The sequence below is a fragment of the Taudactylus pleione genome, unplaced genomic scaffold (assembly GCF_031769625.1).
Source record: "Taudactylus pleione unplaced genomic scaffold, aTauple2 ptg000485l, whole genome shotgun sequence".
Classification (NCBI taxonomy): domain Eukaryota; kingdom Metazoa; phylum Chordata; class Amphibia; order Anura; family Myobatrachidae; genus Taudactylus; species Taudactylus pleione.
The window spans coordinates 2,244,112-2,388,290 of NW_028284887.1; the positions used below are offsets into that span (position 1 = coordinate 2,244,112).

Consider the following 144,179-nt stretch of genomic DNA (forward strand, 5'->3'; position numbering starts at 1 on the left):
TACCCAAACATCAGTGGTACATTCAGGGCCACATTTACTACAAGGCAAACTAAGCATGAGCCTATAGGACAGTGAGGATGGAGATGCACCTACTTCGGTCTCCTGACTCCAGCTTCCTCCAGCCACAGTCAGCAGCACAGATGCACCAATCTATTTTCTTAATAGCTCCTGTCTCTCATAGGGTCATAGGCACCTTGGTAAATCTGGCCCTGGGTACGATTTATTGCAGCACAGATATCCTAGCCAAAGAAGTTGGCTGTTTATCAGACATACTTACTAACTCACATCCTGCATAAAATAATACATACAGTACATACATAATACATAAATTGATCTGCTGTCTTTATACATAAAATATAAAAAGATTAAAAAGAAAAAAAATTGTGCTACACAGCCAAATACAATAGTGTCAGTTGTACAAAGCAAATATAAGTGTACTGTAAATATAAGTGTACTGTACAAGCCTGATCTATAAATTGTAGGACTTCATATTGCGCTTAAGTGAAATACTCCTATTTGTGCCACTTGAACAAGGGCATTCATTTTTCCTATTACCCATTCCCATGTTACCTCTTTGCCCTTCCATGTTATGATCTCACACAGTGCATCAGGGCTCATATAGATGAAAAATGCTCATGTGAGCAATCTCTTCATATTTACAACATGCTTATTACTTTCCATCATATTTTATTCTAGTGAATAAAGGGTGAAATACAGCAATAGGACAATCAGAGCAGTGAACAAGTAATATAGGTTCAACAAACCTTTTTTTTTATTGCTCTCCCATATGTACAATATATGTGTAAGGACAATTACGCTGTTTATGCCAAAGAAAGTCATAATAATAATAATAATAATAATGACTGCAGAGGACTAATATGACAGGCACGGAGGGGGAGCGTGAGGGACGTATGCTTCCAACATTTGGCATTTTCAAAATGTTGTGTTAAAAAAAAGATATTTTTTGAATTTACAGCCTCCTTCCCTGACAGCTGCTGGCTACTTTCTACATTATCCAGGGAACTGATGCGCTTCAAGAGAGGTAGGGGCAGTGGTGAGTCAGAATAATCAGCCAATAGAGGGCCGGAGAGGAAGGGACGGCATCTACTACAGAAAGACATATGGGGCCAAAAGGTTTTTTTTAAAGGCAACTTTCATTGAATTTTATAAATTGGTATCATTATTATTATTATTATTATTATTATTATCTCATAGGATAAAATACCTCCTTTGGTATCTAGATATCTGACAAATGACTTCACTGGGTGCCACAAGAAATGGGTTATATAAATCTGACATAATAAAAGCAGTCTTTGAGAATTATTTTATGGCTTGTTACCATCGGCGGCAGGTACCTTTATAAGCCTATTCCTATTAGGTGTAAGTTACAATATAACATACACAACACTTGCTATGAGATAAGGCTAAATACAAGAAATACTACATGAGTGGGTATCATGGTAGATTGATGCTAGAAGATTATTGAGTATTATGTACTAAGGGCCTGATTCAGACCCGGTCGCAAGCGCTGAGCGCTCGCAAACAGGTCGATGTTTGCCTACTTTTGCATGCGCACGACGGAGCCGGCTCCGTCGTGCGCATGCGCGAGACCCGGCTAGCGACGGGTGCTCCGTCGCTCCGGGTCTCGCACCAAAGGGGGCGAGCTGTAGATGGTGATTGACAGCTCGCCCCGTTTGGTAGGCGGGCAGGAGGGTTGGCTGGCCAAACGGAGGCGTTCCCGAAGGAACGCCTGCCGTTTGTGTGCGGCCCCACTGACATCACCAGTGATTATTATTATTATCTCATAGGATAAAATACCTCCTTTGGTATCTAGATATCTATTGGTATCTAGATATCTTTGGTATCTAGAAGCTCTCTGGGGCTTGCGGCCACGAGACCCTACCACAAGGGTCTCGTCGCAAGTCCGATGGTCGAGATGGTCTAGATCATCGCGACCATCAACCTGGCCGCTCGCAATAGCTGTGGGTGGTCACCCACAGCTATGCGAGCGGCCAGGCCACAAACACAAAAAAGAAAAAACGCCCTGATTCAGAGCGAGCTCTCTTTCAGAGCGTCAGTCTCTGAATCAGGCCCTAAGTGCAGACCAAGCATAGTGATCTACACATGCAAATGTTTGCACAATTCCACACACTAGTGATGTAACTGTGTCTTTTGTATAACCCTTATAATGGCAGCTGTGTTTTCGGTAACTATATACTGCTATAACGGAGATACTTCCAATTTTCTATAACAGTCTACAAAGTGTGCAGCCAATATGTTGTCAGCTTTCTAACTTAACTTCATACAGAGGTCAACTATGATACATGTAAATTATCACTAGAAGAGCAATTTTATGAACATAGAGAAGAGAAGCAATTAGTAAATCAATTGATCGCATCCAAGAAGTTTGCTGATTGTCACTATGGTCCATTGCTACCGTGTGGTACTGCTCCTTACAGGATATAGTCAATATCCTGGCGCCTGCGATATTACCAGCGCCAAAATCCCAACGCCACCCTCACAATCACAAAATCGGCATCCCGACCGTTTATTGAAGGTAAGTAGTGGGGTTTGGGGGAGGGTTAGGTTTAGGGGTTACAGTTAGGCACTAGGGGGAAGCTTAGGTTTAGGCACTAAGGGGGAGGTTTAGGCTTAGGGTGCAGGGAGGGGGAGGTTAGGTTCAGGCACTAGGGAGGGAGGTTAGGGTAGGGAGAGAGGGTTGCTTAGCATACCGAACAACAAGTGTCAGTATGCTAGCCCTGTCGGGATGCCGGTGTCGGGATTGTGACACCCGGGACCCCGACTGCCGGCATCCCATACCCAACCCGCTCCTTACAATAGAGAACATGTGACAGCAGCAGATGCATGGAGAAACATGAACCTATGTCTGCCAGAATTAAAAATGGAGTAAGAGAATTTGTGATTTGTGATATTCAGGTTTGGACTGTAAAGTCAAAGGGGGTGATTCAATTGTTTTTAAGGTGGCTATTTTTTGGGGGGCGTCCGACAGAGCAATTCAATTTTTGCTCCATTCGAGCGTGATAGCCGCCGGCACTGGCATTTTTCTCAGGAGGGTGGGAGCAAAAATGTGCAATAAACCCATGGTTAGGGAGCCCAAACAGCAGCCCAGAGTTCAACCAAACAACAACTTTTCAAGAATATTCTTTTTATCATGTAATTTATAGATTGTTTAGCAAAGGGTTCCTGAACCTCCAGCATCTCCTCTATCACCCAGCACAAAATGTTCTGCTCCTGAATGTCCCACTTCTCTTTCTGTTATGGCAAATCTTGAGTACAGAGTAGAGCATTTGTGCCATGTACAATAAAATGAACCATGTTGGAGGGCCAGAGTGAATGTTGGTCTATGACTAATACAGGGAAAAAATATTGGCATTCCTAAATAGGTTATGTTTCTCCACCAATAATAACATTGGTATTTCCAACTATGGTTACCAGCCAGATGGCAATCCTATTGACTAAAAACTCTCTATAGAGACCAATATAAAAGAAATGAGAGGCATCAACCATATATAGAATCACGTTTCTGCATTTGTAATGTGATATTATTTAATTGCAAAATTAAACATAACATTGTTTAAAGTGTTCCTGTCACACAGTTTTGAATAATCTAACACTGATGGTACAGTCAGGGGAGTAAAAGCCAAGTGTACATATATCATTATTGGTAAACACATTTTAAGTAATAAACTGTGCTCTTCCTTCTCTGTGTCATAAATGCCTTGGTATTAAATTTGCTGTTGGCGTGGGCAGATGAACCTGTTATTTTATGTGGTCATTAATATTAAATGTGCAGAAAGATGGCAGGATGATGACGCCTATATATGCTTAACAGGTACACGGTGAGCATGCTTCTTCCAGTACTTGGCCTATGTACGTTTGAAAGGAAACTTGTGAGTATTGATAGCTGCCGAGTAGATGGCTAACTTCATGCTGGCATCTAAAAAGTACTGTACAAAGCTCACAATTTTTAAAAATGCAAAATGGGGACTATATTATCCTAATCTTCAATCTGCCCAAACTCCACCTCGTTCACCTCAACTCCCAATCTCCAGCCCTATTTGTTCAAGACCATACACACTTTCTGAAAGAGACTCACCTCCTTTGGGTTAGACAAATCTGTACAGTCCCAAAGAGATCAGGACTATTTGGAAGTATGAATCTGTAACAATTACTGTACCAAATAAGTGATTTCAATCATCACTCATTTAGTGGTTTTTTTTAATTGGTGCCTCAGGATTTACATTATATTTGCCTACTTCTGTCTACAGAAGTCTCTCAGTGTTTTAAGTGGCAACAAAAAATAATCACTCTAGGTGAACTCTTGAAATTGCCTAGTGGTAGCTCTTGCCCTATGACTGCAGCTTAGTTTCAACGCCCCCAACACATCTGTCAAGTCAAAGAGAAGCTATCGTTGGAAGCACCAGATATGGGATCTTTGTGGTTCTACTATTGGAAAGTTATTTATAAAATGTAATTTTTTTTTACTTTTCTTTAACAATAATAGCTGTGTTGCGTGCTATCTGTTTTGTCATGCACGCATCTCCAAGCAAAAGTCAAGATGTCACCACATCACATAACGCATTGGGATGGATTCAGAGGAGTAAGTAATGTTGATGCACAGGCAAGCCGCAAATGTTTTCATTCTGCGCATATGTCCAAGTCGCACTGCGCATGGGGCCCAATGGTTACCAACGGGAGCCGCAAAATTTGGATGCAGAGAGACAATTTTAGTGGGCATTCTTTGGTGCTAAGGATGATGGACAGCTAGATGCGTACAGGTCTTGGTTAGCAACTGCGTCTTAAGAGCAGCCTTGTACAGACAGAGAAATGACAATTAAGGCGGGTACACTATCAAATGATCGGTTTTGATTGGCCGATCGCCCCGATAATTGTATAGGGTGGGATATACTAAGCATCGCATCCTCGATATGGCACACCCTGCCTCTCATCGGGTACATATCGCAGTTGAATACCGCAGTGTGTACCTAGAATATCGCAAAGGCCAGCTCTCCAGATAAGTGCTGTCAATTGCAATGCCCCCGGATAGAGGGACTTCCAGGTTTCACACCCAGAAGTCCCTCTGGCGTCCTTCTGCGCATGCACAGATGGACGCGGGCTGCGAGGGGTGCTGGGAGGGATCCTATTGTATTCCTTTCAGGGGAGGATACCTGAAAAAAGCCCATAGGCTTCTATTGGGTAACGCCACCCACCGGGATGAAGATGCATTCCGGTGCATGATACATATGGAAAATGCAGTAAAACGCCTGAAAACTGCATTTTCAGGGGTTTTATCGCATTTTCCCCATCTGTATATTCCGCCCACAGTGTGTATGCAGGAGCTTTAGCTGGTAATTGGCTTAAAAAGCTCCTGCATTGGTCAGATCAGGAGGTTGTGACCTCTTGTGCCACATACGCTATCTCACTCCCAACCTCTCGTTTCTGTTATCTGAAGTAAGGGTCTGATTCAGACACGCTCGTGAGCGCAAAGTTCTCGCAAGCGGGTCGATGGTCCCCCACTGTGCATGGCAGCTCCGTCGCTCCGAGGCTCACTACAAGACGGGGCGGCTGTCGATGTTGGATGACAGCTCACCCCGTTTTGTAGGCGGGGAGGGGGATGGCTGCACAAACGCCTGCCGTTTGTGGGTGGCCCTACTTTCATCACTCGTGATGTCAATAGTGGACTTTCTGCTCTATTAGAGCAGGAAGTCCACTCGGGCTTGCGGGAGCCGAGACCTACCCTCAGGGTCTCGTCGCAAGCCCGATAGTCGCGATAATCGCAACCATCGCCAGGCCGCTCGAACTAGCTGTGGGTGATCAAAACAACAACAAAAAAAACGCCTCTGAATCAGGCCTTAAGTACACACTGAGGGCCTGATTCAGAGGCGCTCACAAAAAGCGAGTGCTCGCTCTGAATCAGGGCAGGCGTTTTTTTTTTAGTTGCGGCCTCCTGGCCGCTCGCATAGCTGTGGGTGACCACCCACAGCTATTGTGAGCGGCCAGAATGATGGTCTCGATGGTCAAGACCATCGCGACCATCGGGCTTGCGACTAGACCCTTGTGGTAGGGTCTCGTGGCCGCAAGCCCCAGAGAGCTTCTGGCTCTAACAGAGCCGGAAGCTCTCTCACAGACATCACTGGTGATATCAGTGGGGCCGCCCACAAACGGCAGGTGTTCGCTTGGGAACGCCTCCGTTTGTGAAGCCACCAGCCGGCCACGCTTACAAAACGGGGTGAGCTGTCGATCAACATTGACAGCCGCCCCTTTTGTAGTGAGCCACGGAGTGAGTGCTTTCTGCGCTCACTCCGGGGCTCGCGCATGCGCACTGGGCTACCATCGACCCGCTTGCGAGCGCTATGCACTTGCGAGTGGGTCTGAATCAGGCCGAGCTAGAAATTGTTTAGTGTGTACAATTACACACCTTTCCGAAAATTGCTCTGTTGGATTGAAGCATTTATTGAATCGGCACAATTTACCAGTTAGTGTGTACCCAGCATTAGAAGCTGATTGGTTGATACTTTATTTGATACATTTCCCCCATAGCAAGTTTGAAGGATTCCATTCCCCATGGTTCTTTTCTGGGCTGGAGATGCATGCCAATGTAGATAACACTGTAAAACTGCATTTATCTCTGACTTAGCGTATTTCCTCTCCATGCCTATGACCTTGGTGGCCTCTTTAAAGCCAGCTCTGTACACCTAACACACATACAGACCTACTGAATGCACACTGAAATAGTATTGTTTTTTCTTTTTTAAGATATATATGCTCATCCTATCACACAGTAAAACTATTAAAATTTGCTAACAGCACATAAAAAAATCTCACTGCCAACAGCCAACATGTACAATAAATTATGAGACTTGCTTGGATAGACTAATTGACTTATTGCCAATGAAACAACTAATCTAACCCAGTAAGAAAAAACATTAGATAAATGTAGAAAACTTAAATGACTAGACTGTAGCATTATACATTAGTACATAGCTTTTATCTCTCTATTTTACGTTTTGTTATTGCTTTACTAAGTTGCACAGTGATAGCAAGTTAGAAGTCACTGGAAACACATGCCTACAATTGGTTTTTGTCCCACTAGAGGAAATAACAAAACATGTTCACCAACATGGGTAAGATTCTAGTCACATCCTGCATAACCCAGCAGTTCCTTACAGCAGTCCTGGGAGGAACAGATGCATTTGCCTCATAGGCTGTTGCTATTCATTCTGGCTGTCGCCTTCATGTCATTGTAAGTGCATTCTCCGGTGATCTACAAAACACTTGTACAGTGGCTTATCTAGAGGCTCATGGGCACATATTGTGCCATAGGTGTTTTATCACCACATCCAAAGCAAGAGCAGGAGGCAGTCCTCACTGTATACAGTACAGTGCAGCCAGCTTTTATAGGTGTCTTTTTTTAGTTTCATTCAAGTGACTGTAGAGACTTTTTGAAGCATCGTAATAGTGCTGTATAAAAACAATGAATTACTACAATCTATGTAACCGTGGGTGTGATTTTTACCTTCAGGTGACTTTAATTTATGGACTTGTACATGCCATCTTGTAACATTCAATGAATACATTGCTTTACTGTTCTGGCTTCAATATGTGCTTTTATGAGTGTTTTATATCATCCCAGCAGAGCTACGTCTTCCTATTCTACTTGGGTAATAAAGTTGACCAAAGGTGGAAAACTCCTTTAACATAACACTATTAAATCCGCATTTTAAAATGCTATGTAAGATAGAAAAGTGTATATTTTTTATTACAATTTTTAGGAAGTTCTTCCCTGATGAGTCTGTTTTGTTACCAGCTACTACCTCCCAACAGCCTGAGAGTAAGATGTATCATAAAACGTTGCAGTCCGTCATGCTCGAACAGATTTGCACATGCACATTACACTTTTGTATATGATTCATCATAAAACAATGTGCAGATACAATGCCAGAAACATACAAATGAGTAATAATATAAAAGGTATTATAGAGGGGTCAAGAAAATCCACATATTTGTTCCCCTTTACCCAGATATTTACAGCCCCCTCCTGCTGTGCTGCATTTTGGTGATCAATCTGGATAATGCTGTCCTTAGCTATTTTGTTTGGTTTTCCTCAATGAATTCCATCAGCCAATCAGAATTCACTTAACTTCAGTGAATTTCATTTGTATACTGTCTTGCCGCTTGCGTTAAAACATTCGCTTAGTGGTTGTAGCATACTTACCTATTATTCCAGAAGGTGCAGGAGACAACCAATTTCTCTGGTAGTCCCCCGCACCCCTGGGGTATCTTATGCATCCCGCCCACTTCCTAGTGAAGTGGACAGGATGAAAAGATGATGACGGCATCCCAGGTCCGTAGAGAGGGGGTGGGGTCAAAATACAAAGTATTAATTATTTTAGTCATGCCTCCTCCCCAAAAACTATGATTCAAGGCATTCTGCGTGATGGGGGTGGGGTATGATGATGTGAAAAGCCCGGCCTCGCCCTGGAAGGGGTCAGCTGCATCTCCTCTCCAGGCCTCTCCCGGCTAGGTGAAACATAAAGTCAGCAAGTATAGGTTGTAGTGAGAGAGGTGAGACTGCTGCTGGGAGGGAGTGTAGTGGTGAGATAGGGCTCTCTATTGCTTGTTGACTATATAATGGTCATCAGATGGGGTTCTGCATAGTATGCTGGTCATCAGATCTGACTCTATATTGCTCACAAGTCATCACATGGTAATCTGCATTGTACAATGCTCAAATGGGACTTCACTCTACCATAGCAATGTGCATAGGATTGCCAAACAACCATACTGCAATAGAAAGCTAAATAATCATCAAAACTAAGCACATTTCTCATGAAATAAATAAAAAAACAGTTATGCTTAAAGGGTTTGTATTTACAGGGATGTAGTCGGCTGACAGTCTGTAAACTGGCAACGCAATCCCGTCAGGTCACCAGTATACCGACTGCGGACATGTAGAAGGTAAGTATTGGGGTGTTAGGGGGAGGGTTAGGCACCAGGGAGGGAGTGTTAGGATTAGAGTGGATGGAGGGGAAGGTTAGGGTTAGGCACTAGAGGGGGGGAGGTTAGGGTTAGGCACCGGGGAGGGTTAGGGTAGGGATTAGCAAAATACTTACGTGCGTTCCTACGGGTGTCGTGATTCTGGCTGTTGGGATGTCGCTGTCGGTATTCTGACCAGCAGCATCCCGACAGCCAGGATTTCATACCCAACCCGTATTTACAGTATGCAGCGATTTGACACTGGTGAAGCAGGGTACATACACTAATACTATACACTACTTAGCTCCAAGCTGCAGTCTGCATAGAAACTGGTTTAACAGGTCTGTACACAGTAATTTCTTAGCAGCTCTCCTGCTCCTGTGATACACTACTATGTGGTACTGTATATCTGATGGGACATTATAATGGGACCAAGCATTACATACATTTGTCAGCCCAGTAAACACTCAGAGAAGGGAGAAGTATCAAACCTTCAAGAAAGATAAAGTGAAGTTGCCTATAGCAACCAAATAGCTTCTAGCTATCATTCATCTAGCACACTCTATAAAATGACAGAAGCTATGTGTTTGCTATGGGCAAATTCTCCCCCTGATCAGATTGGGAGTAAGTAGATGAGCAGTATACAGTGTCTCTACATCGCTTGATCAGCTCCTGATTGCAGTAGTTGGTATGCTTAAATGAAAAACAAAACAAAACAAAAAAAACATTCTGGAATTAGGAGGGGAGTGGGGAGAGGGGGAATTGGGGAGGAATTAACTACACAACACTGAAAAAATAATTTGATGGCGCATTTTTAGGAAATGAAGATTAGACAGTCACATTGGCAGGTAGGTACTGTTGGCAGGAACAAAGACATATATGGGTTGCTCACATACAATAAATTAAAAAAGAAGAGATGGTCTAGTGATTATTGATCGCATTTGATGATTTTTTTACTTTGAATTTAAACTTGCATGAAAATAGTCCAGAACATCGCCAGTTAAAAAGATCTCTTAATTAAAAATATTTTCAAAGACGTAAAGAACAAGTATCAGGCTAAGCAGCATTATCATAGTAATTACGTACAAGTCTTTGGACAAGCCCATATAGAAATTTATATTATTGCTTAAAAAAATGTATATATTTTTTTAAATGTCAAACTGTAGGGCTTGTTTTTATACATCACTATTTTCACGCTTTTCATGCGTTAAAATAAAATAGGAAAAATAAGAGTCAAGGAGCAGTTTCTATCATTTACAATTTTAGAGCACTGCACGACCTATAGTATATACCTGTATTTTGTGAGTTAATGTGCACTACCAGTACAATAGATTGCATACACATCTTCAAGCTTAGACTTACTGTCATTATGGATAAATATTGAGATACAGTAGGACAGTGTTGTACTACCATACTGTGTAAATGTAAACCTCTAATGAAAAGCAGGCCAACTAATTCTAAAAGACAATTGAAACAAAAAAGAATTGTTGCTTTCATTCATCCAAATTCTAAAAGAAAGGGCAGATCTGATTGGTTGCTAAATGCTATGTTTTTTTTTTAATTGATTTTGCTACTGGGTTACTTTAACCCTATAACCACAATAAAAGTACTTTATGCTTGTGATAAAAATTAAACAGGAACCAAACACATAAAATATTCTGCTTGTATAATCATTGTGATAATGTTAAAAAAGATAAAATATGCTCAGATACATATAAGAACCAACTTGAAGCAAACACAGAAATGACCATATCCAAGTTAAATTATCAGTGTACAATAGACAGTAGGTAGAATCTCACTTCATAGGTTCATTTGATTGGACAGATACTGCACAGTAAAGGTGCGTACACACTACACGATATGCTCCCTGAGCGATATCGTGTAGTGTGTCCCCGGCAGGCTGTGCTCAATGTCGTTCATGACATTGAGCACAGCCGCTGAACGATATCATTAACGATATCGTTCAGCGCCGGGCTCTCTCCCCCATTCCCCGACATGCAACAACCTGACGAGGTCGTCAGATTGTGCTGCATGTTCAGGCGATGGACAATGTCGGAAACAACCAGCGGGAGTGCGCATCGCTGATCGTTTCCGACATAAAAGTGCACGATTACTGAGCGATTGCACGATTACGATGTCGTAATCGTGCAGTCGCTCAGTAATATCGCCCAGTGTGTACCCACCAAATGACAAGCCGTGTTGAACCAGGTAAATTAATTCAGTGAGAGAGCGATCACAATGTGACATCGATGGCCGACAGTTTGAGGGACTTTTATCAAACCTTCTAAAGAAGACAAGTGTTCCACGCCCATAGTGACCAATCAGATTCTAGTTGTCATTGTATAGAATGTACTAGATAAATGATACCGTAGCTATAATGGGATCGGTTGCTATGGGACAACAACTCAAATTATAAAAGGTTTGATAAATACCCAACTTTTTCCTTCAGTCACTGTATTATGTGTACTAGCAGTATGGTAATTCATACTCAGTAGATGCGTACAGGATAGACAGGATACTTAATTTCCTCCCTGATACCCCTAATCACACTCCAAACCACCATGCTGCCAATGTAACGATTGCTATCACTGCACATGCTCCTGCAGCTAATGAGTGGCTGGGGCCAAGAAGCATTTTTTTGTTTATGTGCACAGAAGAGGAGAGAGGTCTGGGGGAAGCCCTCAAGTGGAAAATTCACCTGGGGTGCATTCTCACAGGTCCGCTGCTTGTGGTGCCAGTGAAACTTCCCACAATACCTGGCATGGGATACATCACTAAATATACAAAAAAAAGTCTCAATGAGCCATTTCAGCAATTATCTGCCAACTGTTCAGTGTTTCAAAGAGACAAGGCTTAGCAAAATGATGCCCAGGTCTGGTGACTTGGGGTCTTAGTGGAATGCGGGTGTGCCTAGAATAAAATAGGATGAACAGATTAGTGTGCTCACTCAGGAAGAAGCTCCTGCTGTAGAGATACCGTATACAGTATATGTACCGAGTAGGGATTTCACTAGGAGTGCAAGAATTCATCTGATATATTCACAAATCAGTATTGAATGTAACATTAGTGTTTCTACATTGCCTAGGGATAAATCAATGAATGAGAATTTTATTTTATTTTTTTACATTTGTTAACAGTGGGAGTCTTTGGCTTTTCTGCACACAGCGGATATCTTCTCTGAGATTTTAATGAGTGACATAAAGGAGAGGATTGGATACCATTTAAATGATAATTCATTGCAAGAACGGAGTTAAGAAAGTAATCATTTTATAAAGATTAGCTAAAGCCGTAACCACAGCACACTGATAAATAACTAAAGTGCCTTCCCGATTAGCTGCTAAGGACATTATCATATACTGTAATTGCCAAAACAGTTTCTAAGCATAATACTGACTATACAGCATAACGCACTATAGGCAATATTACTTCAGCTTATTGTGATGTATATGTTACTTTGGTATGTACTAACAAAAAGTGAATACAGTAGTTGCTGTAAATCAGATATTGAGAAACCAGCTCATTCTTTGTTCATTTGTGCAAACCGGAGTGTCATTTTAATAAACGGCTGATGCAAAAATAAATGAATAAAACATCTTTTTCCTTGTAGAAAAATCCTACTGAAGTATGCAGTTTATTCACCGGATTCCTGAATTCCTTGAGTGCAAGTTACTATTTTTTTTTCCATTGCACTAAAAAGTATAAATCTTTACTTGAGATCTGTTAAGTGGAAACCCTTCCCCAAATATTCAGAACATGAGTTCCACGTTAATAGTATCCTGATTATTGTGACCATGGGGTCATTAAAACACTTTTTTTCTAAAATATTTCTCTTATGAAGGCTGAGCAGCAATGAGATCTAAATTTACCCTAAGAATATAATATGCAAATACCGTAAAGGGCAGTTACAGTATGCCTGCTGAGAATTATGCACAGTCTTTACTTGTAGGAGCATAAAGGGGAACTTTGAGATTCTCTTCTAGATTGATAAACTCTTCAGCTGTGGTAGACGGACACGGCTATTGGTGTTTTATGCACCCCAATGCACTAAACCCTTCATAATTGACATCAATGGTATAACGGAAGAAAAAAATATAACAGAAAGTAGGTATTTCGGGCAATAAGAGCCGAGGGGAGGACATCCAGAGAAGGTAAGCTGCAATACTCCTTTGGGCATTAAGGAAGAAATCTAGCAAAATATAGGAAGACGATAATAAAAGAGCAGTCCATTGCATCCGTTATGTGCATGGACATTAAAGTTACTAATGTGCCACCATTTTTTTTCTTCAGCCAGCATGTGGTTTACTGACTTCTGCTACATATACTTCCATTAGAACTTCATAATGTATGTTCTAGATTATTCTGAATCCCGTGAGTGTTGTCTGGCCACAGCCCTTCTTTTCCCCCTTTCACTTTTTGGGAGCTTAGCTTTCACAACAGGAACAGAAGATGGCATGTCCTCATCTGATGAGAGATTCTCGGACCACTGAGTGCTAAGTGCCATGGCACCACCAGCATGTTCTGGCCCGCTTTTGTCCAGGCTGTGTGATTTTGATTCTGGTCTCTGCTTGTGAAGGTGCATGTACCTCTTAGGGTATAAAAAGAGTGCTGGATCTGGCATAGCTTCAAGTTCATCATAGCTGGTCATTTGCTCCCTCTGAAAATAGTCTCTTGACATATCTTTGTCTATGGAGCAGTCAGGTCTCCACACACTGTGGCTCTTGTGGACTCTCCTTTTCACCTTACCTTCATGGTGAGACTCCTTTAAGTCAAGGGGTCTGGAGGTCACCTGGCAGCTGTGTTGAGGAATTTGCTGCTTCTGCTTGAAGGCATGCAACTGGAAAGATAAGTAAGCCGCAGCTTCAGTCTGCTTCTGCAGCTCCGTATTCATTATAGTGACTCTGTGACTTCTTCTCTTCAGCTCGTCCAGGAACCTCCTCTCCTTGTCTCTCAGCTTAGACCTCAAGGCTGCAACTCGATTTTCCCGGTGATAGAGCTCCTTCTTTAGCTCGTGATTTAGCTGTTCCTTTTCACTGTATCTGGAATCCAGGATTCTGCACTTCTCCTCCATTTCCAGCTCAATCTGATCTGAACAAAACATAAACACATGTCAGAAATAGGTAAAGAGAATAATATATTTATTTCTACACCTTTCAGGTTTCACTGTTCAGATATTTGGGCTGGTAAAACGATCTATTTTAGAACATTTTGGGGCTTTTTTGCTTGGAATGTGTAATGCAATTTGTAATGGAAACAATGTGTCCACTTTTGCATTCTTGCTCCTTGCCTGTATGCTATGTACATATATACTGTCTGAACACACCTACAAAGTGCTAACTACAGTATGCCTTTAGTTGGGGTTGGTTTACAATGAGATTAAGAAACATTTTTGCAGCCTGACCTTGTTCACAACAAACACAGATGAAAAGTTATGTATAGATCCTATAAGTAAAGCAACCTTTCTATAGTACTGTTCTGTGAGCCTAGTGCAGTATTTTGTCCTGTGGGTCTAGTGCAGTGTTTTGGGGGCCTGTTCTGGGAGCCTAGGGAAGTGATCTGTGAGCCTAGTCCAGTGTTTTGGGAGCCTGTTCTAGGAACCTAGGGCCGTGTTCAGTGAGCCTAGTGCAGTGTTTTTGGAGCCTGTTCTGGGAGTCTAGTGCAGTGTTCTATGAGCTTGTTCTGTGAGTTTAGTGCAGTGTTCTGGGAGCATAGTGCAGTGTTCTGTGAGCCTGTTCTGTGAGCCTAGTGCAGACTTCTGTGAGCCTGTTCTGTGAGCCTAGTGCAGTGTTCTGTGAGCCTGTTCTGTGAGCCTAGTGCAGTGTTCTGTGAGCCTACTTCAGTTCTGGGGAGCCTAGTGCAGTGTTCTGTGAGCCTGTTCTGTGAGCCTAGTGCAGTGTTCTGTGGGTCTACTTCAGTTCTGGGGAGCCTAGTGCAGTGTTCTGTGAGCCTAGTGCAGTGTTCTGTGAGCCTAGTGCAGTGTTCTGTGAGCCTACTTCAGTTCTGGGGAGCCTAGTGCAGTGTTCTGTGAGCCTAGTGCAGTGTTCTGTGAGCCTGTTCTGTGAGCCTAGTGCAGCGTTCTGTGAGCCTGTTCTGTGAGCCTAGTGCAGTGTTCTGTGAGCCTAGTGCAGTGTTCTGTGATCCTGTTCTGTGAGCCTAGTGCAGTGTTCTGTGATCCTGTTCTGTGAGTCTACTGCAGTTCTGGGCAGCCTACTGCAGTGTTCTGTGAGCCTGTTCTGTGAGCCTAGTACAGTGTTCTGTGAGCCTACTTCAGTTCTGGGGAGGCTAGTGCAGTGTTCTGTGAGCCTAGTGCAGTGTTCTGTGATCCTGTTCTGTGAGCCTAGTGCAGTGTTCTGTGATCCTGTTCTGTGAGTCTACTGCAGTTCTGGGCAGCCTACTGCAGTGTTCTGTGAGCCTGTTCTGTGAGCCTAGTACAGTGTTCTGTGAGCCTACATCAGTTCTGGGGAGGCTAGTGCAGTGTTCTGTGAGCCTAGTGCAGTGTTCTGTGAGCCTGTTCCTTGAGCCTAGTGCAGTGTTCTATGAGCCTGTCCTGTGAGCCTAGTGCAGTGTTCTGTGAGCCTGTTCCTTGAGCCTAGTGCAGTGTTCTGTGATCCTGTTCTGTGAGCCTAGTACAGTGTTCTGGGAGCATAGTGCAGTGTTCTGTGAGCCTGTTCTGTGAGCCTAGTGCAGACTTCTGTGAGCCTGTTCTGTGAGCCTAGTGCAGTGTTCTGTGATCCTGTTCTGTGAGCCTAGTGCAGTGTTCTGTGATCCTGTTCTGTGAGCCTAGTGCAGTGTTCTGGGAGCGTAGTGCAGTGTTCTGTGAGCCTAGTGCAGTGTTCTGTGATCCTGTTCTGTGAGCCTAGTGCAGTGTTCTATGAGCCTGTCCTGTGAGCCTAGTGCAGTGTTCTGTGAGCCTAGTGGAGTGGTCTGTGAGCCTAGTGCAGTGTTCTGTGAGCCTAGTGGAGTGGTCTGTGAGCCTACTGCAATGTTCTGTGAGCCTGATCTGGGAGGCTAGGGCAGTGTGAAACCACAAAGACAAGATTGTATATTTGTGAGCCTGAAATGTAAATAATAAAATCAGGGTACGTTGGTCAATCCTGCAGAAATGCTGAGGAGTCTTTTCCACAGCATAAGCAGGTTACAGTTATGGGTCTACTTGGAGGTTACATAACCTCATATTATAATCGGGGAGCTGTGTGTGCATTTCTGAGCACAAACAAAAGAGTTTGTTGTGCAAATTGGAAAACAGTGTCAAATCCCACTACATCCCATCTGCATCTATTGAATATATGGAAGACATTAAACCCTAAATGAATCCATGGTTGAAAGTTGATTACAAACTACTAAATCGATGATATACAAAGAGGAGAATTAAATCATAATGATGTGAAAGAGTGAGCATCTTGGTGCCCCAGCACCTCTGTCACCCGAGGTCTCCCCCAGTCCAAGCCTGACAAATTAGGCAGTGAAAGCAAGTATCTGCATGATGGCTATGCATCAACAGTACATGCATTGTTAGTAACTGTGACCGGGCGGGTATTATATGTTCTTGTATTGCTGAAATACATATTCCCTGTGATACAGTAACATTGCAGGTTTTCCTGCACATCTCTATCACCTGTGATGCTGGTGTCGGGGAAACATAAATGCCAACAGTTTCTGGCCATCACAAACAATTGAGTAGTTACCCCAAAGGCAGGGCGAAACTAGGATTTTGTCACCAGGGGCAAGACAGTAATTTGGCGCCCCCCTGGTAATTCCCCCTGCAGCAGTGCCCCTATAGTAATGCCCCCTGAGGTAATGCCCCTGTAGTAGTGCCATACTTGCCAACTCTCCCTCATTATCAGGGAGACTCCCTGAAATAGCAGCAATCTCCCTGTCTCCCTGAAGAGTCTACCAATCTCCCTCATTTCACCTTACCCCCATTATGACACTGTTATATAAAAGAAAAAACAGAGATATATTCATTCAAATGGGATCATTAGTATAATTTCCCTGCATTGGTTATAAGGCACAATGATTCCTATGGTTACATGTATTTTCTGAGAAGTATCAGTGTGTTTTCATCAACAAGTAGATCTTACTAACTGCTTTGGGGCTCATTTACATGTGGTTGTAAATCAATTTTTATGACACACCCCTCAGATGTAGCAGTACACGCCCACTTTACCGCCACGCTTATAGGTGCTGCTTTCACAATCTCCCTGAAATGCTTTTTCAAAAGTAGGCAAGTATGAGTAGTGCCCATATGATAATACCCCCATAGTAATGCCCCCATAGCAATGCCCCTGTAGTAGTGTCCATATAGTAATACCCCTGTAGTAGTGCCCATATTGTAATGCCCCCATAGTAATGCCCATATGTTAATACCCGCATAGTAATGCCCCTATAGTGCCCGCCATACAGTAATGCCCCTGCAGTGCCCATGCTCCCATATTAATGCCCTTGTGGTAATGCCTCAGTAGTGCCAATGCTTTCATAGTAATGCCTCTGTAGTGCCCATGCTCTCATAGTAATGCCTCTGTAGTGCCCATGCCCCCATAGTAATATCCCTGTAGTACTCATACTGTAATGCTCCTGTAGTGCTCATGCCCCCACAGTAATGCCCCTGTGGTAATGCCTCTGTAGTGCCCATGCCCCAATAGTAATGCCCCTGTAGTGCTCATGCCCCATTAGTAATGCCCCTTATTACCCATGCCCCCATAGTAATGCCCCTGTGGTAATGCCCATGCCCCCATAATAATGCCCCTGTAGTGCAGCTTATTAAAAAAAATACTTACCTTGAACCCTGCTCCTGCTTCCAGCGTCGCATCCGGTCCGCCGGCTGCTCCTCGGAACTATGGGGGAGACGTCATTACGTCTCTCCCATAGTGCCCATGGGGAGAGCCGGAAGCTGGAGTTCTGGAGAGAGATCCAGCTTCTGGCCCCGGCTACACCGCGTTGCTGCAGAGAAGGAGCCGGGCGCCAGCTGGTAATAAATATTACCAGCGGACGTCCGGCTTGCAGCCTCTCTGCAGCGCCAGGCTGGAGGTCACTGGCACCGGGTGCAGCGGCTCACCCGGTGCACGTGCACCTCCAGCCCCCCCCTAGTTGCGGCCCTGCCAAAGGAGTCAATGCAACAACGTTGGAACACCAGCAACAGCACACCAACTGGACCAATTTCTCCCCAAATCGCATATTTTTGTTTGTAGCCACATAGTGTTGTGTACATAAATATGCAATCTCGGAGCTACTGTAAGTGCAGCGTATGAGCGCACTGGATTGTGGACATAGCCGACATCGCTTGCAATTAAATTGACCCTTTAAAGTACTGTACCCTGTAGGATAATTATTTCTATGGGATATCTTTAGTGTACAGCAATTGTATGCATTGTTTATGAAAGAGCGACACACAGGAAGCGGCTTATATGTGTCGGAATCATACCACTTACATTGTTTTATGTCCTCCATTCTGATGCTGAGTGGCTTGGGCAGCCCAATAGATGCCTCCACCCAGCACATCAGACTCTTAATAATTCTCTTTCACTTGAGTCATGTCTACAAAATGTGCATTCTATTAGCAGACACCTTTTGAAAACCTGCTAAAACACGACTTAATTAGTACTTTGCTTATTAATCATGTTATACATTTAGCCCATAGTCTTGCTGGGGGTATAAATCAAGCTTGTGTTCTCATGTCACATTAATGTGTGTAGATGGATTGATGGGTCTGGAAAAGGAAGAGGAATCATAGACACTGCCTAAAATGTATCATCTGCAATTAGAAAGCAGCTTTATTAGTATAAATCTTTAGTTATAGCAGCAGCAATAGGCAGTAGTTTTCCAGTGTTAGATCTGGTCTCTGCTGTACCCTGGTGCTGCTATTATTATTTCACATACCGCACAAGTATCTGGTTACATTTTAGGATTCGGGATGCCGGCACCAGAATCCTGACCGTCGGCATCCTGACGTTATGTATTAGAGTTAAGGGGAAGGTTAGGTCTAGGGGATAGGGTTAGGCTGCGGTGTGCGGATTAGGGTTAGGCTGCGGGGGGGGTGTTAAGGTTAGGCTGCAGGGGGAGGGTTAGGGTTAGGCTGTGGGTGAAGGGTTAGGCTGCGGGAGGGGAGGGTTAGGGGTTAGAATACTTACTTCAGGGGTCGAGATTCAGACTGTCGGGATGGCGCTGTCAGTATTCTGACTGACGGGATCCCGTACCCAACACATTAATTTTGTGTGTTTAACCATCTAATTAGATGCATATATAACACGTTATAAAAAGATTGGAAATAAACATAGACTCATGTACATCTGTCTGTACGGAAAAAACGATTGATAACATCCATAGGCATTAGTTTCTCTACCCGCCACTCTGTAATTTACTTTGTAAAAATTATTTTTGTGTTTATAAAGGACAAAAAACTAATATATTTTCTCAACATATGTATATTGAATATAACTGAATTATTAAACTACAGATGTGTCCACATACCTCTGGGCGTGTTACACATAACGCGCGAGCGCCGTGCAACTCGGTAGCGCCAAGCATCATTTCCCCTTCTAATGCGTCTTATTCGCACAATTATGTGAATAGGATACACAAGCAGCGTCTGCTGATTAAAATGATATGCGGCATGCCTATGTTCTGTGTGTGACTGCGGGCGTATTTGCATGTGAATTGCTACGTTACAGTGTCAGCGGCTATGACACTGTAACGTAGCGTTCCGCATGCAGATATAGCCGCAGCTGCACACAGATTACAGGCATGGCGCATATCATTTTAATCAGCATAATGAGCAGAAGCTGCATCGCTGTGCGAATAAGACGTATTTGAAGGGAAAAAGTTGCACGAAAAGACACTCAGCGCTAAAGAGTCACACTACAGCATCGTGCAACAAGAAGGGCTGTTGAACGCGCAGGGATGCTAGATGTACGTGGACACATCTGTAGAATTATTTCTTTTTGTTCTCTCCTGTGCCATTGTTGCAGATAACTAAAATATAATTTTACAGAGAAAACAACACCACGGACACTAAGAAGCACTATGGGACCTATTTGTCATTACACATTTGAAGGTTATTCCCTGAAAATAGCCGGTTTCGGGGGGTACCCGCAAATATTAAGGATCCCCTAGATGTACTATGGAGAGAATGTAGCAGATATCTCCGATAACTGCTGCAGTCCCTCCATTTACCTCCACAAATGCAGCTGCTGCCAGATTACCAAGCTTCGGAATGATTGGCCCCGATAGGATAACACCATCTCAGATGGCTTTATCCTATAATAGCCTATGGGCTACCATTTCCGGATCCCTCTCTTGACGGCTCCTGGTGATGCATGCACCTAACTATGGCCGTTCATTGGCTGCGGGGGACCCAAACAAGGAACCAGAGTGATAGCTTTACGCTATCACTCTGCTTCCAGCTCTTCACCAGGACAGAGGACCTCATTCAGAGGCGGTCGTTAGTTGCAAGCGGTCGCTCTGAATCATGGCAGCCGCTTGCATCCTGAACGACCGCCTCCTTGTCGATCGCTAAGCTGTGGGTTAACACCCACAGCTCTAGCGACTGACATGGGTGATGGTCACGATGGTCAAGACCATCGTGATCATCGGGGCTTACGACCAGACCCTAAGGTTGGGTCTGGGCACTTGTAAGCCCCAGGGAGCTTCCTGCTCTGATCGAGCAGGAAGCTCCCCACTGACATCAGCAATGATGTCAGTGGGGCCACCACCAAACGGCAAGCGTTCCGGCGGGAACGCCTCCATTTGGGCAGGCACGCCCCCTGCCCGCCTCCTAAACGGGGCGAGCTGTCACTCACCATCGACAGCTCACCCTGTCTGCTGCGAGACCCCTAGCGACTGAGTGTCCGTCGCTAGCTGGGTGTCGCGCATGCGTACGACGGAGCCGGCTCCGTCGTGCTCATGCCCAGTGGGACAACACTGAGTCAGTGGCGATCGCTCAGCGCTTGCGACCATCTCTGAATGACCCCCAGAGTGTTATTGGAGCCAGTCTCCTAACAAGAGGTTTTTAGTAAATTTGCATGGAAAAAATAATTTTCACATTGCGAATTTGGGCAAAAAATATTTATCACATCCGCATTAAAAATGTTTATTGTGATAAACATGCCCCTATTAAACAGAAAAAATATATATTTGGTGGATAATTTTACATTCTATATTCACCATTAATTAACGTAACTGTGAGGGTAAAGAAGTCCGTCAATATATAACAAAAGAACATTAATTAAGAATATTTTTGCTCTGTATCTTCCTGAAACAGCATCTCTTAAGTGCTTAATTATCTTTCCTCTATTTTGCAAGTGGAATCAACATACAGTATATTTTGATTTCAAAATAAAGCTGTAACTAATTGGGTCATAGCCTGAAGCGCCCCCTAGAGGAGACAGTAGTTTTCTTTTATTTTTTGTTGCCATTTCCCTGGAAGTTCTGGAAAGATTGAGGCATATAATTTGTGAGTGATACTGGTGATGTGCCCTTGGAACAGCGTGAGGGTGTGTAGTAAAATGAGCAATGCAGCACTGATGCGCATTGCAGATAACTGAATCTCCCCCTTTTGCTTTGGACTCATAATGGTAAATATACTAAAGTGAGAGCTTTTAGAAGTGGAGATATTGTCCATAGCAACCAATCGGATTCTAGCTATTATCTTCTAGAAGGTGCTGGTTAAATGTTAATTAGAATCTGATTGGTTGCTATGGGCAACATCTCCACTTCTAAAAACTCTCACTTTAGTAAATTTACCCCTATGTGTATTGAATCCACTGATTTATACAGGATGTTGTGTGACATCTATGAATGCGATGGGATGACAATACTGCCATAGGAATATGCCTTTTGCACCCGGAATAAAACCCAGGAGGACTGCCAGCTCTGAGCTGAGCTTTTACAGACTGTTTCAAAACTGCTTTTGCACTGTGGAGTACAAATGTTGTGCTCTGGAAATGACTCCCATAAAAACAAAAAGATACAACACAGAGCCGTGTTATTACTCATTTTACCATGTTTCTGCACAGTGGCGGGCTGGGCCGGGGGGCAGGGTGCCATGTGCCCCACGGGCCGCAGCGTCATGCGGGCCGCGGCCCGATGCAGTCTGTGTCACTGTGACACAGACTGCACCGCGTGTGTAGCGCTGACCGGACGGAGTTCGGTCAGCGCTACACTGACAAACACACAGCCGCCGGCTCCGGCAGCTGTGTGTTTGTTGTAAGCAGCAGCCAATGAGAGTCTGTCAGACTCTCATTAGCTGCTGCTGTGCCCACTGCGGGAGCCGCTCCATCTTCCGGCTCCCGCAGTGGGCAATGGGAGAGACGTCATGATGTCATATGACGTCTCTCCCATAATGCAGAGCGGCCCGGCCCGAGAGGACAGACGGAAGAGCAGATGGCGGCGGTGGGAGCGGGGATTCAGGTAAGTGTTTTTTTTTATTTTGTTTTTTATATTACGTCTGTCTACTGGGGGGGGGGTGTCTGGCACTACTGGGGGCACTACAAGGGGGGACTACTACTACTGGGGGCATTACAAGGGGGGTGGGGGACTACAACTACTGGGGACACTACAAGGGGGGGACTACTACTGGGGGTACTACAAGGGGGGGACTACTACTAATGGGGGCACTGCAAATGGGGGGACTACTACTACTGGGGGCACTACAAAGGGGGGGGGACTACTACTACTGGGGGCACTACAAGGGGGGGACTACTACTGGGGGCACTACTGGAGGCCTGCATAAGGGTGTTCTATCCTGTGGCACACGGGGGCACTGCATATGGGCACTACGACAGGGGGCTCCCCTAATCTTTATTTTTACCTTACATTAATCCCATATGGACCCGCCTCCTCCCTGGAACACTGGAGGGGGGGGGGGGGCGCCGTAGCACGCATATTCTTCGGACACACACGCTACTCCTCTGCCAGGGCCGCCTGCATGCATTTGCCCCCAGGTTAAAAGTTGCCAGCGAGGCCCTGTTTCTGCATGAATCAGAAAGCAAAATAGGAACACGCTGTAACAGAGGCTCTCAAATGGAAAAAAAAATCTTTTTAACTGCAAGAGTTGTGCCTACTGTAAGGCCACAGGTAGCACCATTATAGATGAGAATAATGCCTCTTCTTACCTGTACATGGCTATTAGTAGATATCATTGTAAACATGTATATTATATTTTCCTTTTTTCCTATTAGGTTTTGAAATCGGCAATCTGGTCATTTCTGTTGGACAATATTTCCACGTCACGCCATGTTACTGCCCTGTACGCACAGCTATCTTTTGGTCATAGAAATCATGCTCTCCTCCGGCTGATGAAACAGTGTGTTACGGCTCTATAAATATAGAGACCTAACAACTTGGAAAAGTAACCCTTTGTACTCCTGGCTCTTTGGGAACCGCTGTCAGTGTGCTCATACACATGAGGATGAGCAAGCCCAACATGATCACCGGTTGAAAACCAATGTCTTATCAAGATTTATCATAGGCTGGTCAGGCCTGGAGTACAGTGTAGTTGCATGACTTCTGCCATTTGCCTGTTTGTCTGCCCATTATTTGACTGCATTAATTAGACACAGATGTGTCGTATTTTGCCAAATTTGATACGGATCAGTCCAGTTAATCTGCCCATGTACGGCACCTTCTCAGTAATGTACAGACACAGGCTTGCTGCAAAAGTGACACATATACACTTATGTAACTGATCTCCATGTTCCATGACTTTTGTAATGCTGTCCTAAATTAATATTTTTGATTACACATAGAACAAACATTTTGCAGATTTTAGTCATTCAGCTAATTAGCCGAAAGGTTACCATACCTTGCTGGAAATTCTCTGTTTGCTTTGATTCCAATTCCTGCGTTAGTTCTAAAACAAAGGGGAAATGCAAACACCATATATTAGCCCAATTAGCAAACAATGGGAAATGGGAAAGGACATCGGCATCATATTGTCACTAATTCAATAGAAGTTTTATTACCAAAATGCACAACTTTAGAAAGCTAAACCATAATACAAACTGATCCAATGTTCAAAATACAGCAAACGTCATTCACAAGTAAGTACAGGTAAGGTATCTATTATCCAGAAAGCTTCGGAGTTGTAATTCAAACCAAAATTTAGAATTCAGATTTGGCTGGGATATCAAGATACAAAGGGTGCCGAGGTCTGGTGAGGTCATGCTACAAGGTACTGGGCCCCACATCTGCCATAGAAACGCACAGTAATGCCCCCAATGTAGTGTGGCCATGCCCCTATACATGTTACCTCATCCACTAAAACTGGGGCCAACCTTTCAAATGGTGGTCCTGTCTAGTACAACCCTGCCCTAAATGATTGCTCACCTGGGGTCTGTGTTCTGGACATCTGACGGAATCCGGTCAGAACGGTGGCATCCAGAATGCCGACACCAGGATGTTGACATGTTCTGAGTGTCGACATGGATGCTATGTTGACATGCAACATGTTAACATAAAGAAATGTCGACTTAGTTATGAAATCGACATGTTATTAATGTCGGCATTGTGCATATCAACAGTTAAAATGTCAACATAGCCTTTTATTGCTAGATTTAGGTTTAGGGTAAGGTTTTGGGTTTGGTTTAGGGCTAGACTAAATAGTGAAATAGTAAAAAAAGTTCTGTTGACATGCACAATGTCAACATAATGAACGTGGACACAACAATGTCGACATTTATGAAATGTTAAATGTTGGCCTAAATTATATGTCGACATATCATCACACACCCATGTCTGGGTGGTCTGATTTTCCTCAATTCTGCCAACCTTATATTGCAGTGTTTCTCAAACCCGGGCCTAATGGAATCCTAACAGTGCGTGTTTTCGAGATCATCTAGCTGGAGCATAGGTTGATTAATACAATAGATCTACAGGTGACATTCATTTTTTTCTTGAGGATACCTTAAAAACATGCACTATTAGGGTTCCTTGCTGACCGAGTCTGACAAACACTGTGGTATTGTATTACCCTAAAGCACAGGTTCTCAAACTCGGTCCTCAGTACCCCAAACAGTGCATGTTTTCTAGGTCTCCTCATAGAATCACCAGTGAAATAATTAATTATTAATTAGTTCCACCTGTGAAGCTTTTAAAATGTGTCAGTGAGTAATGAATACACCAGTGAACCTGCTGGGTGACCTGGAAAATGTGACCTGTGTGGGGTCCTGAGGACCAAGTTCGAGAACCACTGCCCTAAAGGATTGTGCAGGAGTGGCCATCCAGGAGACTTTTTGGTCCCTATTTGTATTTCCTGAATGACAGGAACAATGTATGTCACCTTTGGCTGTTTTTTTTTTATAGAATATTCCACTTGAAACTGTATTTTTAATTTTTGGATGGATTAGCATTTAATATGGCAACATAGTGACAAGATCCGGATTTCGTTTGGCCACATATGTAAATAACCTAATAGGATAAGATACAGCTGTTTGGTACATGGGCCAAGAATAGAGACTGTAAACGTGGTCAGAAAACATCACACACTGGGCCCGATTCAGACCCGCTCGCTAGGAAGCGTTCACATGCAACCAGCCGATTTTTGCATTCTGCGTATGCATCGCAGTGCGTGACCAGTCCGAGCGATTGGGAAGCGTTCGCTTGCAGCGCATAGACAGCCCGGCTGATAGACAGGAGAAGCCGCTTGTGGGTTGTGACAGGGGCTGGCCATTAAAAACTGGGGAGTGGAGGAGCGAACGCAGGCGTGCCTGAGCGTCTCAACGCCGTTTCAGAGGCATGCATAATTAAGAGGCAGCATCATAGTATACTTCGCTTGGTTGAATATTACACTGAAGTGCTTGCGGTAGGGTATGGTCAGCCACAAGTGATGCGTATTGGTCCAATGGTACCGATGGTTGCATACACTTCCTGGACAAGACGTGCGCAAGTGGGCCTCTTAAGACAGGCTGGTGGGCGTCTGCATACACAGAGTGATTGCACGCCAAGACATAGTAGGCGCGCTAGTGCCTTGCCGCATGATCGCCTGCCTTTTGACAGATTTGCATACCCTAGGTGCGTGTGAGCCCAAGGACCAAGAGCGGTCATCATCTGAGGCAACTACCAACATAATAATCCCATTGATTTCAATTGGATTGGTATCTGGTTTATTTTGCACTTTTATGAAAGAACTTTTCCATATTTGCAGCAAAGTATCTAAATATATAAAATTACTTTTAAATAATGTTTAGCAGTTCTCATAATAGTAAAATGTAGAAAGTGATAATTGGTGTCTGCAAGTATGACGTTATCAACAATAATAGAAATATGTTTTTTTTTCCTTCTAATTTTGCTTTCCCTGGATATGGGTTTCCAGGTGGTAGTGTATAGATCCCCTTCAGTAGATGTACCTAGAAGTGACGTGGAGTGGAGTGAGGGAAGAAGTGCGGTTCCATGCCCATAAAGGCCACCAAAAGAAGACATTTGTCTCTTTGCGGACTTGCTTCACTCGCCACAGGTTTATATTCCGCCTCTATGTCTACGTGGATAGTAACGAATGATGTTGGACAGTAACTAATGACGTCAGGGTACATCTACTGATGGGGATCTATCCGCTACCATTTCCAGATAAGGAATCTCATAACTGTATATGTTAAAGGTTCTATACTATGACAGAAGTGAAGAACCTAGAAACATATATGCATTTTGTAAACTACAGTAGCTGAGTGTAATTAATTGTCTCCTGCACTGTCGGACTGCGGCATGAAGTGCCCACCAGGGAATGCAGTGGTAGGGGTCCAAGCGTAGGGGGAGTGGCCATCCACCAGAAGGGTATGTGGCCAGCCACCACAGATGGAGTTGGCCAACCATTAGAGACAACATGCAAACAACTGGGCCCCTTTATAACGGAGGGTACAGGAGTATGTTAGGACCACCCACTTTGATTGGCAGGAGGGATAATCTTGGTGTAGTTTCCATAGAAACAAATTAAACTTCCAAGTCTATCATTGAGCCAGCTCTACCAAGTAACTGACCTCTAGAGGAGGGGGTGGGGCACACAGGCAGTGGGCCCACTGGGGATTTCCCCTGTACACCTGTGGGCCAGTCTGACCCTGGTCTCCTTTTGTCCAGCATAGTAGTATGACTATGACAAATATACCCCAATAACTATTATTTCTGATTGCTGCATATCCAATCAATAAGACATCACACTATCACTTTACTTCCTGGATCTGACACCATCTTCTTAATATGTACAGTATGTGCAGCCATTGAGCTGCTCAAGTGCAAGTATATGCCGACGGAGTGGGAACCAAAGAATCCCAATTGATACATTTTTTTATAAATATGTGGCTTATAGACTTCAATGGCTAATGCCACCTAAAGATGGAGTAAGCTATTGGGGTCAAGCTCCAAAAAGCAAGACTTCAGCTGCAGTACCTCCCTGTCAAACAGCCCATATACTGTACATAAAAATGGTGGAAATGCAGTGAAAACGCATGACTGAACACAAAAAGAGATAGAAGGTCCAATGCAGCATTGGAGAAAATGCATACGCTGCGGAACAGCGGAATTGCTAACAGCTATTGTGCAAAACAAATTGTGTTGTTAGCCTGAACTTGAGAAATCCTGAGATAGTATGTATGGGCCAAGTATGATTCAGAGATGTACGCAAATCCAATATTTACAGAGCTGAGCAATTATCAGTAAACCGGGCATGTATCTAAAGCTGGGTAGACACACCTACAAAATCGTCGGGCCGTTCTTTCGCTATCGAGAGAACGCCCATTGGAATGTATAGGTGTGTAAGTTGTCCCGATGCAGGAGCGTTATCTACTAAATGGCTTATAATGCTCCTGCAACAGCCGGGATCAGGTGGTAGAATCTCATGTGCTGTTTAATATTTATCGAGCCGACCACCCAACCCCATAGAGGCATGTACACACTGTGCTATGTCTGCACAGTGTGTATGCTGCTCACGGGCAACTGACCGGGGGTGACACTGGGGACACACTGCACGGCTGATCGGGAGAGTTTTACCCTATCAGCCGCTCATTGTAAAGGTGTGTACCCAGCTTAAGTCACACTGCGCATCTGTCAAGGTACATTACCGTATTCGCTCGCAGTGACTTTTACTCACAGGGAGCGGTTGAGGGAGGTAACGGGGAGTGCCGTAAAAAATGCTGGCGTGTGGCATCCATTTTCAGGGTATGTCACAGCCTGCATCTGCGATCCCATACGCAATAAAAATGGCAGCATCGCAGTTCCACTGCCATTCTGCGCGACCACAAGGTTACTCAGCAGACCGATTTTACAGCGCGGGGAAAAGGCCAATTAATTGAATAGCTTTTCCCCACACAGCGGGGATTTTGGACTGCAATTAGTCTTGGGGACAATCTGCAGTGCGATCGATCGTGTGCCTCACTTGACCTGAATGGACGCACAATGCATCGCATGCACTAAATTTACAGTACGATCTGCGCACGATACGAAGGACAATATGGGCTGCACATCTGATCATACGATCCGATTTTGGAGTTGCGGGAGCGCGCATCGGATCATATCCTACTACAAAAATACACGATTTTCACAAGATTCATCATATGACTCGTCGAAAATCAGCCCAAAATCGTGCTGGTGTATGGCCAGCAATAGAATACACATATTCTTGGAATCAAATAGGTAAAATAATCTATATTTACCCCCAATTCTTTGCATTTCACTTGAAAATTACAGATAATATTCCTGTAGATTACTACATTACCCAAATAGCAACATTATCCAAATTCTATCTTTCTCCACAAAATACACATACACACTGAAAGTGAGATAAATGATATGGAGAATGGGATCAGGATTGAGAAGCAATTTATTTTACATGGAATCGGATTAAGGGGCCAGTTTTCTAGCACATTAAACAAAGCTTGTTGTATCACTTGAACTGAGCCTCTAAGCAATGCTGTTAATGTATGCAGGATCTTACATGCAAATGAGTTGGCGGTTGGAGTCACTTAAAAATATAGGCAATCAATAAGAGATGTAATAGCTATTTTCCATTCTCTGTCAGAATGCCCCTCAGAGAATAACATTTCAAAGGAGACAGCTTTAGGGTTGACAAAATTCCCACAGTACAGCCAGAAAGCCACCAATTTAACATATTGTGCGGGTGAGATATTAGTCACGTTCAGCCGGAGTGGTGAAGCAGAATTTATTTTGGTATCTCAGGCAGTTGGTATCATGATAAAGACATAAAATTGCATTTTATGATTCAGCTGGGTATGTTGTTCGTAACTGACTGAGACTATGCTGAAGGCATGAACGGGGCATAATGTGATTAATGCGTAATCATATGCTTTGCGTTCTAATTCATAGTGAAAGACTGTGAAGGCTTTTGAGAGTTAAACGCACAGCAGGGGATCTGCAATAAACTCCTCATGTAGAATCTCAAGATCTGATGACCTCGTTCTGCAGCACTAAGCCTACTGAAACTTAGACAATTAAAACAAAAAATACCATTGAATTAGATTATGAGTTTTATAGTTCCCTTACAATGTAGAATTGACTCTTCTTTTTAAGTGTTATGAACAACATCTGCGATATTATGAGTTGCCAAAATAGATCTTAGGCCTTGGAATAAAGGGCATTTATAAGCAAATCTACATCAAATATATTTTATTTCATTCCAAGGCGTCCAGAAATGTTAAATCTTTGCAACCTCTACAGAGAAGCTTGTTGCCTTCAGGCAGTGACAGAAAATATTTTATAGGCTAAAGGAGCATACACACTAGGCGATATGCTCCCTGAGCGATATCGTCTAGTGTGTCCCTGGCAGGGTGTGCCAGGGACACACTATATCGTCAGGTTGGCCTGCATGTTTGCCCAATGAACGATAAAGACGAACGACCTGCGGGAACGCGCATTGTTCGTCGTTCATTGTGATCGTTCATTATTTAGGTAAAAAAATGGACGATAAAGTGAATGACTGAACGATAACGATATCGTTATCGTTCAGTCGTCCACTTTAATCAACCAGTGTGTACGCACCTTTAGGCAACATTCATGAAACTGCAGCTTGTCTGTTGATTAGATGGTAACTTCGTCCGGCACACTGCGTATTGCTCCAGTGACGTCCTTGGTTGAATTGAACTGTATTTTAAAAATTTTTTACTCTTTGGGCCGTTTGTAGGTGGTAACAGGGGCAGGAAAGCAAAAACAGGGGAGTGGATGTACGGATGCAGGCGTGCCTGAGTGTCTCAACGCCGTTTCAGAGGCGTGAGTAATTAACAGGCAGCGTCATAGAACACGTCACCAGGCTGGTTTTTACCCTGAAGACCTCGCAGTGCTTGCGGTAGGGTAGAGGCAACCACAAGCAGTGCGAGCGAATCCGATGGTCCTCGATGTACCAATGTTTCAAGACACTTCCTGGAGATGACGTGCACTAGTGGGCGTCTCAACACGCGCTAATGGTTGTCTACATACACAAAGTGATCGCTCACCAAGACATAGTAGGCGCGCTTATGCCTTGCTGAGCAATCGATTTCCATGCCGTCACTTAGCCGAATTTACATACGCAGGGAGCGAGCGGCTGCATCTAACGAACTGGTCTGAATCAGGTCCTGTGTCTCTACTGTGGGGGCAAGGGGAAGCAATCGGGAAACCGACTGCCTAAATACCGGCAGCCGGCTTCCCGACTGTCATATCCCGGCAAGGGTGAAATGCCGGGCGTCAAGATGTAGACGCCCGCATTTCCCCGATGCCGGGAGACCGGCGCCCAGCATCCCGATCGTAGTGATGCCGGGCACCGCGAGCGGACAGCCGCGGGGGGGGAGGGTTAGGTTTAGGGCTCCCGGGGGGACTTAAGGGTAGGCACCCCCCGGGAGGGTTAGGGTTAGGGGGAGGGAGGGTTAGGCACCCCCGGGGGGGACTTAGGGTTAGGCACCGCCCCGGGGGACTTAGGTTTAGGTAGCGGGGAAGGGGGTGATTAGGGTTAGGCACTTGGGGGGGAAGTTAGGGTTAAGCACCCCTAAGGAGGGTTAGGGTTAGGGGGGTTAGGTTAGTAGATACTCACCTATCCACGATCGGGATTTCCAGCGCTGTCGGGCTTCCGCTGCTCGGAACTCTGCTGATGTCGGCCTGCCGCTGACGGCCGGCGGTATTTCATACCCATTCCAGGGGCAAGTGTCATCTTGCTTGTGGCTGTCCTAGCAAGTCTGGAAAAGACAAGGGCTAATGGATGTGGAATGGAGTCCATCTAGGCTTGCGGTTACTCTCTTCCAAAAATTCTGTTTATTACCAGCCCAGATTTCCTTCTACAAACAATTGGCCAATGCCTTCTTGGACAGTGGAGCTGCAGGGAATTACTTGGATATTACTTTTTCCTAATGTCTTGGGATTCCCTTTGTTGATTTAACATCAGCAGTTACCATTTGGGGTCTCAATGGTAACTCCCTCTTTAATGGCAAAATTAACTTCTCCAGTTCAGGTGGCCACGGGATTTCTGTATAATGAAAATTTTTATTTATTCCTTGTACACTGGGCCCGATTCAGACCCGCTCGCAAGCGCTATGCGCTCGTAAGCGAGTCGATGGCCGGGCAGTGCGCATGCATGGTGTGCGCACTGCGCAAGCCCCGGAGCAAGCGAGAAATCACTCGCTCCGGCGCTCGCATCCAAAAGGGGCGGCTGTCGATGTTAATCGACAGCTCACCCCGTTTGGTAGGCTAGTCGTGGGGAGGGGGGGGGGGGGGTGGCTGGCCAAACGGAGGCGTTCCCAAAGGAAGTGATTAGCTTCCGGCTCTATTAGAGCCAGAAGCTCACTGGGGCTTGCGGGAACGAGACCCGATGATCACCCACAGCTATGCGAGCGGCCAGGAGGCCGGTTTAAAAAAAAAAAGCGGCCGCCCTGATTCAGAGCGAGCGGCTCTGAATCAGGCCCTCTGTCCCATGGTTCCGCTCAGATTAGGCAATCAGTATTATAAATCTGTGATTAACTGGGAGACTGAAAATAGAAAGAGAAATAGTCCAATGGGGTTCTGATCGTGCTGCCGGTTGTTTGTCTTTGCCAGTCCGGATTCTGCAGCAGGTACCTGAAGGTCTATTTCCTCAATACCAGGAGTTCGCTGATGTTTTCTCCAAAAATGGAGCTCATACCTTGTCTCCTCATCGGGACTATGATTGTGCCATCGAGTTAATGCCTGGTACCAAGGGCCTGATTCAGACCCGGTCGATGTTTGGCAACTGGGCATGCGCACGACGGAGCCGGCTCCGTCGTACGCATGCGCGAGACCCGGCGAGCGACGGGCGCTCCGTCGCTCCGGGTCTCGCACCAAAGGGGGCGAGCTGTCGATGGTGAGTGACAGCTCGCCCCGTTTGGTGGGCGGGCCGGGGGGGTGGCCGGCCAAACAGAGGCGTTCCCAGGGGAACGCTTGCCATTTGGGGGCGGGCCCAACTGACATCACCAGTGATGTCAGTGGGAGAGCTTCCGGCTCTGTGGGGCTTGCGGCCATGAGACCTTACCACAAGGGTCTCGTCGCAAGCCCGATGGTCGTGATGGTCTTGACCATCGCGACCATCAACCTGGCCGCTTGCTATAGCAAAACGCCCTGATTCAGAGTGAGAGCTCTTTCAGAGCGTCCGGCTCTGAATCAGGGCCCAAGTTGCTTAAAAGGAGGTTATACGCTTTATTTAATCCAGAAACTAAAGCCATGGATGACTACATCAAGGGGAATCTCAAAACGGATTTTATTAGGTCCTCAAAATCCCCTGTGGACGTGGGATTTTTCTGTGTTGCCAAAAAAATGGAAGCCTCTGGATTCTGCAGCAGGGGTTTGAATAAAATCATGGTTAAAAACACCTATCAGTTTCCCCTGATCTCTGTATTGTTTGACCACCTCAGAGAAGTTACCATCTTTACCAAAATTGATTTGCGGGGTGCTTATTATCTAATCCGCATCAAGGAGGGTGACGAATGGAAGATGGCATTCAATCCCCAGTCTGGTCATTACCTGATTATGATCTCCTCTCCCATGCACCCGTCGTTTTCCAAGATTTGATTATTTTTGCTATGGGACCATGATAACATTAATTATGTTGCCATGCATCTTGCACTTGTCCCCTGAGGGATCCAGTCACATGGCCAACAGTTACCATGCCAACATTCACAATTTCGACACTAGAATGTTGATATGACATCACAGAATTACAAGTTCACAAGGTGCTGCCAGTAGAGTTAGGTTTAGGCTACGGAGGGAGTCTAGGGATAGGCAGTGGGGGAAGGAGGTGGTAATTAGGGTTAGGCACTATGAGGAAGGTTAGGGATAGGGATTACAATTAGGAGATAGGGGAAGAACACTCACTGGAGCTGCTCCTCAGGCGTCTCAGCTGGAACTGCTCCTGACGTGACCTTGGTACCCAGAAGAAGATGATGGAGACTGCTGCCACCCGGACCAGGTAAGACACTATTAGACCACCAGGGGAGGTTTGTCGGTAGTATATCACATGGACATATCATCCATGTAGTCATGATGAATGTTGACATGGTCACTGCCTACATGCTAAACATGTTGACATACTGCATGTTGAGATTTCATGGCGACATGATAACTGGTGACCAAACATACCAGACCCGTCCTACAAATGGAGGTCCCAACAGTTTGCAAGTATGATATAAGGCCTCATATAGAGTTCGGAACAAATCAAGCTAAAGGGTGCACATTAGCACTTGGGTAAGCCATGTCATTAAAATACTGCCTGCTTTTGTATGTAGCACACAAATACTGGGCATCTTTAGCTTGTTTATAATACTATAATTTAGAGTTCAGCTAGGTTACATCCTCTTATAACTCTAAATTGCTCCCCTTCCTCTGCAGCTTAACATGATTTTTACAAGGTGCATCATTCCACCTGGATTTCTAGCTGGATTTACTGCAAACTCTAAATGTGGTCCATGGGCATCAAATGCAGTGCCTGACAGAGATTTCACAACAGAACATTAGTCTAGCTGTATTCAATATGGATTGAAGCAATGGAAGTTACTGGATCTGGAAAGTAGAAGAAAGGTACAAAATAATCAAGATCAAGGGCTCTATTTACTACAATCCGCATATTGAATGCAGATTGTAGTGTGATATTAACGAATGAATTCGCATTGCGAATTCAGGCAATATCACAGGGATTTACTACAAATCCCTTGCAGGGACAGAGCTTGCCATAAAGCTCTGTCCCTGCGGATCCCCTTTGGAGCCTTATCACGGTATTTTCGCAAAAAATACCGTGACAAAGTGCCCGCGCATGTAGTAATCAGCTTGCTTAGACCACACAGCTGATTACTGGGACCGACTCCAGGCTCTGCTCTCTCCGTTAGAGCAGGGCAGGAGTCCGGTAACCGGGGGAGACCCTGGATAACGCCACCTCCAGGTGGCGTTATTATAACAGGGCTTTCCACGATATTTTTTCACTATTTATTTTTAGTAACTTTGGTCAGATCACATTTCCCATTACAATTATGGGAAATGCGATCTGATTACTAAAAATAAGTGATACTTTACGAATTCTACTCCAATTGCCCTGTAGTAACTATAGATGATACTAAAATAATGTGAAAAGGGTGTGAAAACACCCTTTTTCACTTTATTTTAGTCAAAATAATGTTAATAAATAGAGCCCCAAGTCTTTAGTGAGGTAAGAACATATATGGAGATGTTTTTGAAATGTACGTGACAGGACTGTATAATAGCATGAATGTGAGGGGTGAAAGAGAGAAAACAAGGCAAAGCCAAAAGTGACCTCCAAACAAATGCCCTGTAGTGTAAGGGTATTGATACTGGAGATTGGTGCAAATCTCTCAACTGTGTAGATTTAGGCAGAACAGTCCCGATTTAAGGGCTTAGGCCCTCATTCAGAGCCGCACGTTAACAACAGTACGCTCGTTGCGTTCCGATGTTGACTAACCGCGCATGCGTCGGTGTTACACTGCGCATGTGCGTACGGCAGATTGCGAGCTTTTTTTCTCTCGTTCCTAAAATAGCGTACAGGAAGTGACATGTCAAATGTGATTGACAGAACAGGGCGTTTTTGGGTGTTGACGGGGGTGGAGATGAAAAAACGCAGGCGTGGCGAGGCGTTTTTGGGGCGTACATACATTAGCAGATGCGAACGTCAAATGTGTTCGGACCGTCTCATACGTCACTGGAACATCCGCTTTCCCTTCAAAATGCTCGCACAGCTTAGGGTCAGGATTACTCGACCACATTGGCGATGGCCTTCTCCTCCGTCCCGGGACTCAACGATGGTGCTGCGATTAATCGCGGCTGGTCAGTAAAGTAATTAGTGTTGGATTGAAAACCGGCTTGGTATGTGTTTGGAAAGCAGTTTATTGGGATAGCACAAAAGCGTACGCAGGTGGAAATCAGAGCTGCTAATGTCATGATTACACAATCAATTAGCGTACATTTTTGGTGTTTTATTTTGGCCACAATTTGTTGGTTATGGCCTATTGTAACAATAATGTCATCATGTTTTAATTAGCTCCCCTTTTTTTTGGTTTACTGTGGAATTTGCATCGCTATGTGATTTTTTAAACGTTCCTTAAAGAGGCCTTTTTTTTTTTTTAAGAGGGTCAGTTTTTGCCTTTAGGGCCAGGATTAAATGTAACCCATTTGTACAATAATGTCACAATACAATGTCAGTTTTTTGTTTTAAATTTATTGTTTAAACACAAACAAATTGGCCTAATATTTTGTTGCCTTTTTTTTGTGGCAAAGATATTTGTTAAAAAAAAAAAAAAAGCCATAACTGGTAACATAAACGTAAATACCAAAATTAAAAACATTTCACAAGAAAGGAGAGGGAAGTTTTGACCAGAAAGGAATATGAGCCAAGCACAGAAGGAGTGTGGGAAAAGTCGCCATTGCTGTCACCGTTTTCTCGCCCGTTTGGCTGGGTGAGGGTGGGCGCCAGACCGGGTCCGGGATGCCATCGGGCTGGCCTGTCCAGAGGCAGATGTTGTGGCCTCTGGACTAGGCACAGGGCTAGGCACATTTGGAGGATTGGCTGATGTTGTGCCAGAGGTGGAGGATCCGGATGTTCCGGCAGGAAGGGAGGTCGGCTCCACCATGTGCTGGCGAACGAGCTGCTCCAGGGCATCGGCGATGCGGATGTTGGCCCTGGTATTTTCCGCCAGGGCCTGAGCAATGGTCACGTTGGCCGCAGCATTTTGCTCCAGGGCCTCAGCCACCCGTATCAGACTGGCGTCCATCCTCTGCAGAATCTCCGTATGGAAATCCGATTTAAAATTGAGTTCTGTGAGGAGGCCCACTGCCTGCGAGGGGGCACGCCCTGGACTGGCTTCTGCAGGGTCCTCAGCCGGATGTACTGGTTCCTCCCCTGCAGAGCCAGCAGAAATTCTGCGGCCAAGGCTCCCCTCTGGAGCAGACTCATCCGCCTCTGTCTCTGTTAGGAAAAATGCGAAAAGACTCACATTAGAATCTACATATTGGCACAATAGCATTTCAGAGTTGGTGACATCACAAGACTTACCTTGGCCAACATGAGGAGCCGCAAAGTCTGGCATGTCCGTATCCATGTTGGACACGCCAAACACCTCCACAGCCTGCACACACCCCTGTGCCAGCTCTTCTAAGTCTGTCAACTCCAATGACACAGGGGTGGGACCCCCACCTATCCCCCTTGCATGCCTAGCCCTGTCGGCAAGTTTTTGCTTGAGACGATATTTGAAGTCTGCCCATCTGTGGAATGAAATTGGAACCATTATCCTTTTTTTTACAATGGGGTTTGTTTATAGGATGGGAAAGTGTTTACTTACCGCCGTTTGACATCCCGGGCTAGACGACATAATCACCCACCCTATTGACAGCAACGGCGACCTCCTCCCACATTCTCCACTTCTGGCTTTGGCTCAAATTCCTGGCTGCCTGGGGCAGGATGTCAACGCACTTCTGGATCAAAACCTCCATCTCCTTGCTTGTGAAATGTGGCTGCCTTTTTTTTTTGGCAGCTTTGGCGGGTTGACTGGGGCCAGCAGTCTCTTCCATGTCATCCTCCTCACCTATTTGGGTAAATATGCAGATTTAGCCACTTCACAACTTGCACAATATTATGTTTTAAAAGAATCATTGAGACAAAATGCATGAAGGCCTTACCGCCGGAATTTTGGCCATTGTTTCCCTGGTCTGAAGCCATGTCTCTGCTTCCAGAATGAAATCAACCAGAAATTAAATGTGATTTCGTGACGTATTTATACATGCGTCCTTAGTTTGCGGCCGCATCATTGATTGTGCGTCCCTATGATTCATCCTTAATTTGTGCGGGAAAATAAACACTATTTATGGCTTGGTGTGTGTGGAGTCGAGGTTGCGTTGTTGGATTGTTGGCGGTTAAGTTGGTTGGATTTGGTTGTTTGCGGTTGGAGGATTTGGCGGTGTTTGTATTTTTTTTGGTTTGCTACAGTTGTTTTGGTTTTCCGTTCGCATTTTTTTGGTTTATTTTTTGCCATCGTTTCCTGATTTGGTAAGTTTTGTGCAGTCTAATTTGTGGCCAATTGGTGTCTACTTCTGGTTTTTTGTTTGATATTTTTTTTTTAACACTAATTTCATCTATTTTAGTTTGTTTTGGCTTTCGGACCCAAAGACCTTTTTGAGCGAAATCTTATATATTCGATTTTGGTAAGTCCATTATTTTTCTTGCATTTGCGAACTAATTAACGCATTTTTGACTGTTGGTGTAGTGACTTGCATTTGCGAAATAATTAACGCATTTTTCGAGGCTTATTCATCATGTAAACCAGTTTTGCTTTTCCCTTTTCCATTTTTGGGGTCCATTTGACCCCTATTTGACGTACGGTGTGCAATGTCGTTTTCATCGATGGCCAAATGTGTGTTTCGCCTATTTTATGTGTTGGCTTGCACCAATTTGACAAACATAAAATCACCCTCTAAATTTTTGATGTCTCATTTTTGGCTTTTTTACAGTTTATACGTATCATGACAATACCCCGGCATGTAAGCAGCTATGGATGGTATCATAAAGCTAAGTTGTTTTATGTTACTTTTGGGGTGGCTCAAAAGCCTTACATTGTAAACTTTGAATTTCAGGTAGATCTGGGGCGAATTGTTCTGGCCCTGCTCCCGGAAGACGACCAACCTCAAACTCGTCCCAGGCGTAGGCATCGTAGGCATGCAAGGCCCCAGATATTTCGAACACGTGTCACCCTTTTTGGAATGCCCGATGATGAGGTTTTAAGACGCTACCGTCTACCTCCCAAAATCATCATAGACACTCTCTCATTAATAGAAAGTGATCTTGAGCGGCAAATTGACAGTCCAACAGCAATACCACCACTGACGCAATTTATGGCGGTGTTACATTTCTGTGCCTCAGGATCGTTTCAAACAACGGTGGGAATAGTGGCGGGCATCTGCCAATCCTCCATTTCCAGGATCCTGAGGGCAGTGATGGAGGCACTTTTCAAGCACCTCCATCATTTTATTAAAATGCCTTTGGATATGGGTGCCCTTAGTGTGGCCAAGGCCAATTTTTACCAAATAGCTGGCTTCCCACACATCATAGGGGTTGTGGATGGTACTCACATACCACTTCAGCCTCCAGCACGGCTGGAGGCAATATTTAGAAACCGTAAACACTATCACTCCCTGAATGTAATGGTGGTATGTGATGCCTCCCTCCAGATCCTGTCCCTGAATGCTAAATTACCAGGAAGTGCTCATGACTCCTTCGTCATCCGGCAATCAGGGATATGGCAGAAATTAACCAACCTACAAGCTGGTGATGCGTGGCTTCTGGGTAAGTGGAGACCTTTAGTACATAACAATGTTAAGCTTGATACACAGTGTTCCTGATGTTGTCTATTTTTTTTCACAGGAGACAGTGGATACCCTTGCATGTCCTGGCTGCTCACTCCTTATTTGGCTCCCACACCAGGGCCACAAAGTGCGTATAATTCCGCACTTACAGCCACCAGGCAAGTGGTGGAGCGCTGTATCGGCCTTTTAAAAGGCCGATTCAGATGCCTCCACCGCTCTGGTGGCGAGCTCATGTATGTGCCGGATATGGTGTCTAAAATTGTGGTCCTGTGTGGGATATTTCACAACATTGCCATAAGGAGTGGTGTCCCAATGCAGCCAGAGGATGCCTTACCTGAGGATGGCCCCCCCGAGGTTGGTCGGAGGTCAGTATATGGGGGGGCCATACGCGATGATGTTGTGGCCAGATTTTTTAGGTAAGTTGTAACAAAACTACAGTGTTTATACCTAATGTGTTTGTGTTTGTTTGCGAACATCTAATTTTGTGTTTTTTTTCTCACCATCTTCTGTTTGTTCACATAATCTTTGGCACTCCAACGCTCACTACTTCCTGCTACCCTTACCAAACCTGGATCTGGTCCTTTTGGGCATATATTCTGGAACCCATATCGAAACGCCATGTTTGTGGAATCATGTTGGCATGGTCCTTCGTCAACCAGTTCTTGATTTTTTGTTTTTATTTAATTATTTCTTGGTATGTGTTGTATTTGAATTTATCACTGTGTTCTTTTTTTGGGAGTGACCACTTTGTTTTCTCTGTTATGTTGTGAATAAATGTTTGGAGAGTGAAATGGTCTTCCTTTTTTGGGACGTTAACAGCAAGTGTAACCAGGTTAACACAAGTTACATTTGACTAAGGGGTAATCCAGTACTGACGCCAGTTGAGCTAAACTGAAATATGTTTTCAGCTTCCCAACCCACACCAAAAGGAAGCCTGGCCCAACCTTGGGATTTGTAAGATTGGCCTAAGCAGCTTGCACACCAACTAGGAACCTGTAAAATGTAGAAATATGTAATTGACACTACACCCAAAAAGGGAAATGACATTGTTACTGTTATGTGTTTCTTGTGTCTGTTTGACATACAAAGACAAAACACAATCTAACTTTTAAAAAAGGGAAATCCTTGCAGGAACAGTCTACTTATGTCAGGCTAAACTATCTTGGTTTTGGATTTTAAAAATGAGCCAGAACGTATATTTGTATTAAAAATTTATTTTGAAAAGTTAACAAAAATAAAAAAAATACTGGCGAAGGAGGCCAGACAGCCGGTCGAGGGCCACAAGAATGCCAATTACATGTTGGCGCATCTGGCCAACACAATCCGCCACCTCTTGCCGACGCCTCTGTTCCTCTGTGGGTGAGAAAAGTGTGTGGGTTAATACAACAATAGGGAATCCACATTAAAAAAACAAAAACACAACGAAATCACTCCTAAACCTAAAAAAAAAAAAAAAAAGGGGGTGCTGCCAAAAATACAAGGCCTATGTACAAATTCCCACAGGTGTGATATGTGTATGTTGAAATCACCAGGAAGAGGTAAAGGCAAACTGCGAAATCACCAAAAGTCAAGCCACAAAAACACGAAGAAAGGCACGACACATGATTACATACAGTTTGTGCTTTAAAAAAAAACAAAATAAAAACATACCGGGAGCCAAAACGGGAGCTCCGGAAATGCCTCCATGATCCTCCTCGGAGGATCCGTCATTCCCCAAAGAATGGGGAGGAGTTATGATGGACTCCGGGGAGGGGGTAATTGGAAGAGGGGTGGGTGGAGGAGAGGGGGAAGTGGGACGGAGGGGAAGGAGGCCCGACATTTCCGGGAGAGGGTCTGGGAAGGATGGGGAGGAGTGGGGAATAGGGGAAAGATTTGGGGTGGAGTGTTGGCTGGGGGTTGGGGATAGTGGCCGGGAACGCCGTCTGGACGGACGGTGACGGCGGAGTCTTGGCTGTCCCCCTAAAATATGTCAAAGAAATTGCGGTTAGTTTATGGACAAATCCGGGGACCAAAACTAAAAAAAAAACACAACCCAAAAAATAAGCCAAATAGGAGTAGAATGAATAAATCAGAAATAGAGGGAAAACATGCACACGCAGATATGAGTACAAATAATAAATAGGACAGACAGGAAAACATGCACACGCAGATATGAGTACAAATAATAAATAGGACAGACAGGAAAACATGCACACGCAGTTTGCCCCACAAACACAAACATTAAAACCACAATACATAACACTTACTTTCCTCGATCTGCATGCGAAAGCATGCCAGCAAGCGGGGCGTTCGCCGTTGCAGGTCGGACCACCTGCGCTCCAGCTGCCCGATGTTGCGGCGTGAGCCGAAGGACCGCAGGCGGGACCGTGCCTCCGCATACGCGGAGCGCTTCTGCCGGTTGGTGATGGGTGGAGGCTGGCTGGTGATCCGGCGATCCATGACCTCCGTAAGCACCAGCAGCTCGCGCCTGGTGAATGCGGAGGCTCTCATGATGGCAATGGTGTTTTTCTTAAAAATCATTTTTGATAAAGTGTGTAAAAATTTTCTGATTGGCTAATGTATTTTGGAAATTAACAGGAGCAATTTTATTGGTTAGTGTATGAGTCATGTGTTCGACAGGGCCAGAAATCTCTGGAGAGTTATGATAGGCTTGATGCAGTGACATGCGTAAGCAAATTTAAATAAAGAAATGAACCCAGGGAAATATGCGGGGATCCACAGCAATAGAACAATTGTTTAATTGTGGTTCACATGTTTTTTGAACAATAAAAGCGAATGTTTCATCCGTACGTATTCTGCGGGTAAACACAAACACGGACAAGAGTAAAGTTTCTTGCATTGTGTTGAAAAAAAACAAACAATTAAGCTAATTTATACATTGATTGGCATGATACGATTGATGGAGGTAGGCAGAATAAAGGAGCAGGTAATCGACATCTGACAAGGCCACTTCCTGTTTATACTTGTGCGTGCGTTCCTTTCAAGCCATTTCGGGGATGTACGCTCGCTATTTCGTACGCTCGTTAGTTAGAGGAGGGGTCGTCAGAGTTTAGGGAGGAATTTTAGATGCGAACGAAAATACGAGCGAGCCATTGAATTTAAATATTTTTGTACGTACGCCTAACGTACGTGCGCCCGCTTGCGAGTGGGTCTGAATCAGGGCCTTTGTTCCATTTAAGCATACACAAGTCCAGTGGCATGTCTGGTTCTACCCAGCAGAGCAGCAGGAAACTGGTGCCTTATGCTTGTGATTGGGCAATAGGAGTTTGTAGTGGAGGTGGGGAGTAGCCTAGTGGATTGCGAGTGCTAGGCATGTCCAGTACCTAAAGTGGTCCTAGAGAAGTGGTGGAACTCACCGCCGCCCTTCGGTGCTTTTTCAATAAAGGGACAGCGCACCAAAGGAGGGGCATGGTCATACAATAGTATTCCCAATTCAAATTACGCCACACAGTCAGGGCCAGTTCTATGATTATGCATGGTACGCGGCCGCGTACGGCGCCACACACTTAAGGGCGCCGCGGCCGCGACCATGCTGATTTATTAATTTAGTAATTTAGCCAGCAGCAGAGAGGGCTCTAATGGGCAGCCGAGTATGCGGCAGCGTGACGTCATTATGTCACGCTGCAAGGTCGCAGGTCGCGCACTAGGGCGGGAGCGCGGTGTTCACTGAGTGCCGAAGGTAGTGTCAAATTTCCCTTCACAGGAGCGCGGTGGGTGGTGAATTCTAGGGCGGGACTCGGGAGCGCGGTGCTGAAGCCTGGGACGGGAGCCGCTGCCCACGCTGGGATAGGTGTCAGTACTCGGACTGGGGAGTAGTTACACTGGCGCCACAGCGCCAGCGCCCATCTTACTTAATCACTGTTCTGTGGGGTGGAGCGGCAGAACCGCCCGCCTGGTCCTCCAGACGCCGTCAACAGGATTCGAGGAGAGTATCCAACCACATCCCTCCTGGCCCAGGGCTGCCATGGCTGGTAAGTTGATATAAAACTGTCAGTGGCTTTGCATAAGGGGCACTACTAGGTGCATTACTGGGAGCTCTGCATAAGGGACGTTACTGGGGGCACTGTAAGAGGCACTACTGGGGATATTGCTGGGGGCACTGTAAGAGACACTACTGGGGACATTACTGGGGGCACTGTAAGAGGCACTACTGGGGACATTATTGGGGGCACTGTAAGAGGCACTACTGGGGACATTACTGGGGGCACTGTAAGAGGCACTACTGGGGACATTACTGGGGGCACTGTAAGAGGCACTACTACGGACAATACTGGAGGCACTGTAAGAGGCACTTCTGGGGGCACTGTAAGAGGCACTACTGGGGGCACTGTGCGAGGCACTACTGGGGACATTACTGGGGGCACTGTAAGAGGCACTACTGGGGGCACTGTAAGAGGCACTACTGGGGATATTACTGGGGGCACTGTAAGAGACACTACTGGGGACATTACTGGGGGCACTGTAAGAGGCACTACTGGGGACATTACTGGGGGCACTGTAAGAGGCACTACTGGGGACATTACTGGGGGCACTGTAAGAGGCACTACTAGGGACATTACTGGGGGCACTGTAAGAGGCACTTCTGGGGGCACTGTAAGAGGCACTACTGGGGGCACTGTGCGAGGCACTACTGGGGACATTACTGGGGGCACTGTAAGAGGCACTACTGGGGGCACTGTAAGAGGCACTACTGGGAGCACTGTAAGAGGCACTACTGGGGACATTACTTGGGGCACTGTAAGAGGCACTACTGGGGACAATACTGGGGGCTCTGTAAGAGGCACTACTGGGGACATTACTGGGGGCACTGTAAGAGGCACTACTGGGGGCACTGTAAGAGGCACTACTGGGGGCTTTGCATAAGGGGTGTTACTGGGGACACTGTAAGAGGCACTACTGGGGACATTACTGGGGGCACTGTAAGAGGCACTACTGGGGACAATACTGGGGGCTCTGTAAGAGGCACTACTGGGGACATTACTGGGGGCTTTGCATAAGGGGTGTTACTGGGGACACTGTAAGAGGCACTACTGGGGACATTACTGGGGGCACTGTAAGAGGCACTACTGGGGGCACTGTAAGAGGCACTACTGGGGGCTTTGCATAAGGGGTGTTACTTGGGACACTGTAAGAGGCACTACTGGGGACATTACTGGGGGCACTGTAAGAGGCACTACTGGGGACATTACTGGGGGCTCTGTAAGAGGCACTACTGGGGACATTACTGGGGGCTTTGCATAAGGGGTGTTACTGGGGACACTGTAAGAGGCACTACTGGGGGCACTGTAAGAGGCACTACTGGGGACATTACTGGGGGCACTGTAAGAGGCACTACTGGGGGCACTGTAAGAGGCACTACTGGGGACATTACTGGGGGCTTTGCATAAGGGGTGTTACTGGGGACACTGTAAGAGGCACTACTGGGGACATTACTGGGGGCTTTGCCTAAGGGGCATTACTGGGGGCAATACTAGGGACATTTCTGGGGGCTCTGCATAAGGGGCACTGCTAGGGACATTACTGGGGGCACTGCATAAGGGGCATTACAGGGGGCTCTACATAAAGGGCACTAATAGGGACATTTCTGGGGCTTCTGCATAAGGGGCATTACTTGGGGCACTACTGGGGACATTACTGGGGGCTCTGCATAAGGGAAATTACTGGGGGCATTGCATAAGGGGCATTACTGGGTGCTCTCCATAAGGGGCATTACTGGGGCACTGCATAAAGAACACTACTAGGTGCATTACTGGGGACTCTGCATCTGCATATGGGGCACTGCTAGAGAATTACTGGGGACACTGCATAAGGGGCACTGCGTAAGGTGCACTTCTAGGAGCATTACTGGAGGCACTGCATAAGAGGCACTACTAGGGACATTACTGGGGGCTCTGCATAAAGGGCACTAATAGGGACATTTCTGGGCCATCTGCATAAGGGGCACTACTAGGTGCATGCTGGGGGCTCTGCATAAGGGGCACTACTAAGGACATTACTGGGGGCTCTGCATAAGGGGCACTGCTGGGGACATTACTGGGGGCACTGCATAAGGGGCATTGCATAATGGGCACAAATTCAGGGGGCATTGCATAAGGGGCTCTAATACCGGGGGGAATTGCATAAGGGTCTATAATACAGGGGAGAATTACACAAGGGGCACTACTACAGGGGGCACTGCATTGGTTTTTATTAATAACCAACCATTCAAAATTGCATATAAGACTTTTTATTTATTGGCCCAGACACTCTTAGACCTTGAATATTCGGCCTGGTTGGTATTTTGAGTTTGACATGTCTGGTGTAGGGAGGGTAGGCTGTCACTCATTGGGCAGAATTCAATTGTTTTCGCGGCCCGCATCTCCCATCTAAAGTGACAGGAGATCGCGGGCCGCTATGCAATTGTTCAAGATTTTCGTGCTGATCGCGCCCATAGAGGTCAGGTTTAGCCGCGTAAAGCAGCTAAACCCGACCAAAGTGCTGGGCGCGATCGCGAAAAGTGATGTTTGTGCGCCCAAACATGTCACTTTTCGCACATTTCAGTTCTCATCCCCCAGGGGCTGCGAGCTGAAATGTAGCGCTGGCAGCTGATCGTGCCCGACAAAAGCAAGAATAGAATAGCTCCGTCGGGCGCGATAGGGGCTGAAAAGAATTGAATTCCGCCCACTGTGTGTGTGTGGTGTATAGGGGAGGGGTGCTGTCACAATTTGTGACTGTAAAGGGGCGATGCTGACACATTTTGTATAATGGGGTGGGCATGCTGTCACAGTAAACATTGGGCCTCATTCAGAGGCGGTCGAAGGATGCAAGCGGTCGTTCTGAAACAGGGCGGCCGCTTGCATCCTGAACGGCCGCCTCCATGACGGTCGTTAGGCTGTGGGTTAACACCCACAGCTCTAACGACCGACAAGGGTGATGGTCGCGATGGTCAAGACCATCGCGACCATCGGGGCTTACGACGAGACCCTAAGGTAGGGTCTCGTCAACCCTACCCCAGGGAGCTTCCTGCTCTGATCGAGCAGGAAGCTCCCCACTGACATCACTGATGATGTCAGTGGGGCCGTCCCCAAACGGCAAGCATTCCTACTGGAACGCCTCCGTTTAGCCAGGCACGCCCCAGGCCCGCCCAGCAAACGGGACGAGCTGTCACTCAACATAGACAGCTCGCCCCGTCTGCTACAAGACCCCTAACGACGGAGCTCCGTCGTGCGCATGCGCTGTGGGGCAACATCGAGTCGGTCGTGAGCGCTCAGCGCTCACGACCGACTCTGAATGAGCTCCATTGTGTGCACACAGCTGCTATCTACACTTGCCCCCTAACTACCCCCAGTGCTGGCCAGCTGCTATCCTGCCCCCTCTCCCTACCCCCAGCACAGCCCCTAACAACCTCCTTGCCCCCACCTGTCCATTAAATTATTACGTTTGGTCCTTTTGAAAAAAGGGGCTACATATTAAACAGCTGTAATTCCTTAACCCTTCCAACATTTTGGATTTGAATACCCTCAATTTAAAACGGATAGTATGCACTGTAGAACCATATTCATTATATAATTGTCACTTGAATTTTTTTTAGAAAACAGCTAAAATAACAATCAGTCAATGTCCAAATATATATGGACCTAACTGTATTTAAGAATTTAGAGCAATCTGCCTGCTCACAGAGTTTAAAGTCTTTCAATATTTTTATTTGAAGTACTGCATTTTAGGTTGAGTACTTTATAAGTGCCAGAGTGTTTACTCTATATCTTTCACTGAAAAATGTAATCATAATAAAGTTGGAAAGTGTGTGATACCTCTGGGGCCTGGCTAGGAATACAACAGTTCTTTAGAATTGCTAAGATTGTTTTGTTTTGTGTTCTAATGCTGGTTGATATCCACTACAGTAGTTATAAGAATAACTTCTGTTTTTAGATATCTTTTAATGCATTTCTTGTATATGACGGGCTATTTCGATCTTAATTTATGTAACTTTAAACAAAATTTGGACATTTCCATATTGTTATATTGTTATGAGTATTCATGACTTGTTTTATATATATATATATATATATATATATATATATATATATATCATCTAAAACTGGTCTTTTCATCTAAAGATTCACCTTTGTGTATTGTCACATTATTATCCTGAACCTGGGGCATAACTGGGGCACCTTTATCCACGACTCACATATTTTGTAGCTATGTGTTACAGAGCTGAATGTAGTGCCAGACCCTACATCATTTATCCTCATCTCTTGGCTCATTTACATGAAGTTACATTTTCTCAGATTTACCTGTTTGCCACCCATAATGCCATAAGGCTACACCCGGCCTTATTAGAAATCTTCTGAAAACGAAAACAATACATCTGTTTCTATTCCATATAGAACTAGATTATTACAAACTATACAATTATTAATATCAGGTGTGCCTGGAGTACCAGACCAATATTTAAGCTAAATTTAAATCGCACAATCATCATACATGTAAGGGGCGCCAAAATCTATATTCGCTTACCAAAAAATTTAGGCTTGGGCCGGCCCTGCACACAGTAGCACAATCTTGATTCACATTACACCACATAGTAGTGTCCCCAATTCATGTATGACATCACAGCAGTGCCCCTTTCACACATTGCCCACATTTGTGCCCCTTATGCAAAATGCCAACAACAGTAATAGAGCACCTTATACAATGCCCACAGTAGTGCCCCTTACACATAATTCCCACTGTAGTGGTGCCCCTTATGCAATTACCACTGTAGTGGTGCCCCTTATGCAGTGCCCCACAGTAGTGGTAGTGCCCCTAATGCAGTGCCCTCAGTAGTGGTGCCTCTTATGCAATGCCCCCAGTAGTGGTAGTGCCACTTATGCAGTGCCCACAGTGGTAGTGCCCCTTAGGCAGAGCCCACAGTAGTGGTGCCCCTTAGGCAGAGCCCCCCTTATGCAGTACCCCCAGGAGTGGCACCCCTTATGCAGTGTCCCCATTAGTAATCCCCCTGTAATAGTGCCCCCAATAGTAGTGTCCCTAGTAGTAATGCCCCCTGTAGTAGTGCCTCCAGAAGTAGTGCCCCCAGTAGTAGTGCCACCTGAGTAATGCCCCCAATAGTAGTGCCCCCAGTAGTAGTGACCTGAGTAGTGCTCCCAGTAGTAATGTCCCCTGAGTAATACCCCCAGTAATAGTGCCCCGAGTAATTCCCCCAGTAGTAGTGCCCCCTGAGTAATGCCCCCAATAGTAATGCTCCCTGTAGTACTGCCCCTTATAGTGAAGCAAGGGACAAAAAAAACAACCTTATACTTACCTTAAGCCTCGCTCCCGCGTCTGCTGTCGTCTGGTCCGCCTGGCTGCTCCTCTGAACTATGGGAGAGATGTTAGGACGTCATGACGTCTCTCCCATAGTGCACTGCACAATGCGGAAGCCGGAGCTCAGGAGTGAGCTCCAGCCTCCGGCTGTCGCTGCGGGTATAGAGCCCGCTGGTTGCCCCTCTGACCTCCCCTTCCAGGAATTTCTACAGGGGAGTCCCACAAAGATGGCAGCTATGATGCCACGGTATTGCAGGATTTAAGTTTTCTTATCCACATGAAAGTTTATTTTAGAGATAACCCTATTACTTTGAAATGCTGGAAACAGTCTAATCATTAACATCTACTTGTAACCTCCATTTGGTTCTTCATGCAGTACATGGAAATATCATTCTCACATGTGTCACTTGCTAGCAATAACCTATCATGTTTTCCCAACAGTGTTTTTTTTGTATGAATGTCTCTTTCAATTACACATGAATGCAACTTATGTGGGTCACTTGATGTTTTTGGGAAGCACTTAGGGGGAGATTTAATAAAGATTGGAGAGAGATAAGATTGGAGATAAATAGCACCAACCAATCAGCTCCTAACTGTCATTTTTCAAACACAGCCTGTAAAGTGACAGTTAGGAGCTGATTGGTTGGTGCTATTTATATCCAATTTTATCTCTATCTAAGCTTTATTAAATCTCCCCATTAATCTCCTGCTCTTTCTTCCACTGAAATTTGGTAGTTGACAACAGAATGATGAACACAACCTACAGTATCTACTTACAGTCACATCACAGCAAAACATAAGACTTTAATATAGCTCAATAACACGTTATCCAGTTCTGTCTATCCTCCCTTCCAGAGTGGTATTAATCTGCAGTGGTACCCATCGCAATACTCTCCCCTTCCTCTAAGATTCTCTGGGGGAGATGTATCAAACCTTCTAAAGAAGACAAGTGCCAAAGTTTCCCATAGAAACCAGTCAGAATGTAGTTATCATTTAGTTAGTATAGTCTATAAAATGAATTTGATTGGTTGCTATGGGCAACTTCTCCACCTGTCCTTAGAAGGCTTGATACATCCCCCTTCCTCCTTTGTGTTCTCTTACATTGGGACATGACTAGGCAGTGCAACAGTGTTATCTCAGGGCCTGATTCAGCAGTGCACACAAGTGCAGAATGGGTCCTACTAAGACGCACGCAGCCCCTTCTATGCCTCTGCCTGAATGATAGGCAGAGGCATTTAAGGGGCGGTGCAGGGGTGAGGTCGGCCGGCGTTCCCAGAAATGGGGCGTGTTCGCCCCGTTTTCCGGGAGTGGCAAGCCTAGGGACTGCGTGGATGTACGCAGTTTGCTGGGCTCACAAGCCGGCCAGCCTGAGTAAGCTGAGGCTTATTCAGCTGGCCACCCGGTGCGTCTACCATAAATGGTCGCGATGGTGATCTCAGCCTGCGACCTCGGTCACAGTGCTGGGATCGCAAATGCAGCAGGGGGTGTCATACACCTCCTGCTGCATTTGCCTTATTGCAAGGATCCCAATTGCAAAGCTACCTGCGTGCATACATCATATATCTATAGCCTGCGAGCAGCTTTGCAATTGCGATCCTTGCTGAATCAGGCCCTCAGTCATGTCCACAATGCTTAAAGGAGGAAGAGTAACAATAAGGATCCCTTGCCTTTTCTTTCATTAGTATCAGTTGCCTTTATGTGGGATTACTACAGTAGCTGTGGTGCTGCAGGGTCATGGCACCCCCAGAAAACAGGTGTGGTATAAAAGATGGACAGTTAAAAGATCGACAATGTCTAGATAGACACCAGATGTTTGACAGGCAGTAGGTCGACAGGGACAACAAGTCAACACACTAAAGGCTGACATGGAAGAAGGTCGGCAGGTACAAATGGTCGACATGGTCAAAAGGTCACCATGAAAATGGTCGACGCATTTTTTTTTCTAAACCTAATCTTCACCCTAACCCTCCACTTGGTGCCTAACCCTAACTGTTGGGGTAAGTGCCTAACCCTAACAAAAAAAAGCGTCAACCTTTTTAGTGTCAACCTTTTGGCCATGTCGACCATTTATACCTATCAACCTTCTTCCATGTTGACTTTTATTGTGTTAACTTTTTGTCCCTGTCGACCTATTGACTGTCTAACATCTGGTGCACTGGAGTCAAAAGGGGGGTGCGGGCCGCACCCGGGTGTCACACCAAAGAGCTGGCTCCCCCTCGGTGACAGGAGCCTCAGCACTCGGCTTCTAGCACAGTGAGGGAGCTGACACTTCACACACGCTGGTCCCTGGGGGCAGCCTGCACCTCCGTTACCCTCGATTCTTATAAACCACGCCCCCACACCTGAGGCCACGCCCACCTACGAAGCCACGCCCCATTGTTTTCCAGCACGCACGGCGAGAATACAGGCCCCTCGTCCCTGCCGCATCGGGTAAAATGTGAGGTAGGGACGCCACTGATCTGGTGTTTATCTTTCTGTTGACCTTTTAACTGTCTATCTACAGTCCGGTATCCCCAGAAAACTGTTCCCTTTTTCTATAATATAATTGAACTTGTGTTGGGAGGGCGCTGGTGATTGTCATGAAACAAGGGAGTACAAACTGTACCTTTTTTCTCACAAATTGAGGAGCTGCTATTTTTCTAGCTCTTCTGAAGTTTCTCATATGCCAAGGGCCAGGGCTGCCATCAGGAATTGTGGGGCCCAGGACTGAGTAAATAGGCAGGGACCCCTCCCTCTTCCCACACAGTACAGAAACTGTGAGTCAGAGGTGCGGGCTGCACCCGGCTACAGGTACGGCTAGTACCGCCCTCAGGTGATCCCGTACTGTGCAGCCGCACACACCCCTCTTTATGGCCCTGTATATAGATTTTATTTTTTGCATGTGTGTACATGTACATACAGATACAGTATACTCTGTCTCTCAAGCCCCCTTCTGCCTTTCTGTAGCCCTGCACACAGTGCTGTACCAGCCAGCCCCTTCTGCATTTCTGTAGCCCTGCACACATGGCTGTACCAGCTCCTTCAACCACTCTGTAGCACTGCACACAGGGCCTGATTCAGGGCCGGACGCTCTGACAGAGCTCACTATGGGTACCCCCGTTTTAGGCTGTAATTGAAAGTCGGAGATTTAAATAGCCGCAGCAGGTGTTTTTTCCCGACATTGAAGAAGTGATGCAGAAGAGCACTTAGGTTATTTTTTTCATTTTTTTAAGAGGTCCCATCAAATTTGGGGTACATGAAAATGGGTACTAGCATATTTTTAAGTCCCTAAAGTAAGTTTTAAAAAATTCTGCAATTGTGCATCTGCCGCTATAAATCTATTCTAGAAAACACCTGCCGCATACTTGCAGAATAGCCCTGAACCTATTTCCCTATTTTTGAACAATTTTTTCCCCCTTTTTTTTTTTCACCCCAATTTTTTTATACATTTTTTGGGGTGTCCCTATTTTTTTTTTAAAACTTTTTTTGACACAGTTCTTTTTTAAATGTCATTCCCAGGGGTGCAGGCTATTTTTTTTAAGCCCGCACCCCTAAACCCCAATTCTGCACTTTTTTTCGACACCTATTCAATGGTGAAAAGTTATCCCTGTTTTTGATCAAAGACTTTTCGAACCTGCGATAAGTCTTTGAAATTGAATACGGTGTAAAAGTCAAACCTGCGATAATGACGTCAAAAGTGCGATATTAACGCAAAGACGATGTTTTCGCTCCCATATTGAATACCCTTGTATATGTTAATACCAGAAGGTGTAGAAGATCATGCTGTATGCAAGTGTGGTGTTAGATTAAATATGTAGATAGTAGAGAATGTTCATTAATAGGATACTTCCATATGCAACTATCTGACTATGCCTTACCCGGGCCATTCAGTATGCAAGTGGACTACAACTCTTGGGGGTGTGGAGAAATAGGAACCTTGCTATTAATCATATTGAGTTATTATTGACAATGGTGTGATGGGGATTTACATATAACAATCCCATGATCCCCGTTAATAAATATTCAAATTTGGTTTGATATTGTACAGTACCCTGGGAGATGACAGACAGATCGGCACTGTTGGGGGGGGGAGGCACCGGAAATGGTGGGTAGTGCAGGGGCATGGTGGCACGATCACGTCATCACAGCCCCTTGCCCTGATATACAATGTTGATATTTACGGCATTGTAAAGCAGGGGTTGGGGCTATAATGAAGAGATTCAGAGTGAATCGTGTCATCGCACCCCTCCGGACTGCCCACTTTAGACAAGTAAGTGCGGAGGGGTATGCAAGGAAGTCCGGGGAGTTGCGATCAAAATGGGAGACTTGCCCTCTCCTGTGGGGGGGCTGGGAGTGCCACCCGATATTCGGGAGCCTCACAGCCATTGCAGGAAAGTTGGCAAGTACGGTGTATGTGTGATCGTCAATCCTAGATATTGGGATTTAGAGTGTGAGTCCAGGCTCTAGTACCGTGTTCTTACAGTGAGTTTAAGCCACATCATCAGGTTATGATGAAAGTGAAGTACCGCAATTCTCACTCTAGTACCAGGTGATAACATAACCCATTAAAAAAAAAGTGATTGTATGTAAGTAACAATTCACAGATCATTTTCACTACATTGTCAAAGAGGCAAAAATAGTTTTCTATGCATGTTCAGCTTGGAAAAAAAGTATATTTACTCCTAGCGGGCTTCTTTCATTTAGATTGTCTGCTTTGCAAGGGCTTGTGTAACAGGGGAGCTGTGACATAAGACAGAGGCTGTCTGAAGGGAATATAGAGCAGAGTGAGGGACGACTCTCAAGCAGAGTCACTGCAAATGCGCTGCTTTCCCTATCCTCTATCCCCAGGGGAGGCAGCATTAAAAAACTCGCACAAGGCATATAAAAGATGCAACATGACAAGGGGCCTGATTCAGAGACTGTTGGTAATGCAGCCACTCTCTCAATAGCGGTAATGAGAATATGAAAATGCAGATCTCAGTCTGCTGGACCGTGCGATGGATTGCATGAGTGGTGAGACGTTCTCTATCAGGCTGCGTGGTCTGTGCATTTGCAAATGGAGATTGTAAACACTCCAACATCAATGCAACACCAATCGCACCATCGACATTTGCGGTAGCCTAGGGTCTACACTAGCTACTCTCTCTAATACAACTAAACATGACCTCTGAAGCACTGTATTTGCGATTGAGAATGCAGGAGCTTTCCCGTGAGACTCCCATTACACGCCCATGAAATGGCCCCTTTTTGCGAACGGCATAGGACACTTGGGATCACGCGTGTGCCGTAAGGGACGTCTGGAGTTTTTGTGCATGCTCAGTAGCAAAGCATTGCTCAACTGCGTAAATATCTGTACTGCGTCCATCTCTGAATCAGGCCTAAAGACCTGCTGAACACAGGGCCTGATTCAGACCCGGACACTATTTGCGGACGGTCGTTGCAAAAAAGGGGCCAGCTATTTAAATTGAGCGCTCGCTCTTTGCGGTTTGTTGACGCCTCTATGTCTGAGTGAGTGAACGAAAAATGCGCTCGCTATTTTGTAAGAAGCCCCTTTGCCATTCGCACCACACGTCATCTCCGGTATTTATTAGATTAATCGGGTACATCGAAAGGCATCTGAACTGCTTGCAGTGCTTGTGGTAGCTTTTTCCTACCACTATCACTGCGAGCAGTTCTGGCTAAAAGACAACCAAGTGACGTGGTCGATGACGCTCTTTTACTAATTATGCACTCCCATTAAACGCTCTTTTGACCGTTAGGCACGCCTGCGTTCGGATCTCCACTCCCCCATTTTCAAGCACCTTCCCCAATTATCACCCACAAACGGTACATTCTGTCAATCAAATTAGCAGCCCCTCGCTGTTTTGCGAGTGCGCGATTTCCGACCGCAATGACTGTTTTGCACATGTGCATTATGACCCATACGCATGCGCAGTTATGCGAACTCGCTCAGTGCGAATGAGCGGCCGCTTACGAGCGGCTCTGAATCAGGCCCACAGGCCACTCATTTACACAGCACTGCTGGTTGTATCTATACAGGTTCTCAACGGGCGCAGAAAACAAATGATCTAAGAGATTTACCAATAAAAATGAGGGGATCTGCTACATTATCATAAAAGAGACAGTGGAACATGGAGGCTGAGAGTCTGAATAAATCAGTCACTATGAGAAATGAGCAAAGTAAGATGATACTTGTTTCTTAACAACATAACGCTTTCCTGTAAAGAAGTATACTACAATTTTATTTTCATTTACCCACACTACAGGCCATAATTCCACAAGGAGCTAACCATGCGGACCATTGTATGGTAAAATGGAATCGGTATCACACACTGCCGGACTTACACACATGCGGATGTAATACCGATGCTGGAAGGCAGAAAGCTGAAAATTCGACTAAGGTAAGTTTCTAAAGCTAACCTTCTCCTCTCCCCTTCCCCCCCTCAACCCTCCCTTAGGGGTGCCTAACCCCCCCCCCTAGTGCCTAATCCTAACCCTCATCCCCTGGGGTGCCTAAACCTAACCTCCCCGCACCCTAAAGCTAACCCTCCCAGGGGGGTGTCTGACCCTAACCTCCCCCCCAGGGGTGCCTAACCCCCCCTTCCCCAGCTTAACCCTAACCCACCTGGGGGGAGGGTGCCTAATCCCCCTTGGAGTCCCTAAACCTAACCCCCCCCCCCTGCGGCTAAGCGGTCCTGACACCCGGCTTACCTTTGTTCGGTATGCCAGGCGTCGGGATTTCGGCGTCTGGATAATGATAGGCGTCGGGATTTCGACACCTAACATTAGTCCCATGCCGGGATTTCACAGTCGGGAAGCCAGCGGTCGGCATTTCGACCGCCGGCTTCCTGAATACATATCGGTAAAATACCACATGGTAAAGCTGTATAAATGTCTAATTTTTCTATCACCCCAAGAGGAGAGGACCAAGTGAGAAGCATAGGCAGATTAAGAAGCTGGCGACAGGATGCCAGTATGTGGCCACTCCCACCTGTGTATGTGTCTATGTAAAATAATTGTGTACGTCTTCCCCCACATCAGGCATGCCCAGTGAGAGCCAGGACGTCCCTCCCTAATGGCTACCATTGTTTGTGATGAAGACACAGAATCAAGGTGGCCAGGTGAGGGTGGAAGGTAGATTTCTTGTGGGATTACAGATACATGGTGGCTAAACAGAGTGGCTACAAGAAGGTCAATGTTGCCTATGTAAAGCAGGCTTGCTGTACTCAAGCTGCATGGTAGGTTTGTAAGGGGTCTATTTACTAAGCAGTGTTAGGAGACAGAGTGAAAAGTGATAAGACCGGCCAATCTACTCCCAACTGTCACTTTTCACTCTGTCTCCTAACACTGCTTAGTAAATAGACCCCCATGTTTGTAAAATGTTGGAAAAAAACACTTTTAACTCCCATCTGCAAGTTCAAAAACCCCTATCACAAACTTAGAGAAGTATAAAATATAGGGAGATTGTATCAATATTTTCTGTTGTTTGAGCTTTGTTAATAGTTACTCTAAACTGTATGTCTTGGAATGTGTGTAATAAATGGATTATTTAGCTGTGTGTTTTGGAGGAGCTACTGCATTAATAGGGTAAGGAGCAACCTGAAGACACTGTAGAAAAAGAGGGTAAGTATCTGGGCTGGAGCCGGAGGTATGCGGAAGATGTAGAGACCCTGGGGAATGGAGAGACAGAAGGGAGCTGGAGTGGCAAAATGGGGCTGGCTGGAGCTGGAGATACACTGGGGGCTTTGCTGGAGAGACAGATGCTGCCTGGAGTTGGAGAGACTCTGGGGGTCTGGAAAAACACTGGATGACTGCAATTGAAAAAACACTGGGGGGCTGGAGAGACAGAAGGGGACTGGCTGGAACTGAAGAAACACTGGTTGGGGGGGCTGGATTGACAATAGGGGACTGGAGCTGAAGTGACACGGAGGGTTGGAGGGACATTGGAGGGTTGCAGCTGGAGAAATACTAGGAGGCTGCAGCTGGAGTGACACCGGAGACTGCAGCTGTAGAGACATGGAGGAATGGGGCTAGAAAGACACAATAGGGCATAAGGCTGAAGAGAACTGAGGGAAGTGGCAGTATTAGAAGGAAAAGGCTCGGGGACAGTAATCTTCATTAAGGCAAAAATTATAAAGAAGCATAACTGATACAAATTGTACCACATTAGCAACTACAGTTTAATAATACATACTTGTTTGATCAGGGAAGTTCACATTTTGCCCTGCACCTAAATTTCTGTTACTGTGTATTATCTGGTTGAACCTTTGCTATATTATGATAACATTGGTTACATTCCTAAGCAAACAGGCATCTTAGGGACCATGTGATCTCCTACGTGATTAGTGAATACAGACTGAAATCATCGTTTGCCCAGGAAGGAACAATTTCTTCAGAGGTTCCCCATTGCAGAGTAACCACATATAGGTAAGGAAGACTCTTAAGTGACTGGCGTGTACCTGCCAGGGACCCGGGTATTCATCTGATATTATCAAAATTCCTGTTATGAATTCCAATGACCACTCCTAGTAAGCCATTTAGAACTCAGGCTTTCGAGGTCTTCTGCCACTAACAACCGCCCGTTGTTCCATTAGAGATTAGTAGCTCACCGGTACTTAGGCGGCCACCTGGATTTACTGCTCGGAGTAGTAGCAGCTTTTGGAGTGTCAGTTGGAATCCAATGATGAGGGAAAGCGTTAGAACAGGAAGAGTCAATGGTGTAGATTAGAGAGGTGCGGCTTCTGTGCCGATGGTGCGGCAAGAGCTGATGGTGGAACACCATTAACAAGTGCTGTAGCTTCGGGAGCCGGTGGTGCGGCAAATGTGCCGATGGTGCGGCTAGCTGATGGTAGAAAGTTGGTAGTAGATGCTGCGGCTTTGAGAGCCGATGGTGTAACCAATGTACCGATGGTGCGGCTTGTGTGCCAATGGTGCGGCAAATGTGCCAATGTTGCAGCTTGTGTGCCGATGGTAGAAAGTTGGTAGTAGGTGCTGCGGCTTTGAGAGACGATGGCAGCACGGTAGTATTGGTGCAGCTAGGAAGCCGTAGGAGAAAAAGAGCCAGAGACAGCACAGAAGCTGCTTGCGGCTAAGGTGCCAATGATGCGCAAAAGCCGATGGTAGGTGCTGAGGGTTTGTGAGCTGATGGCAGCATGGTAGTATTGGTGCGGCTAGCAAGCCGTAGGAGAAGCTGGAGAGCCGAAGACAGCACGGAAGCCACTGGTGCGGCTAAGGTGTCAATGATGCGGCAAAAGCCGATGGTAGAAAGTTGGTAGCAGGTGCTGCGGCTTTGAGAGCTGGAACAGCACGGTAGTATTGGTGCAGCTAGGAAGCCGTAGGAGAAGCTGGAGAGCTGGAGACAGCACGGAAGCCACTATGGGAAAATCAAAATCTTTACCACGAGGTGGAACAGATTGCTGACCATGCAGCCGAGCCAAGGGAACCCACAGGAACGCTATATTCAGCGAGGCAGCAAAAGGCCAGTGTGTACAAATAGGAGGACCATCCAATCACGCAGTGCTAAGGATAGCATGTGACGTCCTGAGGCGTGCCGATCGCCTAGCAAGCGAGGGAACCGGCACAATAACATCTAGGGAAGGCGAACTGCTCGAGGGAGAAAAGTCGTGACCGCAACTTGTAACAATTCCGAAAGCTACTGAGGGTCTGAGGTAGCCCACAATCCCGACCCACTTCGAGCACTAATTGTAGGTGATATATAGTTCAGGTTAACAGCAGAGGATATAGTTAAACTGTATTCTAAAATCAACTGTACTTTAATCATAGACTAAGGTTATAGTGTAAATATTCTCTGTTTTAAAGTGATGTGAGGCGAACTCCACTACCTGGATTCTTCTGTTATGTTTGCAGGAAGGTATTCTGAGACAGTTACTGCTTTTACTTTCACACTAGACTCACCTCTTCACCTCCCTTCCCCAGTAGGGACATATATGTTTTACTGAGAACTTGTGATGTTCCCTGCATAGGATTTAGAAGCTGATCTGTGTAGTGATGTATGTGCTGTGTATGTTAATATTGTGTGGTGCTGTGGGCCTGATTCAGAGCCGCTCGTAAGCGGCCGCTCGTTCGCTCCGAGCGATGTTTGCCCAACTGCGCATGCGTACGGATTGTAATACGCATGCGCGAGCCAGTCAGTGCGGTCAAAAATCGTTTGTTCGCTAAATAGCGAATGCCTGCTATTTTGAGTGACAGAATGAGGCGTATGTGGGTGGTAACAGGGGAAGGTGCTTGAAAACGGGGAGTGGAGATCCGAATGCAGGCGTGCTTAAAGGTCAAAACGGGCGTTTTAAGAGTGTGCATAATTAATACAGCAGCGTCATTGACCACGTCACTGGGTTATTTTATAGCCAGAACTGCTCGCAAAATTGTGGTAGCAAAAACCAACCCCAAGAATAGCGAGCAGTTCATACCCTGGTCGATGTACTCGATTAATCTAATAAATAGCGGACATGATGTAGGATGCGAGCGGCCAGTGGGCGTATTTTTAAAAAAAACGACCGCAAGTTTTGTTCGCTCGTTCAGATATAGAGGCGTGAACAGACTGCAAAGAGCGAACAGTTTATTTGAATAGCCACCACTATTTTCTGAACGAGCGAGCGCAAATAGCGTCCGGCTCTGAATCAGGCCCAGTGTACTTTCCTGCTGCCTGAAGCTATTGGTCTTGCGAGTTGCAGTCATCATCAAGACTTTCTTATTTTTCCAAGGCTGGGAAGGACAGAGAGTGGCAGATTCTGTTTGTGGCTGTGCCGGGATTTGGAGGTGTGAGAAAGAAGAGGGGAGTCTGCAGAGGACTAAGCACCTAATTCACTACCGATCGCAACTGCGAATGCAATAGCGATTTTGCACGCAGTTCAACTCCAATAGTATGCTAATTCATTGCGATTGCTATGCCGCCGCAGCACAACATAAGGACGCCCACTTTACCTTACACACATCCGTAATGTTACAATCGAGTACCATCGTAGCCTCACGCACCCTTGCACAAGGTCAGACCTTACTCAAAAATCGCTAACTTCATGAGGCCTCAGGCTACGTAGGGCATCACAGTGGATAATTTATGCACGCCCCTGCAACAACGTTCAAATGCACTGGCACGCCTGCATATCACTGTCACGGCCAGGGTATTTCAGCATGGCGCTAGGCAGGTGTTACCTGTGAGGTCGTTGTGGCGCGGGCTGTCTGGTGGCGGAGCTGGTGTCTGGCGGGAGGCTTTGGCTGCGCGCGTTGTTGTGCGGCCCTGTTGTCACTCTGCGCTGGTGAGGCCGGCGGCGTCTCCGTTCCGTTTGGCATGGGCGCCGCCATCTTGCCTTCTGGCCATGTGATGCGGCTGGCCAATCCTGGTGAGTCACATGTTCCCTCCGGCCAGTAACAGCACGGCATGGGGTATTTAGGAAGGGTCAGTGCCTTCCTTCTTTGCCAGTGCAACGTGTATCTCAGCCTAGCTGAGAGGGAGTTCTCTGTGCTTTCCCGTTCCTGTGAATTCGCTGTCTGCCAGTCTGCCTGTCAGCTCCTAGTTCCCACTGGATTACCCCGCTACCTCCACCACCCTTGCCCATACCTGAGTGCCTGAGCCTGCTGACATCCTGCGCTTAAGTTCACTACCTGTAAACCTGGCTTGATTATTTTCAGTTTCACTACCTGCACACCTGGACAGCTCTAATTGTTTCTACCTGGACATTAACCCTTTTGCTCCCACCACAGAACTCTTGTGCACATTTAGATTTTTATTTACTGCCACATTATATGTCTACTCAAGCACTTATTAAAAATCCTAGTTTTATTTACAAATCTGCTTCTGTGATCGCTCCTGCAACCACCCCGGGTCCACAAACAACCCAGAACATAACAGTTTGCACTGGCCCCATGGAGCCGGCCACGGATCAGGAGTCAGGAGTGGATTTGTTCAGGTGCATTTCTGGTCGTTTAGAAAATCTGGAAAACGTGCAGCGTCAGATGGCTAAATTTCTGCAAGAGATGTCCAAGCGACAGGATAGTTTGCAAACTTCCTTTTCTACCCCTGAAGTACCAGCATCTACATCCGCATCAGCGTCTGGGAATACAGGAGGCAGATCATCTCCCCGCTTACGTCTTCCTTTACCAAATAAATTTGACGGCAATCCTAAACTCTGCCGAGGATTCCTAAATCAGTGTGACATACATTTTACCCTGCAGCCTGACAACTTTCTAACTGCAAGAACTAAAGTGGCTTATATAGTCTCTTTGTTATCCGGCCAGGCCTTGGAATGGGCTTCCCCACTCTGGGAGCGCTCAGATCCGCTGCTGGATAATTACGCAGGCTTTGTGTCATCCTTCAGGAGGATTTTCGATGAACCTGGGCGTACTGTATCAGCATCATCAAACATCATGACACTGAGACAAGGGGTCCGTCATGTCAGTCAATATGCCGTGCAATTTCAAATTTTAGCATCAGAGCTCAAATGGAATGAGGAAGCCCTCACCTCGACCTTCTGGCATGGGTTGTCAGACCGACTAAAGGACGATCTAGTCACTCGAGAGCTTCCTACTAATCTGAACGACATGATTTCGTTGTGTATCAAAGTTGACCTACGCTTCAGGGAACGTCAGTCTGAAAAAAACAGAACTGACCGGCAAAGGTCATTTACCCCCTCCATTTCTACCCGTCCCATTCCTTCCCCTACTGAAGAGGAGCCTATGCAGGTGAATCATACACACCTCTCTAAAGAAGAACGTCAGAGAAGAATGCAAAAGAACCTCTGTCTGTACTGCGGAGAGTCCGGTCACCTGCTGATCTCCTGCCCCCATAAACCGGGAAATGCCAAATCCTAACTGACCCTGGAGACATCAAGTTAGGAGTTATGAACCTAGCCTTGGATCTTAAACCCAAACCTGTCTTTGCTACTGCTCTACTCGACTTGGGAGCAGCCGGAAATTTCATAACGTCTAGTTTCATAGATAAATTTCAGATTCCTTGTTTGTCTCTCAACCATGCCATCTCTCTGACCTCTATAGACGGACGCCCTCTAACCAACGGGATAGTCACCAAAGAAACTCAACCAGTATTGGTCCGTATTGGGGCACTTCATTCTGAGTCCTTAAAATCCCTGGTGATATCAGAGGCCTCTCAAGAAATTGTTCTTGGTCTACCCTGGTTACGTCAACATAATCCCAGGATTGATTGGAGTTCTATGCAGATTCTGTCATGGGGTATGGACTGTCAGAAATCCTGTCTTCCAAAAATTCGACCTGTGAGAAAGACAGTTCCATTAGATTCTTCTGCCATTCCCAAGGAATATCAGATGTTCGCCGACGTTTTCTCTGAACAACAAGCAAATATCTTACCCCCTCATAGGGAATGGGACTGTCCAATTGAATTGATACCTGATAAGATACCACCTCGTGGTCGTACCTATCCGCTGTCCTTGCCTGAGACTCAAGCCATGACCGAATACATCCGGGACAACCTGGCAAAGGGGTTCATTCGCCCCTCTACTTCACCTGCCGGAGCTGGGTTTTTCTTCGTTGGCAAGAAGGACGGTGGTCTAAGACCATGTATCGATTATCGAGGCCTTAATGACATTACTGTAAAGAATCGATACCCTCTTCCCCTGATTACTGAGTTGTTTGATAGGGTCAAGGGCTCTGTCATTTTTTCGAAATTAGATCTAAGAGGGGCTTACAACCTCATTCGTATCCGAGCTGGCGATGAATGGAAGACCGCTTTTAATACCAGAGATGGACATTTCGAGTATTTAGTAATGCCTTTTGGATTGTGTAACGCCCCTGCTGTCTTTCAAAGGTTCGTTAATGAGATTTTCCGGGATCTGTTATATGTTTCGGTTGTTGTCTATCTGGATGACATACTGATTTTTTCACCCTCTGTGGCTAAACATCAAGAACATGTTAAAGAAGTTTTGACCCGTTTGAGAGAGAACCACCTTTACTGCAAACTGGAGAAGTGCGTCTTTGGAGTGCCCAGTGTACCTTTTCTCGGCTATGTAATATCTGGCTCCAGTTTAGAAATGGACCCTAAGAAGGTACAGGCAATTCTGGATTGGACCCGACCTCAAACACTGAAGGCCATCTAGAGATTGTTGGGCTTCGCAAATTATTATAGACGCTTCATTAAGGGATTTTCTACACTGCTGGCTCCCATTACAGCCTTGACTCGCAAAGGTGCTAATCCTGCCCAATGGTCACCTGAGGCAGAGTATGCCTTTCATCTTCTAAAACAGGCCTTTATCTCAGCACCAGTTCTTCGACAACCCGATCTGGACCGGCCTTTTTTGTTGGAAGTAGACGCATCATCTGAAGCTGTGGGAGCAGTCTTGTCTCAACGTTATGAGGACAACCGAGTCCATCCGTGTGGGTTCTTTTCTAAAAAATTCTCTCCTGCCGAAAGGAACTACGCCATAGGTGAGCAAGAACTACTAGCTGTAAAGTTGGCGTTGAAGGAATGGAGATATTTGCTAGAAGGCACCAAGTTTCCATTTACTATATTTACGGACCATAGAAATCTCCTATTTCTCAAAAACCTCCAATGTGTGAGTCCTCGTTTGGCCCGCTGGGCAATATTCTTTGCCAGGTTTCAGTTCACCCTGACCTTCCGGTCTGGAGCACTTAATCAGAAGGCTGATGCCCTATCGAGATCTCTCCTCTGTGATGATCAATCTGAAAATCAAAGCAATACCCCTGTCTTGGAATCAAGAGTTTTCACCGCATTACAACTTCAGCCTCCTACGGGAAAATCATTTGTGGCCCCGGAATTAAGGAAGCAGCTTCTCACTTGGGCACATTCCTCTCGCTTCGCAGGGCACTCAGAAGACCTTGGAGTTCCTGAAAAGACACTATTGGTGGCCTTCTATGAAGGCAGATATAATGGAGTTTATCTCTTCCTGCTCCTCCTGTGCCCAGCATAAATCATCACGACAAGCTCCAGCTGGGGAATTGCTTCCATTACCTACTCCATCACGTCCATGGATGCATCTCTCCATGGATTTCGTCACAGACCTGCCAGTCTCTCAAGGTTTCAACACTATCTGGGTTGTAATAGACCGATTTTCTAAGATGGTCCACTATATACCGTTGAAGAAGTTACCTTCTGCCCCTGACCTGGCACAGTTGTTTGTCCAACACATATTTCGTCTACATGGCCTTCCTGCTGAAATTGTCTCTGACCGTGGTGTTGAGTTTACTGCAAAATTCTGGAGGGCTTTGTGTTCTGTTCTTCAAGTGAAGTTAACCTTTTTCCACGGCCTACCATACGCAAAGCAACGGCTCCACCGAGAGAGTTAATCAAGATCTAGAGACTTTCTTAAGAATTTTTATGTCATCTTCCCAGGACAATTGGGCTGCATTGCTGCCGTGGGCTGAGTTTGCACATAATGCTTCCTACCACTCGTCAACTAACCAAACGCCATTTCAGGTTGTATATGGCCTTCATCCTCGTGTTCCCGAATTCCGAAGCCTGCCTGTTTTCGATGTTCCGGCCGTGGAGGACACGGTGCGGAATTTTGCTGCCATCTGGACTCAAGTACGGTCTGATTTGTTGAAGGCATCCTCTCGCTATAAGACCCAGGCCGATAAGAAGCGTAGAATAGTTCCACGCATGCAAGTAGGAAACCAGGTCTGGTTGTCTACTCGGAACCTTCGTCTAAGAGTTCCGTCTATGAAATTCGCACCCCGCTTCATCGGTCCCTTCACCATAACAGAAGTCATTAATCCAGTGGCCTACCGTTTAAAGTTACCCCCATACCTAAAAATTCCCAATTCCTTCCATGTTTCCTTATTAAAGCCCCTAGTCCTGAATAAGTTCCATAACGCTCTACCTGCTTCTCCTCGAGTCCAGACGGAGAGAGGAGTTGAGTTTGAAGTCGCCCAGATCTTGGACTCTCGTCTGCGCAGAGGTCATCTTCAGTATTTGTTGGACTGGAAAGGTTACGGTCCAGAGGAACGTTGCTGGACCAATGCTCGTGATGTCCACGCTCCCACGCTTATCAGGAGATTCCATTCTGCCCATCCGGAGAAGCCTGGTGAGTGTCCTGAGGCCACCCCAAAAGGGGGGGTACTGTCACGGCCAGGGTATTATAGCATGGCGCTAGGCAGGTGTTACCTGTGAGGTCGTTGTGGCGCGGGCTGTCTGGTGGCGGAGCTGGTGTCTGGCGGGGGGCTTTGGCTGCGCGCGTTGTTGTGCGGCCCTGTTGTCACTCTGCGCTGGTGAGGCCTGGCGGCGTCTCCGTTCCGTTTGGCATGGGCGCCGCCATCTTGCCTTCTGGCCATGTGATGCGGCTGGCCAATCCTGGTGAGTCACATGTTCCCTCCGGCCAGTAACAGCACGGCATGGGGTATTTAGGAAGGGTCAGTGCCTTCCTTCTTTGCCAGTGCAACGTGTATCTCAGCCTAGCTGAGAGGGAGTTCTCTGTGCTTTCCTGTTCCTGTGAATTCGCTGTCTGACAGTCTGCCTGTCAGCTCCTAGTTCCCATTGGATTACCCCGCTACCTCCACCACCCTTGCCCATACCTGAGTGCCTGAGCCTGCTGACATCCTGCGCTTCAGTTCACTACCTGTAAACCTGGCTTGATTATTTTCAGTTTCACTACCTGCACACCTGGACAGCTCTAATTGTTTCTACCTGGACATTAACCCTTTTGCTCCCACCACAGAACTCTTGTGCACATTTATATTTTCCTGGATTTTTATTTACTGCCACATTATATGTCTACTCAAGCACTTATTAAAAATCCTAGTTTTATTTACAAATCTGCTTCTGTGATCGCTCCTGCAACCACCCCGGGTCCACAAACAACCCAGAACATAACAATCACCAACCACCCCCAGTCACCACCCACAAACGGTACTTCCTGTCAATAACTCTGCGATGGGTCAGCGTAATCACTGTGATCGCAGTCCTGATCGTAGTGGCCGGCTCGCGCACTGCAATGTATATGCATGCGCAGAACGCAACAATCGGCCAATTGTGTACATATTAGCTACTGCGAATCAGGCCCTTAGTCACTGAGCACAAACGCAGACCCGGAAACATCAGAGATGTACGTTCATCATCGGATGAATGTACATCTCTGAATCAGGCCCAGTGTTAGTTAAGAGCCCCATGGCAAACCGATTTTTTTAACATGCCAAATGTTGACATTCTGGCAATGTTGACATAATCTCAATGTCAACCCCCTGTCCATGTCGACATACTGAATGACAGCATTATAGTACAAATGGGGTGTGGCCAGGATAGGCATGGCGTAGCAAGCTCCTCAATTCCACATATCCTGCTGCCCATTGTGCCTTGTGAATTTGGCCAATACTGCTATATACATACCTGCTCCGGAATCGGTATGAAATACCGCCGGCCCTCTGGCCGGCAGTTCGCATCCTGGCATTGGCAGGCCGACAGAAGCAGAGTTCCCGGCAGTGGAAGTCCGACAGCGCTGGAAATCCAGATCGTCCGTAGTAAGTAAAAACTAATCTAACCTAACCCCCTAACCCTACTTAGGGGTGCCTAACCCTAACCTCCCCCCCCAAGTGCCTAAACCTAATCCCCCCTGTAAGTGCCTAACCCTAACCCCCCCTCCCCGCTGCCTAAACCTAAGTCCCCCGGGCGGTGCCTAACCCTAAGTCCACCCCGGGGATGCCTAACCCTAACCCTCCCTCCCCCTAGCCTAACCCTAACCCTCCCGGGGGGGGGTGCCTAACCCTGAGTCCCCCCCGGGTGCCCTAAACCTAAACCCCGCAGCGGGTCTCCCAGCGTCGGGAAAATGACAGGCGTCATTTAACCCTCGCCGGGATAATGCGGTTGGGAAGCCGGCTGTCGGGATTAAGACAGCCGGTTTCCCGATTGCATCCCCCTGTTCCTGCTGTCCTGATCCACGGATGGGTCTGGGGACCTTTTTCTTTCCATTCTTCTTTGAGGGGAGGATGTGGACTCATCTTTATCTGGCTACCTAGTACTGCCCTGGTTCCCTGCAGTGTTGGAGGGAGAGGAACCTGCTGCTGGAGGTAGGAACTAATATGCACTCTGCTTGTTTCCAGTGGTATCCATAAATTGGATGCACAGAATTCTGGTCTCCTAGGCTGCATGTGTCACAGTTACTTTTAAGTGTTGAGCTCATACTTGCCAACTCTCCCTCATAGTCAGGGAGACTCCCTGAAATAGTAGCAATCTCCCTGTCTCCCTGAAGAGTCTAGCAATCTCCCTCATTTCATCCTTACCCCCATTGTGAAGCTGTTATATTAAAAAACAGAGATAAATACATTCAAATTGGATCATTAGTGTCATTTCCTTGCATTGCTTATTATAAGGCACAATGATCCCTATGAATTTCTGCAAAGTATTAGTGTGTTTTCATCAACAAACAGATCTTACTAACTGCTTTTGGGCTGGTTTACATTTGGATGTAAGTCAGGTTTAGGACACGCCTCTCAGATTTATCAGTACACGCCCACTGTAACACACGCTCATAGGTGCTGCTTTCACAATCTCCCTGAAATGCTTTTTCAAAAGTAGGCAAGTATGGTTGAGCTTTGCTGTTCATCTGAACTTTTGTGTCTCCCCTCACCTATGCTCCATTTACACGTTGAAATAATATACATTCTCTCAACATTGCTGAGTGAGTTTTTCCTGCCCAAGACTTGATTTTCTCTCCTGCCTTGAATACAGTACATTACTCCTATTGTGATCTCTGTTCTCCCCTTACGCTGTAAGGGATTTCTACTACTCCACTATCTGCCATCATGGGCAAAACCAGCCACAACTCCAATAACTTGGACCACTTTGTCAGGTCAATTGCCTCCTCACAGGGCTCTAAACCCGCCGGTGGTACTTTGCAGGCTACCTCTTCAGGACACTCTACCTTCCCCTCTAGTTGCTCTAGATGTCACTTTGCAACAATTCCTGGATACTGTCAGCACCTCTGAAAAATTGGTCGCAGACAAAATTGTAGAGGTGCAAGCAGATCTATCACCTGCGCGTGAAATGCAAAATATTTGAGAGCAATGATGAATATACATCTCCGATGTTTCCAGGTCTGCGCAAACGCAGGTCCCATTCCGTGCATGTGCAGGACGTGTCCTGCGATTACGCTCGCAGACCCCCCCAAACCCCAGCATTATTGACAGATGCAGCCTAGGCCAGTGGTTCCCAAACTGTGTGCCGCGGCACCCTGGGGTGCCTCGGGACACTTGCAGGTGTGCCTCTGGTTGGTGGTCCAGCACCAAATCAAATTCTTTATGGTCAATGTAATGTAAATATGTGCACAAAAAGTAGCACAAACCTGCAAGCAATTTTTAAACCGATATATCGCTGCAAGGGTCTTCTCCAATTCTAGAGAGAGTATTTAATACATTAATAGTATTATTCTGACTCAAGGTAGTGTAATGTAGCTTTCAATAGAAACACATTGTTGCTTTTAGTCAAGTATCAGGTAATCCATAAGACAAAGAGTGAAATAACTATTGTTACCAATATTTTCAAATAATAGTATTTAAATGACATTAAACCATATACCAGATTTGTTTTTATTTCATGCATCTGTTCAATACCTTAATTTTTGTAATCTGTGTACATGGTAAATTGTCTGTTGCAAATATCACACCATTGTAATAAATCTCTATAAACTGCTAATTAATTCCCAAAAGCATTTGATCAGGTATATGCAGATTCATATATTCCTATCTCAAGTCCTGTCACCTATGACATATAACAGTTCTTATCACAAAAGTCATCAAAATGTAATTGCCTCTACTATGTTGCAAAATTAATATGAGCTAGTTTACAAACAAAAAATAGCAAACAATTGATATTGCATACTTGAAAAAGGCAGGATACAGAGGTCAAAGGATTCTGACTTGCTGGAGGAAGACCTCTCACCTCTGTCCCTGTTTACCTATTGGTATTGAACAGAGCAGAGGGAAAGCGAGACCCCCTAAGTTCAGAATAGAAGCAAGGAGAATAAGTCCGGCTTCTTCTGTCCATGCGATCTCCGGCTATCCTGTTGTGAGACCACATTGCAGGGCGAACACATCGGAGATCCCTGGACAAGAGAGCCGGCAGAAATACCTGTATAGCTGCGCGAGCAGTGTGAGTACGGGTGTGCGGGAGCGTGGTACCGAGTTGCAGTGTTCAGGTGCTGTCGAGTGCCGGGTCACGTGGGCGCATACAGAGAGGCCTGGCAGTTCAGCCCTCACAGATAGATGACGACCGTTTCACTGAGAAGCTTGTTCACATCAGAGCCTGTGAGTTCTCTGTGCCAAGACCTCTTTTAAAGCAATTGTGGGCGTGTTTAATTAATTGTAATCATACTCATTGCAATCATACATATGATTGTCGTTTTAGATAGATACATTGGGACTCTATATCCCAGGTCTAATTTCATATGATTGGTTACAAAATATTCATTAGTATGGAGAATCATACATAATCCAAATTAAAATGGTGCATTAGTGCAGTATAAAGAATGTTTGTGTGATAATAAACTAAGTAGTGGGATAATTACTATATAGGTGGATGCTAATTAGGGTGTTAACCACCCCAATTAGTAGTTATCAGGTGTCAATAAACTAAACATTGTGAGTAAATAGTTTTAGGAATCTTCTAATCCTTTTATAAGGAATTTAGAGGATATAGGAAAGTTTTTGTTTATTCATTTATTCAAGACCTTGGAGTTCCGCCTTTATTCGCTTGTATTGGGACGTTTGGATGACCCTGGAGGGCAAGTATGAATATCTTTACGTGGAGTGCCGGTTTATCTGTATATATCTTAACATAGTGTGGTTGCTATATATATGTTTTTAATTTTATACATATGCTCTTTTCAATTTTTTTTAGATATATTGTATATCATTAAAAATAATTAGTTAATCTGATAATTAAATACCAATTCCAATTTAATTTCTGCACTTTTGTGATTGAATTTGTATAATTAATTCCTACTTCCTACATCTAGAGGAACACGCAGATCTGCTGAAATTAAATTGGCATTGGCATTTAATTATTAGATTAACTAATTATTTTTAATAATATACAATATATCTAAAAAAATTGAAAAGAGCATATGTATAAAAACAAAAACATATATATATATCAAACACACTGTTAAGTGAAGAGTAATTTAGCAATAGAAATTATATGTATATAGGGCCTCATTCAGAGCCGGACGCAATTAGCGCTCGCTCATCCAGAAAATAGGGGTGGCTATTCAAATGAACCGTTCGCTCTTTGCGGTCTGTTCACGCCTCTATGTCTGAACGAGCGAACCAAACTTGCGGTCGTTTTTTGGAAAAATACGCTCCCTGGCCGTTCGCATCCTACGTCATGTCCGCTATTTATTAGATTAATCGAGTACATCGACCAGCGTATGAACTGCTCGCTATTCTTGTGGTTGGTTTTTGCTACCACAAATTTGCGAGCAGTTCTGGCTATAAAATAACCCAGTGACGTGGTCAGTGATGCTGCTGTATTAATTATGCACACCCATAAAACGCCCGTTTTGACCTTTAAGCACGCCTGCGTTCTGATCTCCACTCCCCGTTTTCAAGCACCTTCCCTTGTTACCACCCACATACGCCTCCTCCTGTCACTCAAACTAGCAGGCATTCGCTATTTAGCGAACAAACGATTTTCGGCCGCACTGACTTTTACGATCCGTACGCATGCGCAGTTGGGCAAACATCGCTCGGAGCAAACGAGCGGCCGCTTACGAGCGGCTCTGAATCAGGCCCTTAGTTCTCTGAATAGAAGTTCCTAGTTTAGTGTAACAATGTTTATATTTGGCAAAAATCATTGGTTAGAAATCACCCTAATTGCAGTCACTCCAAGTGCAAGTATATTTCTGTAGGGAAAAAATATATATAAGCAATACTTTCAATAATCCATGTTTGGAGAGACCCCTGTAAAAATGTGTAGCTCCCATAACAACATAACATGGTTCATGGCTCATAAGGATCCTAGAGGAATAATGCCTCTCTACAAGCAATCAATATAACGTAATCATGTTACATATCCATCTGTGTGCAAATAATCATACAATGTTTAATGGATTTAATATTATATTTTCGCAATTGTCTAACAACGAGAATCCCTTCACTTTCCCATTGGGTACCCCATAATGCATAAATAGGCGCAGTAGTGGGTTGACCTTGCAGTATGCAAGGAAAGATTTGAAATAATCTTACTCTGCAAATAAAATGTTTTTTTTTCTGCACTGCTTTGAAACACTAGGCACACAGGTGTGCCTACTTCTCACTTTAGCAAAGTAAAGGCATTCTTTGCAAAGTGCAAAGTACACACTCTGGTGCATCTTTTTTTGCAGAGCAAAGAAACAATATTTCATTTTATGGAGCAAGATTGCTGAAATGCGTTTCTAGAAAACACATTCCGCAGGCCAATGCAAGTTTCTCCCTAGCAGAGTTATGTGATTTGGTGGACATATAAATGCATTGGTAGATCAAAGCCGCATTTATTTTGTGCCTCTGCTATTTTGCACTTTGTAAATGAGCAAATTGCATCCACCCAAAATGCTAACATAACCAATGGGTATGATCATAAAATGATTCATAAACATTTGAAATACTTTTACTTAATTACAAATATCAAGTGCCTTTCGCAGACAAAACATGGGAAATTATACTATGTAATAGGTCAATTTAAGAACATAAACCATGAATTATTAGAGAAGTTAAATTCTAGACACAAAGCTTGTAGAACCTGAAACAGTCCATATGAAAGGCAGAGCAAAAAAACAGGCACTGTAGTAACAACGGGCAGAGTACCAGACCCTTGAGAATAAAGCACTGAAAGCTGGCATTAAAAGAACAATGACTTTGATAATGGTAATTAAAACCAATCCGGAATGCTGAGGAGAAATGATGATCTGGTAGCCGAATACCTCCCAACTTTTGAGGTTGGAATTTGGACAATTGCGGGAAAGATGCAGGGAAGTGACGGCACCCACACAAGAAGGTGGCATGACCACACATTATGGGGATGTATCCACCACTTTTCACATACTGAATCACTGCCTGTCTTATTGCTATCCACTAAAGCACCATTAGAATACAGTGCACATCATGAAAGATGTATGTTCACTGCTGCTCTGCTCATACCTCTCAACCATCTGGCCAAATGGGATCTAAGTTATTGGTATGGGGGGAAAATGCTTTAAAATTGGTACTATCCCACCTAATTTGGTACAGCTGGGAAGAATGAAGTGTCATAAAGGAAATGAGAAAATATCTAGAAGTGGGGTACAGTGCTGGTCTAGAAATGTTCACAATGACTGTGAGTACAGTGAGGATGATTTGCCCTAGAAGAAACAAGAACAGCTGGTTGGTTCAAAATGCTAGGCCTAAGAGAAAATTCATTAATTGCGAATGGTTCTAGAATGCTAGACCTAGAAGAAAAATAATGTACTGGGAGTGGGATCAGAATGCTAGCCCTAGGAGAAAAAGAATGCATTGCGAGTGGTATGCTATAACTAGGAGAAAAATAATGCATTGCGAGTGGTATCAGAATGCTAGGCCTAAGAGAAAAATGATTTATTACGAGTGGTATTAGAATGCTAGGACTAGGAGAAAAAGAATGTACTGGGAGTGGGATCCCGAATGCTAGGCCTAGGAGAAAAATAATGCATTAAGAGTGGAATCGAAATGCTATCCCCATTGCGAGTGGTATCAGAATGCTAGGCCTAAGAGAAAAATTATTTATTGCGAGTGGTATTAGAATGCTAGGACTAGGAGAAAAAGAATGTACTAAGAGTGGTATCAGAATGCTAGTCCTAGGAGAAAAAGAATGTACTGGGAGTGGTATACTAGTTCTAGGAGAAAAAGAATGTACTGGGAATGGTATCAAAATGCTAGGCCTAGGAGAAAAAGAATGTACTGAAAGTGGTATCAGAATGCCAGACCTAAGAGAAAAAGAATGTACTGGGAGTGAGATTGAAATGCTTGGCCTAGGAGAAAAAGAATGCACTGGGAGTGGTATCAGAATGCTAGGCCTAGGAGAAAAAGAATGTACTGGGAGTGGTATCAGAATGCTAGGCCTAGGAGAAAAAGAATGTACTGGGAGTGGTATCAGAATGATAGGCCTAGGAGAAAAAGAATGTACTGAAAGTGGTATCAGAATGCCAGACCTAAAAGAAAAAGAATGTACTGGGAGTGAGATTGAAATGCTTGGAGAAAAGTAATGCACTGGCAGTGGTATCTAGGCCTAGGAGAAAAATAATGTACTGGGAGTGGGATTAAAATGCTAGGCCTAGGAGAAAAAGAATGTACTGGGAATGAGATTGGAATGCTTGGCCTAGGAGAAAAAGAATGTACTGGGAATGAGATTGGAATGCTTGGCCTAGGAGAAAAAGAATGTACTGGGAGTGAGATTGGAATTCTTGGCCTAGGAGAAAAATAATGTACTGGGAATGGTATCCGAATGCCAGGCCTAAGATAAAAGAATGTACTGGGAGTGGGATTGGAATGCTAGGCCTTGGAGAAAAAGAAGTACTGGACATGGGATTAGAATGATAGGCCCAGGTGAGGTTGAAAAGGCTGTAACTGGGTCAGAATGGTTAACCTAGAAGAAAAATAAAGTAATAGCCGTTTAGTCTAAATGCCAGGTAGAGAACTTTAGTGTTTTAATACTTTACTGAGGACATGAATTTTCAAAATGTAAGAGTTCCTTTATAATATGTTTTATTAAGCTAATCAAATCAAAATATGGACACATTTTGGTGCACATGCACAGTGTGTATATGTGTATACTCACACTACAAAACCTGATGTAGGTCAATTTAGGAGTATATATTCATACTTTAGTGAGTACAGTGACATTGAGATCAAATGCAGACTCTGTTTTTGCTCCTACGTGTTCTGCATTTGATCACAAAGTGAAACGACACAGGAGTGAGAATAAAATGAAAACACATCACATGTTGGAAAATAAGTAATTCTCCATTATTTCCATAAAACTAACCTTAAAGGTCTTTTCCCAATTAACGTAAATCTGGATATACGCCACTATGTAGATTATTGTATTATTGACCCATTGGTATTATAAAGTTTATGACTAAATCCAGACAAAGAGCGCTAATTAAACATTTTATTGCATAATGCATAAAAGACAAGAAATATAAAATATATAAAAAAACACACAATACAAAACAATTGCATACAGACTGGTTCAGTATAATTTTAAAAAGTCACAACAGATAGCCCCTGCAGAAGGTGTCTCTGGTGTCCTATATTAAATGTGGTACTGTTAGAGTGTGATTTCACAATAATCATCAGCCTCCAGACAAGTAATTGATATAGATCACCCGTGATATCAAGACTCCTTCGTACATATATATATGCAAGTAATTTACAGGCCTTGTTCCATATGACCAGGAATGGTCTCCACTCTTGCTTAAACTCAGAGTCACACATTGACGTAATCTCATTAAAGGACGTACTTAATACTGATGTATTCAGTTAGCACCAGATAGAAGGCACTGGTATGTAAAGTACGTTTTAAAAGTCTCTTGAACACGGGTTCATTAGCGGGGACTCGCAGTCCTAATCAGAGTAACCACACTGTCCATGCACACATAGGTGGGAGAATGGTAGAGACTGCTTGACATAAATTGGTCTCAATAGTAATACATTACCGCCGGCCGGCTTTTGATGGTAGGTTTACTGATCTTTCAGTCACAAAGAAAATGTCCCGGACCTTGCTCCCACAGATGTTCTAGCTCTGCTAGATAGTATTAGTCTTGTGCATGCACTCCCGATGCTGGGAACGCACAGACAGGAAGTAGGCTGTGTAACAGTTTCCGGGTGACGGGAAGCGGTGACTGTCGGGGTGAGAGCCTATACAGTGTGCAGCAGCATACCCCACGTATCAAGCACCCTCAGAAGCATTTGCAGGAGCACCGGGACAAGGAGAACCAGCAGGAGCGATACTACATATTGGGTAAGTACAATCCATTTCTTACCTACCTGCATCAATTGTGTTCACCATGATCCCTGATACTGTGCCCATGTATTATATTTGAGGTGGAATGCGGATTAAGAGGTGTATGTTACCATCAAGCACAATATAAGAACATCCATCCTACAGACATCACGAAATTAACTCGTTAAGAGCTACATATTTTCTGAGACTATCCAAAGATCCTACTCCATAAGAGACACTAGGATTTTTTGTTGTACACATTCCCGGTCAGGGACTAGGAACGTATGCCATTATTCAGTTGTCTAAATAATTCTAAGAACAAACTGTCTACAGATTCAAGTCAGGACGTTATGTTGAGACATTAGCTGGACATTTTCCTTTCTTTTAAAATAATTTTTTTCCTTCATTTTTTCCTTCATTTTTTTCCTTCATTTTTTTTTTTCATTTTTTTTTTTCGGGCCCATTATCCACATATCACAATTGCCCCAGAGCGCACCACTATTAATCATTTATTTAACCAATTTTTTAGAGGTTGGGATACCTCTACCAGTGGAGCAGCTAGGGACAATTCCAAGACAGGATTGAGAGCGCTATAAACCCCTTAATTTATTACTCCCGATGCTGTGGCTGAACCGCTCATCAGTCTCAAGGCTGTATGTTCTTTCCAATGATGAAGAACCAGCTGATGGTGAATAGGGGATCCCTTACGCGTTTCTCCGCTACAAGTCCTTGCGGTTTCATCAGAGGGTAAGTCTCCTAGTGATCCTGTCGGTGTTTTTAAACTTGAGTCAGCCGATCCGCTGACAGTCATCAACTATATCAGGATCACCTGTGTGTGTGTGTCCATCCACATTAATTGAGTATAAATACATATATCTCCGTTTTTTGAAAGTGAAGATTATTAAAAACAACTTCAAAATGCGAATATAAAAGAAGAGTTATTCCAGATATTGAGACCATTTGATCTAGATACACTTTTAAGAGACATATTTTGTTACAATGTATAGTGCTTCTATAGTAATATTCAAAGAAAATTGCTATTATTGTGACCACAGGTGACGTTCTTCAAGTGTTTAAATATACCAAAAGTCTTGGCAGATATGTGTGGCTGAGGGACAGCACAGATGCAAGGCAACCGCCCTGCATCTGGGAGTCCAGGGTTCAAATCCCCAGTCTGACCAACATTTCCATAGATTTAAAATTTTTTATTTTTTATATATATATTATTTTATTGTATTTTATTATCCTGGATATCCAAAACCTAGTGTCACCTTTGATCACTACAGGTAGTTCTATATAGAAAAAATGTATACATTCATAAAAGAATATAGACAGAATAATATAGTGATACATAAATTTCCATTTAGCCAATATAAATATTAACTTTTGGTTCCATCATGAATTATTATATTCCGTAATGTAGAGACTAATTTAATATAGTCTCCTGCGCATCATTTAAATATCTAAATAGTACCATCTAAGAAATACAGTATCCACACCAGAAGAAACAAACAATCCCATTATCCTAGTACATGTCTTATATACTCGTAAAGACCTATAGACACTACTGATGTATAGAGAATAGACATAAGTGTAACAATGCTATAAAAGATACTTAATATATTGTATTCTAAATAGTGATTAATTCTATGTGTTCTACCGAATACAGTTCATTAATAAGTTTATACACACACCACACAGAATGATTACAGAAATCATTCATCCTGGTGTCAAAAGCCATTCAGCTCTATACTCTCATTAAGTCCTTGTGGGAACAGAGTTCCCAAAGCAAAGATCCAGTATGCTTCTCTTTTATAGAGCATACCATATCCATCGCCTCCTCTCTTGGTGGGGGCTATATGTTCGATCCCAGTTACTGTTAAGACTTTATCATCTCCATTGTGTTTATTCCACACATGTCTAGAAAGACTGTGTGTCATAACACCTTTGAGTACATTCCTTCTGTGTTCTAGGAATCGGGTGTTTAAACTTCGTGTGGTGCAGCCCACATACTGTATTCCGCATACACATGTTATTACATAAATCACATAATTGGATAAGCAATTTATAAGATGTTCAATATTATGTTTCTGGTTCATGGAGCAGGAAAGGAAGGACTGTTTCTTGTGGCTAATGTAATTGCAAGTAATACATTTATTTCTACCGCATTTGTAGTTTCCCTTTACTCTTGTTGGTAACCAACTATTGCTAGGTTGGTCTATTTTTGTATTATCAATTTTCTTTACATTTGTTCTTTTAGTATTTTGAAAAAAGCTTGGTGCTAACTTATCCTTCAGATTACTAGTTTTCCTAAAGACAACTTTTGCTTGAGATTCCAGGTACGGAGTTAGAACCCTATCTAATTTGAGTAGAGGATAGTTTTTATTTACGATCTTATGGATCTTATCGCTGCAAATGTTGAATTCTGTCACAAAGGGCAAGATAGGACTATCAATATCCCTTTCTGATCTAGTCTTGGTTTTGATCAGGAGAAGACTCTCACTATCCATAAAGTCAATCTCCTCCTTGGCCCTTTTTAATAGAGCTTCCGGATAGCCTTGCTCCAAGAAAGCAATCGTAAGTTCTTCTGCCTGTTTCTTATAGCTAATGTTATCTGAACAATTTCTCTTTATTCTTATATATTGTCCTTTAGGGATGTTCTCTTTCCACTTAATATGGTGGCAGCTTGAGTAGTTTAGGAAGCTGTGTGTATCTACCTCTTTTTGAAACGTACTAGTTTTTATATAACCTGCATCTACAGAGAGGGCAACATCCAAAAAATTAATATTTGAAGTGCTGGTTATACTTGTGAATTTTAAACCAAATGAATTTGTATTAAGGTGAATAATAAAATCATTAATAGAGTTCCCATCACCTTTCCAAATGAAAAATAAATCATCTATATATCTGCCGTATAGCACCAAGTTTGCCCCGAAAGGACTGTTCCAGATCATTGTATCTTCAAAACGTCCCATATAGAGGTTTGCAAAGCTTGGGGCAAACTTGGTGCCCATCGCAGTCCTGTGGAGTTGTAAATAAAACTGTGAATCACACAGAAAATAATTATGTGACAAAATAAAGCCCATGGATTTCAATATAAAGTCACGTCTCATATCCCCTAAATTACAATCTTGTAATAAATAGAATCTAGAGGCTTCAATGCCTTGTTGGTGTGGTATATTAGTATACAGCGATTCAACGTCGCAAGTAATTAAATTATAATCATCACACCATTTGATATTTTTAATCATGTTCAGAAATTGTTTAGTGTCTCTAATATATGACCGTAGAGAAATGACATGGGGTTGAAGAAATGAGTCAACAAACTCCGACAAATTTGTAGTCATAGACCCTATACCCGATATAATGGGTCACCCTGGTGGTGCAATAATCGACTTATGGATCTTTGGGAGGTGGTAGTACGTAGGGATGACTGGATGCATATTAAACAAATAATGGAATTCTTTCCTAAATATTGCCTCTCCCTGCAATGCTAGATCCAATAACTCTTTGAGTTCCAATAGATACTTCTGAGTGGGATTTATTGACAGTCTAGTGTAAACTTTAACATTCGACAGCTGTCTATGCGCTTCCAGAAGATAATCATCCTTATTTTGTATGACTGTCCCTCCACCCTTATCTGCACTTTTGATTAATGTCTCTTAAAAGTGTATTTAGATCAAATGGTCTCAATATCTGGAATAACTCTTCTTTTATATTCGCATTTTGAAGTTGTTTTTAATAATCTTCCCTTTCAAAAAACGGAGATATATGTATTTATACTCAATTAATGTGGATGGACACACACAGGTGATCCTGATATAGTTGATGACTGTCAGCGGATCGGCTGACTCAAGTTTAAAAACACCGACAGGATCACTAGGAGACTTACCCTCTGACGAAACCGCAAGGACTTGTAGCGGAGAAACGCGTAAGGGATCCCCTATTCACCATCAGCTGGTTCTTCATCATTGGAAAGAACGTACAGCCTTGAGACTGATGAGCGGTTCAGCCACAGCATCGGGAGTGCATGCACAAGACTAATACTATCTAGCAGAGCTAGAACATCTGTGGGAGCAAGGTCCGGGACATTTTCTTTGTGACTGAAAGATCAGTAAACCTACCATCAAAAGCCGGCCGGCGGTAATGTATTACTATTGAGACCAATTTATGTCAAGCAGTCTCTACCATTCTCCCACCTATGTGTGCATGGACAGTGTGGTTACTCTGATTAGGACTGCGAGTCCCCGCTAATGAACCCGTGTTCAAGAGACTTTTAAAACGTACTTTACATACCAGTGCCTTCTATCTGGTGCTAACTGAATACATCAGTATTAAGTACGTCCTTTAATGAGATTACGTCAATGTGTGACTCTGAGTTTAAGCAAGAGTGGAGACCATTCCTGGTCATATGGAACAAGGCCTGTAAATTACTTGCATATATATATGTACGAAGGAGTCTTGATATCACGGGTGATCTATATCAATTACTTGTCTGGAGGCTGATGATTATTGTGAAATCACACTCTAACAGTGCCACATTTAATATAGTACACCAGAGACACCTTCTGTAGGGGCTATCTGTTGTGACTTTTTAAAATTATACTGAACCCTCTGATGAAACCGCAAGGACTTGTAGCGGAGAAACGCGTAAGGGATCCCCTATTCACCATCAGCTGGTTCTTCATCATTGGAAAGAACATACAGCCTTGAGACTGATGAGCGGTTCAGCCACAGCATCGGGAGTAATAAATTAAGGGGTTTATAGCGCTCTCAATCCTGTCTTGGAATTGTCCCTAGCTGCTCCACTGGTAGAGGTATCCCAACCTCTAAAAAATTGGTTAAATAAATGATTAATAGTGGTGCGCTCTGGGGCAATTGTGATATGTGGATAATGGGCCCGAAAAAAAAAAAAAAAAATGAAGGAAAAAAATGAAGGAAAAAATGAAGGAAAAAAATTATTTTAAAAGAAAGGAAAATGTCCAGCTAATGTCTCAACATAACGTCCTGACTTGAATCTGTAGACAGTTTGTTCTTAGAATTATTTAGACAACTGAATAATGGCATGCGTTCCTAGTCCCTGACCGGGAATGTGTACAACAAGAAATCCTAGTGTCTCTTATGGAGTAGGATCTTTGGATAGTCTCAGAAAATATGTAGCTCTTAACGAGTTAATTTCGTGATGTCTGTAGGATGGATGTTCTTATATTGTGCTTGATGGTAACATACACCTCTTAATCCGCATTCCACCTCAAATATAATACATGGGCACAGTATCAGGGATCATGGTGAACACAATTGATGCAGGTAGGTAAGAAATGGATTGTACTTACCCAATATGTAGTATCGCTCCTGCTGGTTCTCCTTGTCCCGGTGCTCCTGCAAATGCTTCTGAGGGTGCTTGATACGTGGGGTATGCTGCTGCACACTGTATAGGCTCTCACCCCGACAGTCACCGCTTCCCGTCACCCGGAAACTGTTACACAGCCTACTTCCTGTCTGTGCGTTCCCAGCATCGGGAGTGCATGCACAAGACTAATACTATCTAGCAGAGCTAGAACATCTGTGGGAGCAAGGTCCGGGACATTTTCTTTGTGACTGAAAGATCAGTAAACCTACCATCAAAAGCCGGCCGGCGGTAATGTATTACTATTGAGACCAATTTATGTCAAGCAGTCTCTACCATTCTCCCACCTATGTGTGCATGGACAGTGTGGTTACTCTGATTAGGACTGCGAGTCCCCGCTAATGAACCCGTGTTCAAGAGACTTTTAAAACGTACTTTACATACCAGTGCCTTCTATCTGGTGCTAACTGAATACATCAGTATTAAGTACGTCCTTTAATGAGATTACGTCAATGTGTGACTCTGAGTTTAAGCAAGAGTGGAGACCATTCCTGGTCATATGGAACAAGGCCTGTAAATTACTTGCATATATATATGTACGAAGGAGTCTTGATATCACGGGTGATCTATATCAATTACTTGTCTGGAGGCTGATGATTATTGTGAAATCACACTCTAACAGTGCCACATTTAATATAGTACACCAGAGACACCTTCTGTAGGGGCTATCTGTTGTGACTTTTTAAAATTATACTGAACCAGTGAACCAGTCTGTATGCAGTTGTTTTGTATTGTGTGTGTTTTTTTATATATTTTATATTTCTTGTCTTTTATGCATTATGCAATAAAATGTTTAATTAGCGCTCTTTGTCTGGATTTAGTCATAAACTTATAATACCAATGGGTCAATAATACAATAATCTACATAGTGGCATATATCCAGATTTACGTTTTTTGCTGATCTAGGTGTATTTACAGGTACAACCCTTTTAGGAGCAGCTTATCTATAGACATATATTTAGAACTATTCTTTCTTATGCGCCTGAATTTTATGTGCATACATAAAACATTTTTTTGCTTTTCCCAATTATAGAATTGGCCCATTGCTTAGTTTAAATCAATATATTTGTTAGTATTAAAATGTAAGCCTGGTTAATGTTAATATAACTTCCTGCTATGTTTAAGGCAGCTGTAGTCTATCTACTTTACAGTACATCTAAGGAAAGGCAAATTTAATTATTGAAGGCTTGCCTTAGCCAGCTGAAGTCTTTACATTAGTCAAGTGAAATGTTTCACTATCTGCAGTGAACCATAAGGCCTCTAGGTACTGTATTTCTATTAGGAGTCTGCAATGCAGTAATTGTAGCAGGAAAACACATTTGTATTGTAGAACCGTAGGCAGCTACTTCTCCATAACCTGCATATATCAAGCTTCAAAAACATACTTGTCATTTCCAATGTTATTTAATGAAGGTATAGGAGTCAGGCATGTTGGTTGTAGAAAGAGACTGGGGTGGATCTAAGTTTTCTTATACTGGTAGTATACACACGTTACACCAGAAAGAACCATATTGCAACACTTCATGTGATTTTGGTTGATGAGTTTGGGCAATTTGAATTGAGTATTGTGTGTGGGGAATTTCTCAGCTCCAGGAAAATCGGATCCATCCAGAATGTATTTGATAAGCTATTATGACAAAATGAGGGTTGAGTACTATCCCCTACAGTACCTCCAAAAGCTGGGGGTCATCATTTATCCCAGAAAGTGCAATTTATGCATCCAAATGAGACAAATTGCTCACTCATTTAGTAAGAAACCAAGTTGAAACTTGTTTACAGCTTTAAATTCACTGAGCTCTGCAAAGATATTCTGTAACAGGGTGGACTTGTTTTGCCACCTCGCCTTCCTCCATTCAGCAGTTTTATATACAGTACACCGCTTGGTTTTAGTGTCCAGACTCCAGCCTCTCCAGCGCTACCTCTCTCTTGTGCAGGCTGCAGCCGTCAGGAAGAGGAAGTTCAGGATGAGGTGCACGTGGCTTGTGGGAGAGTGGAACTACTGCCTGAGTCCTGCTGTGCTGCTACAGCACAGAGAGTTTATAAGTATAGCGGTGGTGGCAGGCGAGAGTGAGAGGGGGGTGGCTGCGACTGCAATCCCAGGCCACAGTGCCCTGGGCGACCGCCCTGCTTGTCTGCCCCTAGCACTGCCACTGCCCTTTTGCTTACATTGGATCTAGACTGCAAGGTAGCTGGCTGAGCATTGAACACCAGATGTTGGGTCAAGCAGGGCAGCTGAGGAATGGATGAGAGTTAAGCTCGTATTTTAGCTGATGTAGCTATGTTTATAAACCTTGTCCATGTCCTGCAATGTTTTGTACTGTAAGTCTATTTTTTCTTGTTTGTTCATACTGTTTCTGTGTATGTACGTTGTAAGGCAATGTTGACCCCTTGTTACACCATATAAATAAAAGATAATACTAAAAATAATAATAAAGTCTGTAGGTCACAGGTGACAGCAGGCAATAGGCATTCTGTACTCACTTGAATTAATTAGCATTACAAGTCTCCACCCACAGCCACTGGCTTTGGAACACCAACACCAAAGATAAGGGACCACTGCAGTGCCACCGCGCTCAGATTTAACCCTTTCACTATAATGGTTTTGTAATTGTTACCGATTGAAACATATTTTTCTCTTTATTGCTTTGTGCCGTAATTCCATGATGAGTGAAACGTCTTTCACAGAGATGCACATTTCTTACAGGCACTGCATGAAAAGACGCCATGTGCTGATGCATAAGCTCTGTGATCATGATTAGGGAAAAGCACAGACAATTTACCAATAACAATCTCTCAAACTAACACATTAAGGGACTGATTCAGACCAGCTAGCGTGCGCATAGTGCTCGCACGCGGGTCGATGGCCGGGCAGTGCGCACTGCACGTGCCCCGTAGCGAGTGAATTTTCTCTCGCTGCGAGACTTACTACAAGACGGGGCGGCTGTCGATTGTGATTGACAGCTCGCCCCGTTTTGTAGGCGTGCAGGGGGGGTGGCAGGACAAACGGAGGCATTCCTGAAGGAACGCCTGCCATTTGTGGGTGTCCTACTGACATCACCAGTGATGTCAGTAGTGAGCTTCCTGCTCTATTAGAGCAAGAAGTTCACTGGGGCTTGCGGTGGACGAGACCCTACCACAAGGGTCTCGTCGCAAGCCCGATGGTCGCGATAATCGTGACCATCGCCAAGCCACCCGCTAAAGCTGTGAAAAAAAAAAACCGGCCCGCCCTGATACAGAGTGAGCGCTTGCTAATAGCAAGCGCCTCTGAATCAGGGCCTAAGTTTACAATAAACATGTATCTGACAAGTTTACAGATCACAAACCTGGATTCTGGGCCTGATTTGGAGCCACACCCAGAGAGGCTGTAGTTGCGGGCAGCCATGGAAGTCTGATTTACTACCTTATAGTACTGAGGCAATCTGTAGGACTAATGTGGGGATTTGTGCGCCTGTAAGCAGGAAGCTGTGCCGCCCTATGATTTGATACCAGCTGCTTCAACCATCATTATTAGTATCTCCACTTCCACCAGCCCCATGCTAGGTGCAAGCGATCCATCAGAAACAGGCTGCCCTTCCCCGTACGCATGTCTCAGAACTGTACAGTGCATTTGATACAGGCCAATGACACTCCCAAGACACTCCCAAAAGGTAGGGCAGTTACATGCGATCGCAATGTCACTACCCAATTCCCGTCCCAAAATGCCCCATTACAAGGAAAGAGATCCGTCTGACTCAGAATCGAACGGACATATGCAAAAATTTGTAAATTCACATTTGTGTATATGCTGTTGGCAAAATGTGTCGTTTACACCCATGCACAGAAATAGGTCGGACTCAGGAACAAGCCCGCTATGTGCATATGTTGACAGGGTGTCGATTCATTAAGGCACATATGGAATAAATTTCCTCTCCTCCTTAATAGGACTGACCCCAACCTATGTTTCTTGTCTAAACCATGAATACGCACATGTACAGTAAAATGAAGCTACAGATTACTTTTATGAAATAAAAATGATATTATGATGTAACGGAACTCAGGATTTCTTTTCCAAAAGATGCTTATAGGTATGAGCTGATGCCCCATTTAAATGGAATAAATTGCCGTATTAACAAGAGCTATGCAAGATTCGGCAATCTCATAGTTTAGCAAGCCCATATTCCCTACATTCATATATATATTCATCTTGATCATGGTGACAATCCACATATGGTACTAGAACTATTGCTTATCCCTTTTTTCTGACATTTCCAGTGGCACAAACAAGTTTGTTTCATAGTACCCAAAGTTTTGTTCTTTCTATACACATTATACTTTGAGACCTCGCTAGAATTTTAGTAAAGAACACTTCAAAGAGCTCCAGCTGAGTGCTGCCTTATTTATAGAAGAGGTGACCTCACTACAATTAAACATATAATATACAAAGCATTGCAAAAATATTACATCTTATTTAAGTGAATAATAGCATCTATTGATAAGATGTAAAAAGTAAACTTCAATACATGTACAAGAGAGTATCTACCATATTTCTACAATAAATAATTAATGATGTACATTTGAATGATGTGATGTATTGACAAATCCATGTTCATGTGTGAAAAATAAAATAAATAAAAACAATCATATTACAGTGTAGTATAAAGTATGCTTGCACTCACTTGACATGGAACGTATGCTCTCTATTATTTTCTAGTAGAGAGACCCATATGCCGGGTCACCTCGGTCTGCCGCCCCCCACTCAGGCCGCCCCACCCCCACTCTGCTGCGCTATCCCACCCCCACTTCCCACGCAACTAAACTCTGTTCTGTGCAGTCCTTTTGCTCGGTCCAGTCCCTTTGCTCGGTACCGAAGGTATGGCGGGTCCTCCTCTTCTCTGGTACTAGGTGTGTCCCATCTTCCTAGCAGAGGGAGCCATTGGGTCAAGCTCTCGCAGTGGGCACGCACAATGGAGACGGGACAGACCTTACACAATTATTATATACATGATGTTCCTGTAGATCTTAAGTAATATCTGCAGGTAAAAAACAATGGAAACCCTCTTACAATCTTCTTGTGTATCTCAGGATAGAGGGGAAAAGTGGATAAAGTATACAGCCATATTAACCCTAATAATAGCATTATTGTGCCTTGATGGTATTAAGATTAAATAAATTGTTTTTTTTTATTTGTTTTTTTCTTGTTTTTAGCAATGTAGGCAAATAATCTTCTGGTAAGCCACTTTTCTTTAATCTATGCCTTTCATTTTCCTGGTCATCAAATTTAGATACCTGAGAATGTTATAGAGAAAAGGTCCTTGGTTTAGGAATATTGGCTAAGGAGGCTCCACAATTATTTACTACTGAAACAGGAACCATGATCGTCAAGCCCAGTAAGGTATTATCTCAAATGTCTATGACTGTTCTCTAGTAATTGTTTACAATACATTGTGAATCAGAGGTATTGTATGTAAGTGTTCCTCCTGATGCCTAACCCTAACCCTCCCCCTAATGCCTAAGCCTAACCCCACTACCTAACGCTACCCTCCCCGTGCACCCAGATACTTACAATTCGGGATGCAGACGGTCGGGATACTGGTGCTGGGATCCCGACCTGTCGGGATTTCGGATGCTGACTACATCCCGTATGTAAGCCAAATTCAACATGAAACCATTCATCCGTGACAGGTTCTGACACCTGGTACTCAAAGAATAGGTTGTCACTTTTGTGTTGAGTTATCTCTATATCACATCCAACTTGTGGATCCCTCCATTTTCTGCCAATTGCAATGAAAATACGCAGATTTGAAGGCCACTCATTGCCGTATAGATTCAGCCTGCTCACACCATCCACTATTACATTGTCCTTCCCTAAAACATGAACTGCCATCAGATCAAGAATATTCTACTCATCCCATGCCATCACTTCTTGCATCATTTAGAGCAGGGATGGGGAACCTCAGGCCCGGGGGCCACATAAAGCCCGTGGAATCATTTGGTCCGGCCCTCTGAGCTTTTTTCTGCTAGCCTCATCAGGATAGCAGGGTGCGTAAAATGGCACCCTGCAGCCAGACACTATGCCGCCTGGAGCGTCCTTAGAATGCTTGAGACAGTCACATTGCTGCCCTTACAACTCCTCAGAGTATCCTCAGGATGCCCCGGGCATTGCTTTAATCACCGACTATTGTGGCCCCGCCCTGTGTGATGTCACACAGAGGGGACGTGGTCTGCACTGGGCCCGCGAATAATGTTATATATATATATATATATATATCAAAATGGCCCACGGCAGAAAAAAGGCTCCCCACTCGATTTAGAGCATAGTTATTTACATGCTGCTACCTTGTTTGGAGATGAATGCGACTGACACTTTTTTTGCCCTTCCATATCTTTACTGCTGGATTCTGTAGTACTGCTAGATTCAAACCTATTATGTCGAATGACATCATTGCCGTTTTGTATACCCAGAGGTGAGATCTCTTGGCCTGATGACTGTAGATAAGGACAACGTTTCATATTTCCTTACTAGCTTGAATCTTTTTATGTATAGCACTAGCCTAGAACTTCCTATAGCTTTCGTGGGATGCAGTCAACATCCCGAGAGTCAGGATGCCGACAGATTGAGGAGCTAAGTATTAGGGTCAAGGTGAGACTTTAGGGTTAAGGGGAGGGTTAGGGGAAGGGTGAGGGTTAGGCTGTGAGAGGGAAGGGTTAGGGTTAGGCTGCAGGACAGGAGGGTTATTCTGACCATCAGCCTCCTGACTGTCGGGATCCCATACTCAACCCACTTTTGTCACTAGAAAGATAACAACAGTTGTGACACTTTTTTTTTTTTGGAACCAGTATCCTGTTTTAACAACCAGTTGACATGCTGAATGATAATGTATTTCTTCTGCTTTACCTGTCCTCAAAAAACTGTGAATTGGAAAATGTTTCAATCCTGTCTGATACCTGGACATGACTACTTCCTAAATATCTTCTGTCTAGACTTGACTAAAGTAGAGTAGCCGTGTTCCCACCTTGATAATCTGTATGGACACATCCTCAGCAGGACTCAATACGATTTTATTTTAGTTTTGGTTTTGGAGCGTCCTCTTTCTTCTCATACTTTGATGTAAGTGATTTGTATTTCCTATGCCTGAAAATCACTGACGTGCGATGAGATAAGTGGCTGGGGAGGCATACATGGAGATGGGTCTGAGTGCTGGGAGCCTGTCTCACCCCCTACTCACTGTAACTCTCCCCTCACTACACTAAGCTTCAGTGTCCATTGATTCTCCTACCTCCATCACTGTGTCTTCTCTTGCTGCTGCTGACTGAGATCCGATCTCTAAACACTGCAGTGCACTTCCTGGTCACATGACACATCCAATGTGTCCATCAGTGCTCAAGGCATGCCCCCCATACTCATAGGCATACCTCTATTAGCTCCCTTTCTGTGCAGCTTACTGCCCGTGGTGTGTCTCCACCCCCAGCTCTGCAAGCAGTGTCTGACTGACTGTCTATACAGAAGCGAGGCTGAGCTATTGCTGCCTCATCTCTTGTCTCCCTGCAGTCCCAGGGAGCTAGACAAAGCTGGTGAGTGTTAACTATAAAAATGATTACAATAAACAAAGAAGATGTTTGTAAGTTATAAATATATTTTTTGTATTATTCTAATAATTTTTTTATCAAATTTCAGGAGTATGATAGGGGAGACTCTGACTGCTGAAAATATCTTCCAGTTCAGTAAGGTACACATTAGGTGATATATTGGACGATTTGTCATTTTGAGGCAAATTGGAACGACATATCGTCCATATCGCATAGTGTATACGCTCAATCGCACATTCACGTGAGTCGTTCATCACATCTGATGTGCTGCCTGTCAGATGGGAAGATGTCGTGAACAATGTGGTCTACATTGTGCAGTGTGTATGCTCAGTCGGAAGATCACAAGATATCTTGGTCCAGCTAGTGATCTACACGATGATTACATAGTGTGTACAGGAGAAGAGATTAATTGGATACAATGCTCCAATATGATATATCGGGCTGTCGTTCGGAAGAATGCATAGTGTGCATACGCTCTATATTGTGTTCTTGGATGAAAGGAAATTGGAATGACCAGGTGCGTACACACAGTACGATTAAAATGGACAATATGAACGATAACGATATCAATCATATCATTATCGTTCATAGTGTGCATTTTTCGGTGCCCAACGACCTGCGATGCGCGGACACGTATGGATGATAACGATATCATCCATCAACCGTGCATGCAGGCCAACCTGGTCGAAATCGACCAGGTTACTACAGGGACCCAGCACACCCGGGAGATGGAACAATGATATCGTTATCATTGTCGATCGTCCCGTGTGTAGGCACCACAAGTCCTAGTTTGTTTGAACCTCTTCATATTTGTCTATCAAGAGATGGCCTGACTTTTCTTATCTTCTTCTGAGAAATAGCTTGATTAGTAATTCTTGAAATTGCATCTTACAATTTTTTTCCTGAAACAAATTAACTAATCAAAGGGGAGACCACATAGGATTTATTTTAAAGATGAATTCATCACCCATGGTCTTAAACACTGATAGTAACATTATAATGTTGATTGGCTGCACGTTCAACAACACTTACAGTTCCACAGAAATATGTAAACAAATGTATTAGTATAAAAATCTACTTTTCTCTCATCTGCGGCGGCCAGCTTGCGTGACCCCATGAGTCAATTAGCCGGCCGATGTTCTTGCAGATTTTCCGATGCTGCATTACCATAATGCACATGAGCCATGCGGGTCAGGTGCCTGCATAGATTCCTGGCCATCGGGAATATGCGTTCAGCAGTGCACTAGCGTGCAGTGCTGAATCAGGCCCTCTGAACCTAATCAAAGTTTATAATCCAGGTGAAGTAAGGAATACTCACTAAGGTCAGAGATTTTGATGCTGCCCAGTTAAGATGTTAAACGGTGGGCTGATGTATAATATAGATAACGCTGGGCAGCTAGATACATCTTCAGTGTATTTCTTTGGAAAAATGCCCGTATGTGAGCTTAACGGTATGCTGAATACTGTATTTATATAGACTGTAGATCTACTTACTGCACCGGAATAAAATTATAACTTGAGGGGCCTCCCAGAGGTAGTTGTCGCCCGATAGTTTATCCACACAGAGCCGTCTGGTTGCGGCACTCGTTATCCGCGTTATGTATGCAGCAGCTTGTATTTAGGGCCTTTCTCACCTCGCTAGACGGACAGCCACAGCGGTCCAGTGCATTTCTCATCCCACTTGGTCAACGTAAAGGCAGCCGTATGGAAGCTGTTCTCAGTCCACATGTGATCCCTTGTGAGTTCCTAGAGATGGGACATTTGCAAATATTTGCGCATAATGGGGCTAATTCTGAGTCGGACGCAAAGTATCAGTGTTGCATGATGCAGCGGAAGCCTTACTACTTTATGCTAATGTGAGTTTCCGTAGGGCTATTGCAAAGATCCATGTGACTTCTAGCAGGAAGTCGCTCCACCCACTGCTTTCCATCCACAGCCGCAACACTCATCTTCAGTATCATCACTTGCACTAACCCCCTGCTGAAACAGTCTTTCTACTTCATACGCATTACTCAGATTAGCTCACAACTCAAGGTACACTCCCATGCCTCTCACACAAAACAGGACAGCTCTGTGAGTTTGCATTGTCACTGCTCAGTTCCCACCCCAAAAATGCCCATTTCACAGAAAGTCAGACCCGGCAAAGATCCATCCAAATTTGAATAGGACAGATATACGCAAAAATGCATAAATTCGCATCTATAAATGCACTGTATGCCAAGTGTCACTATTTGTCTGTGCAAAGAGATGCATATGACTCTGAATCACACTCAGGGGGTCTATGTACTAAGCCTTGGAGAGAGATAAATGGGTGGAGATAAAGTACCAAAAAATCAGCTCCTACCTTTTATTTTTCAAACACAGCCTGTAAAGTGACATTTAGGAGCTAATTGGTTGGTACTTTATTTCTGGAATACATAATGGATACCGGCGTTCGGTATCCCGGCAGTCAGAATTCCAACGCCGACATCCCAACAGGGTTAGAAGACCTACATTTTGTTGTTCGGCATCCTAACCCTAAATCCACGATGCCTGAACCTAACCTCCCCCTGGTGCCTAAACCTAACCTCCCACTTTCCGCACCCTAAACCTAACTCTACCCCCTTACTACCTAGCCCATAACCCTAACACTCTCCCTAACCCCAGTACTTGCCTTTGGGTCCTGGCAGTCGGGATACCGGCACAGCAGGGTGGCAGAAAGCAACGGTTAGGTGCCGTTGTAGGGCGCATGGAGTAGATGATAGTATATGTAAGGGAAGGAAAAATCACATGAGGGAAGAGGGCCCTGCTTGTGAGAGCTTACATTCTAAATGATAAATTATGACAGCAAGATAGCTTTGATCATTTGGTTACTTTACATTTGCAGTTTGTTACTAAATAATAAATAATGGTGAGACTCACATCTAAATAATAAGCGAGAAGCTTGTCTGGCTGTCCCACACTGTCACACAATCCCTAAAAATGGGGACACTCTTAAATTACACAGGTTCCAGGGCTGGCTCCAGTGGAAATTGGCAGTCTGCCAAAAACCTGTGTGAAAGCTACAAAAATATCCTTTTAACCTCATAGTCTGAGCAAGTGTCAAACTTTATGACATGCAAGTTCATATTCTTCAGAGTTAGTCCTTTTTAAATTGACCATATATATTAGGCAGCCCTCTGTACCTCTGTGTTTGCATGCAAGGGCGTAACCAGAACTTTGTGGGCCACATTGCAAGATCTTAAAAGGGCTCCCCCAGAGGTTAAACACACATATATATATATATATATATATATATATATATATATATATATATACGACAGGCTCAATCCACGGCACTCGACCATCTGGGGTGCCCTTGGTATGTGACCACACCATCTACATAAAAAATATCATACAAACTCGGCACTCACATGCTTTTCAAACTGCAACTCCTTTGAACATAGGGAATGTTGGTTCCAAATTATTGCAATAATTTGTTAAGCTGGCCACCGCTTCACGGTCATTCCCATCTAGCCAGTCCCTACACTGATTCTCAGATAAATGAACTTGATCTGATTCTTTTTCCAGGTGCTTATTAACTGATAGCCCTGGGTGCGGTCCTGTCTCTTAAGGCAGGACCCAGTTTCATGTTTAAAATGTATGCAAGCTTGAGCCCAAGATGGCAGATCAAGTTCATTTATCTGAGAATCAGTGTAGGGACTGGCTAGATGGGAATGACCGTGAAGCGGTGGCCAGCTTAACAAATTATTGCAATATTTTGGAACCAACATTCCCTATGTTCAAAGGAGTTGCAGTTTGAAAAGCATGTGAGTGCCGAGTTTGTATGATATATTTTATATATATATATATATATATATATTTGCTCCCACACAGAACCCATTCATGTTATGCCACACAGTGCCCGTTCAGGTTATTCCACACAGTAATACCCCATATACACAATATGCCATGCAGTAGAAGTGCCCCTTATATATCATGCCACACAGTAAAGCTCCTTACACTGCACAGTAATGCCTCTTACACGTTATACCACACAGTAATGCCCTTTACAGATTATGCCACATAGTAATGCCCTATATACCATACTATTCCACACAATAGTAGTGCCCCTTACACATTATGCCACACAGTAATGCCCCTTATAAGATTATGCCACATAGTTATGCCCCTTACACATTATGCCCCCCACAGCAACTCACCTCCCTGTGTCCCTCCAGGAGCCTCTCGCATCCACCTATGTGCCATCAGCAGCCAGCAGGTGTGGATTTGGTGCCGGGTTGCCAGCTAATTACAGCTGGCGTCTGGCATGCAGACATGAATAGACATCGCCAGTGCAATTTCAATCTGGTGCCGGCCATGAGCCAATCAAAAGCCACCACTGCTGATTGTCTGACAGTCCGCAGGCTCTGATTGCTTCACAACCGGCGCCACTGTCTCTCCATATCTGCCTGTCGATACGCCAGCTATAATCATCTGGCAGGTCAGCACCAAATTAACATTGCTGATACCCGGGCCCCCCTCGTCGGCCCTGACTGGACCGGCCCACATTGTGTGCGTGACTGGATGCAGGGAGAGCGGAAAGCCACAAAGGCAGCTTGGGCACCATAGCAGCTGCACCCCTTGCACCCACGGTAGTTATGCCGCTGTTTGCATGCATATTAGCAAACAGTGGGATCCTATTCAGGATCAATGGAATGGGGTTATAGGCGAGGACAACATAAACAAATATAGGCTCCAGGTGTACTTCAGGGTCCAGTCTTCAACCTGGGCAACGCCGGGTATCCCAGCTGGTTACAATATAATACCTCTGGTAAGTGTGAACATAGAACATACTGACACTGCACTGATTCTATCGCAAATTCTCCATACCTGCTGATCAAAGACATTAAACTGTGCAAAAGATGCCACACACTGTAGTATGGAAAAGTAAAAACAGTCTCTGGATGTAAAAAAATAATCAAAACCATATGCAAGCTCACCTGTACAACGTTTCTGCAGCCGTAGAATCTCTAGGTGAAGATCCTGCAACAGTTCCAGCTGTTCCTTTTTAAGGAACGTGATGTTGCGCTTCACAATTTGTATTTGCTGCTCCAAAGACTGTGTCTCCATTACACCGAGGGCCAACTCCTGTGAAGAGTTAGAAGTGTAAGATGAGTACTGCCAGTAGGATTACAGATACACTGCTATGACAGAGATTCAGCGCAGTAACAGAGGGCCTGATTCAGCAAGGAACGCAAGTGAGAGAACGCATGCACTCGGCCGATGTTTACGCATTGCGCATGCATCGCACTGAGCGTGCGCGAACTTGCCAGTGCGATCAGGTAAGGGTACGCAGACTACACGCAGTGTGTACACAGACCCTTCCGATATTGATTGACAGGAAGTGCCGTTTGTAGGTGGTGACGGGGGGTGGTTGGGTGAACGCATGGTTGCCTGTGCGCTGGGAAGCCATTATAGGGGCGTGCATAATGAAGGCTGGGCGATGGAATACGCAGCTAGACGACTCGATGCACGCAGGAAGTGGCCAAAATCCTGCACGACATCAGGTCAACCTCTTCTGTGCATATGGTTCAGATGGTTCTCGTTGTTACCGATGTTTCCTCTGTCTAGCGGACTACTCAGGCTTTGAGTAAAAGGAAGTGGGCGGCACTGTGTAGTGCTGGGCGTCTGCATCTTATGCTGCGGTTGCCGTGCGTATGCATTGATTATCATACACACACAGCGGCCGAGTGCGTGCGTGCGCACACTTGCGTTCCTTGCTGAATCAGGCCCAGAGATTGTGAATGTATTTGAAATATTACTGTGGACAAACTTTGTGCTTTAACTTATATACTGCAGTATAGTTCAAATAATAAATAAATGGAATATTACTCTGAAAAATATCCTTATTTGAAACATGTTATGTTTATTACAACACCAGTGTCGTCATGCTTAAGATATGATTTATTTCAATGTTACAGCTTGTTAAAGAGGTTTCTCCATTTTGTACATCCCTTTCTCGATAAAATATGCCCCTCACAGCAATTATCGATTCCACCTTGCTGGAAACCCCTGCTACCTTAAGACATGTGCGTGTACCATGCTGCAAGCTGCTCTTTTCCCCTGCAGTGATCTGAAGGAAAAACAAGCTTGTGGCATGCTCTCGATGGCGTATCAATATTTTGCCTCTCACACACTGCAATACATGACACAAAAGGTTTCTTTTATCATGTGATCGCAAATGAAGACAGTATGAAAAAAATATACATGTAATATGCACACATATATTTTAAAAGAACAGAAGTATGTTTGGGAATCTAACTTGTCCAATCACAATTACATTATTATTATCATTATGTTTCATTTTGAAAGTGTCACAAAGTTTCTGCAGTGCCGTACAAGGAATATATATAGTAACAGCGTAACTTGACATGTCATAAATGCAGTATAGTATAAAATGACCTATCTAGGAAAAACATACAACAATAAAATTGCTCACTATGTTAAGGGGCCTATCCACTGCCCGACTTTGTGTACAATCCGACCAAAACCAGGAGGTTTTGGTCGCATTGTTCACAAAGTCGGGTAATGGATAGGCGGCAAGGTCCAGTGATGCACGTGCACGCCGGGTCCTTGCCTTCCCCGACTGTCTACTGAACATGCCCGTCAACCCGACGACGCTCGTCAGGTTCGGCATGTTCAGAGATAAGAGATAGGGCTCCTACAGTCAATGCCGTTCAATACGGGCACCGCACCTCGGTGACCTGTAGGTCTGAAAGCTAGACGTTCAGACTTTCAGGTCGCCTAATGGATAGGCACCTTTAGATGGGAACATCCTGCAACGTACCACAATCTTGTAGGGCAAGTGGTGGTACGTTGCAGGGAGCAGAAGCAGTTTGGCAGTCAATGTGCCTGTACACAAGGTAAGGACGACAATACAGCATCAGAGTCATGTAAAGACATGGAGCACAGGTGACACTGATAGCGCTAAGGAAAGAACAAGTGGAAAGAGGGCAGAGCGCATGAGAGCTAACATACTAAGGGGCCTATTTACTAAGCCTTGGATGGTGCTAAAGAGAACGGAGATAAGGTGCCAGCCAACCAGCTCCTAACTGTCAGTTTTCAAGCACAGCCTGTGACATGGGAGTTAGGAGCTGATTGGCTGGTACCTTATCTCCGTCCACTTTATCTCCATCCAAGGCTTAATAAATAGTCCCCTATGATCCAATGTTATAGTTGAGATGAAACTGTTTCATGTTTCCTACATATACAGTATTAAGATTTCTGTACATGATTTAAAATGTAATGTTTTGTACAATTGGAATTGTATATGTGTGGGAAGCTTTAGTCCACCAGTGTCGAGAGGCACAACATAAGTAATACAACGGGAATAAAGCGACCAGATGTCTACTAGTCAGACTATTAAATACAAGCATACACAGATATTACATTAGATTGCCTTATACAACACATTACCCTGTGCTCTTCTAGGTATGACAAAACACAGCTGACACCTAACATTATACAAAGCTACAGACAGGGGTCTGGTTTGGCCATTTAAATGTGTTTAAGTATTAACTCATAAAGTCACATTGTACATTTCATATCAGCAATTCACCCCTACTTACAGTATAGTGACGTTTCCAGTTCAGTTTAGCAACATAATGGATTTCCACCACTGTACCAACATTGGAATGAAGCTTTTGCACATGAAATAATATATAGTACACACAGAATGGAGTCATCATGCCAGCCCTTATATCTCTACCCATAGCTGTACGGTATATGAAGCTGAGGCTCCCTGCTAGTGAATATCCCATATAAATAAGTGCATGTGCCTCTCTATCCTTCACCTCCTCATACATTATTTTATTTACTGGAAACAAAAATAAAAAGTAAATGAATTAATGTAGACCATAAAATGTAAAAACTTCCTCCTAAATTGTATTGTACTAAACATGCTCCTCGCTGGCCTATATAGAAAACACAGCAGTAAGTGTGCTAATCGCTGATGATGACAGTACAGCATGTATTTACGCTCTGCCCTTTTTATGTTCTCCTTCAGACTAGTTGTTTCTGGTAAAAATAGACATAGCTTCATCTCTGAATATAGTCACAGAGCTGCGCTGGCTGGCGATCAGTATGTACAGCAGTGAAAATATATAAAACAATGAAATCATAAAAATGATTAGTAGCCCTTAACAACGCATGAACTATTATCTGAGGAAAACTAAATTGCACAGTGTTATAGAATTCAACATATAAAAGGAAACTAAGAAAAAAAGACTGAGCCCATGATACTCATCACAAGTACACGTGGCGATGACTAAATAAGCATTGGGAAAAATCTGAGCATGAAACTTGTCATGAGGTCACGCTATGTACATTTTTTAAAGGTTTCTCCACTTTAAATACCAATTTGTCTAAATCCCTTCCCATCCCAATATCAGTACTTGCTCAGGATCCCAAAGCAAGGGAGGTACCCCCATCATTGGCATACAGAAGGGTCCTGACACTCTCATACAGCCTAGACCTCTTCCGTTTACCGCCAATAATCCCCTGCTCACCAAAGTATATTACTGAGCAGGGATGATATCAATCAGAACTTGAACATAAAACATCTTTAATAGATATATACATATTGTGATTATCTCCATTAGGAAGCAATATTGCTCCATCGCACTTGATCACACTGAAGTACTGTATACTCTTAACAAAATATATAATGGGCTGATACTGAGTTGGGAGCATAACAAAGCAAGTAACTTTGCACCTTGGTAAAACCATGTTGCACTGCAGGTGGGGGAGATTTAAAATGTGCAGAGAGATTTAGGTTTTGGGAGGGGAGTGTCCAAACTCAGATCTTTAATACAGTCTATAATAAAGTTACTTGCTTTTTTTGCTTTGCTCCCACCTCAGAATCAGACCCTAAATGATAAAACTGAAAAGGAACATGGCATACAGAATCCCACATTTTTTAAGCGTACATATACATGAAAAACATAGCTGTTAGCAACTATGAGGAAATAGGGTGAGGGGATGCGGTGAAGAGAGGTAGGGTGAGGAGGAGAAGGTAGACTTTGGTCTGATTACCTATGTAAGAATGGTAGCCATAATAATGAGCATTAGCCATGTAAATCAAAGCTGATCTTGATGAGGACCCCTGTGGGAAATGACTGAGGCAGTGGTTCGCAAACCTCCTCAGTTTGAGGCACCCTTAGGGTCTCCATTATTTTTTCAAGGCACCCCTAAGCCAATATAATTACCGAGCAGTTCCATGTTTCAAGTAGTTGGGTCAAAATAACGTAAGAAGTACTGTATTTAGGTCAGGACAGAAATACTTGTTATACTTATTAAGAAAAAAAATATTTTAAATCCATGTTTCTCTCTTTGCCCCTCTCCATGTCTCTCATTGCAGTCTCTTCCATGTCTCTCCATTTGCCCCCCTCCGTGCCTCTCATTTTTCCCCTCTGTGTCTTTCCTTGCAGCCCCATGTCTCTCCTTTTGTCCCTCTCCATGTCTCTCATTGCGAGCCCTCGCCATTTGTCCCTCTCCATGTCTCTCTCTTTGCCTCTCTCCATGTCTCATATTGCAGCCCTCTCCATGTCTCTCCATTTGCCCCTCTCCATATCTCTCCCTTTGCCGATCTACATGTCTCTCACTGCAGTCCCCTCCGTGTCTCTCCATTTGCCTCTCTCCATGTCTCTCCCTTTGCAACTCTCCCATTTACCTCTCTCCATGTCTCTCCCTTTGCACCTCTCCATGTCTTTCATTGCCGCCCTATTTAGTTAGGATTGTGGGAGTATCCTTGGGAGAATAACCATGGGGCCCTGTACTGATCAAACCTAGTGGACAGATACATTTTGGAGACCCTGACCCATACTTGCCTACCCTCCCGGGCTACAATGACGCGATCGTGCAGTCACGCTCTTGCTCCGCCCCCACTGCTACATTATCTCCCTCAACACGCCCCCTTTATGCCGCACCACGCCCCCCACCCAAGAAGACTGGCTTCCCCCTCCTGGAATGCTGACCCTGGATGTCGGCAAGTATGCCCTGTCCTGAGTGTAACAGCATCAATGGAATACCTTGTAGGCATTTTCGTTGATCAAGGTAGATCTTGAGCTCGAGGCAATCATGACATGAATAATCTCTCAAATATCCTCCTCATGGGGGTTGTCAAGTCCCTCTCACAGCCCTGTTGTGACTAGTCTGTGTTCCAAGCATGAAGTCTAAAATGATACCATAAGGCTTGAGATCATTCCTTTTTGCAAAGATGAGGAGATGCAGAGCCTTTTAAAACGTGATATATGAGCACAGGGGGTCGCATTTGGGAACATTCTTAAAAAGTGCCGTAGTTGGAAAAATTCAAAACGTTAGGGGTGAAAGTCAGGGAATTTATGCTTCACAGCATCAAAGGAATCTCTCCAAAAGATACCTCTCTCCAAAATATCAGAGACAGATCTTATCACGGTCTTTGTTCATGGGAAAATTAGGGTTGTTCCAAAGAGAGGTCATGGGGAGAGAGTATAGTCTGAAAGGAGTATATCCCAGATTTTGTTAGAAAATTTCAAGGTAGGTAGAGCCTCCACCATTTCAGGGGGCAGATGTACTAGGCTCTGGAAAGTGATAAACGGGAGAGTGATAACCTATCAGCCAATCAGTTCCAAACTGTAAATTTTTCAAACACAGGACCTCATTTATCAACGAGTTTCAACACTCACGAGTGAGAAAACTCGCTGTGTATGATAAATGGTGCTCCAGATGACAGTTAGGAGCTGATTGGCTGTAGCACCATTATCATACACGATGAGTTTTATCACTCATTGTGAGTGATAAAACTCGTTGATAAATAGACCCCACAGCCTGTAACATGACAGTTAGGAGCTGAGTGGCTGGTAGTTTATCACTCTTCAATTTATCACTTTCCAGAGCTTAGTACATCTCCACCCAGTTTTGGAATCTCAAGAAAGCCTCCAAAGATAAGAAATGCATGAAAGCCCAAGAAGTTTAGCTTCAATATCCAACCAAGGCAGAGTATAAGGCGTGACAACGGAGGAAGTCATTTTATTGTAATACAGTTTATTGTTGGGGAAGCTTCTACCTCTGTCTATGGTAGGTTTCTTGAGTATCAACAGATGTATGCAGGCCTGTCTAGTGCTCTAAGAATTCTGAAAAGGTAACTGGGAGAGTCTGGTAATGGTATAACAGTTTAGGGAGGATATTCATTTTGATTGCCAACCTACAAAATTATTAGGAACCGCCATAAACAATGGCCTGAATAATACACATTTTACACCTACATGAAAATCCCGGCTTGTTGCACATGAATGCGAATCATCCCGGAATTCAGTGTAAACAGATCCACCCGGGTCCAGTGACCCGGGGATCCAACTTGGGTAGCTTGCGGGGTTGGCCACAGGTCGTTCCTGTGTCACCTGCAGTGTAAAAGGTGCGATCCGGGCACGATGACCTGGGTTGTGCCGCATGCTACCTGATTGGCCAGCTTCAGTGGTGCTTGGGGATTACATCATCTCCAAGCGTCCACTGCAATGCCGGAAGAGCCGGGTCACTGCAGACCTGGCTCCGGTGTGAATGGTGCCGACCCGGGCATACCCCGGGTTGGCGCCACAGTGTAAAAAGGGGTCTGTCCCGGGTCTGATCCGGGTTGAAAACTTGTTCCACATCCCGGGTCAGACCCGGGACTTTGGTGTAAAAGGGGTATTACAAAAATAAGTAGAAGCGTCTAGGGAAGCTTTCAACATAAAAGAAGCCATGAAAGCAGTGAGATACAGCCTCATATTTATTTTCTTCTGCCACTTGAAATTGAATTGAGAAAAGAGATGCTACTTATTTGAGGTGAGGGGTTCGAGTTGAGAAGCAATGCTTCGGATTTGGAGAAGTTTATTTCTATATGGATAGATTACCATAGCATTGCATCATTTTGAATTTTGGGTAGGCAGATTTTAGGTTGATTTAGTGTCAGCAGAATATCATCCTTCAATTTTAATGGAATAACTGTTAATATATTGAAATAAAACCAGAATCATATATTACATTGAAAAATAAAAGTTAATTCGATTAATTTTGAATGACAATATAGTTCAATCATAATTCTCATTATATATGCTTCACTTATTATTATTATTTTGTTTTTACGTTTTACTATTATCCATATACTCAAGTGACGCATGAAACCTGGTATTATTGCACAATTGTGTCACACTTACTGGGAAACACCGTCAGTTGGTACATACATGAATACAGAGTATATGCAGCCAAAATACATTTTTACATTTACCATTAGTGAAATACTGAATAGCATCTGTTGCCTCCACATGGGGGATGTGGTTTCCTGTGCTGTATGTAAACGACAGATGCTCCTTTAAGTTTATAACCATCTCCAGCCATTGTTACCAGATCACAAAAAATACCAAGCAATGAAGAATAAAGATTACAGAATATTAGCAGGGAAAGGCAACATTTTCACAATGGTGGAGACTTATTTCATTCTCAGAATTTGGGCTTTTGTGGCTGTTTTGTGTTCTGAAAACAGTGTTACATTTTACACTACAAAACTTTTTTTTATTTCAGTTTTCAAATGTAAAATAGTAACACAGAAAATAATACTGTGCAGGTATTAGCGTAATATGAATTGGGACTGGGTAGTAATAATTGGCTACAGAAGCAGAGTCTCTCACACAGAAACGATTGATCACTATAGAGAGATATCAGTATAGCGCATACGGATGCCAAGTCAATATGGGTACAGGTGATGGAAAAGAGAAAGTAGAGTTTGTTCTACTTTTTCCCATCAGTGCTTCAACATCCACCATGCTAAAAGGGTCTAATGTTAAGATAAGTGTTAAATGGCTGCTACATCACATACAAAGCAGTTTACCAGCTCATTATAAACCTCAATATTTCAATCTGGGTAGAAAGACAATTATCTGCAGAACTGTACCCATTTAATTGTGCGAATAAACGTAATTGTAAATGAATAATAAAGAACAGAGATCTAATTCTGAGCAGGCAGCAGAAATTGCCTCTTTCAGGAAGTCACTTAATAACACTACTCTAGCACACATTAAATTTGGTTCCAGCTCAAGAAAAAAATCAATACAATGCTGTCTATTCAAGCAGAATACAGGACAACGTCAACTTCTCAGGCACCATTACATGTGCAAACTCTACAATAGTCTACAAAAGTCTAACTATATATATATATATATATATATATATATATATACATACATATATATATATATATATATATATATATATATATATATATATAGTAATCCAAGGGGGCTGCACTCAATGTTCAATCCGCAGCAGGTGGGGTGCTCCATTAAAGACATTCAAGTCCAATGCATAGCAATAAGAAATAGGATGGGCACTCACCAATCAGTAAAAGTTAATATACTTACTCACAAATACATTGTAGTATAGTCGACGTTTCGGACCGCATGGGTCCTTTTTCAGGACAGCTCAACCACAGCAAAGCTACCACCAAGATTGGTGAGTGCCCATCCTATTTCTTATTGCTATATATATATATATATATATATATATATATATATATGTGTGTGTGTGTCTGTGTTTATAGATATGTATACATACATGCACACGTATACGTGTATATATATATATATATATATATATATATATATTACATGTACTCTATATCAATCAAAATCGAAATGTGTGCAGTAATGGTTAAGCTTCTTGGAGAGAGCCGCACATGGAGATATCTTAATTTCCACAAACTTCCTCTTTAAGCTCCTGCTCTTTTTACTGCTCTACGCAGTGCTGATTACAAAGTGCGTCACAGAGTTAACAATCCTGAAAGAAATGTGTAGAGAGAGATCTGACGATAGGAGAGTTTCTCAGCTACAAGCAGGGCGGAAGGGGCACAATTTCCTTTTACCACAGAAGGTCCATTTAATGTACATCAAACTACAATGAAATGTAACAAACAGGACTATTGGTGAAGCAGCCCCACTCCAGTACCCAAATGTGCCAGAGAAAATGATTCACAACAGACTGTATTTCTGAATAGCATAATGCATCACTTTCATGTTTAATTCATTACACCCATGTGCGTAAAGGCTGCTGGCAGGGGGTTGCAATGGCAAAATAACACATATCTTTCTGCCAGCATACTCTATATTTTAGGTCCAAATTGACAACTCTAATTTAAAATGTTATAACATCACATTAAAGGCATTACATATATATATTACACACACACATGTGGTTATTGATATTTTAAGTGAGACACAAATAGATCCAATGCAGTGAAAGTGCTTTGTGGTTCCTGGAATGCTAGGAACCTCTGTACTAATGACCTTAAAACCAAGGTTAGTATTACTGACAATTCAAGAAATACTGTAATAATGAACAGTAAAAAAACAACATGCATTGGTCAATAGCACATAGGCACATTGCAAATCGCAGTCTCCTTGAAACCAGCACCATGGACACATCCCATGACGTAGAGTGGAACTTCAGAAAGTGTCTGCACTGTGACAGATACAAGGTTATAAATAAAAGGTGCTGAGGGAAGACATCAGGGCACCGTGCCCACCCCTGTAATTACCCAGATGAGCTGCAGCATCACAATGAGCACTTTCCCATGATGAATTGTTTACATGCAATGAGCACAGCCATCTTACCTGCAAAGGAGAATGCGAGGAGGGGTCTGCTGCACAGTCACCTCATTAGGGCTGCAGGAGATCTATAGGGGTTGGCAAGGGGAGGTCTATAAGGATGGGTTGGGGAGATCTGTAGGCTCTGGCTAAGAGTGATCTATAGGCTCTGGCGGGGGGAGATCTGTTTGGGGTGGGGGGAGGCGTCTATAGGATCTGGCTGGGGGAGATCTATAGGGTCTGAATGGAAAGGGAGCAGTGGAAGTTCAGGACGCGGTGTAGTCAGGGATAATCCACCAATCCCTTCCCTCCCTTACTCCTCAGTCTCCGTGCAGATGGACCGGGCATCCCGTGCGATGTGCTGCAGGCCTCCCTCTCTGTAGCTGGAGGCTGGGCTGAAGCTGAGGCGTAAACAGAACAACGTGACGGAAACTGGTGAGCTCAGACTGGGGGCTCTCACCTCTCAGTAACTGAGACAGATAGAGGGGGAGGGAAGGAGCCTCATCAGCATGATGAAATCATCACTGGCACCTCCCAGGGGATCTGCTGCTCTCAGTGCACAGGAGGAGGATGCTGCTGGACCTGGGAGTTATTATGTTGTTTATGCCCTTTGCAGAAGAGAATCTACCCAATTTCACCTCAGTGATCTGTTATTGGGTGCAGAAAGGCTAATGTCTCAGGTCACACCTGTGATTTCAGCTCTTCACAATGACACAACTGAGTTTTCAAATGACTACTGTATTTGTGATTAGGTAGCCCCTACAAAAGTCCAGTCACTCAGCATATTATCATATACAATTACCAGTAGTAGTCATTTAACATCATTGTTTTATTGATTGCTCTTAAGAGGGACAGTAGTGCTTTGGTGATCAGAGTACACCTTTACTTTTTCGACTATAACTTTTACCAGCACTTTAGTTGCTTACAGTGTGTATAAATGTAACGTTTGTCAGTGGTGCAGTATTTGTTAACTAGGGGGAATATTCAATTGGCCAGTGCAAATTTTTACTTTACAGTGGCTTGATTTAATGCGCCTATCACACATTACTTAGTGAGTGCACATATCTGATTCACGACCAATTCAGTTGGAAAAAGCACTCGTGCAGTAATTTGGGCTGTTCCTTTTCTTCACACTTAACCGCTTTAAGGGGCCTATGTATCAAAGCTTGAGAGAGAAAATTGTGAGAGCTAAATCACTAACCAATCAGATTCTAACTTACATTTTATAGGCTGTGTTTGAAAAATGACAGGAGCTGATTGGTTAATATTTTTTCTATCACAATTTTATCTCATCAAGCTTTGATACATAGGCCCCTTAGTGTGAAGAAAATTGGAGAAATCAGCCTATACCAGAGGTTCCCAAATGCAGTCCTCATGGCTCCCCAGCAGTTCAGGTTTTAGAGATATCCATGGTTGAGCACAGGTGACTTAATTAGTACTTTAGTAACTTTGATTGAACCACTTGTGCTCAACGTGGATATCTCTAAATCCTGAACTGTTGGGGATCCTTGAGGACCGCGTTTAGGAACCTCTGGCTTGATAGAAAGTGCAAATAAATATTGGCTTACAGTATAGATGTCTATTAGTGGCCAATAGCAAAATAATTGGTGCTCTCAACAGGTTGTAAATGGATGATCTATGCATTTTTTAATAACCATTTAAAAATTATAGAAAACAAGTGTTTTTCTGCAAATAAATGCTCAAGATTCATTTGGAGTCCATAAAAATGCATGTATAGTTCATTTTTGGTTTAAAAAAAAAAAAACCTCTAACTCCCACCTAACGTATATGCTCATAGGAAGGGGCAGTTCCAATCTGAACGACAGCTGTAAGTAGCTGGCATTCCAACTGTATGATAATTGTGCTCAAGCCAATCAGCTCCCAACTGTCATTTTTCAAACATATGACAGGAGCTGATTGGCTGGAGCACCATTTTCATACGCAACGAGTTTTAAAACTCGTTGCATATGATAAAACTCATTGATAAATTGGCCCCTTTGACTGACCATTGCTGCAGACTTTTGCGACGTCTCTTAATTGATGATGATGATGATGACTTTTATATATTATAATTTCTCTCACTACCAGGGTCATTTTAGGACATTCCTCATCCAAGTCAGAAAGTAGCAAACAATGCAATTTACATTTGTTTATACATTGTTTAGGAACAATACTTCTAGCTTCTCTCCTTCATTACTGTCTTTCTCCTTCACATTTACCTCGGTCAGACACTACACTGATCAAAAATTCACCACTGTCGGCCTAAGACCTTGTGCTTGCTGCATTTCAGCTTACACCCTAAATTCTCTACCACTTCATTTTGAAATATAAAGAGCACAGAAATCATTGTTGGGGTTCCATAACCTGTTTATATGATTACTGGACTCTAATGTAAAAATGCAGCTGGCAAGCATATGAATGTGGCATTTCAGTGCGGCGTTCAAAGGCGGTATGTGAGAGCAGAATGTGAGTGTGGCATTTTGTGAGTGCTGCATGTGAGTACAGCATGTGAGTGCGGCATGCGAAAGCGTCATGTGAGTGGCATTCTGTGAGTGCTGCATGTGAGAGAGGCATGTGAGTGGCATTCTGTGAGTGCTGCATGTGAGAGCGTCATGCGAGTGTGGCATGTGAGTGCGGTATGTGAGAGCGTCATGTGAGTGTGGCATTCTGTGAGTGCTGCATGTGAGAGCGCCATGCGAGTGTGGCATGTGAGTGTGGTATGTGAAAGCGCCATGTGAGTGTGGCATTCTGTGAGTGCTGCATGTGAATGCGGCATTCTGTGAGTGCTGCATGTGAGAGCGCCATGCGAGTGTGGCATGTGAGTGCGGTATGTGAGAGCATCATATGAGTGTGGCATTCTGTGAGTGCTGCATGTGAGAGCGCCATGCGAGTGTGGCATGTGAGTGTGGTATGTGAAAGCGCCATGTGAGTGTGGCATTCTGTGAGTGCTGCATGTGAATACGGCATGTGAATGCGGCATGTGAGTGTGGCATTCTGTGAGTGCTGCATGTGAGAGAGGCATGTGAGAGCGGCATGTGAGAGCATGATGTGAGTGTGGCATTCTGTGAGTGCTGCATGTGAGGCATGTGAGTACAGCATGTGAGTGCAGCATGCACGAGTGTCATGTGTGTGGCATTCTGTGAGTGCTGCATGCAAGAGCAGCATGTGAGTGTGGCATTCTGTGAGTGCTGCATATGAGAGCGGCATGTGAGTGCGGCATGCAAGAGCGTCATGTGAGTGTGGCATTCTGTGAGAGCGGTATGTGAGTGCTTAGCGCTGCACCTATGTGTTATCTGCATTAAGTAACACGTGTAAGATGTAGATCAAAAACAGCAATAAAAAGTTTTTATATATACCAATATATTAAATTGGAGACACAGTGCTCCTGTAAATTGTTCGCAGTTAAAAATTATTAATCCAATAATTTTTCGGAGATTAACCCTGTTTTCTTGATGCTGGGTGTGTAATCGATGGGAGGTAAGAAGGCTCCTTTAGGGTACCTCTTTCCGTAGTGTACAGTGGGCCTGATTCAGAGCCACTCGTAAGCAGCCGCTCGTTCGCTCCGAGCGATGTTAGCACATCTGCGCATTCGTATGGGTCGTAATGCGCATGCGCCAACCAGTCAGTGCGGTCGGAAATCGAGCGTGCGCAAAATAGCGAGTGCCTGCTAATTTGAGTGACAGGATGAGGCGTTTGTGGGTGGTAACAGGGGAAGGTGCTTGAAAACGGGCAGTGGAGATCCGAACGCAGGCGTGCTAAACGGTCAAAACGGGCGTTTTAAGGGTGTGCATAATTAACAAAGCAGCGTCATTGACCACGTCACTTGGTCGTCTCTTAGCCTGAATGTACTCGATTAATCTAATAAATAGCGGAGATGACGTAGGATGCGAGCGGCCAGGGGGCGTCTTTACAAAACAGGGAGCGCATGTTTAGTTCGCTCGCTCACACATAGAGGCGTCAACAGACCGCAAAGAGCGAGCGCTCAATTTAAATAGCCGGCCCCTTTTTCTGAATGAGCGAGTGCAAATAGCGTCCTGCTCTGAATCAGGCCCAGTATACCTACATGTCCCTTGCTCCACGTCTATTATAACAGGTCCTTTTTAGCCCTGGGATGTAAGAGTGCCCTTTTAAAACACATTGGTGCAGCGCTCAGCACAAATTATATATTTTTTATGATGGTCAAATTGTGTGAGAGTGGACGACTTGCATGCCTAGCTGCTCCCGTACATACACATGATAAAATCCAGCAGAGCGCTACTACAGATACCTCAAACTAATCTGTGAGTGCTGCATGTGAGTGTGGCATTCGAGAGCAGTATGTAAGTGTGGCATGTGAGTGTGGCATTCGAGAACAGTATGTAAGTGTGGCATGCGAGAGTGGCATGTGAGAGCAGCATGTGAGTGCGACATATGAGAGTGGCATGCGAGTGCAGCATGTAAGTGTGGCATGTGAGAGCAGCATGTGAGTGCGGTCTATGAGAGCAGCATGTGAGTGCGACATATGAAAGCAGCATGTGAGTGCGACATGACATATGAGAGCGGCATGTGAGTGCGACATGACATATGAGAGCAGCATGTGAGTGTGGCATGCAAGAATGGCATGTGAGTGCAGCATGTGAGAGCAGCATGTGAGTGTGGCATGCGAGAGCAGCATGTGAGTGTGGTATGCGAGAGCAGCATGTGAGTGCGACATATGAAAGCAGCATGTGAGTGCGACATATGAAAGCAGCATGTGAGTGCGACATGACATATGAGAGCGGCATGTGAGTGCGACATGACATATGAGAGCGGCATGTGAGTGTGGTATGCGAGAGCAGCACGTGAGTGCGACATGACATATGAGAGCGGCATGTGAGTGCGACATGACATATGAGAGCGGCATGTGAGTGTGGTATGCGAGAGCAGCATGTGAGTGCGACATATGAGTGCGACATATGAGAGCAGCATGTGAGTGCGATATATGAGAGCAGCATGTGAGTGCGATATATGAGAGCAGCATGTGAGTGCGATATATGAGAGCAGCATGTGAGTGCGATATATGAGAGCAGCATGTGAGTGCGATATATGAAAGCAGCATGTGAGTGCAACATATGAAAGCAGCATTTGAGTGCGACATATGAGAGCAGCATGTGAGTGCGGCATGTAAAAGCGTGGAGTATTTGTCCTGCATCCCAAAACATTTTTTTTTACAATTGCAGCCATTGCAGTGAAACATGCTTTGCTCAGTTGTACAATCTGCATGCCAGTCGAAATTTGTATCTACTCTAATTTAGCCCCAATGTTTACAAATGAGAGATAACTACACAGTTATGATGACTGTGCCAGAGGAAACATGTTATTTACTGTATGCAAGAATAGAACTATAAAGATAGTAAATAGGGCGCTGTGGTGAGGAGTCTTCCCAGCAGCTGCAAAAAAGGGGAGGTAGTCAGCCTCCTATATGACAATATAGAAAAGAAAATATGCAGCGCTGATAATAGATGCAGTTTAATATAAATATAGAAACAATACAATCATAGAAATAAAAACATATCAAAATGTATTTTTGTGTGGTAATATTGTGGATCCACTGCGATAGTAGATGGAGGTCCAAATAACAACCTCATAAAGCATGCTTTATGAGGTTGTTATTTGGACCTCCATCTACTATCGCAGTGGATCCACAATATTACCACACAAAAATACATTTTGATATGTTTTTATTTCTATGATTGTATTGTTTTTATATTTATATTAAACTGCATCTATTATCAGCGCTGCATATTTTCTTTTCTATAATGTTATTTACTGTGTAGGTGAGTCTGGTTGAAACCTCCAAATTGATTGTCTATGATTTGAAAAGTTATCTTCATATTTCCAAATGAAAATAGTGTTAGCTGGCTCTCATGAGCCATCAGTGCTTGCATAGTTAGCAGGGGGCAGGTTCCACGTTACTATGTTATTTCAGTGTTCATATTGTCATGGGCAGAGTCAAGAATAATAATAAGTGCATATTTGTAGTGAACTCAACAGTTCCCTGGTTTCACACTGATTTTCTAATTACAATAACTTCATATCAATTACTTAATCCAGGATGATTTAGTTGTTAAAGCTGTCAGAATATTGATATCGGAAGCAATGCAGCAAAAATCCAATAAAGATGGCCTGTAATTACTAAGATAATATAAAGTCCTCCACATTGTCTTGTGTATTCTAAAGAGAACCTAGGGGGAAATGTATCAAGCCTTCTAATGATTGGAGAAGTGGACAAGTGGAGAAGTTGCTTATAGCAACCAATCAGCTTCTACCGATCATTTTATAGCATGTACTTAATAAATGCTTGCAGGGCAGGATTAAGGCTTGTGGGGGCCCTGGGGCAACTAAATTGTGGTGCGCCCCACCAAGCCACATGGAGCCTACCCCGCTCCCCCGCCACACGTTAAACACGCACACACACATATAATACATATGTAGCAAATATATATATTTTATATAACGTACACACTAACACACATATACAGTATACACACACCATCAGCTACACACTAACACATATACATACACAGTATACACACACTAGCACAAATATACACATTAACACATACATACACACTAACACATACACAGTATACACACACTAACACATACTATATATACAATAACACATACACATATACAAACTAAAGCTGGGCAGCCACTATACAATTTTCTGACAGATATCTGTCTAATCTGGCTGGTTGGAATGAAAACCTGGTACAGGGTTGCCTACCCTCCCAATTCGGGCGGGAGCCTCCCGATAAACGGGTGCAGCTCCCGCCCCCCCGGAAAGGCAGGCAAGCCTCTCGCATGCCGCCGATCCCCTGTCTCCCCCCGTCAGTACCTGATAAACCCCATTCAGCGGGGGGCCGCTGACGCGATTCGTGTCATTTTGGCCCCACCCCCTGCTTCACAATGCCTGTATTTCGGCATTGTGTAGCGGGGGCGGGGCCAAAATGACGCGATCGCGTAGCCCCGCCCCCGGTCACACCCGGAAACGGCCTTCAGCCTGCCCGGCCACGCCCCCTTTGCCGGCCACGCCCCCTGTTCTGCCGATCTGGCTGCTCCCTCCCGGAAGGAGCAGCCAGATAGTCGGCAAGTATGACCTGGTAATGTATGGGAGCAAATGATAATCGTCCATTTGTTCACAAACACTGGAAAATAGCCAAAAATGGTTGTTCAAACTAATTGGTTAAAACTAGGGGTGAGCGGGTTCGGATTTCTGAAATCCGAACCCCCCCGAGCCCCCCCGATCCGAGTCCGATCCGAGTCAGGCTCGACTTTTCCCGCCTGACTCGGATCTGAAATCGAGGCAAAACGTCATCATCCCGCCTTCCGAGTCTCGCGGGTTTTGGATCCTATATAAGGTACCCGCGTCGGCGCCATTTTCTCACTCGGCTGTGGACAGTGAAGAGGGAGGGTGGGAGTTAGGGCTGTGTAGTGTAGTGTAGTGTAGTGTAGTGCTGCTGTTGTCCACTACTTCAAAGTCCATAGGGGCTGGCTGTGTTGTGCTGTGCTGCTGTTGTTAATAGGGGCTGTGTCCACTACTTCAAAGTCCATAGGGGCTGGCTGGACTGTGTTGTGCAGTCAGTTCTCCATAGGGGCTGTGTCCACTCCAAAGTCCTGTGCAGTGTCCCAGTCCTAAAGGAGTGCTGTAGTGTTGTCCAGGGGGTGCTCTGTCCATCAGGGGTGCTCCCCCCAAGTGCTAAAAAAATAATATATTTTCTGTGTTTGTGAATTGTGTGCGCAGTAGCCGCACGTGCATCAACAAAGTAGTGCCAAGCGTGCGCCTGTGTCATAAGTAAAGGGCCGGCTGGCTTGACCGTTAAAGGGTGCTGTAACCCCCGAAAGTACACTCCAGTCCAAACCAAAAAAAAATTATTTTCTGTGTTTGTGAATTGTGTGCGCAGTAGCCGCACGTGCATCAACAAACTAGTGCCAAGCGTGCGCCTGTGTCATAAGTAAAGGGCCGGCTGGCTTGACCGTTAAGGGTGCTGTAACCCCCGAAAGTACACTCCAGTCCAAACCAAAAAAAAAATTATTTTCTGTGTTTGTGAATTGTGTGCGCAGTAGCCGCACGTGCATCAACAAAGTAGTGCCAAGCGTGCGCCTGTGTCATAAGTAAAGGGCCGGCTGGCTTGACCGTTAAGGGTGCTGTAACCCCCAAAAGTACACTCCAGTCCAAACCAAAAAAAAATTATTTTCTGTGTTTGTGAATTGTGTGCGCAGTAGCCGCACGTGCATCAACAAAGTAGTGCCAAGCGTGCGCCTGTGTCATAAGTAAAGGGCCGGCTGGCTTGACCGTTAAAGGGTGCTGTAACCCCCAAAGTACACTCCAGTCCAAACCAAAAAAAAAATTATTTTCTGTGTTTGTGAATTGTGTGCGCAGTAGCCGCACGTGCATCAACAAAGTAGTGCCAAGCGTGCGCCTGTGTCATAAGTAAAGGGCCGGCTGGCTTGACCGTTAAAGGGTGCTGTAACCCCCGAAAGTACACTCCAGTCCAAACCAAAAAAAAATTATTTTCTGTGTTTGTGAATTGTGTGCGCAGTAGCCGCACGTGCATCAACAAAGTAGTGCCAAGCGTGCACCTGTGTCATAAGTAAAGGGCCGGCTGGCTTGACCGTTAAGGGTGCTGTAACCCCCGAAAGTACACTCCAGTCCAAACCAAAAAAAAAATTATTTTCTGTGTTTGTGAATTGTGTGCGCAGTAGCCGCACGTAAAGGGCCGGCTGGCTTGACCGTTAAAGGGTGCTGTAACCCCCAAAGTACACTCCAGTCCAAACCAAAAAAAAAATTATTTTCTGTGTTTGTGAATTGTGTGCGCAGTAGCCGCACGTGCATCAACAAAGTAGTGCCAAGCGTGCGCCTGTGTCATAAGTAAAGGGCCGGCTGGCTTGACCGTTAAAGGGTGCTGTAACCCCCGAAAGTACACTCCAGTCCAAACCAAAAAAAAATTATTTTCTGTGTTTGTGAATTGTGTGCGCAGTAGCCGCACGTGCATCAACAAAGTAGTGCCAAGCGTGCGCCTGTGTCATAAGTAAAGGGCCGGCTGGCTTGACCGTTAAAGGGTGCTGTAACCCCCGAAAGTACACTCCAGTCCAAACCAAAAAAAAATTATTTTCTGTGTTTGTGAATTGTGTGCGCAGTAGCCGCACGTGCATCAACAAAGTAGTGCCAAGCGTGCGCCTGTGTCATAAGTAAAGGGCCGGCTGGCTTGACCGTTAAAGGGTGCTGTAACCCCCAAAGTACACTCCAGTCCAAACCAAAAAAAAAATTATTTTCTGTGTTTGTGAATTGTGTGCGCAGTAGCCGCACGTGCATCAACAAAGTAGTGCCAAGCGTGCGCCTGTGTCATAAGTAAAGGGCCGGCTGGCTTGACCGTTAAAGGGTGCTGTAACCCCCGAAAGTACACTCCAGTCCAAACCAAAAAAAAATTATTTTCTGTGTTTGTGAATTGTGTGCGCAGTAGCCGCACGTGCATCAACAAAGTAGTGCCAAGCGTGCGCCTGTGTCATAAGTAAAGGGCCGGCTGGCTTGACCGTTAAAGGGTGCTGTAACCCCCGAAAGTACACTCCAGTCCAAACCAAAAAAAAAATATTTTCTGTGTTTGTGAATTGTGTGCGCAGTAGCCGCACGTGCATCAACAAAGTAGTGCCAAGCGTGCGCCTGTGTCATAAGTAAAGGGCCGGCTGGCTTGACCGTTAAAGGGTGCTGTAACCCCCGAAAGTACACTCCAGTCCAAACCAAAAAAAAATTATTTTCTGTGTTTGTGAATTGTGTGCGCAGTAGCCGCACGTGCATCAACAAAGTAGTGCCAAGCGTGCGCCTGTGTCATAAGTAAAGGGCTGGCTGGCTTGACCGTTAAAGGGTGCTGTAACCCCCGAAAGTACACTCCAGTCCAAACCAAAAAAAAATTATTTTCTGTGTTTGTGAATTGTGTGCGCAGTAGCCGCACGTGCATCAACAAAGTAGTGCCAAGCGTGCGCCTGTGTCATAAGTAAAGGGCCGGCTGGCTTGACCGTTAAAGGGTGCTGTAACCCCCGAAAGTACACTCCAGTCCAAACCAAAAAAAAATTATTTTCTGTGTTTGTGAATTGTGTGCGCAGTAGCCGCACGTGCATCAACAAAGTAGTGCCAAGCGTGCGCCTGTGTCATAAGTAAAGGGCCGGCTGGCTTGACCGTTAAAGGGTGTTGTAACCCCCGAAAGTACACTCCAGTCCAAACAAAAAAAAAATTATTTTCTGTGTTTGTGAATTGTGTGCGCAGTAGCCGCACGTGCATCAACAAAGTAGTGCCAAGCGTGCGCCTGTGTCATAAGTAAAGGGCCGGCTGGCTTGACCGTTAAGGGTGCTGTAACCCCCGAAAGTACACTCCAGTCCAAACCAAAAAAAAATTATTTTCTGTGTTTGTGAATTGTGTGCGCAGTAGCCGCACGTGCATCAACAAAGTAGTGCCAAGCGTGCGCCTGTGTCATAAGTAAAGGGCCGGCTGGCTTGACCGTTAAAGGGTGCTGTAACCCCCGAAAGTACACTCCAGTCCAAACCAAAAAAAATTATTTTCTGTGTTTGTGAATTGTGTGCGCAGTAGCCGCACGTGCATCAACAAAGTAGTGCCAAGCGTGCGCCTGTGTCATAAGTAAAGGGCCGGCTGGCTTGACCGTTAAAGGGTGCTGTAACCCCCGAAAGAACACTCCAGTCCAAACCAAAAAAAAATTATTTTCTGTGTTTGTGAATTGTGTGCGCAGTAGCCGCACGTGCATCAACAAAGTAGTGCCAAGCGTGCACCTGTGTCATAAGTAAAGGGCCGGCTGGCTTGACCGTTAAGGGTGCTGTAACCCCCGAAAGTACACTCCAGTCCAAACCAAAAAAAAAATTATTTTCTGTGTTTGTGAATTGTGTGCGCAGTAGCCGCACGTGCATCAACAAAGTAGTGCCAAGCGTGCGCCTGTGTCATAAGTAAAGGGCCGGCTGGCTTGACCGTTAAAGGGTGCTGTAACCCCCAAAGTACACTCCAGTCCAAACCAAAAAAAAAATTATTTTCTGTGTTTGTGAATTGTGTGCGCAGTAGCCGCACGTGCATCAACAAAGTAGTGCCAAGCGTGCGCCTGTGTCATAAGTAAAGGGCTGGCTGGCTTGACCGTTAAGGGTGCTGTAACCCCCGAAAGTACACTCCAGTCCAAACCGAAAAAAAAAATATTTTCTGTGTTTGTGAATTGTGTGCGCAGTAGCCGCACGTGCATCAACAAAGTAGTGCCAAGCGTGCGCCTGTGTCATAAGTAAAGGGCCGGCTGGCTTGACCGTTAAAGGGTGCTGTAACCCACAAAGTACACTCCAGTCCAAACCAAAAAAAAAATTATTTTCTGTGTTTAGCCGCACGTATATATCAAATCGATATAACATAAATGGAGGACCAAACTTTCTCCGATAAAAATAAAATAGAGAAAGATCAAGAACCACTTCCTCCTAGTGCTGAAGCTGCTGCCACTAGTCATGACATAGACGATAACATGCCATCAACGTCGTCTGCCAAGGCCGATGCCCAATGTCATAGTAGAGGGCACATACAATCCCAAATGGCAAAGTTCAGGAAAATGACCTTGAAAAAGACATTTAAATCAGCTGAAGAGAAACGTAAACTTGCCAATATGCCATTTACGACACGGAGTGGCAAGGAACGGCTAAGGTCGATCCCTAGTATGTTCATGACTAGTGGTTCAGCTTCACATGACGATGGAAGCCCTCCTCCCACTAAAAAAATCAAAAGAGTTAAGCTGGCAAAAGCACAGCGAAGAACTGTGCTTTCTAAGAAGATATCACAAATCCCCAAGGAGAGTCCAAGTGTGGTGGTGGTTGCGATGCCTGACCTTCCCAGCACTGGACGGGAAGAGGTGGCTCTTTCCACCATTTGCACGCCCCCTGCAAGTGCTGAAAGGAGCACCCACAGTCCACTTGCTGATATGCAAATTGAAGATGTCACTGTTGAAGTACAACAGGATGAGGATACTGGTGTAGCTGGCGCTGAGGAGGAAGTTGGCGAGGAGGATTCTGATGGTGATGTGGTTTGTTTAAATCAGGCTCCGGGGGAGACAGTTGTTGTCCGTGGGATGAAAAAGCCCATCACGGTCATGCCTGGGCAGAAGACCAAACATTCCACCTCTTTGGTCTGGCAATATTTCTATCCAAATCCGGACAACAACTGTCTTGCCATATGTACCATATGTAAAGGTGAAATAAGTAGGGGTAGGGACGTCAACCACCTAGGAACATCCTCCCTTATACGGCACCTGCAGCGCGTTCATAAAAAGTTACTGTCAAGTTCAGAAACTTTGGCTAAGACCGTAAGCAGTCCAGGGACACCTAAATCCCGTTGTCCTGTTGTATCCAAGCGCCTGCAAACCACTCCGTCAACTCCCTCCTCGTCAATTTCCTCCTTAGTCAGGATCGGAAGTAGTCCTGCAGGCCATGTCACTGGCATGACTGACTCTCCTATCCGGGATTCCTCTGGAGGATCCTGCATTGCTACGCCTACTGCTGCCGCTGCTGCTGTTGCTGCTGCTGGGAGTCGTTCATCATCCCAGAGAGGAAGTAGGAACACCACTACTTTTACTAAACAATTGACCCTCCAACAGTCCTTAGCGAGGAGGATGAAGTACGACAGCAGTCATCCTGAAGCAAAACGTATAACTGAGGCCTTGACTGCTATGTTGGTGTTAGACGTGCGTCCGGTATCCGCCATTAGTGCAGTGGGATTTAGACAATTGATGGAGGTAGTGTGTCCCCGGTTCCAAATCCTGTCTAGATTCCACTTCACTAGGCAGGCGATACCGAGACTGTACAGAAACGTCAGAAAAAGTGTCCTCAGTGTCCTGAAAAATGCCGTTGTACACAATGTCCACTTAACCACGGACATGTGGACAAGTGGAACAGGGCAGACTAAGGACTATATGACTGTGACAGCCCACTGCGTAGATGTATCACCTTACGCAGCAACAGCAGCAGCGTCACCAGTAGCAGCATCTCAGAAATGCCAGCTCGTTACAAGGCAGGCTACGCTGTGTATCACCGGTTTCAGTAAGAGGCACACCGCCGACAACCTCTTAGAGAAACTGAGGGAAATCATCGCCCAGTGGCTTACCCCACTTAGACTCTCCTGGGGATTTGTGATATCTGACAACGCCACCAATATTGTGCGGGCATTACATCTGGGCAAATTCCAGCACGTCCCATGTTTTGCTCACACAATAAACTTGGTGGTGCAGAATTTTCTGAAAAGCGACAGGGGCGTGCAGGAGACGCTTTGGGTGGCCCGAAAAATTTCTGGACACTTTCGCCATTCAGCGACTGCGTGCCGAAGACTGGAGCGCCAGCAAACACTCTTGAACCTGCCCCGCCATCACCTGAAGCAAGAGGTTGTGACGCGGTGGAACTCAACCCTCTATATGCTTCAGAGGATGGAGGAGCAGCAAAAGGCCATACAAGCCTATACATCCACCTATGACATAGGCAAAGGAGGGGGTATGCACCTGACTCAAGCGCAGTGGAGAATGATTTCCGTGTTGTGCAAGGTTCTCCAGCTCTTCGAACTTGCCACACGTGAAGTCAGTTCAGACACTGCCAGCTTGAGTCAGGTCATTCCCCTCATCAGGCTTTTGCAGAAGCAGCTGGAGAAAGTGAAGGAGGAGCTAAGACGGAGCGATTCCGCTCGGCATGTGGGACTTGTGGATGAAGCCCTTCATTCGCTTTGCCAGGATTCCAGGGTGGTCAATCTGTTGAAATCAGACCACTACGTTTTGGCCACCGTGCTCGATCCTAGGTTTAAAGCCTATGTGGTGTCTCTCTTTCCGGCCGACACAAGCCTGCAGAGGTGCAAAGACCTGCTGGTGAACACACTGTCAGCTGAAGCGGAACGTGACACGTCAACGGCTCCTTCTTCATTTTCTCCTGCAACTGGGGCTGCCAGGAAAAAACTTAGGTATCCTAAGCAACCCGCTGGCGGTGATGCAGGGCAGGCAGGACCAAGTTTGGACATCTGGTCCGGACTGAAGGACCTGGCAACAATTTCTGACATGTCTACTGTCACTGCATATGATACTGTCACCATTGACAGAATGGTGGAGGATTACATCGGTGACAGCATCCAAGTAGGCATGGCAGACAGTCCATACCTGTACTGGCAGGAAAAAGAGGCAATTTGGAGGCCCCTGTACAAACTGGCTCTATTTTACCTGAGTTGCCCCCCCTCCAGTGTGTACTCCGAAAGAGTGTTTAGTGCAGCCGGGAACCTTGTCAGCGAAAGGCGTAGGAGGTTGCTTCCACAGAATGTGGAGAAGATGATGTTCATCAAAATGAATTATCAGCTCTTCCAGGGAGACCAGCCTCCAGAAGGTACAGAGGGACCTGTGGTGGTGGATTCAAGTGGGGACGAGTTAATACTTTGTGAGGATGAGGATGTACACACTGAAGAGGGTGAGGAATCGGTGGATGAGGAGGATGAGGATGACATCTTGCCTCCATAGAGCCAGTTTGTGCAGGGACACATTAATTGCCAGCTTGTTTTGTGGGGGCCCAAACGAACCAATCATTTCAGCCACAGTTGTGTGGCAGACCCTGGCGCTGAAATGATTGGTTTGTTAAAGTGTGCATGTCCTGTTTATACAACATAAGGGTGGGTGGGAGGGCCCAAGGACAATTCCATCTTGCACCTCTTTTTTTTCTTTGCATTATGTACAGTTTGGGGCCTAGTTTTTCAAACTGCCATCCTGTCTGCCACTGCAGTTTCACGCCTAGATGGGTCACGTGTTTGTGCCGCCCACTCGTGTCGCTTAGCATAGTCATCCAGCTACCTCGGTGCAACGTTTTGGACATAAAAACACTATTGTGAGGTGTGAGGTGTTCAGAATAGACTGGAAATGAGTGGAAATTAAGGTTATTGAGGTTAATAATAGCATAGGAGCAGAAAAACCTACAAATTCTGTGATTTTAGCTGTTTTTATGCTTTTTTAAAAAAAAATACAGATCCAAAACACAAAACCCAGAACCCAAAACACGGAAGGGTGGTTTTGGCAAAACCAATCCAGATCCAAAACACGAAGAAAGATCCAGATCCAAAACCAAAACACAAAACACGAAAAGTGGCCGGTGCACACCCCTAGTTAAAACACACAATTTTAACCAATTTGAACAATTGTTTTTGTCCTTTTTTCAGTGTTTAAAACCATATGATTGACTGTCATTTGCTCCCATACATTACCAGGTTTTCATTCCAGCCAGCCAGATTGGACAGATATCTGATAGAAAATTGTATAGTGGATGGCAGCTTAACACATACAGTACAGTATATACAATAACACATATATACACTTAAACACATACATATACACATACACTACCGTTCAAAAGTTTGGGGTCACCCAGACAATTTCGTGTTTTACATGAAAACTGAGTTTTATTTATCAAATGAGTAGCAAAATGAATAGAACATATAGGCCCTGATTCAGAGCCGGACGCTCTGACCAGAGCGCTCGCTCTGAATCAGGGCCCTCCTCCATTAAAATGGAGCGTCCACTTGGATGCTCGTATAGCTGTGGGTCACCACCCACAGCATATACGAGGGGCCAAAAAGATGGTCGCGATGGTCTTGACCATCGCGATCATTGGACTTGCGAGGGAAACCCTGTGGTCGGGTTTCCCAGCCGCAAGGCCAGGAGTGATTTTGGCTCTATCAGAGCCAAAATCACTCCCACTGACATCACTAGTGATGTCAGTGGGGCCGGCTTCAGATGGTAGGCGTTCCCATGGGGTCTCGCGCATGCGCACGACGGAGCTCCCTCCGTCATGCGCAGAGGGGAACATTGACCCACTTGCGAGCGTACTGCCGCTCGCGAGTGGGTCTGAATGACCCCCATAGTCAAGACATTGGCGAGGTTAGAAATAATGATTTTTATTTGAAATAATAATTTTGTCCTTCAAACTTTGCTTTCATCAAAGAATGATCCTCTTGCAGCAATTACAGCATTGCAGACCTTTGGCATTCTAGCTGTTAATTTGTTGAGGTAATCTGAATTGATTCAATTGATGTCAGCCATATGTGTGTCAGTGTGTATGTGTATCTGTGTCATTGTGTGTGTATGTGTGTCACTATGTGTGTGTATGTGTGTCACTGTGTCAGTGTGTATGTATGTCAGTGTGTATGTGTATTTGTGTCAGTGAGTGTGTATGTGTGTCACTGTGTGTGTATGTGTGTCAGTGTGAGTTTGTATCTGTGTCAGTGTGTGTGTCAGTGTGCATGTGTCAGTGTGTGTATGTGTATCAGTGTGTGTATGTGTGTCAGTGTGTGTGTCAGTGTGCATGTGTCATTGTGTGTGTGTCTTTGTCACTGTGTGTGTGTATCTGTGTCAGTGTGTGAGTGTCTGTCAGTGTGTGTGTACGTGTGTCAGTGTGTATGTATCTGTGTCAGTATATGTGTGTCTGTGTCAGTGTGTGTCTGTCAGTGTGTGTGTGTATCTGTGATGGTGTGCTGAGAGACGACATGGAGGGGAGGTGATTGGCTGAGAGAAGACACAGGGAGGAGGCGATGGTCTGGCTGTGAGATGATGCAGGGGAGAGAAGATGGTGTGCTGAAAGACGATGCAGGGGGGAGATAATGGTGTGCTGAAAGACGATGCAGGGGGGTAGGCAGTGATGTGGCTGAGAGTCGACACAGGGGAAGGTGATGACCTGCTGAAAGACGATGCAGGGGGAGGCCATAGTGTGGCTGAGAGACGACGCAGGGAGGGAGGGAGGTGATGATGTGTTGATAGATTACGCGGGGGGAGGCAATGGTGTGGCTGAGATGACATAGGGAGGGGAGATGATGGTGTTCTGAGAGATGACGCAGGTGGGTAGGCGGTGGTGTGGCTGAGAGGACGCAGGGGGAGATTGTGTTGCTGAGAGATGCAGGGGGAAGGAAGTTACATGGGAATGGAGTCTAGTTGAATCGCTGTTGTATGATGATGACCTTGTTAATATTCTTACACAAACAGGAATCCTCCAGATGATGTGACCTACAGTACATGAAAAGTGAATACCGACTGAAGACGCCGTCGTCCCAGGGAGGATACATCTCTTCAGAGGTACCACATTGTGAGAAACCACCGTATAGGTAAGGTGCATATGGAATGGAAAGGAATTTTCCCAGAGTGACGATAAAAGGGTGGTGTGTCATGTCGGCACACCCCATTTTCAGTGACCACGCCCCTTCGGCATGTGACCACTCCCCTTTGGCATGTTACCACGCCCTTCAGCATGTGACCACGCCTATCTTTTTGCCACACATTTTTTTTCCTGTGTGTGTGTGTGTGTGTAGTGGGGGGGGGCGCCATTCTTAAACTTTCCCTGGGCTCCAAAAACCATAGTTACGCCACTGTCCACAGGGTATGGCATAGCATTGCAAAATGTAGTGATAGCCTTCCTTATTCAAAATCCCTTTTACCTTGTACAAATCTCCCACTTTACCAGCACCAAAGCAGCCCCAAACCATCACATTACCTCCACCATGCTTGACAGATGGCGTCAGGCACTCTTCCAGCATCTTTTCACTTGCTCTGCGTCTCATAAATGTTCTTCTGTGTGATTCAAACACCTCAAACTTCGATTCGTCTGTCCATGACACTTTTTTCCAATCTTCCTCTCTCCAATGTCTGTGTTCTTTTGCCCATATTAATTTTTTCCTTTTTTTGGATAGTCTCAGATATGGCTTTTTCTTTGGCAATCTGCCTAGAAGGCCAGCATCCCGGAGTCGCCTCTTCACTGTAGACGTTGACATTGGCATTTTGCGGGTACCATTTAATGAAACTGCCAGTTGAGGACTTGTGAGGCATCTATTTCTCAAACTAGAGATGCTAATGTACTTGCCTTCTTGCACAGTTGTGCATCGGGGCTTCCCACTTCTCTTTCTACTCTGGTTAGAGCCTGTTTTTGCTGTTCTCTGAAGGGAGTAGTACACACCGTTGTAGGAAATGTTCAGTTTCTTGGCAATTTCTCGCATGGAATAGCCTTTATTTCTAAGAACAAGAATAGACTGTCGAGTTTCACATGAAAGTTCTCTTTTTCTGGCCATTTGAAGAGTATAATCGAACCCACAAATGTGATGATCCAGGTACTTAACCAGCTCAAAGGAAGGCCAGTTTTATAGCTTCTCTAACAAGCAAACCCATTTTCAGCTGTGCTAACATAATTGCACAAGGGTTTTCAAGGGTTTTCTAATCATCCATTAGTCTTCTAACGCGCTTAGCAAACACAATGTACCATTAGAACACTGGAGTGATGGTTGATGGAAATGGCCTCTATACACCTATGTAGATATTCCTTTAAAAACCAGATGTTTGCAGCTAGTATAGTCATTTACCACATTAACAATGTATAGAGTGTATTTCTGATTCATTTAATGTTATCTTCATTGAAAAAAACAGTGCTTTTCTTTAAAAATTAAGGAAATTTCTAAGTGACCCCAAACTTTTGAACGGTAGTGTATAGTACACTTACATTCTATGCAGCTGCTGCTCACTTCATTAGGCCCCACCCCTCGAGCTATACTGCTGCGATTCGCAGGTAATATGGTGGTGGGGCTTGTCATGTTGGCTCCGCCCCCATTTCAGCAAAGGTAGTAGGGGGATTCGGTCGTCGGGGGGGGGGTTCTAGGTAGTCAGAAACCCCCCCTGCGTGCTCTAGTGCTGGGGGCCTCTCTGTGTGTGGGGGCCCCGGGACGTCCGCCCCTGTCGCCCTCCCCTTAATCCGGCCCTGAATGCTCGCTAGAAGCTGATTGGTTGCTATGGGCAACTTGTCTACTTCTCCACTCTTATATTTCGATGAAAAATCTAGAAGGTCTTAAAATGTCGGCCACAAAGTCTGTCATGCGGCTTTGCTGTGAGCACAGTAGACCAATTAAAGATTACACCGGTTAACACGAATTTTGAGTCTGGGTTCTGCATATCTGATTTTTATTTCTTCCACATAACTAATTAAAGAAAAAATAGTTTTACTGGAAAAAGTTTGCTTTTGTAGCTATCAGAATGAAATTACGGATTTTAAGAAAATTTCCCTATTTTCATACCTTTTATTGTATGTAAAAATCAAACAAACTTTTGTTATGAATTTGAATTACTTTTATTTACTACATTTTTTTTTTAAAACAAACAATTACTGTAAAGGTGCGTACTCACTGGGCGATATTACTGAGCGATTGCACGATTACGGCACCGTAATCGTGCAATCGCTCAGTAATCGTGCACTAAAATGTAGGAAACGACCAGCAATGTGCGCCCCCGCTGGTCGTTTCTGACACTGTCCATTGCCTGAACATGCAGCACAATCTGCCGATAACGACAGATTGCCCATGTTCAGGAATGATGGAGTGTGCCTCCACTGAACGACTGATCGTTCAGTGTAGGCACTGCAGGGGATCAGGAATGATGGTACGATTACAATGTCGTCGCACTGTCTTTCCTGATCGCACAGTGTGTACGCTCCTTAACAGAATATATAAAAAAAGTTTAGAAATTAATGTTTTTCATATATCTTCTGTGATTGTATGGACTTTCTAGTATTAGCCCCCAAATATAATCCCCCATCATACTCTTATTGTATTGCCCCTGATAATGACATTCAAAGTCCATCAGATCTTGATGAAAATGTTCACCTTCCTCTTCCAAATAGGCACCCATGTTATCTTTAAATTGGTCCAAGTGAGCATGTAACATATGCATTTTAAGGGACATTCTGCAACCCATGAGTTTAAAGTTATCAAGCATAATTGAAATAAGCTCTTTGTAATTCTCATCTCTGTTGTTTCTGAGAAAACCATGAACCACTGCTTTAAGGCTGTCCCAGGCTTGTCTTTCGTGAGTGTTGAGTAGCTGTGGAAATTCATCACTGGTCATTATTTTCTTTATTTGTGGTCCGACGAAAATACCGGCTTTAACTTTGGCTTCGAATAACTTAGGAAAAAAAATATTTAAATATTGAAAAGCTTCAGAATCTTGACGAAGAGCCTTTACGAATTGCTTCATAAGGCCTAATTTTATATGCAATGGAGGCTTCAATACGTGTTTAGGCTCCACAATTGGTTCCCATTTGACATTATGTTTTCCTATCTGGAACTCGGTCCGCTTAGGCCATGGGTGCTGTTTGTAATGTGCTGTGCCTGCTTTACTGTCCCATAAGCAAAGATAGCAAAGATATTTAGTATACCCACCTTGCATTCCCATCAGAAAGCCAACCGTCTTAAAATACCCTATCACTGGCCAAGTGTACTCTTTATACTTTAAACTCTCAAGCACCATTTTCACACTATTGTAATTTTCTTTGAGCATTACGGAATGAGCCAAAGGAAGAGATGGAAATTTATATACATTGTGAAGAAGGACAGCTTTTAAGCTTTTTGTAGAACTGTCTATGAAAATATACCAGTCAGAAGGAATGCATGGGATTCCGATATCTTCAAACAAGCCCTTCATATCATTACAATAGCAAAGTCCGTCTTTAGTGAAAAAACAAGAAAATGCTTCATGACGCTTTCTTTGAGCACTTATTTTAACATTTGTTTCAAGCAAATTCCACTGTTTCAACCAAGGAGCTAGGATTTCTGCTTTACTTTTGTGCAGGTTCAGATCTCTAACTAAGTCGTTTAGCTCTTTTGAGTTAATGAGGTGTGGTTCACAACTTACTGATTTGATCACGAAGTCTTCACTGTCATAGCTACTACTAGAAGTTTGTGATGCAGGCACTTGGGAATCCTTCAGCTCTGGACGAGAAGGTACAGTAAAATTTTCACTATGGGGCACTGGAGCAGACGTTGAAGGTAGATCTGGATCAAAAAATCTTTTTGCCATTTTTGCCAGCCCAACGCTTACTTGGGTTAACTACTGTATACAAATATAGCAATTTTGAACATGATCAATGGGTTCCCTCCATATTCTTGGCACTGCAAACCTCATAATTTTTTTTTCTCCCCGATACCAGGCTAAAAATAAAAAAAACTATCATAAGGAATGAAAAAATATCAAAAATATAGTTTAAATTGGCTTAAAAGATGTATAGTGTCTACTTACCTTTCAAATTATTTTTGCAGTTATTACATGAGAAATGAGGTGCCCAGTTTTTATCTTGACTTCGAATGGATAGTTTAAAATAAGCTTCATAGGCTTCACAAAGCTTTAAACTCGGAGTCAAATCTAATTTTTTATCTCTTGTTTTGATAAATTTGCCACAAATATAGCAAAATTAGTCTACAATGTGTTTACATCTTCTTGAGGCCATTTGTAGACCTAGCATCACACAAATATCATATTGCCTTGTTAGTGATCTCATGTGACAAGTTAATGTTCTGCACTCTGCTAGTTAAGTCTACTCTGTTATGTGCAGATCTGCATTTGTCTGTCTTTGCTTAGCTGCCTTTTGCCATGTGACAGGTCAAAGGGTTAGAGCCTCCTTTTTTGTTACTACTCAGTTATCTGTGCATGAGTTGCTGACAGGCTGTGTTAAGTCTCCTCTACCCCAGAGACTTATATCTTCTTACCGTGCACTGTTTATTCTCTTATTTGTTACATGTACAGTGATCTATTCTGCAGAACTACAGCTATATTATATAGACAAACATTCCAGTGTGTATTAATAAAAGGTTTACAGTTCCTGAGATCTTATTGGCTGTGCATTGAGAGATGGACATGGTTTAGTTATCTGAATAGTTACACACTGCTTATGTGCAATGAGGGTAGAATACCACTTGCTTTCCCCCCGCTCATCCCCTCCCTTACTTACTAAAACACGCTTCTACTTATATGGTCATTCAAAAACTTTAATATTTATTGATCATTGTAAAAGGGACAAAAGCAAAGTTTTTCAAAAATAAACAAAGGTTTTGGATATTTTTCAATATAGAGAAGCAGAAAATAGTCATTAAAATAAAGACTCAAAAAAAACATTTTTTTGTTGACTGGTGTTATACACAGGGAATAATTCAGAGATGTATGCAAACCCGAATTGTTTATTTACATCTCCGATGTTTGTTGAACTGCGCATGCACAGGACCCTTAATGCACATCTGCAGATCGGGCCCTGCGTAATCCTATGGAGTGCGGCTGTAGACGTCAGGTGAGTGACTGTCTGCAGCCATTTGGGGGTGGGGGGGGTGGTGACAGGGAACATTTTGCAAAATTGAGGCATGTCAGCCCCGTTTTGTAGACGTGCCAAGGCAAGGGTCTGCATCTTCCGACACAACTTTACTGACCCAGGCAGAGTGAAAACACCGACCATCCTCAGTAACCTGAGATGACCGTTGTCCACACAAATGATCCGATGCTGTGCCTTCAGATGCAGCAGTAGATCACAAAAGCATGTAGTGACGGGTGACGTCGCTCTCGGAATCAGGCCGATAGTAGGCAAGGCAGTCTTTAAAAATGATGTTGCACCAAAGACAATTTGTGGCTCTGTAGTTTTTAGTTCACCAGAAACTGGTCGCCTAACTCTAACAGAATCTGTGGAGCTCTCAGGTAATCTGGTAGCCAGAAATAAAATAATCTCTTAAATTGTGCTACTAATCAACTGCTAAAAGTCTTCTCACATGCATTTGTGTGTTTCACCAGGTTTGTTCCCTTATCGCACTGACATTGTTAATCTGCCAGACATTAATCTTGTAATTATTTCATGTACCGCTACTTATTACATTAATTAACTTAAAATTATAATTTTTTTTCCTACAGGGCTTTACTTTCTTATTTATTTTGCTGGCATTATTGAACTACCATTCAGCTTAGTCAATAAGCATTGTATCGGTAGGTGTCTACCTCATAATAGGGGTCTATTTACTAAGCCTTGGATGGAGATAAAATCCTAACTGTCATTTTTCAAACACAGCCTGTGACATGGCAGTTGGGTGATGATTGGCTGGTACCTTATCTCCATTCACTTTATCTCCATCCAAGGCTTAGTAAATAGATCCCCTAGAGCAGCGTTTTTCAACCACTGTGCCGTGGCACACTAGTGTGCTGCGAGCAATTGTCAAGTGTGCCGCGGCGGTCAGCTCAGCGCACTTGTTCTGTAGTGTGTTTTATTCCTGAGGAGGCCAATGTAGTGTGTTTTATTCCTGAGGAGGCCAATAGGTGTGTTTTATTCCTGTGGAGGCCAGTGTACTGTGTTTTATTCCTGTGGAGGCCAGTGTAGTGTGTTTTATTCCTGAGGAGGCCAATGTAGTGTGTTTTATTCCTGTGGAGGCCAATGTAGTGTGTTTTATTCCTGTGGAGGCCAAAAGATGTGTATATTTTTATGTGGGAGCCAATGTGTATGTTTTTTTATTGCTCATGCACACCGCATAGCGGGATAGTGTGCCTTGGCAATTTTAAAATCTTGTACAGTGTACATCGAGTTGAAAAGGTTGAAAATCACTGCCCTAGAGAGAGATGTATCAAGTGAAAGGAATGGCCAAATACTGCAATTTATGGGGGTTTACGGCATCGCATATTCATCCCCATACTGTATGTATGAAAAGGGTCCACAGCAGATATTGGAGCGCTGGCAGCATAGCCAGGGCCAGATTAAAGGCAGGGTGACAGGGGCGGTCGTCCAGGGGCCCCCACACATAGGGGGCCCCCACACACTGTCCCCGACCCCTGGCCACATGCCTCAGGTCAGGTCCGGCTAAGGTTGGTCGCGATCTACTAGAAGCTCGCGGAGCTCCTGCATGTAGATCATGACCAACTAACTGGGAACGCTGGCCTCTGAGCGCTTCAGAGGCCAGCGTTCCCAGTGATTCATTGCGCGGGTGATGTCATGACGGCACCCGCGCGATGAGAGGAGCCTGCGTGCCTTATCCAGCAGGCAGCGGCAGCCGCGACAGGTAAGTTTTTCACAGGTGTGTGGGCGCGGAGGGGGAGTTAATACTGGGGGCACTACTTTAAGGTGCACGACTACAGGGGGCATTGCAGGGGGCACAATTACTGGGGGCATTGCAGGGGGCACAACTACTGGGGGCATCAGACAAGTGGTACAACTACAGGGAGCATTGAATAAGAGACACAACTATTGGGGGCATTGCAGGGGACACAACTACTGGGGGCATTAGAAAAGGGGCACAACTTCAGGGGGCATTTCAGAAGGGGTACTATATGTGTGTATATATGTATATATATCTATATTTATATAGATATATATATATATATAACCTTTATTGATAGTGGCCCCCACATGTTTGTTGCCCAGGGGCCCCCACAGAGCTTAATCCGCCCCTGAGCATAGCAGACCACTTAGGTTGCTATAGGGCTGCGATATGCCCGCATTCATCAAGCTCCAGAAAGCGTAACTTTACAGAGCTTGTGCCGTATAACTGAGTCCACCATTAGATGGCGTTAGCCATTGTAGTGTCTTGGCTACGATTTCACAAAGTGTCCTGGAGATAGAGCTAAAGGATCCCTCTATGATAGTGGCCATTAGCGAATGCAGATGGCCACACATGCACATTACATCATCCAGGTCATAAACCCAGAAGTGATGACATCACTTGGACAGCTGGTTATTGTGGACCTGCCCCGGCAAGAAGAAAAATTTGACAGCAGGTAAGTAGGCAAAGATGTCTGTTAATGCGATCATTATTACATCTTGCCCCTAGTGTGATCATGTCTCAATTAAGGAGTGTATTTGGTCACCAACTGCAGATAAGTAGATGGTTTCACTAAAACAAACCCAAACAAAATAGTTGGAAATGTCCTTTCATATAATCATATTCCTGCTTTTGGTACAACACATTAATTATAGGGTGGTTTTTATGAGCTACACAAACCTCCTGTAACTGGGTGCATCTCACTGTACTGTAAGATAACAGACTGAATATAAGTATACTTCTTTACCAATACATTATGATGTAGATGTATCAAACCTAGAGGATAGGTGGAGAAGTTTCTCATAGCAACCAATCAGCTTCTGTCTATCATTTTATAGAATGTGCTTGATAAATCATAGCTTTATTGCTGTGGGAAATGTATCCACTTGTCTTCTATTGAAGGTCTGTTATATCTCCCCTTAAGTCACAGACAGTATAGACTGGCGCAAGGTGCTATTGTGATCAACTGATGTCACAGACCAACTCATGATGACAAAGTATATGAGGGCAAAGCACAGTATATGATAAGCATATCTGAAGCAATAAGTGTGATGACATCAGTTGCGCCCCTCACCATTGATAGCTAGACCCATGAATAAAGCAATGTTCACTATTTACAATTGGCATCAATCACTTATTTTCAGAATTCATAATGTAATGTAATAATGCATTATATTGGGATGTGGTCATATTATCAACCGCAGGGATTCCGGCGCTCAGAATGCCGGCTCCTAAATCACGACACCTGTCGGAATCCTGGCACCGGCATCCCGGGGAGAGTTAGGGTTAGGGCGAGGGTTAGGCACTAGGGGGAGGGTTAGGTTTACAGTTGCGGGAGGGGGAGGTAGGTTTATGCACTGGGGGGGGAGTTAGGTTCAGGCACCTTAGGGTAGGGAGAGGGGAGGGTTAAAATACCAACCAACAGGTGTCGGTATCCTAACCCTGTTGGGATGCCGGCGTCAGATTTCTGAGCACCAGCACCCCGTACTCAAATCATTAAACCACATATGTTAAGGAGTTATTTATTGGGCTTTATTGGAGAGAAAGGGGTAGATGTACTAAGACTTAGAGCATAGGCACCACAATAGGGGGGGAGGGCAAAGGGGTGGCTCACCCCCCCAAAATAAAAAATTTCAGAGTCACCAGTGGAGTTGCGGCCACCGATGGTACATTATAGCAATAGGTTACACAGCCCCTGCACTACATGGAGGAGGTATAGCATGCAGTCTTGCACATTACATCTCTTCTTCCATGCAGTGCAGGGGCTGTACAGCCTATTGCTATGATGCACATTCCCCACCTCCTGCAGCTCCACTACAGTGCCGGCCGCCTACGCCTCCTTAGTGGTCCCACCCTCCCCTTCTTCCGTGGTGCCAGCCTCCTCCACCCATGCCAAAATTAAATTATATCTTGACCCCCCAGCATTAAATTGTTCTGCCACTCCTGCTTGGAGAGAGATAAAGTGGAGAGAAATAAAATATGAACTAATCAGCTCCTAACTGTCATCTTTCAAACATAATCTGTACATCTACCCCATAGTGTCTAAACTTCATTGCTGAAGGCGTTCAATTTAACCACACAAAGAGAGAACAAAAATTAGAACATTTAAAGTAATCTATTCTGAACAGCATGCATTTACATTATGTCCTGTTTGGCAATGTGAGGAGACAAGTAAATGCACTCTAGAAACTATCAAGGGGAATTCAGCCAGCTTCTAATTAAAAAATTGTCTTCTGTATTTCTGTATAAATGACTTTGCATGGAACTTGTTCTCTCAAGTTTGCATAGAAAATTTAAAGCAGCTCTGCAACATTTATTAACTATTGCGATCGCAGCTGTGATTACTCACACAGTTCACCTGCGATAGCATGCTAATCCTTGCTAATACATTGTGATCGCAATGCCCTTGCAGCACTGCACAGATATGCCTACTTTACCTTACACACATCTGAATACTTAGCAGAATAGTGAAACCAGTGGTACAATCGATTACCATCGCTGCCTCATGTACAGTTGCACAAGCCCTGACCTTACTCAAAAATTGCTAACAGCCACACACATTATGAGACCTCAGGGAGCATAGGTTGTCGCAGTGGATAATTTCTGCACACCCCTGAAATGGCGTGCGAATGCCCTGGCACGCCTGCATTCGGCCGACTACCCCCGTCACCTCCCACAAATGGCACTTCCTGTCAATCACTCTGCAATGGGTCTGCATAGCCTCTGCGATCGCAGTCGCAATTGCAGTGACTGGTTCATGCACTGCGAAGCATGCGCAGAGCGCAATAATCGGCCGATTGCCTGCGTATTAGCAACTGCGATCAAACCGGAATCAGGCCCTTTGTACTAACTTGTGCAATAATGACTTCTAATAGTCTTTTCATTTTAGTGTACTGGTCTTAGGGCCTGATTCAGAGCTGGGAATAGAGAGAGAGATATCTCTCTCAACTGATCATCTTGGTGAAACCATGCTGCACTGCAGGTGGGGCAGATTTAAAATGTGCAGAGAGATTTAGATTTGGGAAGGAGGTGTCCAAACTGACATCTAAATTGTAGAGTAATAATAAAGCTGGGCAGTATTTGTGGGGGAATGGGTATGGGTTCGATTCCCGTCAGCGGCAGCCCGACAGGAGCAGAGTGCGACGCAGCGGAAACCCGACAGCACTGGAAATCCCGATCGTGGATAGGTAAGTATCCACTAACCTAACCCCCCTAACCCTCCTTAGGGGTGCCTAACCCTAACTTCCCACCCCAAGTGCCTAACCCTAATCCCCCCTCTAAGTGCCTAACCCTAACCACCCCCTTCCCCGCTACCTAAACCTAAGTCCCCCGGGGGGGTGCCTAACCCTAAGTCTCCCCCAGGGGTGCCTAACCCTAACCCTCCCTCCCCCTAGCCTAACCCTAACCCCCCCGGGGGGGTGCCTAACCCTAAGTCCCCCCCGAGAGCCCTAAACCTAACCCTTCCCCCCCGCGGCTGTCCACTCGCGGCGCCCGGCATCACTACAATCGTGATGCCGGGCGCCGGTCTCCCGGCGTCGGGAAAATGCGGGCGTCTACATCTAGACGCCCGGCATTTCACCCTTGCCAGAATAAGACAGTCGGGAAGCCGGCTGCCGGTATATAGGCAGTCGGCTTCCCAATTGCTTCCCTTTGTGGGCTACATGTAAAAGCAGCCAGTATTTACCCTACATGCAATTTTTTTTATGTACTTACACCCCTTGCAATGCAACATGGTTTGTTCAGGTACACAGTTAAGTGCTATATCTCTCTCTATTTCCAACTCTGAATCAGGCCCTTAGTTTCTAGTGGCATGTTTCACAGCAGTACTGTGTAATATAGAAATCTTTCAGTGGGCTTCCTAGGATCTGTCCATGGTGCTGAAACTCTCCCTTTGTGCTGTTTCTCAATTACCAGCACTATAGAAGCTTGCACTAAACGAATTTGGGCTGAATACTTACATGGTGCCTGATTCAGCAAGGATCGCAGTTGCTAATACACATGCAATCGGATGATTGTTGCGTTCTGCGATTGCAGCGACTACGCAGAGTGATTGACAGGAAGTACCGTTTGTGGGTGGTGACGGGAGGGTAGTCGGAGAAACGCAGGTGTGCCAGGGCGTTGGATCGCTGTTGCAGGGGTGTGCATAAATTATCCACTGCGATGCCCTACGCATCCTGAGGCCTGATAGCGTGCGCTGAAGTTAGCAATTTCAGAGTAAGGTCTGATCTTATGCAAATGTGCGTGAGGCTGCGATGGTACTCGATTGTACCAATGTTTTTGCTAAACATTAAAGATTTGTGTAAGTTAAAGTGAGCAATGGATTAGCATACTATCGCATTGAGACTGCGTACGTAATCGGCTATTACAATCGCAGTTGCGATCCATAATGAGTCAGGCCCCATGGTTAGTAGTGAAGCAAGCAAAAACAGTTCTGACATAGTCAATCTACTGGAATAAAGAATCGAGCCACTTACACAAACATGAGCACAGCAGCATATTATGGGAAACAGACCTCAGCAAAGTACATTTCTTTTTTTCTAGATGAATAACTATAAGAAATTGCTTTGCATTGCAGTGAGCAAAGAAAATGTTCTTCAGATTTTATTTTGTTTGTATGTATTTGAAGTCTAAGGTAAATCGCTAAGAAATTAATAATTATTATGATGATTGATAATTAAAGTCATGCACAAAAATGGTGGTTCAACATTCTTTTATTATAACAGCTAGTTAATGTATTCATTTTTCTTTTTTTTCTTTTTATTATTTTGAATCTTCTGTTATTCATAGCTTAATATATCTTTGACTGTTATAACCAGTATTGATTTTTCTTAAGTAATTTGTGTTACTTACAACACACTTTTTGTACCTATTTCAGGGACGGTTCTAGGGGTGGGCTAACAGGGCCGTCGCCCAGAGCGTCGGCCCCTAGAGGGCCCCGCTGAGTCCCTGTAAAAAAAAAAAAAAGTCCAGTGCTTTTATTTTTTTTTAGTGGCCGCTGCCACACTCCTACCCGCACCCACCCTCCTGGTGTAAGGCGCATTACTTCATATGGCAATTATTCACTGTAAAGGAAAAGGTTGGGGGAAGCCCAGCAGCTCCGTAGGAGCTGGGCACGCCCCAAATGTGATGAATTTGGGGGTGTTCCGCAAGGACATGCCCCCTTTCTGGAAGCACTTCCAGAAAGGGGGCATGTCCTTGCGGAACACCCCCAAATTCCAGAGGAACACTATCTATAAAATGGGTGGGGGGGTGCAACTGGGAACTTTCGCCCTGAGCTCCACAATATCTAGAATCGGCCCTGACCTATCTAATATACCAATGATATTTCCTTGAAATGGTATGCCTATCTTTGAAAATGTCTTCAGTTTGCCTACCGCTTTGATAAATAAAAATAATTAAATATTGATGATGATCAGGATGATAATAAAAATTATTTATTTATTAACATATACTTATATAGTGCCAGCACATTCCATTGTGTCTTACAATTGGGAACAAAGTAGTAATAGAACAGTAATAAAACAAGACTGGGTAATAACAGACAAAGAGATAAGAGGGCCCTGCTTGCAAGCTCACAATCTATATGAACTCTAATAATATGTAGTACTTACTGTTATAAAAATACATGGTATCCGGATGGAAGATTGACAATGTAAAGATCAACAGTCAATAGGTCAACACCAGGTGGTCGACATGCAATAGGTCGACGTGGGCAAAGGATCGACTGACAAATGGCCAACAGGGTTAAAGGGTCGACAGATTAAAATAGTCGACACACAAATGGTCAACATAAATGGGCAATGTATTTTTAATAGTATTTCAACATTTTTAAGGTTAGGGCTAGGCACTTGGGGGAGGATTACGGTTAGGCTGCTGGAGGGGACGGTTAGGGTTAGGCACTAGGGAAGGGCTAGGGTTAAGTTTATGCACTAGGGGGATGGTTAGGGTTAGGCACCAGAACCAGGATGAACGGTTAGGGTTCAGCACTAGGGGGACAGTTAGGTTTAAGGTTAAATTACAAAACAAAGTGTTAACCATTTTGTGTTGACCATTTTAACCTGTTGACCTTTTAACCCAGTCAACCTACTGTGCTGTCGACCATTTAGCATTTAGCAGTCAGGGTTTTGGAAGTTTGTAAACGGCGTATTCGTGATTTATATTTCAAAGCAAATCTGAGAAAGAGACCACATGTGTTTGCCCACTAGTAAGCAAGGAATAGCTATGTTCCAAGTGACAGGCACGTTGGGCCCGGGAGAAGGGGGCGTGGCCTGATTGTGGGCTGCGTGACCATGCCCCCTAAGGGGGAAAAAAACAAAATTTTGCAGTGCTGCGAAGCGTCGCTGTGTGCTTGGGAGGGAGCACTGTGAGCCCCTCAGCCCGGCGCATAGCCAGTCGGGGGCACGATCAGTGTGATTGCTCACCCCACAGGCATAGGACACTCGGTGCCCCTGCCAAGTGATGGCTAACAAATATTGAGCCATAAAGACAGAAAGGTCTGAGGCTAAAGTGGGGAATAGTTGAGTGAAGACATAATAATATAATGGGGCAGTGGTGTAAATTCATCCCAGGCGCTCGGAGGCAAGTTATAATTTGGTGCCCCCCCCCCCTTGTCACAGCCGCTGACACTGTAATGTAGCTATTCTCATGCAGACAGACTATAGACAGATGAAGGCAGCAGCTGATGGTCTGACATGGTGTTCTCCACTAGTGTATGGTGGCTTCTCAGGTGCCGGGAAGGGGTGCCATGTATTGGGTGGCTGTGATGGTGCTCTCCGGGTACATAGTTACAGCCCTAAGTGGGGTGAATATGTTGTGGACAATGGAGGAGGTGCCTCTTCAGAGCTGGAGCCCGGCAGCAGGCGCCTCCATTGTCTCCCGTAGTTCTGCCCCTGTAATGGGGTGATAATTTGCACATGTCATATGTTAGTTTTCAAATGAAGCAACAGGAAAACAAAAAAAAGTGAAGAAGTACAAAGTGCTATGTGCCAAGTAAAATTGTGTAAAGGATAGAAAACCACTTCTGATAACAATGGCAGAGATACATAGTCTATGTCTGCCAACTCATTTAATCAATGTTCAGTGTTTGAGTGGATGAACAGGAGCACAACCAGGTCCAGATTTTGCAGGTCCTACAGACTCTCGTCCAGCTGGTCGAGTCTTTTCAGCCTCCTCAGGTGCACTCTGCACCTTCTCCTGCAGTGCCTGCTTCAGATGCAGGAGCATCTTCTCCCTTACAGATTCCTAACCCTGCACAGTTTGATGTGGAACCCAGGATTCCTGAACCAGTTCCTGAACTGGTCCAGGATTCCTGAACCAGTGCTTGATTCAGTTTGAAGTTCATGCTTGTAATTTCCTACAGACAGAACAAAGGTGGGCGATGTATATTCCTTGCTTTCTGGACAAACCCTATTATTATTATTATCCTTTATTTAATGGCACCACAAAGGTTCTGCAGCGCCTCACACAGTACATAAATGAGCACACAAGAAAAAACAGTTAATAGTAATACAAAACAATTTAGGACAGGGACATGGTTTATAAACATAGCTGCATAACACAAGCAGCAGGACATGAGCAACCAAGTGTTAGGTGCCGATGTAGGGACTTAGGAGTAAATTATACTATAAGTAGGGGGAGGAGAAGCTCGTGAGGGATGAAGGCCCTTCTCGTGAGAGCTTACATTCTAAAGGAGAGGGGCAGAAAGACAGGGGCGACACAGATGGGGTAGATAGTGAGGAAGGTGCATGGAGCAGTGGGTTAGGATATATGCTGCGGAATGTGTGTGTTTAAGATGACCTCTGATGTTATGTCAAAATTAAGTCCTTCAGTCATCTATCTCTATGAGAAAAAATAGATTTTGATTATGTGTTATTTGCATGAGAGATGTATAAAATAAAGTTGTAGCACTTTAACTATTGTGTGTTCCATTTTAGCATCTAAATACATCCTGATAAAAAATGCATATATTATGGGACTGTCCCGCTATCCTAATACAGTAGTGACTACTTTAATCCCAGCTGCTGGGTGCTATGCCATGTTCCTGTGAGTGGGTACATCTCACATGCTAGACCCACCCACAAATGGGTGCAGCCATGGGCAGCATGCTGTGGTCCCACAGGATGTTGCTGTACCCAGGCCCAGAATTTATATTGGCAGCCCTGGACGTGACAGGCAGAACCAGCAGGGCATTGGGCTTAGTGGTGGGGTAGCAAGGCCATGGAGGGAAGGAGGTGGTTGAGAGTGGAGGACAGGAAAGGTGGGGGAAAGAAGCAGAGGGTTGGAATGGAGACTGATGAGAGAAAAAAGGGGGAACAGCAAGTGGAGGAGACAAGAGGGGGAGGAAAGGGATGGATAAAGTAGAGGATTATCTGGGCACTGAATAAAGGGGTTGTTCAAAGTAAGAGTGTTCATGCTATGGGCGAGGTGATAAGTAAGAAGAAAACTGGAGATGAGGCTGTGTGATGTAGAGACAGTGTGGATTAAAGTTAAATGTTCAAAAATACAGGTAATAGAACAGTGCTGCTAATGTATGAGCGCAGCTCCAAAAGTGATAAAGAGAAGTTTGTGAGTAGTGGGTGCAGGAATTAGTTATTAAACGAATGATTAAAGTGGATAGATGTGTCGCAATGGAAAAAGGCAATACAGCACCTACAAGATTTTGTGTAGTATGAGAGCAAAAATTAAAATGTACCGAGCCGATTCAGTCCAAAGTGTTATGATCAACAATGATCAATCAACAAGCAGCATGCAGATAGGAAGTATTTGCAATGTCCAAGCAACGAGTGCAGTAAGGAGTTTCCTGGATATTCATGAAGCAGAAGATGGTGAATTAGGTAATTCACATGAATATGTTGCTTGTGGTCGTTCAGAAAGTGTTCTGGTTTTGTTGATGTTTTTCCTCAGTTTTCCTACAGTTTAACTCCGGTGTAGCTCCGTCATAGTTATCAAATTGTAATTAGACTTATATTCTAACACTTTGAATCTAACACTAATGCAGCCTATGCTTATTTAGCCTTACTGATCACTAATAACTAAGGTTACAAACATGTCTCTGTGTGCTCATTGATTGGGACCCACCCCCCAGAGCTCAACACACACTAAATTGGAATGCAATAAACTCTAAGATAAACAGTTTGGGAGAAGGGAGTGGACAATCACAGAATCACAATACATCCTAACTTCCTTTATAGAAATTGCTCCTAATATAGCACTAGTGATAATTTAGCTAGTATACATTTTTCAAAGCTGTGCTGTGGCAATCAATAAAACAGCATCTGATGGGAACAGTAGTGATAATTTACCTGTAAAATTCAGAGAAAGAAGTCACACCAGTCTTGCATGGAATGGGTATGAAATACCGCCGGCCGCATGTGGATAGGTGAGTATCTACTAACCTAACCTAACCCCCCTAACCCTAACCCTCCTTAGGGGTGCCTAACCCTAACTTCCCCCCCAAGTGCCTAAATCTAATCCCCCCTATAAGTGCCTAACCCTAACCACCCCCTTCCCCGCTGCCTAAACCTAAGTCCCCCGGGGGGGTGCCTATCCCTAAGTCCCCCCCGGGGGTGCCTAACCCTAACCCTCCCTCTCCCTAGCCTAACCCTAACCTTCCCGGGGGGGTGCCTAACCCTAAGTCCCCCCCGGGAGCCCTAAACCTAACCCTCCCCCCCACGGCTGTCCGCTCGCGGCACCCGGCATCTCTGCGATCGGGATGCCGGGCGCCGGTCTCCCGGCGTCGGGGAAATGCGGGCATCTACATCTAGACGCCCGGCATTTCACCCTTGCCGGGATATGACAGTCGGGAAGCCGGCTGCCGGTATTTAGGCAGTCGGCTTCCCGATTGCTTCCCTCTTGCATGGTGTGCATATGGCTAATAAGATCTACGGCGTAACTCTGTCATAGTTATCAAATTTTAATTACACTTATAATCTAACACTTTGAATCTAACGCTAATTCAGCCTATGCCTATGCAGCCTCACCTTACTTTCTGGACAAACCCTAGCTTGAGCATGGCCCCATGGGAAAGAAATATCCCACTGGTAAATAATTGTGCCAGTTTTTTGGAAAATGTCAAAAGTCTTTGATGAGCTCAAACGGGTGACTTCAGCCTCTGCAGCAATTGTACATCAGAAACAAGGAACTCAGTCCATAGAGCAGTATGCTGTACACTTCAGGACTTTTGCTTCTGAGCGTCGTTGGAATAACAAGGCTCTAGTTACCACCTTTTGGCAGGGGTTATTGGACTGAATTAAGGATGGGCTGGCTTGCCGGGACCTGTCATCTTCCTTGGATGATTTGATCTCCCTGTGCGTCTAGGTAGATCTCCGTCAGAGAGAGCTCAGGAAAGGGAGCAGTCATACAGCTCTAGTTTCAGGTTGGCTCCTCGCTTTATAGCCCCTGTTGCACCTCCAGAGGAAACTATGCAGGTTAGGAAAACCTGCCTCCCTGCAGAACAGAGGGAAAGAAGGTTTAGAATCAAACTTTGCTTGTGTTGTGGATCAGGGCATCTTCTTAATTGTTGTCTCAAGTGTCAGGGAAACGAGAAGGCCCAACTGATTGTAGTGTTATCAGGTTAGGTAAGGTTCAATACACCCCAGAAGAAGATATTTCATCTCAATTTTCTATAGAAGTATAGAATTTGATATGTGACACTTGTATATTTGTGTTTGACTGAGTTTCTCAATCAGCATGCAAAGTGCTATGATTCAGCTGCCATAGTTTTCTTTTATATTAAGTTCCGTTCCCAGACTCAGGTAAATTTACTAAGAATCGTGTTTATCCGAATGTGGCTGTACGGGAGTGTTGAGTCATTTTATAAAACACGGGAATTAACTATTGCAAAAACGGGAGTATTTCCCATATTTTTAGAGTTAATTACAGGTGAAATCACAGTTAAAATGCAGCCGAAAATACAAATAGAAATGAATACACCATAATCTCAACACGGCAGTACTTTCCCTAGACAGGAATACAACACTGGAATTTATAATCATGGGTGTAATACTAGCAAACTCGGTGTCCAATTGAAGATTCAAATAGACCCCCTCCTGAGCAGCATGTCTAGCAGAAACATACACAGATCAGTGTAATCTGTGTATATTTCTGCTTTGTTATTGTGAATTAAATGCTTAAATGTTTTTAAAAAATGACATGGAGTTCCCCTCCTCAATAGCATAACCAGCCCCGGGCCCCTGACCCAGTCCTGGTTCTTAAAATGTAGGATTCCCCTCTATTTTAAGAACCACCACTGGGCTGCTAAACCAGTCCAGGTTTTAAAACTAGGGGAAAAAATCTGTAGGATACCCCTTATTTTTAAAACCAGCACCGGACTCAATTCCAGCGGGAGTGTAATGTCACAGCCAGGGGACCATTTCACCGCGGCACCACGGCCAAAGCCTTATCACCTCAAGCTGGTCAACCCAAGCCGCGGATCTCAGGGGAGGTGGGGACCCCCCAATAAAGGGGTCCCTCCACTCCCAAGCACCCCAGGTTTAAGCTGAACCCCAGGGCTCTTCCTCGCACCCAGTGGGTGAAGGGGTAAGAGTGTTGAAAATAGATTAAAACTATTGTTTTTTTTACCATGGAACTACAGGAGCCAGCGTGCCTGCCCTTTGGTACTTGTGGCCAGCACCTGTACTCCCACTGTAAAAAATTTTTTTTAAAAACCACTAGATACACACACCGTAGAGTTTACAATATTGTTACACACCTACCACATTCACACATACTTACCTACTGCCAGATGTTTGGTCCCCTTCTCCATGGAGAAATCCAATGTGTTACCTGTAAAAAAAATATCCTATACTTACCTACCTCCTGGCATAGATCCTGTCCTCTTCTCCAGTAGCATTCAATGGGTCTAGGCAAAACAATAAAAACGAGTGTCCCGTTCCAGCTTGGATAAGTATAGGTATATGTGTTATCACATATACCTATACTAAGGGGAATGACAGAAGACACTACTCTTCTGAAATTCACACAGCCCGCCAGCCAATCAGAGGTTGCTCTACATGTAGTTTCCGCTGATTGGCTGTGACCCATGTATCTGTCACTCTACAGCACGTGAGTCACAGCCACATGTAGAGTGGCCTCTGAATGGCTGACTAGCCATGAGAATTTCAGAAGAGTAGCGTTTTTTGTCATTCCACGTAGTATAGGTATATGTGACAACATATATACCTATGTGTCACGAATCATTGTCTTAGCCACCCATACATGGTTAAACATTCATTCATTGCCTGAACAACTGTGTTCCTTCCTGAGGATCATTCCAGGCTCAGTGTCTCCTGTGTTCCCAGAGCTTTCTCCTATGGATACTCTCCTTGCTGAAACTCAACCATTACCTACTTGTACCATCACTGTTTACCTCTCAGCTCTGTGACTTCCATGCCGCATACAGATAACAACCATGACTGTTTACCATCACCACTGTATACCATCTCAGCACCAGAGCTTCCATGCCGAACACAGTGCTATGCCTTTAAGCACCCGACCTCGACTGGAGAAAACCCCAAATTCTGTCCTATGGCCCTCACTGCCAAAAGAACTGTCTGCCTACTCTCATTCCTCCACCTCAGGTCATTCTGAGTTCCTCCATTTCTTAAAAAATTACTCTGTTGCCTCCCATCATGTCTGTGCTTGGCACAAGGTTCTACCTCAAGCTCCCATTAGTCTGTATCCTTTACCTGTTCCTGATTGTCCCTATTTCCATTGACTTTATTATTGAACTGCCTCCCAGTCAGGGATGTAATACAATCTGGGTGGTGGTAGATAGGTTCTCCAAGTGATTACCTTCAGCTTCCAAGCTAGCAGATATATACATTAAAAAGATCTTTAGGCTGCATGTGTTTTCTAGGGAATTTTGGAGAGCTATAGTATATGCAAATATTTTAACGTAAATTTAAGTTTTTTTCTCAGCTATAGAGCAGTGGACAGAATGAGTAAATCAAAATTTGGAAAAGTTTATCAGTTTACTTCTGCCAATCGAGATGACTGTGTGTTATTACCATGGGCTGAATTCGCCCATAATAACATTTTTCATGAGGCCTCAGGATATTCTAATTTTTTTTTTATTCTAAAGGGATTGCATCCTGTTGGCTTCTACACCAATTTCATAAAAAATACCCTCATAAATCTTTTTTGGGGTGTTCGGTACCCACCCCCAGGGTTGCCGAGAGGGGGGGGAGCGGGTTCTATTTACCCAGGCTTCCTGAGGGGCCTAGCATTGCCCCCCCCTCCCTTCTCTCTCCCTCACAGTAACCCAGCACACAGCCTGTGCTGAGCTGCCTTGGGAGATTGCTCGTGGCTGCTGAGTAGCAGCCACAGCAGTCTCCTATGCCTGTGGGGGGGAGCGATTGCACTGATCACGCCTCCCCCTGGCTTTGCGTCAGGCTGAGGGGCTCCCCAGTGCGGTGCTGCAAAAGTGTGTGGGGTTTTTTGCTCAAGGGGGCATGGCCATGCCTCCCGCTATTAACCCACGCTGCCTCTGTACCTGGGCCTGGCAGGGCTCTCTACGGCCCTGCCCACCCCTAGAGGGGGGATAATGTCACAGTGCGTCTCAGCCTGGAGCCTTCTTACTGGCTGTGGTGGGTCCTGTGTGGGCTGTTGCCAGCCAGCAACCACAACAGTGAAGTGGTCCCTACTGCTGGCAACTGCTGTGGGCTGTCCAGTTCTACCTTTCCCCCAGCTGCGGTGGGCAGCTGTGGTTGCAGGCTGCTGAGGCTCTCATAGGAGCAGGCACGCCACTGGGTTTATGAAAGGGCAGGCATGCTAAAAGCATGATGTCACGCTGGCACAAAATTTGAACTCCTCCCTTTGAAAGGAAATCTGAGCACTATTCAGTGCCAGAGTAATAGGCTCAATATCTTGCTCCAGCGTTCTAGTGTCCTTAAACATATTACCTGATCTCCAGTTCCTGACCTTGGCTATTCTTCTGACCTAATTAGATTAAAAGTTCTGGTATCATGTTTGTCTGCCTGGTTTTGACCATTTCCTGATGACTACACTTGCTAAGCCTCATGGTGACAAGTTCTGTTCCCAGTTCCAGTGTCCACCAGCCCTGTACTTAGGAGCCTAGACAGAAGGCCGCAATCTGCATATCGGGCACAGCAAAGCCCAAACCTCCTTTTGGGGGCCCTGGTAAAAACCACTGGCATGTTAGACTCCGCTTCTCTGCTCTGGGTATTAGCCAATACTACAGTACAGATCAGTATCCATGGGGAGGCAGCATAACTGTATTATTTGTAGAAAATACATCCAGATAATCATGATTGTGATGAGGCAGTCCTTCAGGAACCTATTGTATTACTTGGACAGGCAAGGACACACAGGTATTGCAACAATCTGAAAAAAAATGTACCTGAATTCCAGTCGATAAGTTGATTATGATGATTGAGCCATGGGTAGCCTAGGATGAGAGAAACCATGGGACAAGTAATACAGAAAAAGATTACTTCCTCTGTATGTATCGCACCCACTAATAAACAAATGGATGGTGCTTGATACCTGACTGTACCATTGTGTATTGGATTACGACATACTGAGACTGCTGGATTAATTTTAGAAAAAGGTAAGAGTTTCAGCAAGACCGATGTCCATGAAGTTCCCAGCTGTGCCACTCTCCAGAAAAGCATCAATGTTGGTAACACAGTAATTGAAGTGAATCTAGGCAGGGATTAGACAAGAATGTTTGGAAGAGAGTGACTGTAAAACCTAAATGGATCTCTTCCTCATCCATTAGTCTTGGCTTTTTCCCGAGTTATTGGGGCAGGAGCAAGCTAGATGTCCCTTGTCACCGCAGTATAGACAGAGACCTAGGGAGAATCTCCTAGATTTTTCTTCTTGGGACAATCTATAAACCCCAAGTTGCATTGGCTCAGTAGGGTTATTTGTGGAAGAAAAGCTAGTGGTAGAATACACAGGGTATAGTAACTCCTTCTTAATCTTTCTTTCTTTGAGGCGCCTGTCAATCTTAATAGCGAGTTGCATAAGTCTCTCCAAAGTATCAGGAACAGGATACTGAAGTAGAGAATCCTTTATTTGTTCATATAGGCCAAGGCAGAATTGACTGTGAAGAGCTGGATCATTCCAATCACTGATGGTGGGCCAGCATCTGAATTCATAACAATATTCCTCTTCAGCTCTGTGGCCTTGTTTCATAGTACATAGGTAAGACTTAGCAGAGGCTACTCAATTGAGTCAGGTGAAGCCTGCATATAGTCAGCAACAAGGGCTGAGATCAGGTTACAAACAGGCAGGGAGGTGATTTAGGAATCAGCTGGAAGGTATACAAACTGAACTAGAGCTTTGGACAAGGTACAGAAAGATCAGGATGACATCAGCAAGTTGGAGGTTTACTTGTAGCAGGAACTGAAGCAGGAAACCCAGGATTCCAAAAACAAGGAGGAGGGTTCAGGAAGCTTGTAACATCTTTGACTGGCATGCAGGAAAAGCCCTGAGTGTGGTTTAACCTCCCAAGGAGCCATTCAGAATGCATGCTAAGAACAAGCCCCATAATGATCATGACAAGATGCAGCTGTAAGGAGGAGGCAGGGACTGTATAAAAAAGTGTTCTGGCTGCTAGGCAACCTGCCAGGACCAACATGTAATGCAGCCACTGCGTAAAACAGCATCCCGGTTACCTAGTAAAGGCCAGGATACTGCGAGCAGCGTGAGCCATCGCGATTACTGCGGCAGCTCATGACAGTAACATTGAAATGTTGATCCATACATCTGTTGTGGTCTGTTTTTGCACCAAGCACTGCTGCCAGAAGTTTGTTTCCTTCATATATATATATATATATATATATATATATATATATATATATATATATGGCTAGATAGATAGATAGATAGATATAATACTACTATTTATAGACCCAGCAACCAGCTGGGTCAACCTTACCCACCCCAGTCTCTCAAGCACTCCAGCTGTTCCCGTCTGCTCTCCTGCCATCATTGTCTTGCCTCTCTCCAGCTTTTCCACTCTCAGGCCTATCCTTCCCAGTCTGCTCTATTTCACCTCTGTCCCTCCCTCCTTCTCTCCTTCCTTCTCCCGTTTTTTTACTTTTACTTTCCCTCCTCCATTCCCAGTGATCTTCCTCGTCATCTTAATGTACATAGCGTCCACAGTTAATACATTAGGTTTGCCACACACCACAGAGCATGAAAGTTAGGACATCACACTTGCTTGATGACCTAATTTTGATCAGAATATGTATATGATATGTATATATCAGGGTATATATATATATATATATATGTATATATATATATATATATACACGAGCTCTGTCTAAAAAGTTTGATGAATGGTCTGATATATCTGTATGCAAAGCTTGCAACAAAGTCGCTCATGCGCGCTGACATGCATGGACATGTCTGGGCCTGCCCCTAGTCGGGGTTTGCCTGAGGCCGCCACCGCACTGCCATTGCATTCATTTAAACAGAGTGTCCCGTGCAGTGTGCGTTGAACAGCAATGGAGCTCGTCTTCCAACGATTTCTTACCACTGCAAAAGCATGCAAACCAATCGTACACACATTTTCTACTCACAGCATCCTGCCCATAGACTTTCACCAACATTTTGTGCATCTCCGTCGCCGATTTACCCAATTTGGAGCATAACTTAATGTGTCGTTGCTCATTTGCTGAAACAGCAAGAGACCGTGAGAGCCAATCAGGGAAAGCAATGTGCCCTATTGCTTAGCAGCAGTTTAGAGGGGAGGGTGTCAGAGACTGAGCAGGGTCACATCTGAGGCAGACAGAGAGTGAGAGACAGCGTTCAATGAACCCATGAAGATGCCCTGATGCAGACACAGTAGCCTGAAGGAGCCATGGGTGGCATAACTATCAGTAATTTAAAAAAAAAACAACCATCAGAACCCCATCAAAACATTTCCATAAGATAGGGCAAACATAGGATTGCCACCATCAAATGGTAAAAACACTACCATTGGAACAAAAACATTGATGGGAAGTAACCATCTGATTCCAATCGTGACAAAATACAAAATATGTGTGACTACCGGGTGGCATTATAAACATAGAATAAGGAAAAACTTGTTACTCTTTTTTGGTCCCTCATAGAACAATGGCCAAGGCAGTGGCGGAACTAGAGCGTGGTGGGCCCAGGTGCAATAATATGCTTTGCCCCCCCCCACCCCACTCATTCCTGGCACCCTGCACCCCAACATTTTTTCACCACCCCTCACTCCCCCCCATCAATTAAATCCAGTGTCTGTCCTGCTGCCCAGCCTTGTTTTTTCACCACCCCTCACTGCCCCCCCAGTCAGTAAATCCAGTCTGTCCAGCCCCAGTATGTCAGCCTCATTCTCTCCCCGAGCCCCAGTGCGTCAGCCTCATTTTCTCTCCAAGCCCCAGCGTGTCAGTCTCATTCTCTCCCCCAGCCCCAGCATGTCAGCCTCATTCTCTCCCCCAGCCCCAGTGTGTCAGCCTCATTCTCTCCCTCAGCCCCAGCATGTCAGCCTCATTCTCTCCCGGAGTCCCAGCGTGTGAGCCTAATTTTCTCTCCCCAGTCCCAGAGTGAGTCCTAGCTCCAGCATGTCAGCCTCATTTTCCCTCCATCCCCAGCGTGTCTCTGCCTCATTCTTCCCCCAGCATGTGTCCCAATATGCCAGACTCTTCCCCCCAGCCCCAGCGTGTCTCAGCCTCTTTTCCCCCAGCATGTGTCTCAGCCTCTTTCCCCCCAGCGTGTGTCTCAGACTCTTTCCCCTCCAGTGTGTGTCTCAGCCTCTTTCCCCCCCAGCATGTGTCTCAGCCTCTTTCCCCCCAGCGTGTGTCTCAGCGTCTTTCTCCCCAGCATGTGTCTCAGCCTCTTCCCCCCCCCAGCATGTCTCAGCCTCTTCCCCCCAGCATGTGTCTCAGCCTCTTTCCCCCACAGCATGTCTCAGCCTCTTCCCCCCCATGTCTCAGCCTCTCCCCCCCAGCATGTCTCAGCCTCTTTCCCCCACCTGCGTGTCTCAGCCTCTTTCCTCCCCCAGTGTGTCTCAGCCTCTTTCCCCCAGTGTGTGTCTCAGCCTCTTTCCACCCCCCCAATGTGTGTCTCAGCCTCTTTCCCCCCAGTGTGTCTCAGCCTCTTTCCACCCCCACAACATGTGTCTCAGCCTCTTTCCCCCCAGCGTGTCTCAGCCTCTTTCCCCCACCAGCGTGTCTCAGCCTCTTCCCTCCCCAGCATGTCTCAGCCTCTTCCCCCCAGCGTGTCTCAGCCTCTTCACCCCCCAGCATGTCTCAGCCCTTCCCCCACCTGCGTGTCTCAGCCTCTTTCCTCCCCCAGTGTGTCTCAGCCTCTTTCCCCCCAGTGTATTTATCAGCCTCTTTCCACCCCCCAATGTGTGTCTCAGCCTCCGTGTGTCTTAGCCTCCCCCCCAGCATGTCTCAGTCTCTATCCCCCCCAGCGTGTCTCAGACTCTTCCCCCCCAGCGTGTGTCTCAGCCTCTTCCCCCCAGCCTGTCTCAGCCTCTTCCCCGCAGCGCGTCTCAGCCTC

At 44.7% G+C, this 144,179-nt stretch overlaps 1 protein-coding gene across 1 annotated transcript; it reads right to left on the bottom strand.

Moving 5' to 3' along the window:
• Positions 1 to 11,903: 11,903 nt before the first annotated feature.
• CCDC92B (coiled-coil domain containing 92B) lies at positions 11,904 to 101,950 on the bottom strand. The gene is made up of 4 exons (XM_088449455.1): positions 101,561 to 101,950; positions 91,883 to 92,030; positions 23,792 to 23,839; positions 11,904 to 14,082 (listed from the first exon to the last, which is right to left on the bottom strand). Exons 2-4 carry the CDS (start codon positions 92,010 to 92,012, stop codon positions 13,352 to 13,354), a joined length of 909 nt encoding a protein of 302 aa, XP_088305581.1. The 5' UTR covers positions 92,013 to 92,030; positions 101,561 to 101,950; the 3' UTR covers positions 11,904 to 13,351.
• Positions 101,951 to 144,179: the final 42,229 nt, after the last annotated feature.

What these genes read in the sequence shown, in the direction of transcription:
- CCDC92B (XM_088449455.1), bottom strand. Translation starts at nt 92,012, where the DNA reads ATGGAGACACAGTCTTTGGAGCAGCAAATACAAATTGTGAAGCGCAAC. An exon ending in GCTGCAGAAACGTTGTACAG is followed by an intron (nt 23,840 to 91,882) that starts GTGAGCTTGCAT and finishes CCTTTGTTTTAG; the next exon opens with AACTAACGCAGGAATTGGAA. An exon ending in AACAGAGAATTTCCAGCAAG is followed by an intron (nt 14,083 to 23,791) that starts GTATGGTAACCT and finishes TGTTTTGTTCAG; the next exon opens with ATCAGATTGAGCTGGAAATG.